We start from the raw sequence: 144,179 nt of genomic DNA on the forward strand, positions 1-144,179 counted from the left end.
AGTTAGCCCTCTCTGTGACATGCATAATGGCGTGGCATGCAATGCACCATGGTGTACATGATAGTTTTATGCAGCTGTCATATGACAGTTCATAGGGCGAACTTTTGGTGTGTTTTGTTTCCACATATGACATCCTATTGGAGTGGTTCAAGCGTTCACATGAAGCTTAGTTCATTAACTAACTATTAAGGTAGTGTTGAACACGATCTAATGGTCCGATAAAAATTTGGATACCTAGTGTAAAAAGTTACTTTTTCTAAAAATTTAATAAAAACAAGTGCTCAAATCACTTATATTATCTCTTTAGACCATTCTAGGCCTTGAACCATGTGCAAAAGGACTATATACACCTGATTGACCATAATTTATAACATACATGCACAGAGATCAAGATTTGGCCATTCAACAGCCCATTTCTACATTTCACAACATTACATCAAACATATCAGTTCGGTATCATTTAATTTACTACAATTCTCTTGTCTTCACATTCACACATATTCACCATAAGTTCATAACTAGAAACTCTAATGGCCCTCTACACCATTCGTATAACTCTTTTGCCTACTCTGAGCCATCAAACAACTTATGCCTAATCAATTCAATCTTTGGAGTCGTCTGATTTATAATATCTTGTCCCAACATACTCTTCTTACTCAATTTTGTCTAACATAAAGGCAATTTGCACTTCCTCCATACAATGCCTTATACGATGCCATTTAAATACTATAATGGTAATGTTATTATAAGCAAACTTAGCCAAAGGAAGATGGGTGTCCTAGCTATATCATTCAACTCCAATACACATGCCCTCAACTATCTTCTAGAGTCTGTATAGTCTGATCTATCTATCCATCCATATGCAAATGATAGGTTGTATTGAATCTCAATTCAGTACCGATAGCTTACTGCAAAGCTCCCCAGTACATGGATATAAACCTTAAATCTCTAACAGACACTATACTCTTTGACACTCCATGCAGCCTCACAACTTCTTGGATATAGACCTTTACTAACTTTTTTAGAGAATCACTTATCCGAATGGCTAGAAAATGAGCCGATGTTGTGAATCTATCAATAATTACTCAAATGACATAATGCCCTAATGAGTTCTCGGTAATCTAGATATGAAATCTATGGATATACTATCTTATTTCCACTTAGGGATATCCAACAATTGCAATATTCCCGTTAGTCTATATTGTTCTATCCTAACCTTCTGGTAGGTCAAGCACGAGTCACAAAGTCAGTTACCTCTCTCTTTATACCAAGCCACCACCAATATTGCCTCACATCTTGATACATCTTTGTAGCTCCCAAATGGACCATATACTTACTATAATGAGCTTCATTCAGGACAACCTTTCTCATATTGACATCGTTAGGCACACAAATCCTATCCCAATAGACTACATATCTGTCATCATGGAAACTAAAATCTTTGGCCTAATTTACCTCAATTTCTTCTCTAATCCTTATAAGACATTCATTTTCTAGTTGTGCCATTCTCAACTTCTTCCAGAAATCATTACTACCTCCATGGAATAGGCATCAACTAACGCCTTCAATGGCACATCTAACTATGATTCTATAAAAGATTCCATCAATCTATGCACTTGCATCATTAGACTTGCAACATGTAAAGTTTTCTAGCTCAATGTGTCAGCAACCATATTCGCCTTACTCGGATGATATTTCAACTCAAAATTATATCTTTAAGAAGCTCGATTCATCCCATCTGCCTCATATTCAACTCCTTCTAATCTACTAGGCATTTTAGACTTATGGTTACTGTACATACTGAATACTATACCAAATAGATAATGGAGTGAAATCTTTAGAGCAAACACCACGGCTGCAAGTTTGAAATCATGAGTAGGATAATTCTCTTTATGTGGTCTCAACTATCAAGAAGCATATGCTACCACTTGACTGTCTTGCATCAAGACACATCCTAAGCCTTTTAACAGCGCATCAGTATACATCTCGTAAGGTAACCTTATATTAGGATAATTAGTACTGGTGCTGTAGTTAACTTCTCTTTTAGCTTTTGAAATGTCACCTCACACTGGTCGTCCCAAATATAAGGCTGATCTTTTGTGTTAACTTAGTCAAAGAGGAAGCCATCCAGAAAAATCCTTAGATAAATTGTCGATAATACCCAACTAATCCTAGAAAACTGTGTATCTCCATACTAGGACGTTCCCATTTCAACACTGCATTAATCTCTTGTGCATCTACAGAAATCCCATCCGCAGACATTATGTGTCCTAAAAATCTAACTTCTCGCAACCAAAACTCACTTTCACTAAGCTTGGCATACAACTTCTTATCCTTCAAAATTTGAAGCACCATCCTCAAATACTTTTCATATTGCTCCTCATTCTGAGAATAGACCAGAATGTGTAACCTTCCTTATATATAAACTCCATATATAGGATAAGATTATAGTGCTACCACATCACACACTAATCATAAATCAAAAGACTTATTTAAAATCAAGACTAATTTCACAAAATCATCAAAATCATAACAAATCAGAGAGACACATAGCAAAAAGCAAATCAAACATTACTCTAATATGTTGTGAACACATCCTATGAGCACTCTCATCTCAATTGCATGCATTTTCATCATAAAAATCAACAGGGAATTTGGTCTGTGCATCGTGATGTGTAGTACGTGCGCTGCAGCATGTGGCACAAAGCCACATGCTCAACTTCTTATGTCATGCAATGTGGCATGTGACATTATGTGCCATGGCACACCTGTTCAAATTTCTCTGCTGTCATTTTGACAGTAAAAATGATAAACTTTTAGCGTACGCCATTTTTATATACAACATTCGATTGGAGTGATTCAAGCACCTACACGAAGCTTAGCTAGTAAGCTAACTAATGAGTCAGGTTTGGATGGATCTAACAATCCGATCAAAATTTGGACAACTAAGTGCAAAAAATACTTTTTCTAAAAAAATTACGCGCCCAAGTACTCAAATCAATCCCTTTCTTTCATTAGACCACACAAGACCTTTAATCAAGTCTAAATGGATCTAATATACTTGATTAACCACAATTTATCACAATCACACACATCTATCCTAATTTGACCCTTCTTCAGCCAGTTTTCACATTTCACAATTTTGCACAACATGCCATTTTTTGGCATAACATGGCCCAGTTGGCCTGATCTATCTCATATTTTACATGTTAAAACACTTGATTTTTGGCATCAAATTGTGCATAATAGGGTTTAATTCCCGATTTTGAGTTGTCATTTCTAGATTGACTTTATGAACCCAAGTAGTGCTATTTGATGATTGTTTTGACACTTTCATATCCTAATTTGAGATCTTGGGCATTAATTCTCTTCTCTTACTTTTATTTCTTTTTGTTAAAATTTTATTTAGTCTTGTGTTTTTATTTCAGATTTTGTGAGGGCAATTTTGGAATTAAGGATCAAAGGCTAGTCCACATGCTTGGAGAAATTCAAGAGATAGCAAATAAATAAAGATGAAGAATTTAGGGGCTGTTGGGTGCAAATTCCAGAATTATTTGAGGGATGATGTAGCACCATTATTCAGATTTAATTGAGGAGAATTAATTAAAAAAAATCAAAGGAGCATGGGAAGCATTGAGGGACACATCATCAAGTGAAGAAGAGGCATGGGAGGTGTGACATGATTAGATCTAATGGGAGGACATGTGGCAGCTGATTGAGAGCCTAAGGAGGAGTCACATTTCCCACACATGTTCACATGTCCTTGCCACATTTTCTACCTCATCATTTTTATTCCCATTTTTAGCTTATTTTCGTCCATTTTTCCAGCTTATTTCAGATCTGGACCTTCCTTGTTTTTATCACCATCCACTTTGGTTTTATCCACTCACATTTTCCACACATACATAAGCTGAATTTTCAGATGGGAGCCTCATAATTCAGATCCCACTCTCTCACTTCAGCCATATTCTCTCTCAATTTTCGTTCATATTCACACTCTAATTTTCTAGATTCAGTTCTCTCATCTTCTTGTCCAGATCACGCCATCTTCTTATCCTCTCGCTGTCCAGATCATTTCTCCTCCTTTCTCCTTCATTCAGCTTGAATTCTGCCTTCATTCTCCTCTGAATTTTCACCCATTTTCTTCTCCTCCTTCAGATTTCGTCCAGCACACATTTATCTCCAGATTTCATCTTCATCTTCATCTTCATGCATTCATGGAGGCGGTCTGATTCAAGTGAAGAGGAAGAGCATGAGAGGCTGATCGTTTAGAGCTCCAAGAAAGATGACTTGACATTATGAGATTTTTAGATTTGTAATTGTTGTTTATTTTCTTGATTTCATGTTCTTATTTTGATTTTTTGAGGATTCGATTCTGAACCTATGTTTAGTTAAGGAATTTGTGATTCTAATTCAAATTTGATGAGAATATGAATGTTGAATTTAGATTTTTATGCTTTTTTTTAGTTCTGGAGTTTATGATTTAATGTTGATGTTCTAGGGTATTTTATAAGTTCTTACTAGCTCTTGTTCAAGTTTTTGTATAGACTTGAGTTAGATGCATATTGGTTATATGAATTTGACTTAAGCTATTTTTCTTCCACTAGTTTTGGTCTGAAACTTGTGTAGAACGAGGCTGAATATAGTGTTGATTTCTAAGTTCACTTGACCTAGATTCATTAGTATCCATTGGAGTCTAATGGGTACTGTCACTTAGAGGTTTCTAAGTGTCTCATTTTAAGTTAATCAAGAAGGTTTATGATGTTATAATTCTAGAAATCAATGATTAATGTTAGGAAATCTGACTTGGGCTCACCATAATCATCATTCATTTCATTACAACTAAAAAGAATTTTACAAACATTTATTGTTGCATTATAGAGTTAGTTTGGTCACTTAAAAAATTCAGATTAATTTGTAGCATTTGAACAATGATTTGTATGCTTTGTGATAGAACACATTTGTTACCCACTTTTATTTGTCAATTAGGACCATTTTATTAATGATTTATCACCTTCAAGTGCACACATTGCATTAGATTTGGAACTTTGCCTAAGTTTCTAAGATCAGTGCACTAGGGGCATTTTGGTCCAAAAAATGAACTTTTGAGAAAATGTACAAGAAAAATTGATAAAGTGCATTTTATGTCCAGTTGATGAATGGTGAAATTATATTTTTAAAATTTATTTTAGTTTAGGAGTAATTAAATAAAAAAGTCAACACTTTCTTAAGTGTCTTAGTTTGTCCTAGTTTTTGGTTTGCCTTTGTGTGAAAATTTTTATATAATTTTGTGCAGCCTGAAACTTGATTAATTTAATAAATTCTCCCTTCTAATTATGAATTTAATTCTGGACATGAATTAGATTTTATTATATCATATGCTATTTAATTGAATTATGTGATTTATGTGACATAGGTGGCATGTGACTTGTGCATCAATTGGGCAATTGAGGTCAACACTCCTTGAGGACAATGGCTAATGGTTTGCACGTGAATTATGATTATTTTGAGGGATTAGATCAGCTAAAATGATGTGGATGACACATGGGAAATTAGGCACACATTGGAATCATCTACAAACCAATAGGAAGTTGCCACCTTGCAAGTGTGACAAGGCTCCCATTTACATTTTAATTTCTTTTTCCTTATTTTAATTAAGCTTCAGCTGATGGGAGACACCAAGGAGCACGCCATTTTAAGTCCCAAATGGGATCCAACACATATCTCATTCATCTTCCACATTCTCTCTCTCTTGTTCATAGTGTTCTTCATTTTCTCTCTTTTGTTCTTCATTTTCCAGCACCCTAACCTCCATTTTCAGCCACCAAACCTCCACAAAACTCATACCATTCTTCTCCTCTCTTCATTTTCATTCCATCCCTTCCATTTTCACAAGGATTGAAGCTCATTTCCATCATTCAAGAGCTATGGAGTTTGGCCTTCACAAGCAATCACTAGGGTTCTTGAAGATGAAGATTGGCTAAGTTTCTTTGTGGAATCCTAGAGAGATGAAGATGGAGGATGAGTCTTGAGCTTCAAATTGGCTAAGTTCTTTTGTTTTCTATCCTCTTCTCTTTTTACTAGATGGTTAGATTCCTTAATCTAGGGTCTAATCATCTTAGCTTATAAATTCTAATTTGAATTTGATGTTGATGTAAAGAGAGAGGATTGTTTCATTTAATTTCTTCCTTGGACAGCCATGACTGAATTTTGCCACTCTTTGTTTGGCACATAATCTTGTGTTTTTCAATTAGTGAATTTCTTGTGTTAATATTGCATAATCTTGTGGTGTTAATGCTTGTGTTATTGAGTAGCTTGACATAATCTTGTGGTTGCTCAATTTATGTGTTTGACCATGGCTGTTGAGAGAGGATTTTGAATGAATCACTTGGCTAATGTCTTCACCAATTGGTTAATTGAACTAGGGACTTTAATCTAAGACCTAGGGAGGTTAGCTAATTAGGTTAATTGGCTTAGGATAATTTTCTTAAGTCATGACAGCTTTAGTCAAGAGGAAAGGGAAGCTAAACTTAGCCTAATCATGAGAAGATAATGAGTCCAAAATCAACTAATCTCTAGGGTTCCATTATTGTAAAAAGGGAAGTTCATTTCACTCACTTTCACTAGCATTTTAATTACTTGCATATTAGGTAATTAGTTTAGATAATTAGCTAGATAGTTAAATTCCTACAAACTTTGGTTGATTTATTTCACTAGATAACTTTCAATTAGACTTAAAACCATTCCTTGGGAGATGACCTAGGGTTAGCCCTATATTGCATTAGGGTTAGCTTTAGTGTAATTTTGAGGATAAGCGACTAATTTCCTATCACTTTGCTCTCTAGGGAAATGACCTAGAACACTCACTTCTACATTCTAGTAAAATTTGATAGCCCAAGGCAACTAAAGGGTTCATCAATTGGCGTCGTTGTCGAGGAGCAACTAGCCATACAAATTGTGGTTTCAATTGCTATTTTAATTTGTTTTACATTTTGGCTGAATTTTGGAATTTGTGTTGTGGCGGTTGATTTGTGTTTTCTGAGCATTTGATCACTTGTTTGGTCTGTTTGCTATTGGATATAGTCACAATAGTATTGATTCTGGACGTACAAGCTAAATCTGTCAAGGTTAGCTCAAGTGCCAGCAAGCTGTGAGAATTTGCTCTACCCAGAAATTTTGCACGAAATTTGGATGGGTATAATTTTTGCTAGACATATCATTTTGACCTAGTTCTTGTTTCATTATGTTCCTGGTTATCTTAGAAACATTTGTGCTGTTGAACACAGTTGCTAATTCGGCCATTAAGTTGGTTGAATTTTTGCTTGACTGAAACAGGGTTTACTAGAATTTCCAGTGCTAAAGACCCTAATTTGAAAAAACACTGGAAAGAATTGACTATGAATTTTTTCTTGAAAATTGGATTGTATAACCTTATGCGTGTTGAAAGTTTCAGGTAAAAATTTCAGCCAAATTTGATTCAGGACTAGAGAGTTATGCACTGAACAAGCACATAAGGTCCACTATTGACTCCCAGTGACACTCTAGGTAGACAGGGCTATTTTGGATAAGCATATCTCTTTCCCTGCTTGGAAATTTTGTTTACAAAAATTTCTGAACTTAATTCAGTGTTTAAGATTTAATTTTTTAGTTTTGAGTTTTTTCTAATTTGTTTCTTTTCACTTTCAAGAAAAATTTACAAAAATACTACTTCAGTGTGTTTTATTTCTACCAATTTTTCAAAATTTTGCCTATTTTTGTATTTTTGATTTTTCTTAATTCCAGTATCATTTCTTGGGTGTTCTAAGCTATATAAGTCTTGTAGAACTTGTAAGGGTATATTCTTCTTCTTTAAAAACTTTGGTTGAAAATTCATTGATTTTTGGATAACATGGCTGGGTACTTTCATACTAATAATTATGACAGGCCTAATGCTCAACTTGAGGACATTTATGCTTGATGAACCCTTTAGTCATCTTGGGTTATCAAATTTTACTAAAATGTAGAAGTGAGTATTCTAGGTCATTTCCCTAGAGCACAGCATACTAATCATTGTTCAAATGCCACAAATTAATCTAAATTTTTAAGTGACAAAACTAACTCTATAATGCAACAATAAATGTTTGTAAAATTCTGTTTTAGTTGGAATGAAATGAATGATGATTATGGTGAGCCCAAGTCAGATTTCCTAACATTAATCATTGATTTTCATAACATCATAAACCTTCTTGATTAATCTAAAATGAGATACTTAGAAACCTTTAAGTGTGGTGCACCATTAGACTCAATGGACACGAATGAATCTAGGTCAAGTGAATTTAAAATTTAACACTATATTCTTCCTTGTTCTACACAAGTTTCAGACCAAAACTAGTGGAAGAAAAATACCTTAAGTCAAATTCATATAACTAATATGGATCTAACTCAAGTCTACATAAGAACTTGAACAAGAATCAGCAAGAACTTATGAAATAACCCTAGAATATTAAGGTAAATCATAAATTCCAGAACTGAAAATAGCATGAAAATCTAAATTCAACATTCATATTCTTATCAAATCTGAATTAGAATCACAAAGTCTTCAACCAAAACAGGTTCAAAATTCAAAATTCTCAATTAATCAAGACAAGAACATGAAATCAAGAAAATGAACAACAATTACAAATTTGGAAATCTCATAATGTCAAGTCATCTTTCTTGGAGCTCTAAATGATCAGCCTCTCTCATGCTCTTCCTATTCACTTGAATCAGACCTTGAGAAGCCTCCATGAATGTATGAAGATGAAGATGAAATCTGGAGATAAATGTGTGCTGGACGAAATCTGGAGGAGAAGAAAAAAATGGACGAAAATTTGGAGGAGAATGAAGGCAGAATTCAAGCTGAATGAAGGAGAAAGGAGAAGAAATGATCTGGACAATGAGAGGATGAGAAGATGGTGTGATCTGGACAAGAAGATGAGAGAACTGAATCTGGAAAATTGGAGAGTGAATATGAACGAAAATTGAGAGAGAATATGGCTGAAGCAAGAGAGTGGGATCTGAATTATGAGGCTCCAATCTGAAAATTCAGCTTATGTATGTGTGAATAATGTGAAGGTGATGAAACCAAAGTGAGTCGTGATAAAAACAAGGAAAATTCAGATCTGAAGTTGGTTAATTTCTAGCCGGAAAATGGAATTAATTGGCTGAAATTCAAACTGAATCTGGTGCCTCATAACTGAATGAATGAGCATGGGAAATGTGACTTGATGCATGGACAAAAACGTGATTCCCCTTAGCTTGCTTCAGTTCCACGTGAGTTTCATGCATTTCAGACTAAATCATGCCTAAATCGCTCTTTGATTACCTCATGATGATGTCAGCTATTGCTTCCCATGTGACCAGCTTGAATTCATGTCTGAATTGCTCCCATTTCTCATGATGATGTCATGCAATGAATTCTTGGATCAGGTCTACACCTCATGCACATGTGCTCATGACTTGCCCATTATTTATTTAATTTCCTCAAAGAATTTCTGAAATTAGGCTTGCCAACTCAACATTAATTAAATCTGAAAATGACACCATTCAGCCCTTCATGTCCTCTTGACCTGTCCAAAATTGTTGTTGACCAAGTCTTTGTTCCTTGATTCCAAGATTGGCCTCACACAAATCTGAAAATAAAAACACAATACTACATAAATTCTAAAAAGAAAAATTAAAAAGGAAGAAAATGAGAATTTAGGCTCAAAAATCCAATCAAGCATCTTAAAGTCTCAAACCATCCACCAAATAGCATTATTAAGGTCTATGTAGTCAATGTGTGAAACATAGCTAAAAATCGGAAAACAAACCCTAATATGCACTATTTGGTGCCAAAAACTAAGTGTATAACATGTAAAATATGAAGTAGATCAGGGGAGATATGACCTATTTCAGTAGGTTAACAAAAAGAAGAAGAAAATTTTGGAAAAAATTTTTTTGGTCTTTGATTAGGTTTTTGTTTTAGGTTTTTTCTTTGTTGTGTGTTTTTTTTTCTTTGTTGATTTTGAAAAAATTGGACCTTTTCTTGCACTTTGACATTCATTACAGATTTGAGTTTAATTCTTTCTATCATAATTTTGCATGCATTAGGGACAATGCATTGTTTTAAGTGTAGGGGAAGGGTGTTCTTGAAAAAAAAAATGTTTGTTTTGTGAGCAATCTTGAGTTTTGAAGATGAGCTTAGTTTTTACATTTGAAGTTTGAACTTTTGAGATGTTTCTTTCTTTAGCTTAAATCTGTTTTGAAGCAAAAAATCATTTGGTTGAGTGTAATTGATTAAGAGAGGCAATAATAAACCATATGGAAGGGGCCTTCAACTGTTGAGAGTTCTATGTTTTTTGATTTTGTTAATCCTCTAGAATTCATTTTCTCTCTTACTTGAGGCTACACTTGTGCATTGGTTGTAGGGAAAGTGATTATGATCATCATTAAAGTGCCCAAGACCTTTTAGCTAACCCTTAATTACTTGATTATTTCTTGCTTAGCCAAATAGAGCCTTTCTTTATTTTGTTATTTTTAAACACTTGACCTATTTTGGATAGATTGCATGTATTCTCATTTAGTATGTTTTAATGTGCATTGACTATTTTTAATTAAACTAGTATATAACATCCATTGGGATCTATTTCATTCATTCACATTGGCCACTAGGAACATTTCTTGAGTTGTACCAAATGTTAGAAGCTATGCTTTAAAAAGAACAAGAAGAAAAAAAATGAAATTAAGAAGAAACAGCAAGAGAAAAACTAAATAAAGAAAGAAGTGATAGAAAAGAAAGAAAGCAAAGACTGTAGAAAGAAGAAAAAGAAAGAAATATATTTGAGAAAAGAGATCCAAAGTGAATCAAAGAAAAGCAAAATAAAGAGTTTGAATAAGTAAGTTTCCTTAGGTTTGTTATTTGATTCACTTGTTCCTATTTGTAGATTCTCATTTCATCTCATTCTTGGCCAATGATTCATTCCATCTATGATCCCTATTATGTTATCTATTTGGTTTAATTTTGAGTAGTCATATATATTGAACATACTTACATTGTGGCCAAGACAAGTTTCTTAAGCTAATCTCTACCCTTTTCACATGCAAATCTAAGTACTATTAATTGAGCACATTATATCTCTTTAAAAGTCCATATGATTCTTGAGAACCCTTGCATCTTAGTAGTGGAGAGATAAAGGGATGACAAGCCTATGGTAGGATGACTTGCCAAGGAACTTGAGTGATATTTATATCCTTATACTCCGAGTGCTAGAGTGAAACACTAATCTCATGAGGTTTCTCTTTGAGATTACATTTTTGCAAATGGTTTACTTGTGATGTATTAAGGTTTTCTCTATAGATTGCAACATTGGTTTAGTTCTTGTGATAGTGCATTGACTTTGAAAATTGGATTTACTCTTAAGAACTTGTATCTTTGTGTTGTTTACTTGTCTAGGTCTTGAGAGAGTTTTGCCCAGAGAGCAAAATTCAAGTGTGGGTAAATTAATCTATCTCATATTTTACATGTTAAAACTCTTGATTTTTGGCATCAAAATGTGCATAATAGGGTTTAATTCCCGGTTTTGAGTTGTCATTTTTAGATTGACTTTATGAACCCTAGTAGTGCTATTTGATGATTGTTTTGACACTTTTATATCCTAATTTAAGATCTTGAGCATTAATTCTCTTCTTTTCCTTTTATTTCTTTTTGTTTAGTCTTGTGTTTTTATTTTCAAATTTTGTGAGGGTAATTTTGGAATCAAAGATCAAAGGCTCCACATGCTTGGAGAAATTCAAGAGATAGCAAATAAATAAAGATGAAGAATTTAGGGGCTGTTGGGTGCAAATTCTAGAATTATTTGAGGGATGATGTAGCACCATTATTTAGATTTAATTGGGAAAAATTAATTAAATAAAAAAAATTAAAGGAGCATGGGAAGCATTGAGGGACACATCATCAAGTGAAGAAGAGGCATGGGAGGTGTGACATGATCAGATCTAATGGAAGGACATGTGGCAGCTGATTGGGAGCCTAAGGAGGAGTCACATTTCCCACACATGTTCACATGTCCCTTGCCACATTTTCTACCTCATTTTTATTCCCATTTTAGCTTATTTTTGTCCATTTTTCAGCTCATTTCAGATCTGGACCTTCCTTGTTTTTATCACCATCCACTTTGGTTTTATCACCACTCACATTTTCCACACATACATAAGCTGAATTTTTAGATGGGAGCCTCATAATTCAGATCTTACTCTCTCACTTCAGCCATATTCTCTCTCAATTTTCGTTCATATTCACACTCCAATTTTCCAGATTCAGTTCTCTCATCTTCTTGTCCAGATCATGCCATCTTCTCATGCTCTCATTATCTAGATCATTTCTTCCCTTTTTTCCTTCATTCACGTTGAATTCTTCCTTCATTCTCCTCCAAATTTTCATCCATTTTCTTCTCCTCCAGATTTCATCCAGCACACATTTATCTCTAGATTTCATCTTCATCTTCATACATTCATGGAGGCTTCTCAAGGTCTGATTTAAGTAAAGAGGAAGAGCATGAGAGGCTGATCATTTAGAGCTCCAAGAAAGATGACTTGACATTATGAGATTTTCAGATTTGTAATTGTTGTTTATTTTCTTGATTTCATGTTCTTATTTTGATTCTTTGAGGATTCGATTCTGAACCTATGTTTAGTTAAGGAATTTGTGATTCTAATTCAGATTTGATGAGAATATGAATGTTGAATTTAGATTTTTATGCTATTTTCAGTTCTGAAATTTATGATTTAACGTTGATGTTCTAAGGTTATTTCATAAGTTCTTGCTGATTCTTATTCAAGTTCTTGTGTAGACTTGAGTTAGATGCATATTGGTTATATAAATTTGACTTAAGCTGTTTTTCTTCCACTAGTTTTAGCCTGAAACTTGTGTATAACAAGGCTGAATATAGTGTTAATTTCTAAGTTCACTTGACTTAGATTCATTAGTGTCTATTGAGTCTAATGGTACACCACACTTAGAGGTTTCTAAGTGTCTCATTTTAGGTTAATCAAGAAGGTTTATGATGTTATAATTCTGAAAATCAATGATTAATGTTAGGAAATCTGACTTGGGCTTACCATAATCATCATTCATTTCATTACAACTAAAACAAAATTTTACAAAAATTTATTGTTGCATTATAGAGTTAGTTTGGTCACTTGAAAATTCAGATTAATTTGTGGCATTTGAACAATGATTTGTATGCTTTGCTCTCTAAGGAAATGACCTAGAATACTCACTTCTACATTCTAGTAAAATTTGATAACCCAAGGCAACTAAAAGGTTCATCATGGCCATTTCTCCATACATTCATATACATAACACATTCACAATACAAACTTAGCCCCAAATTATTCATTTCATCATAATTTCTCACTTGTGCTTAAGAGTCACTAACACAAACAACCATTTCAACACAATATACTCAATCCTAGCCCCTTGAGTTATTTCATCACAAAAATATACAATTGAGCTAAGATTCTACAAAATCATCACTTAAGTTATGCATGCAACCCTATGACAACTCATTTACATGTATTTACATAAATTCTTAGTTTAGTTCATTACACAAACTCAGAGAAAACATGGCTTCCCAACTCAAGCTGGTTCAGACTCTCTTCCCTTGCCCTGCTCAATGCCTAGTCCTGAAAACATGTAACTACGGAGGTGAGATAAAAATCTCAATAACAGAATAATTCACTCCTATTGACTTTCACATGTAACAATATGAAAGTAAGGCATAGTATATCGTTTAAATCATTGAAAAAATAGTATTTATATCACATATCTCGTTTCTTACTTTTCACTACTTTCACATATCATTCCATAACATCTCAGAGCATCATATCACATGATATAGCATGATTACTGCTGGTCAAACCTCTAAATCACCTCAACATGAAACCATAGACTCACCTTAGGCTAATGTACATTCTCATTAGCCTTGAGCTCACCTGTAGTGGTAGAATCACATGGCTAAAGATGTTCCAATGCACATACGGACTATGGTTTCCCTTAGTACACACAATAGGGCATCATTGATTCCAACACCGTATCACATAAATAGTAAGGAATCTCTTATCTCTAACACCGTACCTCAATAGGCACTAAAAAGATCTTCTCCAACACTGCACCTTACCAGGCACTAAAGATAATTGTTTCCAACACCACATCCTGTCAAGTACTAAGGAAATCTTGCTGTATGGTCGTTATCATCTCCTCTACTCAAGTAAACTCTTACCCCTTTGATCATGCTTTTCAAACCATTTAAGGTTCTCATTTACTATTTTACTCATTCTTACACATAACACATACATATAATACATTCCATTTGAAATCACATTGTGATAGGCATTGTCATTTGCCTTCAAAATTAAACTAAAGCTAACTTTAATGCAATATAGGGCCAACCCTATGTCATCTCCTAAGGAATTATTTTAAGTTTAATTTAAAAGTTATCTAGTGAAATAAATCACCTAAAGTTTGAAGTCGATTAACTAATTGCTAACCTAATTATCTAGTGAATTATGCTACAAAACTAATCTTAAGTATGAATGGAATGGACTTCCCTTTTAATGTAGGAACCCTAGGGTGTTGCTAATGGAAGAATAGCCTCTAATTAATTATGGCAGCTCACTCAACCTCTCTTCCTTAGCTAAAAATCTATTTACTTAAGACAACCATCTCAAGCAATCTAGCTTCGCTAATTCAATTCCCCAAGTGTTATTACAAGCCTCTTAGGTAACCTCACTAGCTTAGCTCAAGAATTAACTAAGCATTTAGTTAAAATTCATTCCCAATTGCTACTAGCCAAAGCTGTACCTAAGCTTGAAACTATGAAAACTCACGCAACTCAACAAGTATTCACCACACAATTACATATTAGGCTAATACAATACATTCATCCAATGAAATCACATATTACAATGCAAAATAGCTAAATGGCAAAAATTTCTAGCAACACTATAAATTTCAAAGGAAGTGAAATTGAAGTCAAAAATCTTGTTTCAACACTATAAATTACAAACAACCATGAAACTAAAGTCAAATTGAACTACAATCAACTATAGTCATAGTATTTTAGTGAAATTGAAACAAGATAAAGAAATAATTGAGCTTAGCCAAATGAAGACTTTAAAACTCCTCTTCCATCAACTCATCCCTAGAATTTTATGGAGAATTTAGCTAGAAAATATCAAAACCATCTTACTCCTCCAAGAACTAGACATAGCCAAGTAGAGCTCCATGGAAATAGTGAAATCAAGCTTTAAATCTCCTTACAAGTGGGAGGGATAGGTTCATCCAAGTAAGAGGAATGGAATGGTAGTGGTTTTGTGGAGGTTAGATTGCTAAATGTGGAGTTATGGGTGCTAGAAAAATGAAGAAATTAGAGAGAAGGTGGAGAAAATAAAGAACAAGATGAATGCAGTGAGCAAAATGTCAATTTTGCTCTCCTTGATGCCACCCAACTTGATCCGACTTCCATCCTAACTCAATTTAGAGCCAAATATGACCCAAAAAACTAATTAGCAACCTAAAAATATAATTAAATAAATTAATCATGTTTTTCAACTAATTTATCCCTTAATTAATTAAATTTTTCTGATTTGAAGTTTTCAAATGTTATAGGTCTCCCCTCCTTTAAAGGAATCTGGCCTTTAAAATTCAACAACAACCACAACACATACCTAGGGAAACAAATAGGGATATTGCTGCTTCATTTTGTCCTTTATCTCTTAGGCAGCATCACTAGGAGCCATTCATTTCTACACCACCTTAACCAGTCGAATAGTCTTGTTCTGTAATCGCTTATATTTGACATCCACTATTCATTTTAGCTCTGCTCGATAAGTCATATTCTCTTGCAGCTTTACCTCTTCAGGTTCAATCACATGAGATGGATCAGGTTGATACTTCTTTAGTTGAGAAACATGAAAAACATCATGAATCCCATATAATTATAGTGTCAAGTGACATGTAATGACTTTCGACTTAAAGCATTTGCAACCACATTTGCTTTCCCCGGATGGTATTTAAATTCAAAACTATAGTACTTCAAGAACTCCATCTACCTTCTCTGCCTCATATTAAGTTCCTTCTGATCTATAAAATATTTCAGGCTCTTGTGGTCACTAAAAATAGTGAACACTACTCCATACAAATAGTGTCGCCAAATCTTTAGTGTAAACACAACTGCCTTTAAGTTATGGTTCGGGTAATTCTCTTCATGCGTCCTGAGCTGTCTAGAAGCATAAGCCACTACCCGCTCATCTTGCATCAACACACATCTTAGACCCTTCAAAGACGCATCCATATACACTTCATCTGGTAATCATGGATTGGGAATAACCAACACCAGTGCTGTAGTTAGTTTCTCCTTTAACTTTCTTTTCAGGTCAACCTAGTCAATGATGAAGCTATTTGAGATAAACCCTAGATAAATCTACGATAATATCCATCCATATACACTTCATCTGGTAATCATAGATTGGGAATAACCAACACCAGTGCTGTAGTTAGTTTCTCCTTTAACTTTCTTTTCGGGTCAACCTAGTCAATGATGAAGCTATTTGATATAAACCCTAGATAAATCTACGATAATATCCAGCCAATCCTAGAAAAGTCTGTATTTCAATCACAGAACTAAGTCTCTCTCATTTCAACACTGTATCCACTTTATGCGGATCCACCGCAATCCCTTTTGCCAACACATGTCCTAAAAATCGGACTTCTTTAACCAAAACTCACATTTGCTAAGCTTGGCATAGAGCTTGTTATTCTTCATAATTTATAGCACAATCCTCAAATGCTTCGTATGCTGCTCCTCATCTTTAGAATATATTAGAATGCCATCAATGAATACCACGACAAACTAATCTAGGTAAGGCCTAAATATACAGTTTATGTAATGGCGCATTTGTTAACCCAAATGGCATTACTCATAATGCCCATATCTAGTATGAAAAGCTGTCCTAGGCACATCCTCCAAGCGCACTCTCAATTGATGTTATCTTGACCTTAGGTCAATTTTTGAGAAAACCGAAGCTCCCACCAATTGATCTAACAAATAATCAATCCTTAGTAAAGGATATTTGTTCTTCACTGTCACCTTATTCGACTGTCTATAATCAATACAGAGCCATAAGCTGCCATTCTTTTCTTAACAAACAGTACAGGTGATCCCTAAGGTGACACGCTAGGTCTAATAAACCCCTTTTCAAGTAACTCCTCTATCTGCTTCTTCAACTCAGCTAGCTCAATTGGTGACATCCGATATGGTGCCTTTGAGATTGGTTCAGTTCCTGGCACTAGGTCTATCGTGAATTCCACTTCCCTTTCTAGAGGCAAACCGAACATATAATCTGTAAATACCTCAGGGAATTCATTCACTATCCCAATCTTATGAATACTTCCATTATAGACCCTATGTATTGAGAATAAAACCATATAAGCCATACATCCTTGTTGCATCAATTTCTCTGCTTGTACCATTAATAAAAAACTTAAACTCACTAGGAATATTAGCCAATGTAGTATGTACCAGTAACAAAACTATCTTCCTAGCACAATCCAAGGTGGCATGATTTGCCATCAACCAATCCATATTGATAATCACATCCAAACCCTATATAGGAATCCAGATCAAATTAGTAGTGGTTGAATGATTTTCAAACCTCACGTCTGCGTCCAAATAGGCTTTACTAGTCATATCAAATGACCCAGATGGTGTAGACACTTTAATCACATAAGGCAATTCATGCAAAGGAAGTCCCAACCTCTCTACACATTCATATGAAATAAATGAATGTGTAGCACCGGAATCAAACAATGCTTCAATTTTCTGCTCGCAAATAGAAATAATACTTTTATCAAATTCAATGACACTCTTACATCCTCCTGAGATAGTGTGTAAACTCCTCCTGGAATGGTAGTTCTCTACTCTGCCATCTCTACTCTTCCCTCAGGGCACTGTCTTGCCAGATGGCCGGGTTTCCCACATTTAAAACATACCCAGCACCTCCCAGGATGTGACCGCCTACACTTAGCACATGGTAGTGATTGAGTTGTACTCAAGGTCGGGGTAGGCATATTAAAAGCCTGTCAAGATAGTTATGGAACACCAAAAATCCTAAATCCACCCCTTTGAAATGTTCCTCAAGTCTGTAATCCTCTAATAAAACTCTTCTTACTTGGTGCTACAGAACTACTTGGCCCATAACCTGTCTTCTTGGAGACTCCTCCAGAAGGGCCTATGGAGGACAAGAACCTCCCATGACTATCCCATCTCCTTTCTGCTTCTACTTCCCACCCTTTCTTGCTACAATTCGGAGCCAATTAGACATGTCCGCATTTGTAGTTACTCTTAGCAGAGCAATTTGCTGTCTATATTCAGGCCTTATCTTTTTCAAAAGCCTATTGGCCTTCCACTCACTATCATTTGTCTCATTCAGATAAGTAAAAAACTTTGATAGCTGGTTAAACTTCTAAATAAATGCTTCCTCATTAAGATCTCCTTGTTGAAATGCATGGAACTCGGCCTCCTTCTTATCTCTGAATGCTAGAGGAAAATGATGATCAAAGAACATTTCCTTGAATTGTTCCCAAGTTAGCTGACGTCCATCTATTGGTCTTGTGGAATTTCACCAGCGTTTAGCATCTTCAATAAGATACACTATGGCTATAATCACCTTCTATTCCATAGAGCATAGTACCACCTTAAAGATGGTTTCAACTCTCTCTATCCATTTCTCCGCTTCTCCTTCCTTCATAGTTCCATTAAAGGTTGGAGGATTAAACTGAGAGAAAGTCCTTCATGCTCGATCAATAGCTTTCCCTAAAGCATCTCTATTAGCTTTAGTCCTAGATGATCCAGGTCTACTATCAGAACCATGAGATGGTTTCAATCTGCTCTCATAAGCTTCCTCTGGTCTCCATTGTTCCTCATCACGACCTTTATTATGAAGTAGAGTGTCATGGTGTTGAACAGTTCTTTGAATATTCATCATTATATCCCGCAATTCTTCTAGAATTGCATAATTACCATGAGGCCTTTATTGTTATTCTACTTGTACCTCCAGTACAGGCCCATTATTCTCTGGTAAATTGCCAAGTGAATTGCCAGCATTTCGGGTGTTTCTTCTAACCAATTTTCTCCCCTCTTAAGGAAGAAACCAGGTAGAGAAGGGGAATTAGTGGGAAAATAAAGGAAATAAGACAAAGAAAAAGAGTTATATACATAAAGTTGCTAACTAATGAAAATGAATGCAATAGACACATAACCACAACTAGATCTCAAAACCTAAGAAACTAATACCAAAATGTAATATCCACCTTGACATTACTAAAATTCACTACACAATCACAACAAACAATCATAATTAGGAGCAAAGATTGCTCCTAAGCTCACATTATATATATAAGGGTTAAAACTAATAATCTTTTAAAAATAATTGTGAAATATTTGAGATCCCACAAAAAAATCTTTAAATTTTTTTTGAGCTCAAACTTAATATTTTATAAAGGTATTGGAAGTATGGAAAAGTTTTGGAAAGCAAAATACTTCAAAACAAGGCCAAAAATGTCATTTTTAAGTGTTTAGGTCCATGTGCCACGACATATGGCATAGAAAGGCAAGTTTTCTCATTGCACCATGTGCCATGGCTTGCGTGAAATGCACCGCGGCGCACGTGTCCATGACAGCATTGCTGTCATGATAGCTTTTCTAAGCAAACTTCGAACGAGCGCCATTTTCACATTCGATGTTCGATTGAAGTGATTCAAGCGCCCACGTGAAGCTTATTTGATAAACTAACTAATGGTATAAGTTTTGTTATGATCCGACATCGTATGAGAATTTTAGATACTCGAATGCAAAGTTAGTTTTTAAAGCGATTTTCAACCATTAACTCATTGTAAGGCTTGGACCAAGTCCAATGAAGCAAAATATACTTTATTGAGCATTCAAATACATAAAAAACATACCAAACACAAAATTTGGCCACTCAATGGCCCTTTCACTCAATATGGCCAAAATACACAATCAACACTACATGCACTATTTGGCCTCTATTGCCACATAATACACTGCATATATATTGTCACAATATAAATAAAACATTTCTTATACTTGTATTAGTATTTTAGCCCATCACCACAAAATTTTCACATATTCACATCATATACAATATTGGGCTAAAATACAAAATAACATAGTCTGAAAAAAGTCCAACCAATCAAAATGATATGTATTCCTAGTTGACAACATATAATATCATCCATATAAGTTTATGTATATGACTCAAAATGAAATCGAGCTTTACAATGAGAATGTAGCAAGTATGCTAGCCTTTGCTTGATTCCCTCCCTAGCTCAGTCTCAGTGATAGAACCTGTAAAATGATAACCATGGGGTGTGATAAAAATCTCAGTAACTAAGATAATCTACATTATTTATTAACATGCCAAGTTAAAAATAAGCATTACAATAAGTAACATAACCACACTATACAAAATCACCACAAGTTACATGCATCATCCCTAACCATCCGATCCTCCAATACTCCTGACCGAACTGGTAGGCTATTTTACATAACCAAACCATATGTAAGGTCCCCAAGCTCACCATCCATGGTAGAACTACTCGGTTAAGGTGTCTTAAACCACTTTTGGACTATTGATTCCCCCTATTACAAGTAATGGGGTGTCATTACTCTAACACCGCATACCACAGATGCTAAGGAGAATATTCTCCAACTCCATACCCTTTTGGGTACTAAAGAAAGTAAGTCTCCAACACCGCACCCATTTTCAAGCACTAAGGAGAGTAAGTGCTGTACTAGGTGTCCCGAGATGCCAGCAGTGTCATATAGACTTAATCTTCACTAACTCTACTAGGGTGATCTCCCACCTTCCAATAGTCACATTTCACTATAGATCTCCACTTAACCATGCATAAACTACTTTCTAAACCAACATAATGAATATTACTACTTACTTCAAAAACTTGACATTTTACAAATCAATACTCCATTTATTTTCTAAAATAATTAACTTTTACAAAATTCATACATATATACATAACAAATCATGCAAGAACAACTTAAGAATAACTAATACAAGGTAATAAATAATGCAAAGTATCTAGTTACCTCAACCCTTTTATTACTAAAAGGGTTATCCGTAATACTAAATCTCTTCTTGTGTCAAGGTAAGTCTTTGCACACCACAATCTACATCAACAAATACTATATGTTAATTTTCAATTAACACAAGCACTATTAGCTACCAATAACATCCCAATTCTCCCTTCTCACTCATATATTCTCAACAAAGAGGCTTGTTCAAATTAGAATTTGTTCACACAATTACTTCAAGCCTCCCTCTAACTTTATCATAACATAAACATAATATCTTATCATACTTTAAAAGCCCATGATCAAGTTAGGGCTTGATCCAATTTTTACCAAACAGTAAAGTAGCTTCATGTTACCGCATATCCAAGACTAATAAACCTAAATCAAACCTTTAGAGTTAATAAAAACCTTCAAAACATAAACTTATGGCTTAATCAATTTAGAGCAAATTCTCTTACTTTTAAATCCCAAGGAAAATCAGATGAAAAGGTAGACGAGAAGGGTAGAAAACTTACTCAAGAGTTTGAAGGCTCGTTTTTGTCTTCAAAATCCTCCTAAAATAATGCCCTAGCAATGCCCAAAGTTGCCTCCTTCGTGTTCTAGGTTTCCTACCACAAAAACTGACTTTTTCTGATGATTTTCAAAATTTTAAATTGCCTGCTGTGGCCGTGCGCCCCAGAGCATGCCACATAAGCCGTGGCTCATGACGCATCAAGCAAAATGTCAACTTTACTCCCCCCAATACCACCTAACTTGATTCGACTTCCATCCTAACTCAATTTAGAGCCAAATATGACCTAAAAAGCCAATTAGCAACCCAAAAACATAATTAAAAATAAATCATATTTTTAACTAATTTATCCCTTAATTAGTCAATTTTTTTAGATTTGAAGTTTTTGGATGTTATAATATAGGATGACATTAATTGGTAGCACCTAAATCAACAAAGAGCATGTAAAAATCTCAAGGTACCAATCATGCAAGGAATAATAAAGGATCTGAGTTCTTTATACTTAATAGGTAATCGTGGCTTCATGATTGCACTAATAAAATGAGGTAATTGTACTCTAGCATTAGGAATGAACTTCCTCTTACTAATGCAACAATTTTTAAGGAACTTAGCATAATTAGGGAAGTTCTTTACAACATCCAACAAAGGCACATTTACTTGAATTTTAGCCAAAAAATCTATTACCTCCTTATCATGCACATTCATAGAATTTGGAGGCCAAGGCCCTTGGGCTTGAGGAAATGGAATCTTTCTCATTATCTCCTTGCTTTGTACATCCTCTTGAGACTTTTCTTCCCCTTTTTGAGCATTGGCCAAATGATTTTTTACCATGGAAAGTGGTGCTGGAATTTTTTTCCATCCTTCCATCCACTAGCTTATCTTGGCCATTTTTGGGCATTGGTTCCTCATAAACTTGTTCTACATCATTGTCACTATCTTCACAACCATCTTTACCTACACTAGAGCTAGAAGGATCATCAATTATCATACTTTTCTCATTTTTTTTAGATTTTTCAGCATCAACAACATCATTCAAAACAACATCACCACCTGATACCTACCCTTTCAACACTCCTAAGTTCAATTGCATTTAAGGGCTTTAGGATTAAGCACAATATTATTAGGGAGTGAAGGGGATTGAGCATTAGAAGAAGAAACTTGATTAGTAGAAGAACTAACATGCTTATAGTGCATCAAGCACTTCATCCAACTTATTAATCCTAATAGAGGTAGTGGTAATTAAACTCTTGTTGTTGTGCAAATTATGCATTGAAATTTTGCTTATCATTCTTCATCTCATTAATAATAATATCTAATTTAGAATTAGTAGATAATTGAGAAGAAGATGGACCATCAATTGGCACAAGTTTCCTATTTAAGTTTAGAGGATTATAAGTACTACCTTTACCTTGATAGTATGTAGAATTACTTACTACCTCAACCATAATGAGTGTTGTAGCCTTGGTTAGTGTTATATCTTTCATGATTTGTCTCTTGTAAAGCTTCATATGGATTCCCATAAGAAAGATTGGGATGAGTCCTCTAACTTGCATGCATTGTGAGTATTAACATATTGTCCTCCTTGATTGCCTTGGTTTCCCCTATAAAGAGTATTCACATCATAAGCATAATTGTTCTTGCATAGGGCAATATGCCTCTACATACATAGAAGAACTACAAAAGTTGTGAGACAAGGGTACAAGGGCATTACAATATTAGGAGGCACATTCACATTTGACACATTAGCTACATTAGCATTAACTGTAGGACCAAGCATTTTGACAACCTTATAGGCTATCCCATGAACTTGAGAAGGGCTAATAATGAGAGGGCTAGTGTTAACCAAAGCTATCCTAGACTCTCTTATCCCAAATTGGGCACCACTTGAGCCATTTTCTCTATCAAATCCCAAGCTCTATTAGGTGACAAGTCAACTAAACCACCATTTGAAGTGACATTTATTATGACTTATCTCTATCTACCAAACCATTATAGAAATATTGCACAAAATGCTCGCTAAGTACTTGGTGATGAGGACACTTTGCTAGCAATCCTAGAAATCTAGTATAGTACTCACAAAAAGACTCATATCAAAGCCTTGTGCCTTATTAATGATCTCTTTTCTCATGCAAGATAATTTAGAAGAAGGAATAAATTTCTCAAGAAATAGTGTCCTAAGTTAGTCTCATGTGTACACCTTAATATGAGGAGGATGATTCATGTACCAATCTTTAACTTTATATCCTCAGACAAAAACAAACAATCTAGCTTTGACTTCATCTACATGCACCCTTATTAGTTTCATTGTGCTACAAATAAGATATAGGGACCACAAGAATCTATAAATATCCTTACTAGGCAATCCATGATATATAGATATTGTTTGCGTTGCATAAAAGAATGCTTAATTTCAAAACCGCCATCATTGGTGGACATACATGCCATATGGATTATCATGCTAATTGGGTGCAATCAATTGCCTAATTGAGACTTCATTGAGGGGGTTATAATATCCCTCTCCTTCTCTATTAAATTGAATCCCTTGATGGCCATTCATCTCATTATTGTGGGGGCATTGCCATTTCTATTAGGAGCAAACTTAGCCTTGCCCTTGAATTATAATAGGTGCACCCCACATTCATTGTTACAATCTCAGGCATATCAAGATATTTTAAACCATTCAAATTTGGATTTTTCATATTAGAAAATAAATCAAGAAATTTCTCTTCTAATTCACCATAAAGTCCTTTCAATTTTAGGATCAAATGAAACTTTTTCCCTAGGATGCCCACGGGTCATGCACTAGAAGAGAAATGAAGAGTAAAAACCAATGACTCAAAAAAATGAAAACACAAAGGAAAAAAACAAGAAAAACTCAAAGAAAGAAAAAAAACCTAAAACTAATCTAGAACAGAATTTGCTTGGGACTCAATTAAGAAAAGAAGATTCAAAATTGAAAATGCAAAAAAGAAGTAATTTTTTTTAACTAAACATAAGAATCACAACTAAGAAAAAACACCATTAACAACTAAACAGAGTCCAGAAACAAAATTAATTAGTGTGGTTTAGAAATGCCCATAAGCTAAAGCTAATCGAGAAATGTGCCCCTATATATATCAAGTAGCTTATCTGCCCTCCCTAGAATACTCCACTTGTCCAGTCAATCTAAAGAATTAGAAGAAACTAGGGGGAGATACATAGTAAAATTTCAGAATTTTTGGCTGGACAGAAACTTCCCAGTAATTCATTGAAGTTGGGCTTCAGCACGTCGAAGAAAGAATTTCCTCCAAAATGACTCAATGAGCTTTTTCCTCCAAGTCAAAAATGTTGAAGACTCTAAAACTAAAAAAACTTAACACAAAAGTTATAGATAAGATAACAAAGAGTATAATGATCCAATTTAGACAAGTACACAAAGAGATATGCACCACGCAAATTTCTTCAGTATTCTAGATTTCTCCAAAACAAGCAGTTTTAACCTCATTGATCATACAATGGATCCAATTTAGACAAGTTCATAAAGAGATATCCACCACACAAATTTTCTCAGTACTCTAGATGTCTCCAACAGGCAGTTTAACCTTGTTGGCTTTAAAAATGTGCATAGAGCAAATTACAAGTCCAAAAATCACAAAATTGGGGGAAAATCAAACATAAGAATATTTAGACCTACCAAATTTGAGAAGTTTTTGTCCTACAAAGCAGTTTTGGATGAATTTTAAAATTCACCCAAAAAGCAAGAGAAAAGAGAAAATTGTTTTTAAGCTCTTTCGAAATCCAAGCAAAGAGAACACACAAAAATTCACAAAAACAAAAAAAAAATAAAAAAATAAAATAAAAAACTAATTAAGCCTAAATAAACCTAGCCTTGCCTCCTGGGCAACGGTGCCAAATCTTGAGAGCGTATGTTTGCTTACATTATAAAATAGGTAAGTTAACACCAATATAGTACTAGTGGCAACCTAGGTTATTCTTTACTAAGGAGGCTAACTAAGGTTATTTAAGGCTAAACTAATGAGCTAAAATACCAAGACTTGATTGATTTTAGCAAATTACGTAGCTGGGTTAACTTCTTCTCAGCAGTACAAACCACCACTTCTAAGATAGTCTCCAATCGTTCAATCCATAAATCCGCTTCACCCTCTCTAATACTTCCCGTTAAATGTCAGTAGGGTTGAATCAAATGAAGGTCTTCCAAGAATGATCATTAATGGATTAATGTGGGAATCTCTACCTATTACCTGAACCTTGAGATGGTCTAGGTTTGCTTTGTGCTTCCTCCTGCAAAAATACCTTGGCCTCAACTCCCTTCTTCTTAATATTGTGTCATGATCCTCAACCATTTGGTCTTTGTCTACCATCATATTTTTGAGCTCTTCAAGTATCTCATCTCACTTGTCGTCTAAGTTGTGGCTGAACTGGTTGACTTTGGCTCGGCTTGCTCTCATTCACCTATATAGAGTGCATTTCTAGCATGAGTACTTCTCCTCATGACGTATACTATTTCTCCCTTCCTAAGGACGAAAAGAATGAGCGTAAAGGAAAGAGTGTGAGTAATGAACAAGGATAGAAATTACCATATCTAAATGAATGCAACAAACAATCACCATAATCAGGTCTCAACTTGAAAAATTGATAACCAAATATAACCCCCTCAATATCCACTTGACATAGGAGGAGTTAACTTAACCATCATGACAACAAAAGCAGACTATATTCAAATATTTTATTTGAAAAGCTTGAGCCAAGAACTCTATTTTCAAAATCATCAAAATCCTTGACATATTAGAGGAATACATGGTGGAAATCAAATATATACATTCATTACATTCATTGCATGCCTTAAAATGGGCAAAAAGAGGTCAAGGACTGGGCCATGTGTTACGCATGCATACATGCACCACGGCATGAGGCATGGAGCCACGAGCTAGCCTTCTTTGTGACATGGACCGTAGTATAGCACATAACGTTGGCACACATGATAGTTTTTACGGCTATCATATGACAGTTGTGCAAGGCAAACTTTTGGCGTTGTCTATTTCCATATACAATGTTCGAACGAAGTGGTTCAAGCACCTACACAAATCTTATTTCGTAAGCTAACTAATAAGACAGGTTTGGACACGATCTTATGGTTTGATAAAAATTTAGACATTCAGGTGTAAAAAGTTGCTTTTTTAAAAAATTTAGCCCACCCAATTGCTCAAATCACTTACATTGTCTCAATAGACCATTCTAAGCCTTAAACCAAGTCCAAAAGGACCTTATACACTTGATTGATCACAATTTATAACATACATACACAGAGATCAAGATTTGTTTCTCTTCAATAGCCCATTTTTCACATTTCACAACATTACACCAAACACATCAGTTTGGTTATATTTCTATAATTTCATTAAAATTCTCATGTCTTCACATTCACAACATATTCACCACAAGTTCCTAACTAAATCTTAGCCTTTATTTCTTATTTCACCACATATACATACATATAGGCTAAGATTTTCCAAAATTCACAACAATTATCAACAATCACAACTTTAAATATGGATGCATATCTTGTGGCAACTTATGTACATAATATGCACCAGAGTAGTGTTCATTACACAAAATTCAGAAATTTCACAGTAATGGCACACTATATTGGTCTTGACTCTTTCCTTGGGCCTTGCTCACCACTATGACCTATAAAAATGTAACCACAGGATGAGATAAAAATCTCAATAATAGAAATATAACTCTTCACTGCTAACTATTACATACAACCATGAGCAAGTATTACATAATATACATTTAAACATAACATATAACAAAGGTTTCATCTCAAATTACTATGTTGATGTAATGTTTCACCCATAAATCACCACTTTCACAAGCTATTGCTACAACATTTCACCACTATTAACATATAGCACATAGCATGATTACTACCATTCGAACCTCCAAATCATCTCGACTTAAAACAATAGGATCGTCTTAGACCAATGCACTGTTTATTGGCCTTGACCTTACCTTCAGTGGTAGAATCACCCAGACAAAGGTGTTTTATAATACTTTCAGATAATGGTTTCCCCCATCACACACACAATGGGGTGTCATTACTCTCTAATACCACATTACATCGATGCTAAAGAATCAAAATCTCCAACTTTGCCCTCAATAGGAATTAAGGAGATAATCTCCAACACTGCACATTAATAGATACTAAGGAAATACAATTCTCCAATACTACAATTCTCCAATACTACACCCTGTCAAGTACTAAGAAGAATATGCCATATGGTCATGCGCGCTACTTCGCCCTACAAGTGAACTCAAACCCTTATGATTATATCATTCAAATTATATGGTTCCATATAAACTCATATATATTTAAATATATTCACATAATGATGCCTTTTCATAAAATTCACATCCGTAGAAATCCATTTCATGTATCAAACAATTAGTTAGCAAATATGCATATTCTGAAACATTTCATGCAATAATATTCATACTCTTAAACAATTACAAGAGGTAATTAATTAGATGAAGTTATTTAATTATCTCAATCCTTTTGTCACAAGAAAAGTTACTTGTGAATCAATAACCACTAACGGTTCACTATAAGCTTCTTATCTCACTTTACATGCAAAATAGGCTAATCTAGATAGAATTGGCACTATTAGTCAATTTATCTAATTGACAAAAAATACTTAATTGTGCTTAAAGCTATATTTAACTGTTCATTCCTTTCTACCTAGCCAATTTAGATTCATTTCCACTCAATTACCACTTATTATCATTTCTCTATTACTTCTTTCACACTTTATAGTCCTAACCTCGACTCATTTGAGTCAATTTGAGCTTACAAGTTTGAAGCTTTATGATTCAATCTTAAACTAGTCACAAATATCTAATTTAACTCCTGAGAACCCTTTTATTACTATAGGATAATAAACTAACTTCTTAAAATTTTCTCAATTCAACTTCTCTGTAACTTATACTAAGAGAAATAATAATAGAATTGGAGATAAAGTGGTACGATACTTATTAGATAAGCTATTGGTCAGATCAGGATGTTACAATTATTCTTAATCCACAACTACCTTATGAAATGTATAGTAATGCATCTTTAAAAGGCTTAGGCTGTGCTAATTCAAGATTAGCGAGTAGTGGCTTTTGCCACTCATCAGTTTGATGGTGCAGGAGTAGAATTTAATGGAATCTTGCTTGGATTCATAGTAAGATGCACTATTGAAAGCATTAGTTGGTGCCTATACTGTTATGATTAGTAGTGATTTTAGGAGCAAATTGAGGATGGCACAGCTAGAAGATAAATTTCTTCTTAGGGTTTGAGAAGAGGTTGATCGAGTTATATCAGATATTTTAGTTTTAATGATGATATATTCATTTTTTATCAGAAAATTCTGTGTGCCTAGTGATGATGATTTGAGGAAGGTGATTCTAAATGAAGCTCACTATAGTAAGTACACCATTCACCCTAGAGCTATGAAGATGAATCAAAACATGAAGTGTTATTGATAGTGGCCAGGTAAGAAAAGAAAGATGACAAAGTTTGTGTCTCTATGTTTGACGTGCAAGAAGGTCACGATTGAGCATCAAAGACCAACTGGAATGTTACAGCCTTTGGAAATCCCTAAAAGGAAATGGGATAGTATTTCATTAGATTTCATATATGGGTTACTGAAAATGTAATCAAGGCACAATTCCATTCGAGTGATTGTTAAGTGATTGACGAAGTTAACTCATGTTCTAGCTATTCAATTTCTATTAGAGAGGTTGTCAGACTACATGGTCTACCGATGGGTATTGTCTCTGATTGTGATTCAAGGTTTATATTGAAGTTTTAGGGAGCACAATAGCGAGAAATAGGTATTATATTGAGATTCAGTATGGCTTATCATCCTCCGACTGATAGTCAAGCTAAGCGAACTATAAGACTCTGAAAGACATATTGAGAGCCTGGGTATTTGAGTTGAGTGTAAAGTCCCAACTCAAACTAAAATTTGCCACACCAACTTACACATTCAATAAATCAAAATCAAAGTAATAGCCCTTTATTTGTTTTCAAATCAAGGGATCCTAACTTCTTAAAATATATATTCAAATAAGAAGGCTAGTAGAGGTGACAACACATTCAAAAGACTTAACAGAACACAACATTCTACCTTGAAAATAGGTCGTACGCCGTGGCATGTATCACATACTCTGTTCTTGTTTGTGTCATGTGTCATAGCACATGTAATAGCAATTTCTATTGTTATATGACAACTTGAAAGGAAAATTTTCACAGCGCGCTATTTCCACATCTGATATCTGATTAGAATGATTTAGTGCCCATACAAAGCTTGTAACATATACTAATTAATGGATCAAGTTTGGACTCAATGTAACGGTCCAATCTAAAATTGGACACCTAGGTGCAAAAAGCTATTTCTTCTTTCAAAACCTGCACCTTCAGTGATCAATTCTCATTTCTTATCCTATTAGACCATTTCGGGCCTTGAACCAAGTCTTAAATGATCACATATACCTAATTGACACTACTAACCATATATATCACATCATTTGCCCATTTTGGCCTCTTAATGCTACATTACATAATTGTGGACTTATATGAGGAACACACATACAACACATATTAACATATATACAACTAGACTTGTTCCACTTTCAATCCTCTGACTCTTACCTATGGGGCTCCGCCTCACCATATGGTAGGGAATAAATGTACTTGATTCTTTTAAAAAGGGCTCTGCTTTACCATTTGTGTCAAGTTCTCACATATATACACAATTCACAATCAACACATATATACACAAGTAGAACAAGTTACATATAACATATACTTGCTTGATTAGCATGTAGGCCTACCCACGTGCCTTCTCACTAGGGCACCCTCTATGAGATGCAATATCATATACATATACAAGCAAAGTTTTCACAACACAATTCATATACACATTCACTTATGCATCCTAGTTGGCAACTCAAACTTTAACAACATATTATAGATTCATTTTACTCAAAGGTAATCATACCACTACCAAGTAAGCTACTCTTTCCTCACTTCCTTTTCTGGCCTTCTTGTGCTCTTTTCACCTATGTTCAAAAGTAATGAAGTGTGACATACATCCTAGTAACTCAGAGGTAACCCTAATTATCAGTTAGTAAGCAAAATCATAAACAAACAATAATGTAGCACGTGTATCAGTAAAAGCAATATCATATGCATGTACAGGAATTCAATCTCATTATACTCATGCAATGCATTCTTGTTCCACCTAGCAAAGTAATCTCTATGCTCGGACTAGGACTTTCAGTCACAAGGAACAGGGCCCACTCATACCACTACTTAGACTAAGTAATCCTCTTCACATATAAGTGGTCTCTTAGGTCTGTCATGGTGGAATTAAACTCTATGCTTTTGATCATCAAGACTTCCTAGCCTTATACAGAGTAGGACCACAACCCCCTACTCAAGTCTAGGGTAACCTTATGGATCATTTCATATCCTAAGTCTATTATGGCGAAGTCAAGCTCTACACTCTAAATTATTAGGATTCTTCTCCTAGATCCGTCCTAGTAGAGTCAAGCTCTATGCTCTAGATTATTAGGACTTCCTAGACTTCCTCACGGTAGAGCTGCTTTCCCTTACCATAATCGAGGGTATTCTCGCAGGTGTAATACATGTCAATGCATGTGCTACCTCAAATTCATTTCAATCAATACTCACACACCCGTATACATATCTTTTTACAATTATGCTACTCTTATCCACAACACAATGCATATTATCAAATTACTTATAAACAATTTCACAAATAAAGTAAAAAGGTCACTCCAATTATCTTTAACCCTTAGTACTAAGGGTTACCAATCACACTAGGCTCTCAGGGGCACAGATTCTCATAACCGACTTCACAAATGCTCAATCTACACAACATAGTGCCCTTTAGTCAATTCTGAACACTTTTCACAAGCATTGATTCGGCTAAACTGAATCTCTAAACATACAAAATAGTCCAATTAATGGCTTTTGAATCCATTAATCTATTATCTATAGTCATTAGTTAGATAGGTTACTCAAATGACCATAATAACCTCATAACTCACTTATTCACCCAATTTCTCAATTTCAACCTAGTTTTTATGCTATTTTGAGCTCAAATCCTCAAAACTTAATTGTTTAACTCCATACTAGTCACAAAGCCTTAGTTCTGTATTTTTTATCCCATTTTAACCCTTTCTTTTATATTGCAACACCTTAGAGATTCATAATTTGATTTCTCAACTAATGAAATTCAATGAAAATGGGGTAAAAATAAAGCTTGGGGTTGCGTGATACTTACCCAACAAGTTACTAATCAAAGTAGACTCTCGAGCTTCAGATATCGCTTGCCTTAACAGAGCTGAACTTCTCTATCCCTCCAGATGAGTTTTTCATACTTCCACTTCTTATTTTATAAGCTGATCACGTTAGTTTTAAGTGATTCTTGGACAATACACATGGCACATGCAGCTTTTGCCGTGATGCATGGCATAGTAAGTCTAATCTCACTTGTGCTCACGCGTTATGCCTCTGATTTCCTTTTTACCCTTTAATCCTATCAATACAACACCCAATAAATACATGTTATTAACTCAACATTCAAACCACAATTAATCCATTAATTACTAATTCACCCTAATTAGCAACTAGTTCCTAGGATTGAAACTTAGGATGTTATAATTCTCCCCTCCTTCAAAAGAATTATGTCCCCAAAATTTAGACAACTATAAACTCACCTCTTGGAACAAACGAGGGTACTGCTTTATCATACTCTCTTTTGTCTCCTACGTTGCATCACCAGGAGCCATTCTTCACCAAAATACCATAAGCAATTGGATAGTCTTGTTGCGCAATTGTTTCTCTTTAATATCCACTATCTGTTCTAGTTCTATTCGGTATGTAAGATTCTCTTGAAGTTCTACTTCTTTTGGCTCGATCACATGTACAGATCCAATTGATATTTTTTCAACTGTGACACATGAAACACATCACGTATTTTGGATGAAGGAAGAGGTAAAGCAATCCTATATGCTATGACCTACTCTAATCAAAATTTAGTATGGTGCCATATAATGAGGTGTTAGTTTCTTGGCCCTTATAGAACTACTAATACCAATCAAAGGAGAAAGCTCAGAGAAACATATGATCTCCCACTTCAAACTCTAATATTTGATGCCGCTTATTAGGATAACTTTTTTGACGGCTCTGAGCAGGAAGAAGTTTCTGCCAAGTAACTTTAATATTCTCTGTGGTTTAATCCATAATATTAGGATCAATCACACTTCTTTCACTTAATTCAACCCAACACAGGAGTGATTTGCACTTTCTCTCATACAGTGCCTCGTATGGTGCCATCTGAATACTTGAATGAAAACTATAGTTGTAGGCAAACTTAGCAAAAGGTAAGTGGTTGTCCCAGCTACTTTTTCACTCAAGGGTACATGATCATAACATGTTCTCTAAAGTCTGTATCATACGCTTGGTCTACCTATCAGTCTGTGGATAATAAGAGGTACTATGCCTCAACTTGATACCCATTGCTCTTTGCAATGCTCCATAGAACCTTGAAGTAAATCGAGGATCTCTATCAGATATTATGTCTTTAGGTATATCATGCAGTCTTACTACCTTTCTCACATATACTTTTGCATACTTTTTCACATTGTAAGTGGTCTTAACTGGCAAGAAGTATGCTGACTTTGTTAATCAATCTACAATAACACATACAGAGTCATATCCTGCTTGAGTTCTGGATAGATTAGACACGAAGTCCATTGAAATGCTATCCCATTTTCATTAGAAAATTTCTAAAGGTTGTAGTGTCCCAACCAATCTCTGATGTTCAATCTTTATTTTTTGACATATGAGACACTAGCTCACAAACTTATTGACATCCCTCTCCGTACCTTGCCACCACCAATGCCTCTTTATGTCATGGTACATCTTAGTCACTCCAAAATGAATTGTCTATCTGCTTTGGTGAGCTTTTTTCAATAGTCTCCTTATAATCCCCTTATTTGCAAGTATACAGATTTAGTCTTTACATAGGATGAACCCATCATCATTGAACCAAAAAAAAGTAGTACGACCCTCTTTTATATCCTCTCATACACCTGACAAGAACTTGTCTCTCAGTTGAGCTTCCCATATTTCATTTCAAAACTCATTAGAAATCATAGTAGAATAAACTGCATTCAGAGTACAATCTGATGCCTTAAGATGCACTTCTAGGAAAGACAACAACAACTGTCATTCCTAAACCATCAACCTAACCACATGTAATGACTTTCAACTCAAAGCATCAGCCTTGTCATTGGCTTTCCTTGGATGGTATTTAAACTCAAAGTTATAGTCCTTCAAAAATTCCATCCATCACCTTCGCCTCATTTTAAGTTCTTTCTAATCCACAAAATATTTCAAACTCTTCTGATCATTATGCACATTAAAGTTTACACCATAGAGATAATATCACTAAATCTAAGTCATGTGTCGGATAACTCTCCTCGTTAGGTCATAACTATCTAGATGTGTAAGCTATAACTCAATCTTCTTGCATTAACACACATTCTAAACCTTTCAAAGAAGCATCTATATAAACCTTATAGGGCAACCGTAGATCAGGAATAATCAACACTAACACCGAGGTTAACTTTTCCTTAAGGTTTACAAAAGTGGCTTCACACCGATCCTCCTAAATGAAAGGCTGATCTTTCTCATCAACTAAGTTAAAGGAATAGCAATATGTAAAAATCCTGAAATGAATCTTTGATAATAGCCTGCCAAGCTTAGAAAACTCTATACCTCTATTATTGAACTTGGCTATTCCTATTGCAACACTGTGTCCACTTTTTGAAGATCTACTGAGATGCCCTCAATTGACACCATGTGTTTGTGAAATCTTACCTCTCATAACCAAATCTCACACTTGCTCAACTTGGCATATAATTGGTTATACCTCAGAATCCTTAGCACAGTCCTCAAACGCCTTGCGTGCTCTTCCTCATCCTTAGAATACATTAGTATGTCATCTAGGAACATAAAAACAAACTAATACAAGAAGGGATGGAATATATGGTTCATGTATTCCATAAAAATCACGAGTGCATTTTTCAACCCAAAGAGCATCCACTAGTATAAAAATGACTTTTTACAGCGGTTAAAAATAACTTTTTACAGCAGTTAAAGAGGTGATGTTGTTTTAGGGGGTGTAGAAAGTCCCTCTTTTTACATTAGTTATAGACCCGATATAAAAACTAATATTTTTACGTCGGTTATAAAGCCGATGTTGAAAATTATATACAAAAAAATAAAAAAAATTTACTTTAACTAAAACATTAGTTGGGTTTCCAACCGGTGTTAAAACTCCACTTTTAACACCAGTTATTACCATATCCAATGTAAAAAATATTATATTCTACAGCGGTTATGGTAATAACCAGTGTAAAAAGTATTTAATTTTTTTATACTATATTTATTTTATCAATTTTACCCATTCCTATGCATAAAAATTACTAAATCAGATAGCTCAATTCATTTATAATTGTTTATCAAGTATTTATCAATTATACAAAGCTATTTAACTATTAAAAAAACTAACAATTGTCTAAATTGTCAAAATTGCCATTCTTGTGCATAAAATTGCCAAATGAAACAGCTCAATTCATTTACAATTGTTTATCAAGTATTTATCAACTATACAAAACTATTTTACTATTAGAAAAGCTAACAATTGTCTAAATTGTGTCAACTATCAAAATTAAAACATGTCTAAAAGTAACAAAAAACCTCACAAGTTCTCCGCAAAATAGGTTGCCTAACGTATGCGGATGTCTTCAATTTTAGCTTCAGGAAATGTATCCAAATTATCAAACATCTAAAATTTGATTCATAAAATAGGCGTATTAATCAATCTCAAATAACATAATAAAATAAAACTTTTAAAAATATATTTATTTCTTTTGTAAATTCGGTCATGCCTAATGTGATAATATTGAGCATGTATCTTATGACATATAGACCGAACAAGTTCGTCCTCATTAGTTGTTTATGACTCTGTATAAGAACAAATCATAAAAAATTAGTACGAAATCTTAATAATTGAACATATTAATAAAGTATAGCATCACCTTTGGCTCAATCCATATAGGATCCTTGAGCTCATATCTATGCTTTTGTAAGACTACATTTTAATATGTTCTCATTACCCTATGATCAAGATCACCAAGTTAGTAAAACTATTCAAAAAAAATTAAATTAAATAGTTTAAGTAAAAGTATTCTTATAAGTTTATCATCTTCTTCATTTCTTTCCTAAGTTTGTAATGGAGGGAGCATAAAAATATGATAGTGTTGCTCTTTATTGAAAGAACAAATAACTGCCAATTGTCCCTGCTAAATATGATACAAGTTAAAGTAAATTCATATTAAAAAAACTATTAATTATAAATTGATCCTTATGAGTGCATATATGGAGCCATAAAAATGTCCTTTTTGACTTCACATATTCTCTGTTGGAGGTACATGGCCCTTAACTCTGGAGTGTTACCTTTCTCTGTCATGTGATGAGGGCGAAGGAATCCAAAATTATCACCTTTGTCTAATGTAATGCACAAATGATAAAGGTACCAACAACAATGCAATTCAATCAGTTTACTAAACTTGATGATTAAGTTTACTTACAACAATGCAATTATATTAAAGAAAAACATACTTACATCATAAATAGTTCAATGTGTGGTGTAGTAAGCTGATTATTCAACAAAAGTCAAACCAAATCTTCCCGTTCAATTATCACTATCATGTCTTTCTTACCCACAACCTCTGGATTCATTTCTAAACTCTTAAATTTGAATGATAAATCATATGCCATTAAGATCATTTGCTAATGTGGAGTCAACGAGGGTTGTGGAAGTTTCGGGAGATTCGATGAGGAAAGCTTTTACATAATAAAAAAGCAAGAAATCATTAATAAAATACATATATTAGGAAGTTGCTACATAATAAAAATTCATGAAATTTCTTACCACAGCTTGAACCAAATTCACAAGTCTCTTGGGCTATAGGATAAAATTGCCAACAGCTTCAACCACAGTCTTCACATCATTAGTAGGGAATGGAACCAAAACATCTGGCACTTTTTGATCTGCAACCACCACTCTTACCTGATCATCTTGAATTTACTTGTGGTGGATGGTTGACCCCAAGTTGTAGATGGTACCGAGAGCAACGAAGCGTTTATCAAGATCTTCTAGAAATATCTCACACGATTCACCAATGTTGTCACTAGAAGGACCCTCTGACACACAGTTAAGAACATTACTCCCTTTTGTACTATGAAATGCAGGAGACGTATGAACTGGTTGAGCAGTTGTCTCCTATCGTGAGCTCATCATGCTCATCATTTCCTCGTTCATTTGCTCTTTCATTTGTAGAAGTCAAGCTGCAAATAAAGCTTCAAACTCATCCTTAGTCTGTTGCCTCACAGTGGATATCAATGTATCAAGCTCTTCTTTAGTCACTACACCTCCTTAATTGGGACGTACAACTGCTCCAAAGTAGTCCTTAATGCTGACACCATATCTAACGTCCCTCACACGACTCGAATACTCTGGCTTGCCTATAGCAACTATTAAGATATCATTTTTGTCCTCTGAAATGAAGCTTCCTTGGGCTTATTGCTCTTTAAGAGCATCCTATAATATAAAAATAACAATATTAATTAATAATATATACAATTGTATAAAAATTTAAAGGGACAAGGAATAATAATTTTACTTACAATCCTCTCGGCAATCTCTCGTGTTGTCTCACTTGTATAGCTTCATTTCTTGTACTGATGTCCATATCTCCATTTCTCCTCTCGAGAGACAGGTGATGGTGGAGAAAGGAGTATGGAAGGATCAGACTTAGCTTCTTCTTCTCTCTTCTTCTGTTTCTCTGCGATCAATATATCATCAGCTCTAGCATAACCTCCAGGAGACAGGGTGTGGGGGCATTGATTCTGTCGAGCAATTTCTCGCCCTTTAACTCATTTTTCTTGTTAATAAATTGAATTTTAGATTTTATAATTGAAGTAAATATAAATGAAATTTAGATCAATTAAAAAACAACAAACAAAAGCCTTTTCAGAAGTCCAAATCCTAACAAATTCTTCTCAAGTATCTTCATCAAAGAACTGGTGTGTATCAAGAGGATTGAGACGAGCTTGACCCTCTGGCACCTCGACAAAGATATATCTTCTAGCAAGATCAGTCTTAAAATTTCTCCAACATGTTCCACAGTAAGAAATCAACTTGTGTCGACAATCTTGATTAGATGGAACATTGTATGTGAGCTACAATGAAGACATAAGAAAATAATCAGTAATTGTCCGATAATATATAACCATAAAAAATTTTAATTTTTAATTATTTACCTGAATACTTTCTCAAATTTGTTCCTTCACATGTTTTGTCACATCAGGCCAATCCTCAAATACAATAGGCGGCTTGGTACGCGATAGGAGGCTAAGAAAACTGACAAACTTGGCTTTATGTGGCCCTATCGGATTCCATCTCCGGTCAAATTGAATTGGTAACCTACGCCTAGCACTCCTACTTAAAGTTAGATCTCTTAATCGTGTGCCACATCTCCCCCTCCTCATAGACTGGCTCTGACTCGGCTCCTCACTAGGAGCAACATCACCAATTGATTGGCTTGTAGTGGGCTAGCTCTGAGTGTCATCACCTTGATTCTCCATATTCCTATAAATTCAAATACATAAAATTAATTAAAAAAATCAAAGATAAGATAATTAAGAAAAACAATCCCACAAGATAAATTTAATTGAACTAAATTAACATACTTTAATTTCAAAACTAAACTTATATAGGGATATTCTCCCATATCCCTTTATGGTGATCACTTCTTATGGCATGTTCATCATTTACTTCATCTACCACATCCAAAATTGGTAGCCCACTTAAGAAGTTGGGAGTTTCAAAAATATCAAAATTTGATTCATGATCATCATCACTATCAATCATCCTTTTTCCTTTAAGTGCTATTGACCAATTTTTATTTGCTGGATCCGTGACATAGAAAACTTGTTTAGCTTGGTCTGCCATAACAAATGACTCATCTCTAAAAGTTAGTTTTTTAAGATCAACCATTATAAATCCAAACTTATCATCACGAATACTATTGACGTCAACCCACTTGTATTTGAAAACAAAAATTCTAAATTTTGTATAATCAACCCCCCAAATCTCTTCAATAACTCCAAAGTCCTGGATGCTAGTTTAGGTTTCTTATCTTTTGAACTAAAGAAATGTATGGCTTTAGCCATTATTATAACTCCACTATTTTGCACTGTACTCTTCTCATCCAAGGGCTTTGTATAAAAGAAATACCCATTAATATCATAGGCACTCCAATATATAACATCAAAGTTAGGACCTCCAGCCAACCATTTAACTGTTTTAGAAACACCACTTTCATTCAAAATTTTCTGCTTGAACCAATCTACAAAAGTCTTATTGTGCTCTTTCAACAACTTTTGTTCTGTCATTCTCATTCAATAATGTTTTTCCTTTAGAAGTTCTTTATCAGAAGATATGTAATCTTTAACTTCATCAATATTATTCAAAATATATAAATGTACTTCTTGTAATTCATTATGATTCATGCTCTTCACTGACACTCTACGTGTGCCTTTACCATATTGCCTTTTCTCATGACGAGATTTAGGAAGTCCAATTGATTCTGTACTTTACAAGTAATCAGAACAAAACCTGCACCTTCAGTGATCAATTCTCATTTCTTATCCTATTAGACCATTTCGGGCCTTGAACCAAGTCTTAAATGATCACATATACCTAATTGACACTACTAACCATATATATTACATCATTTGCCCATTTTGGCCTCTTAATGCTACATTACATAATTGTGGACTTATATGAGGAACACACATACAACACATATTAACATATATACAACTAGACTTGTTCCACTTTCAATCCTCTGACTCTTACCTATGGGGCTCCGCCTCACCATATGGTAGGGAATAAATGTACTTGATTCTTTTAAAAAGGGCTCTGCTTTACCATTTGTGTCAAGTTCTCACATATATACACAATTCACAATCAACACATATATACACAAGTAGAACAAGTTACATATAACATATACTTGCTTGATTAGCATGTAGGCCTACCCACGTGCCTTCTCACTAGGGCACCCTCTATGAGATGCAATATCATATACATATACAAGCAAAGTTTTCACAACACAATTCATATACACATTCACTTATGCATCCTAGTTGGCAACTCAAACTTTAACAACATATTATAGATTCATTTTACTCAAAGGTAATCATACCACTACCAAGTAAGCTACTCTTTCCTCACTTCCTTTTCTGGCCTTCTTGTGCTCTTTTCACCTATGTTCAAAAGTAATGAAGTGTGACATACATCCTAGTAACTCAGAGGTAACCCTAATTATCAGTTAGTAAGCAAAATCATAAACAAACAATAATGTAGCACGTGTATCAGTAAAAGCAATATCATATGCATGTACAGGAATTCAATCTCATTATACTCATGCAATGCATTCTTGTTCCACCTAGCAAAGTAATCTCTATGCTCGGACTAGGACTTTCAGTCACAAGGAACAGGGCCCACTCATACCACTACTTAGACTAAGTAATCCTCTTCACATATAAGTGGTCTCTTAGGTCTGTCATGGTGGAATTAAACTCTATGCTTTTGATCATCAAGACTTCCTAGCCTTATACAGAGTAGGACCACAACCCCCTACTCAAGTCTAGGGTAACCTTATGGATCATTTCATATCCTAAGTCTATTATGGCGAAGTCAAGCTCTACACTCTAAATTATTAGGATTCTTCTCCTAGATCCGTCCTAGTAGAGTCAAGCTCTATGCTCTAGATTATTAGGACTTCCTAGACTTCCTCACGGTAGAGCTGCTTTCCCTTACCATAATCGAGGGTATTCTCGCAGGTGTAATACATGTCAATGCATGTGCTACCTCAAATTCATTTCAATCAATACTCACACACCCGTATACATATCTTTTTACAATTATGCTACTCTTATCCACAACACAATGCATATTATCAAATTACTTATAAACAATTTCACAAATAAAGTAAAAAGGTCACTCCAATTATCTTTAACCCTTAGTACTAAGGGTTACCAATCACACTAGGCTCTCAGGGGCACAGATTCTCATAACCGACTTCACAAATGCTCAATCTACACAACATAGTGCCCTTTAGTCAATTCTGAACACTTTTCACAAGCATTGATTCGGCTAAACTGAATCTCTAAACATACAAAATAGTCCAATTAATGGCTTTTGAATCCATTAATCTATTATCTATAGTCATTAGTTAGATAGGTTACTCAAATGACCATAATAACCTCATAACTCACTTATTCACCCAATTTCTCAATTTCAACCTAGTTTTTATGCTATTTTGAGCTCAAATCCTCAAAACTTAATTGTTTAACTCCATACTAGTCACAAAGCCTTAGTTCTGTATTTTTTATCCCATTTTAACCCTTTCTTTTATATTGCAACACCTTAGAGATTCATAATTTGATTTCTCAACTAATGAAATTCAATGAAAATGGGGTAAAAATAAAGCTTGGGGTTGCGTGATACTTACCCAACAAGTTACTAATCAAAGTAGACTCTCGAGCTTCAGATATCGCTTGCCTTAACAGAGCTGAACTTCTCTATCCCTCCAGATGAGTTTTTCATACTTCCACTTCTTATTTTATAAGCTGATCACGTTAGTTTTAAGTGATTCTTGGACAATACACATGGCACATGCAGCTTTTGCCGTGATGCATGGCATAGTAAGTCTAATCTCACTTGTGCTCACGCGTTATGCCTCTGATTTCCTTTTTACCCTTTAATCCTATCAATACAACACCCAATAAATACATGTTATTAACTCAACATTCAAACCACAATTAATCCATTAATTACTAATTCACCCTAATTAGCAACTAGTTCCTAGGATTGAAACTTAGGATGTTATAATTCTCCCCTCCTTCAAAAGAATTATGTCCCCAAAATTTAGACAACTATAAACTCACCTCTTGGAACAAACGAGGGTACTGCTTTATCATACTCTCTTTTGTCTCCTACGTTGCATCACCAGGAGCCATTCTTCACCAAAATACCATAAGCAATTGGATAGTCTTGTTGCGCAATTGTTTCTCTTTAATATCCACTATCTGTTCTAGTTCTATTCGGTATGTAAGATTCTCTTGAAGTTCTACTTCTTTTGGCTCGATCACATGTACAGATCCAATTGATATTTTTTCAACTGTGACACATGAAACACATCACGTATTTTGGATGAAGGAAGAGGTAAAGCAATCCTATATGCTATGACCTACTCTAATCAAAATTTAGTATGGTGCCATATAATGAGGTGTTAGTTTCTTGGCCCTTATAGAACTACTAATACCAATCAAAGGAGAAAGCTCAGAGAAACATATGATCTCCCACTTCAAACTCTAATATTTGATGCCGCTTATTAGGATAACTTTTTTGACGGCTCTGAGCAGGAAGAAGTTTCTGCCAAGTAACTTTAATATTCTCTGTGGTTTAATCCATAATATTAGGATCAATCACACTTCTTTCACTTAATTCAACCCAACACAGGAGTGATTTGCACTTTCTCTCATACAGTGCCTCGTATGGTGCCATCTGAATACTTGAATGAAAACTATAGTTGTAGGCAAACTTAGCAAAAGGTAAGTGGTTGTCCCAGCTACTTTTTCACTCAAGGGTACATGATCATAACATGTTCTCTAAAGTCTGTATCATACGCTTGGTCTACCTATCAGTCTGTGGATAATAAGAGGTACTATGCCTCAACTTGATACCCATTGCTCTTTGCAATGCTCCATAGAACCTTGAAGTAAATCGAGGATCTCTATCAGATATTATGTCTTTAGGTATATCATGCAGTCTTACTACCTTTCTCACATATACTTTTGCATACTTTTTCACATTGTAAGTGGTCTTAACTGGCAAGAAGTATGCTGACTTTGTTAATCAATCTACAATAACACATACAGAGTCATATCCTGCTTGAGTTCTGGATAGATTAGACACGAAGTCCATTGAAATGCTATCCCATTTTCATTAGAAAATTTCTAAAGGTTGTAGTGTCCCAACCAATCTCTGATGTTCAATCTTTATTTTTTGACATATGAGACACTAGCTCACAAACTTATTGACATCCCTCTCCGTACCTTGCCACCACCAATGCCTCTTTATGTCATGGTACATCTTAGTCACTCCAAAATGAATTGTCTATCTGCTTTGGTGAGCTTTTTTCAATAGTCTCCTTATAATCCCCTTATTTGCAAGTATACAGATTTAGTCTTTACATAGGATGAACCCATCATCATTGAACCAAAAAAAAGTAGTACGACCCTCTTTTATATCCTCTCATACACCTGACAAGAACTTGTCTCTCAGTTGAGCTTCCCATATTTCATTTCAAAACTCATTAGAAATCATAGTAGAATAAACTGCATTCAGAGTACAATCTGATGCCTTAAGATGCACTTCTAGGAAAGACAACAACAACTGTCATTCCTAAACCATCAACCTAACCACATGTAATGACTTTCAACTCAAAGCATCAGCCTTGTCATTGGCTTTCCTTGGATGGTATTTAAACTCAAAGTTATAGTCCTTCAAAAATTCCATCCATCACCTTCGCCTCATTTTAAGTTCTTTCTAATCCACAAAATATTTCAAACTCTTCTGATCATTATGCACATTAAAGTTTACACCATAGAGATAATATCACTAAATCTAAGTCATGTGTCGGATAACTCTCCTCGTTAGGTCATAACTATCTAGATGTGTAAGCTATAACTCAATCTTCTTGCATTAACACACATTCTAAACCTTTCAAAGAAGCATCTATATAAACCTTATAGGGCAACCGTAGATCAGGAATAATCAACACTAACACCGAGGTTAACTTTTCCTTAAGGTTTACAAAAGTGGCTTCACACCGATCCTCCTAAATGAAAGGCTGATCTTTCTCATCAACTAAGTTAAAGGAATAGCAATATGTAAAAATCCTGAAATGAATCTTTGATAATAGCCTGCCAAGCTTAGAAAACTCTATACCTCTATTATTGAACTTGGCTATTCCTATTGCAACACTGTGTCCACTTTTTGAAGATCTACTGAGATGCCCTCAATTGACACCATGTGTTTGTGAAATCTTACCTCTCATAACCAAATCTCACACTTGCTCAACTTGGCATATAATTGGTTATACCTCAGAATCCTTAGCACAGTCCTCAAACGCCTTGCGTGCTCTTCCTCATCCTTAGAATACATTAGTATGTCATCTAGGAACATAAAAACAAACTAATACAAGAAGGGATGGAATATATGGTTCATGTATTCCATAAAAATCACGAGTGCATTTTTCAACCCAAAGAGCATCCACTAGTATAAAAATGACTTTTTACAGCGGTTAAAAATAACTTTTTACAGCAGTTAAAGAGGTGATGTTGTTTTAGGGGGTGTAGAAAGTCCCTCTTTTTACATTAGTTATAGACCCGATATAAAAACTAATATTTTTACGTCGGTTATAAAGCCGATGTTGAAAATTATATACAAAAAAATAAAAAAAATTTACTTTAACTAAAACATTAGTTGGGTTTCCAACCGGTGTTAAAACTCCACTTTTAACACCAGTTATTACCATATCCAATGTAAAAAATATTATATTCTACAGCGGTTATGGTAATAACCAGTGTAAAAAGTATTTAATTTTTTTATACTATATTTATTTTATCAATTTTACCCATTCCTATGCATAAAAATTACTAAATCAGATAGCTCAATTCATTTATAATTGTTTATCAAGTATTTATCAATTATACAAAGCTATTTAACTATTAAAAAAACTAACAATTGTCTAAATTGTCAAAATTGCCATTCTTGTGCATAAAATTGCCAAATGAAACAGCTCAATTCATTTACAATTGTTTATCAAGTATTTATCAACTATACAAAACTATTTTACTATTAGAAAAGCTAACAATTGTCTAAATTGTGTCAACTATCAAAATTAAAACATGTCTAAAAGTAACAAAAAACCTCACAAGTTCTCCGCAAAATAGGTTGCCTAACGTATGCGGATGTCTTCAATTTTAGCTTCAGGAAATGTATCCAAATTATCAAACATCTAAAATTTGATTCATAAAATAGGCGTATTAATCAATCTCAAATAACATAATAAAATAAAACTTTTAAAAATATATTTATTTCTTTTGTAAATTCGGTCATGCCTAATGTGATAATATTGAGCATGTATCTTATGACATATAGACCGAACAAGTTCGTCCTCATTAGTTGTTTATGACTCTGTATAAGAACAAATCATAAAAAATTAGTACGAAATCTTAATAATTGAACATATTAATAAAGTATAGCATCACCTTTGGCTCAATCCATATAGGATCCTTGAGCTCATATCTATGCTTTTGTAAGACTACATTTTAATATGTTCTCATTACCCTATGATCAAGATCACCAAGTTAGTAAAACTATTCAAAAAAAATTAAATTAAATAGTTTAAGTAAAAGTATTCTTATAAGTTTATCATCTTCTTCATTTCTTTCCTAAGTTTGTAATGGAGGGAGCATAAAAATATGATAGTGTTGCTCTTTATTGAAAGAACAAATAACTGCCAATTGTCCCTGCTAAATATGATACAAGTTAAAGTAAATTCATATTAAAAAAACTATTAATTATAAATTGATCCTTATGAGTGCATATATGGAGCCATAAAAATGTCCTTTTTGACTTCACATATTCTCTGTTGGAGGTACATGGCCCTTAACTCTGGAGTGTTACCTTTCTCTGTCATGTGATGAGGGCGAAGGAATCCAAAATTATCACCTTTGTCTAATGTAATGCACAAATGATAAAGGTACCAACAACAATGCAATTCAATCAGTTTACTAAACTTGATGATTAAGTTTACTTACAACAATGCAATTATATTAAAGAAAAACATACTTACATCATAAATAGTTCAATGTGTGGTGTAGTAAGCTGATTATTCAACAAAAGTCAAACCAAATCTTCCCGTTCAATTATCACTATCATGTCTTTCTTACCCACAACCTCTGGATTCATTTCTAAACTCTTAAATTTGAATGATAAATCATATGCCATTAAGATCATTTGCTAATGTGGAGTCAACGAGGGTTGTGGAAGTTTCGGGAGATTCGATGAGGAAAGCTTTTACATAATAAAAAAGCAAGAAATCATTAATAAAATACATATATTAGGAAGTTGCTACATAATAAAAATTCATGAAATTTCTTACCACAGCTTGAACCAAATTCACAAGTCTCTTGGGCTATAGGATAAAATTGCCAACAGCTTCAACCACAGTCTTCACATCATTAGTAGGGAATGGAACCAAAACATCTGGCACTTTTTGATCTGCAACCACCACTCTTACCTGATCATCTTGAATTTACTTGTGGTGGATGGTTGACCCCAAGTTGTAGATGGTACCGAGAGCAACGAAGCGTTTATCAAGATCTTCTAGAAATATCTCACACGATTCACCAATGTTGTCACTAGAAGGACCCTCTGACACACAGTTAAGAACATTACTCCCTTTTGTACTATGAAATGCAGGAGACGTATGAACTGGTTGAGCAGTTGTCTCCTATCGTGAGCTCATCATGCTCATCATTTCCTCGTTCATTTGCTCTTTCATTTGTAGAAGTCAAGCTGCAAATAAAGCTTCAAACTCATCCTTAGTCTGTTGCCTCACAGTGGATATCAATGTATCAAGCTCTTCTTTAGTCACTACACCTCCTTAATTGGGACGTACAACTGCTCCAAAGTAGTCCTTAATGCTGACACCATATCTAACGTCCCTCACACGACTCGAATACTCTGGCTTGCCTATAGCAACTATTAAGATATCATTTTTGTCCTCTGAAATGAAGCTTCCTTGGGCTTATTGCTCTTTAAGAGCATCCTATAATATAAAAATAACAATATTAATTAATAATATATACAATTGTATAAAAATTTAAAGGGACAAGGAATAATAATTTTACTTACAATCCTCTCGGCAATCTCTCGTGTTGTCTCACTTGTATAGCTTCATTTCTTGTACTGATGTCCATATCTCCATTTCTCCTCTCGAGAGACAGGTGATGGTGGAGAAAGGAGTATGGAAGGATCAGACTTAGCTTCTTCTTCTCTCTTCTTCTGTTTCTCTGCGATCAATATATCATCAGCTCTAGCATAACCTCCAGGAGACAGGGTGTGGGGGCATTGATTCTGTCGAGCAATTTCTCGCCCTTTAACTCATTTTTCTTGTTAATAAATTGAATTTTAGATTTTATAATTGAAGTAAATATAAATGAAATTTAGATCAATTAAAAAACAACAAACAAAAGCCTTTTCAGAAGTCCAAATCCTAACAAATTCTTCTCAAGTATCTTCATCAAAGAACTGGTGTGTATCAAGAGGATTGAGACGAGCTTGACCCTCTGGCACCTCGACAAAGATATATCTTCTAGCAAGATCAGTCTTAAAATTTCTCCAACATGTTCCACAGTAAGAAATCAACTTGTGTCGACAATCTTGATTAGATGGAACATTGTATGTGAGCTACAATGAAGACATAAGAAAATAATCAGTAATTGTCCGATAATATATAACCATAAAAAAATTTTAATTTTTAATTATTTACCTGAATACTTTCTCAAATTTGTTCCTTCACATGTTTTGTCACATCAGGCCAATCCTCAAATACAATAGGCGGCTTGGTACGCGATAGGAGGCTAAGAAAACTGACAAACTTGGCTTTATGTGGCCCTATCGGATTCCATCTCCGGTCAAATTGAATTGGTAACCTACGCCTAGCACTCCTACTTAAAGTTAGATCTCTTAATCGTGTGCCACATCTCCCCCTCCTCATAGACTGGCTCTGACTCGGCTCCTCACTAGGAGCAACATCACCAATTGATTGGCTTGTAGTGGGCTAGCTCTGAGTGTCATCACCTTGATTCTCCATATTCCTATAAATTCAAATACATAAAATTAATTAAAAAAATCAAAGATAAGATAATTAAGAAAAACAATCCCACAAGATAAATTTAATTGAACTAAATTAACATACTTTAATTTCAAAACTAAACTTATATAGGGATATTCTCCCATATCCCTTTATGGTGATCACTTCTTATGGCATGTTCATCATTTACTTCATCTACCACATCCAAAATTGGTAGCCCACTTAAGAAGTTGGGAGTTTCAAAAATATCAAAATTTGATTCATGATCATCATCACTATCAATCATCCTTTTTCCTTTAAGTGCTATTGACCAATTTTTATTTGCTGGATCCGTGACATAGAAAACTTGTTTAGCTTGGTCTGCCATAACAAATGACTCATCTCTAAAAGTTAGTTTTTTAAGATCAACCATTATAAATCCAAACTTATCATCACGAATACTATTGACGTCAACCCACTTGTATTTGAAAACAAAAATTCTAAATTTTGTATAATCAACCCCCCAAATCTCTTCAATAACTCCAAAGTCCTGGATGCTAGTTTAGGTTTCTTATCTTTTGAACTAAAGAAATGTATGGCTTTAGCCATTATTATAACTCCACTATTTTGCACTGTACTCTTCTCATCCAAGGGCTTTGTATAAAAGAAATACCCATTAATATCATAGGCACTCCAATATATAACATCAAAGTTAGGACCTCCAGCCAACCATTTAACTGTTTTAGAAACACCACTTTCATTCAAAATTTTCTGCTTGAACCAATCTACAAAAGTCTTATTGTGCTCTTTCAACAACTTTTGTTCTGTCATTCTCATTCAATAATGTTTTTCCTTTAGAAGTTCTTTATCAGAAGATATGTAATCTTTAACTTCATCAATATTATTCAAAATATATAAATGTACTTCTTGTAATTCATTATGATTCATGCTCTTCACTGACACTCTACGTGTGCCTTTACCATATTGCCTTTTCTCATGACGAGATTTAGGAAGTCCAATTGATTCTGTACTTTACAAGTAATCAGAACAAAACCTGCACCTTCAGTGATCAATTCTCATTTCTTATCCTATTAGACCATTTCGGGCCTTGAACCAAGTCTTAAATGATCACATATACCTAATTGACACTACTAACCATATATATTACATCATTTGCCCATTTTGGCCTCTTAATGCTACATTACATAATTGTGGACTTATATGAGGAACACACATACAACACATATTAACATATATACAACTAGACTTGTTCCACTTTCAATCCTCTGACTCTTACCTATGGGGCTCCGCCTCACCATATGGTAGGGAATAAATGTACTTGATTCTTTTAAAAAGGGCTCTGCTTTACCATTTGTGTCAAGTTCTCACATATATACACAATTCACAATCAACACATATATACACAAGTAGAACAAGTTACATATAACATATACTTGCTTGATTAGCATGTAGGCCTACCCACGTGCCTTCTCACTAGGGCACCCTCTATGAGATGCAATATCATATACATATACAAGCAAAGTTTTCACAACACAATTCATATACACATTCACTTATGCATCCTAGTTGGCAACTCAAACTTTAACAACATATTATAGATTCATTTTACTCAAAGGTAATCATACCACTACCAAGTAAGCTACTCTTTCCTCACTTCCTTTTCTGGCCTTCTTGTGCTCTTTTCACCTATGTTCAAAAGTAATGAAGTGTGACATACATCCTAGTAACTCAGAGGTAACCCTAATTATCAGTTAGTAAGCAAAATCATAAACAAACAATAATGTAGCACGTGTATCAGTAAAAGCAATATCATATGCATGTACAGGAATTCAATCTCATTATACTCATGCAATGCATTCTTGTTCCACCTAGCAAAGTAATCTCTATGCTCGGACTAGGACTTTCAGTCACAAGGAACAGGGCCCACTCATACCACTACTTAGACTAAGTAATCCTCTTCACATATAAGTGGTCTCTTAGGTCTGTCATGGTGGAATTAAACTCTATGCTTTTGATCATCAAGACTTCCTAGCCTTATACAGAGTAGGACCACAACCCCCTACTCAAGTCTAGGGTAACCTTATGGATCATTTCATATCCTAAGTCTATTATGGCGAAGTCAAGCTCTACACTCTAAATTATTAGGATTCTTCTCCTAGATCCGTCCTAGTAGAGTCAAGCTCTATGCTCTAGATTATTAGGACTTCCTAGACTTCCTCACGGTAGAGCTGCTTTCCCTTACCATAATCGAGGGTATTCTCGCAGGTGTAATACATGTCAATGCATGTGCTACCTCAAATTCATTTCAATCAATACTCACACACCCGTATACATATCTTTTTACAATTATGCTACTCTTATCCACAACACAATGCATATTATCAAATTACTTATAAACAATTTCACAAATAAAGTAAAAAGGTCACTCCAATTATCTTTAACCCTTAGTACTAAGGGTTACCAATCACACTAGGCTCTCAGGGGCACAGATTCTCATAACCGACTTCACAAATGCTCAATCTACACAACATAGTGCCCTTTAGTCAATTCTGAACACTTTTCACAAGCATTGATTCGGCTAAACTGAATCTCTAAACATACAAAATAGTCCAATTAATGGCTTTTGAATCCATTAATCTATTATCTATAGTCATTAGTTAGATAGGTTACTCAAATGACCATAATAACCTCATAACTCACTTATTCACCCAATTTCTCAATTTCAACCTAGTTTTTATGCTATTTTGAGCTCAAATCCTCAAAACTTAATTGTTTAACTCCATACTAGTCACAAAGCCTTAGTTCTGTATTTTTTATCCCATTTTAACCCTTTCTTTTATATTGCAACACCTTAGAGATTCATAATTTGATTTCTCAACTAATGAAATTCAATGAAAATGGGGTAAAAATAAAGCTTGGGGTTGCGTGATACTTACCCAACAAGTTACTAATCAAAGTAGACTCTCGAGCTTCAGATATCGCTTGCCTTAACAGAGCTGAACTTCTCTATCCCTCCAGATGAGTTTTTCATACTTCCACTTCTTATTTTATAAGCTGATCACGTTAGTTTTAAGTGATTCTTGGACAATACACATGGCACATGCAGCTTTTGCCGTGATGCATGGCATAGTAAGTCTAATCTCACTTGTGCTCACGCGTTATGCCTCTGATTTCCTTTTTACCCTTTAATCCTATCAATACAACACCCAATAAATACATGTTATTAACTCAACATTCAAACCACAATTAATCCATTAATTACTAATTCACCCTAATTAGCAACTAGTTCCTAGGATTGAAACTTAGGATGTTATAATTCTCCCCTCCTTCAAAAGAATTATGTCCCCAAAATTTAGACAACTATAAACTCACCTCTTGGAACAAACGAGGGTACTGCTTTATCATACTCTCTTTTGTCTCCTACGTTGCATCACCAGGAGCCATTCTTCACCAAAATACCATAAGCAATTGGATAGTCTTGTTGCGCAATTGTTTCTCTTTAATATCCACTATCTGTTCTAGTTCTATTCGGTATGTAAGATTCTCTTGAAGTTCTACTTCTTTTGGCTCGATCACATGTACAGATCCAATTGATATTTTTTCAACTGTGACACATGAAACACATCACGTATTTTGGATGAAGGAAGAGGTAAAGCAATCCTATATGCTATGACCTACTCTAATCAAAATTTAGTATGGTGCCATATAATGAGGTGTTAGTTTCTTGGCCCTTATAGAACTACTAATACCAATCAAAGGAGAAAGCTCAGAGAAACATATGATCTCCCACTTCAAACTCTAATATTTGATGCCGCTTATTAGGATAACTTTTTTGACGGCTCTGAGCAGGAAGAAGTTTCTGCCAAGTAACTTTAATATTCTCTGTGGTTTAATCCATAATATTAGGATCAATCACACTTCTTTCACTTAATTCAACCCAACACAGGAGTGATTTGCACTTTCTCTCATACAGTGCCTCGTATGGTGCCATCTGAATACTTGAATGAAAACTATAGTTGTAGGCAAACTTAGCAAAAGGTAAGTGGTTGTCCCAGCTACTTTTTCACTCAAGGGTACATGATCATAACATGTTCTCTAAAGTCTGTATCATACGCTTGGTCTACCTATCAGTCTGTGGATAATAAGAGGTACTATGCCTCAACTTGATACCCATTGCTCTTTGCAATGCTCCATAGAACCTTGAAGTAAATCGAGGATCTCTATCAGATATTATGTCTTTAGGTATATCATGCAGTCTTACTACCTTTCTCACATATACTTTTGCATACTTTTTCACATTGTAAGTGGTCTTAACTGGCAAGAAGTATGCTGACTTTGTTAATCAATCTACAATAACACATACAGAGTCATATCCTGCTTGAGTTCTGGATAGATTAGACACGAAGTCCATTGAAATGCTATCCCATTTTCATTAGAAAATTTCTAAAGGTTGTAGTGTCCCAACCAATCTCTGATGTTCAATCTTTATTTTTTGACATATGAGACACTAGCTCACAAACTTATTGACATCCCTCTCCGTACCTTGCCACCACCAATGCCTCTTTATGTCATGGTACATCTTAGTCACTCCAAAATGAATTGTCTATCTGCTTTGGTGAGCTTTTTTCAATAGTCTCCTTATAATCCCCTTATTTGCAAGTATACAGATTTAGTCTTTACATAGGATGAACCCATCATCATTGAACCAAAAAAAAGTAGTACGACCCTCTTTTATATCCTCTCATACACCTGACAAGAACTTGTCTCTCAGTTGAGCTTCCCATATTTCATTTCAAAACTCATTAGAAATCATAGTAGAATAAACTGCATTCAGAGTACAATCTGATGCCTTAAGATGCACTTCTAGGAAAGACAACAACAACTGTCATTCCTAAACCATCAACCTAACCACATGTAATGACTTTCAACTCAAAGCATCAGCCTTGTCATTGGCTTTCCTTGGATGGTATTTAAACTCAAAGTTATAGTCCTTCAAAAATTCCATCCATCACCTTCGCCTCATTTTAAGTTCTTTCTAATCCACAAAATATTTCAAACTCTTCTGATCATTATGCACATTAAAGTTTACACCATAGAGATAATATCACTAAATCTAAGTCATGTGTCGGATAACTCTCCTCGTTAGGTCATAACTATCTAGATGTGTAAGCTATAACTCAATCTTCTTGCATTAACACACATTCTAAACCTTTCAAAGAAGCATCTATATAAACCTTATAGGGCAACCGTAGATCAGGAATAATCAACACTAACACCGAGGTTAACTTTTCCTTAAGGTTTACAAAAGTGGCTTCACACCGATCCTCCTAAATGAAAGGCTGATCTTTCTCATCAACTAAGTTAAAGGAATAGCAATATGTAAAAATCCTGAAATGAATCTTTGATAATAGCCTGCCAAGCTTAGAAAACTCTATACCTCTATTATTGAACTTGGCTATTCCTATTGCAACACTGTGTCCACTTTTTGAAGATCTACTGAGATGCCCTCAATTGACACCATGTGTTTGTGAAATCTTACCTCTCATAACCAAATCTCACACTTGCTCAACTTGGCATATAATTGGTTATACCTCAGAATCCTTAGCACAGTCCTCAAACGCCTTGCGTGCTCTTCCTCATCCTTAGAATACATTAGTATGTCATCTAGGAACATAAAAACAAACTAATACAAGAAGGGATGGAATATATGGTTCATGTATTCCATAAAAATCACGAGTGCATTTTTCAACCCAAAGAGCATCCACTAGTATAAAAATGACTTTTTACAGCGGTTAAAAATAACTTTTTACAGCAGTTAAAGAGGTGATGTTGTTTTAGGGGGTGTAGAAAGTCCCTCTTTTTACATTAGTTATAGACCCGATATAAAAACTAATATTTTTACGTCGGTTATAAAGCCGATGTTGAAAATTATATACAAAAAAATAAAAAAAATTTACTTTAACTAAAACATTAGTTGGGTTTCCAACCGGTGTTAAAACTCCACTTTTAACACCAGTTATTACCATATCCAATGTAAAAAATATTATATTCTACAGCGGTTATGGTAATAACCAGTGTAAAAAGTATTTAATTTTTTTATACTATATTTATTTTATCAATTTTACCCATTCCTATGCATAAAAATTACTAAATCAGATAGCTCAATTCATTTATAATTGTTTATCAAGTATTTATCAATTATACAAAGCTATTTAACTATTAAAAAAACTAACAATTGTCTAAATTGTCAAAATTGCCATTCTTGTGCATAAAATTGCCAAATGAAACAGCTCAATTCATTTACAATTGTTTATCAAGTATTTATCAACTATACAAAACTATTTTACTATTAGAAAAGCTAACAATTGTCTAAATTGTGTCAACTATCAAAATTAAAACATGTCTAAAAGTAACAAAAAACCTCACAAGTTCTCCGCAAAATAGGTTGCCTAACGTATGCGGATGTCTTCAATTTTAGCTTCAGGAAATGTATCCAAATTATCAAACATCTAAAATTTGATTCATAAAATAGGCGTATTAATCAATCTCAAATAACATAATAAAATAAAACTTTTAAAAATATATTTATTTCTTTTGTAAATTCGGTCATGCCTAATGTGATAATATTGAGCATGTATCTTATGACATATAGACCGAACAAGTTCGTCCTCATTAGTTGTTTATGACTCTGTATAAGAACAAATCATAAAAAATTAGTACGAAATCTTAATAATTGAACATATTAATAAAGTATAGCATCACCTTTGGCTCAATCCATATAGGATCCTTGAGCTCATATCTATGCTTTTGTAAGACTACATTTTAATATGTTCTCATTACCCTATGATCAAGATCACCAAGTTAGTAAAACTATTCAAAAAAAATTAAATTAAATAGTTTAAGTAAAAGTATTCTTATAAGTTTATCATCTTCTTCATTTCTTTCCTAAGTTTGTAATGGAGGGAGCATAAAAATATGATAGTGTTGCTCTTTATTGAAAGAACAAATAACTGCCAATTGTCCCTGCTAAATATGATACAAGTTAAAGTAAATTCATATTAAAAAAACTATTAATTATAAATTGATCCTTATGAGTGCATATATGGAGCCATAAAAATGTCCTTTTTGACTTCACATATTCTCTGTTGGAGGTACATGGCCCTTAACTCTGGAGTGTTACCTTTCTCTGTCATGTGATGAGGGCGAAGGAATCCAAAATTATCACCTTTGTCTAATGTAATGCACAAATGATAAAGGTACCAACAACAATGCAATTCAATCAGTTTACTAAACTTGATGATTAAGTTTACTTACAACAATGCAATTATATTAAAGAAAAACATACTTACATCATAAATAGTTCAATGTGTGGTGTAGTAAGCTGATTATTCAACAAAAGTCAAACCAAATCTTCCCGTTCAATTATCACTATCATGTCTTTCTTACCCACAACCTCTGGATTCATTTCTAAACTCTTAAATTTGAATGATAAATCATATGCCATTAAGATCATTTGCTAATGTGGAGTCAACGAGGGTTGTGGAAGTTTCGGGAGATTCGATGAGGAAAGCTTTTACATAATAAAAAAGCAAGAAATCATTAATAAAATACATATATTAGGAAGTTGCTACATAATAAAAATTCATGAAATTTCTTACCACAGCTTGAACCAAATTCACAAGTCTCTTGGGCTATAGGATAAAATTGCCAACAGCTTCAACCACAGTCTTCACATCATTAGTAGGGAATGGAACCAAAACATCTGGCACTTTTTGATCTGCAACCACCACTCTTACCTGATCATCTTGAATTTACTTGTGGTGGATGGTTGACCCCAAGTTGTAGATGGTACCGAGAGCAACGAAGCGTTTATCAAGATCTTCTAGAAATATCTCACACGATTCACCAATGTTGTCACTAGAAGGACCCTCTGACACACAGTTAAGAACATTACTCCCTTTTGTACTATGAAATGCAGGAGACGTATGAACTGGTTGAGCAGTTGTCTCCTATCGTGAGCTCATCATGCTCATCATTTCCTCGTTCATTTGCTCTTTCATTTGTAGAAGTCAAGCTGCAAATAAAGCTTCAAACTCATCCTTAGTCTGTTGCCTCACAGTGGATATCAATGTATCAAGCTCTTCTTTAGTCACTACACCTCCTTAATTGGGACGTACAACTGCTCCAAAGTAGTCCTTAATGCTGACACCATATCTAACGTCCCTCACACGACTCGAATACTCTGGCTTGCCTATAGCAACTATTAAGATATCATTTTTGTCCTCTGAAATGAAGCTTCCTTGGGCTTATTGCTCTTTAAGAGCATCCTATAATATAAAAATAACAATATTAATTAATAATATATACAATTGTATAAAAATTTAAAGGGACAAGGAATAATAATTTTACTTACAATCCTCTCGGCAATCTCTCGTGTTGTCTCACTTGTATAGCTTCATTTCTTGTACTGATGTCCATATCTCCATTTCTCCTCTCGAGAGACAGGTGATGGTGGAGAAAGGAGTATGGAAGGATCAGACTTAGCTTCTTCTTCTCTCTTCTTCTGTTTCTCTGCGATCAATATATCATCAGCTCTAGCATAACCTCCAGGAGACAGGGTGTGGGGGCATTGATTCTGTCGAGCAATTTCTCGCCCTTTAACTCATTTTTCTTGTTAATAAATTGAATTTTAGATTTTATAATTGAAGTAAATATAAATGAAATTTAGATCAATTAAAAAACAACAAACAAAAGCCTTTTCAGAAGTCCAAATCCTAACAAATTCTTCTCAAGTATCTTCATCAAAGAACTGGTGTGTATCAAGAGGATTGAGACGAGCTTGACCCTCTGGCACCTCGACAAAGATATATCTTCTAGCAAGATCAGTCTTAAAATTTCTCCAACATGTTCCACAGTAAGAAATCAACTTGTGTCGACAATCTTGATTAGATGGAACATTGTATGTGAGCTACAATGAAGACATAAGAAAATAATCAGTAATTGTCCGATAATATATAACCATAAAAAATTTTAATTTTTAATTATTTACCTGAATACTTTCTCAAATTTGTTCCTTCACATGTTTTGTCACATCAGGCCAATCCTCAAATACAATAGGCGGCTTGGTACGCGATAGGAGGCTAAGAAAACTGACAAACTTGGCTTTATGTGGCCCTATCGGATTCCATCTCCGGTCAAATTGAATTGGTAACCTACGCCTAGCACTCCTACTTAAAGTTAGATCTCTTAATCGTGTGCCACATCTCCCCCTCCTCATAGACTGGCTCTGACTCGGCTCCTCACTAGGAGCAACATCACCAATTGATTGGCTTGTAGTGGGCTAGCTCTGAGTGTCATCACCTTGATTCTCCATATTCCTATAAATTCAAATACATAAAATTAATTAAAAAAATCAAAGATAAGATAATTAAGAAAAACAATCCCACAAGATAAATTTAATTGAACTAAATTAACATACTTTAATTTCAAAACTAAACTTATATAGGGATATTCTCCCATATCCCTTTATGGTGATCACTTCTTATGGCATGTTCATCATTTACTTCATCTACCACATCCAAAATTGGTAGCCCACTTAAGAAGTTGGGAGTTTCAAAAATATCAAAATTTGATTCATGATCATCATCACTATCAATCATCCTTTTTCCTTTAAGTGCTATTGACCAATTTTTATTTGCTGGATCCGTGACATAGAAAACTTGTTTAGCTTGGTCTGCCATAACAAATGACTCATCTCTAAAAGTTAGTTTTTTAAGATCAACCATTATAAATCCAAACTTATCATCACGAATACTATTGACGTCAACCCACTTGTATTTGAAAACAAAAATTCTAAATTTTGTATAATCAACCCCCCAAATCTCTTCAATAACTCCAAAGTCCTGGATGCTAGTTTAGGTTTCTTATCTTTTGAACTAAAGAAATGTATGGCTTTAGCCATTATTATAACTCCACTATTTTGCACTGTACTCTTCTCATCCAAGGGCTTTGTATAAAAGAAATACCCATTAATATCATAGGCACTCCAATATATAACATCAAAGTTAGGACCTCCAGCCAACCATTTAACTGTTTTAGAAACACCACTTTCATTCAAAATTTTCTGCTTGAACCAATCTACAAAAGTCTTATTGTGCTCTTTCAACAACTTTTGTTCTGTCATTCTCATTCAATAATGTTTTTCCTTTAGAAGTTCTTTATGAGAAGATATGTAATCTTTAACTTCATCAATATTATTCAAAATATATAAATGTACTTCTTGTAATTCATTATGATTCATGCTCTTCACTGACACTCTACGTGTGCCTTTACCATATTGCCTTTTCTCATGACGAGATTTAGGAAGTCCAATTGATTCTGTACTTTACAAGTAATCAGAACAAAACTCCATAGCTTCTTCAGTAACATATTTCTCAACTATTATGCTTCAGGTTGATATGGTTTTCTGACATACCCTTTTAATATTTTCATATATCTCTCAACTGGGTACATTCATCGCAAATAAATAAGACCACACAATTTTACCTCCCTTATTAGATGCACTATTAAGTGAACTATAATGTCAAAAATGTAGGAAGAAAGTGCATCTCAACCTTGGCACAAGATAGTACAAGTTCCTTGTTCTAACTCTTCCAGTTTACAGGGATCAATAACTTTACTGCATATAACATTGAAAAAGAAACAAAGTCTAGTTATTGTAAGTCTTAAATCTTCTTTCAATATGCCTCGAATAGCCAAAGGTAATAGCTGTTGCATCAAGACATGGCAATTATGAGATTTTAAGCCTACCAGTTTCAACTCTTTCACAAATACATACTTCATAATATTTGAAGAATACTCGAAGGAACTTTGATTCCATGTAAACACTCATAAAAACTTGTTTTCTCAGATTTGCACAATGTATGAGAGGCTGGGGGATAATAAGTTCATTTACCTTCTGGTCTTGGGTGTAAGTCTTCCCGTATTCTCATTTCTTTCAAATCTAATCTTACATTCACACCATCCTTAGTCTTAACTAGTATGTTTAGAAGCGTTCCAATAATACTATCACACACGTTTTTCTTCATGTGCATAACATCAATACAATGCCTTCTTTTAAGATTGCGCCAATATGGGAGGTCAAAAAAGATAGACCTTTTTTTCCATATGCTTTTTACAACAGTATTCTTTTTAGTCTTACCAAGATAATATTAATTTTTCACACGTTCATATACTTGATCCCCAGTCAAAGCATCCAGAGCATCATTGTGTTCTTAGTGACCATGAAAAGCTTTCTTCAATCTACGATATGGGTGATCTCGTCTAAGAAACCTTTGATGGCCAAGGTAGACTATCTTCCTTCCATGTTGAAGTTGATGGTAGTTTGTGCTTTCTTCAAAAATTGGACAAGCTTTATCACCTTTCACGCTATAACCAGACAAATTTTCATATGCAGGAAAATCATTCATAATATAAAAGATCATAGTACGTAACTTAAAATTCTCCTTTTGATTTGCATCAAACACTTCCACACTTACCTCCCACAACACTTTTAAATCTTCAATCAGAGGTTTTAGGTAAATATCAATATCATTTCCAAGTTGTTTTGGTTTCAAAATCAACATGGATAGCATCATGTACTTCCATTTCATGCACAACCTAGGTGATAGATTGTAAATCACTAAAAGAACAGGCCATGAACTATGTATACTACTAAGACTACTATAAGGATTCATTCCATCGGTAGAAAGCCTGAGCCTCAAGTTCCTTGGCTCATTGCCAAATTCGAGAAACAATTGATCAATTTTCTTTCATTGAGGAGAATCGGTTGGATGTCAAAGTTTTCTATCAAATATTCTCTCATTTGCATGCCACATCAAGTTCTTTGCATCATTAGTATTTGCAAACAAATGCTTGAACCTTGGTATAATTGGAAGATACCATAAGACCTTTGTAGAAGCCCCCTTCTCTTTGTATCATGATGCCTCACATTTCGGACACTTCTCCTCCCCTTCAAGCTCTTTTCTATACAACACACTCATTAGGACATACATGTATTTTTTATACTTCATACCCATTGAACACAAGATCTTCTTGGCATCATAATAACAATTTGGTAGTGCATTGCCTTTCGAAAACATTATTTGAAGTAACTCTGGCAACCATGTGAAACTTTGATTACTCCACCCAGCTCTTGCCTTTAAGGTAACCAGTTTTGATACCCCAGATAACAAACTAAAATCAGTGCACCCTGGGTATAGAGGCTTCTCTGCATCAATGAACAAGTTATCATACACATGTTCTAGTTCAAAAGCCTCTTCCCCAACATCACGAATCATGTCCTCTAACCAATCTTCATTCATTTCTACTTCATCATCAAGATTATCAACTTCCACACATTGAGATGTATTACTATAATTTTTCAATTATTCACCATGCCAAATCTATATTACATAATTTTTGCAAATCCATCACAAACTAAGTGTTCTCTTATTTTGGCAACACCTAGTCTCCTTTCATTCAAACAATTAACACAAGGACAATAGAACCTTTCACTACTGTCAACAGCATTTTTCTTAGCAAATTCTAAAAATTCTTTCACCCCATTATCATACTCGTCACTCATTTGTCTAGCATTCATCCAACTACAATCCATGTGTCACCTCCTAAGGAATATAACTAATGTTATTACCTTCAAACTATTTCAAAAAACTAAATTCCTAATTAATTTAAGATTTGAAAAAAATTTAGCAGAATCTCCCCTGAAAATTGGATCTCTCAAGACTTTTTAAAAAAAAATTTACAAGAGAAAATTGATAATTTTAAACCAAATAAGATCACATGCAACAACCTGAGGCCTTATGAAGCCACTAATAGCACTCCCAATAATAATCAATATCATTAAAAACTAAATTTAAGTAATTTAGAGGAAAGAATGAATTTAAAAAAATTTCAACAGAGTTTCCCCTAAAAATTAGACTTCCCAAAAGTTTTAGAAAATTTTACATGAGAAAATTAACAATTTTAAACCATATAAATGATCACATGCAACAATTTGAGGCCTTATAAAGCCACTAACAGCACTCCCAACAACAATTAATATCATTAAAAACTAAATTAAGCATTATAAAATTTAAAAATTCATATTCAACACATACCTAGGTGGCGGCAGCTGTAGCAACAGCTCAGCACTAAGAGAGTGAGAAGGGGAGAAGGAGTGGTGGTAGGGCAGACGCACTAAGGAGGAAGGGTAGGAAGAGGGGGAGGGGGTGGGCAAGATGGAGGCAGAGGGGAAGGGGGCGGGTGAGGGAGGGGGAGATGAGGTGGAGGGGGTAGGCAAGAGGGAGGGAGAGGGGCGGGCAAGGGAGGGGACGAAGGGAGGGGGCAGCTGAGAGGAGAGGGGGAAGGGGGGTTGGCGAGGGAGGGGACGAGGGGAAAGGGGGGCAAGGAAGGGGGCGGGGGACAGGGAGCGGGAGACGAGGGGGAGGGGGCGGCGAGGGAGCGGGGGCCACAAGAAGAGGGAGGCGAGTGGGAGGGGACAGGCCAGGGAGGGGGAGATGACTGGGAAGGGCGGCGATAGGGCCGGATAGGGAGGGGTAGTGGGGCAATGATAGGGAGAGGGAGGAGGGGGAGGGCGGCGAGAGGGTGGAGAGCAAATGAATGGAGGAAGAAGACTATAAGAAGGGAGGGGAATTTAAAAATATTTTCTACATCGGGTGGCAATACACCCGGTGTAAAAACCATACTTTTTACATTGGGTGGACTCACCCAGTGTGGAAAATAAACTTTTTATAGCGGGTGAATCCACTCGATGTAAACAGTTCTTTTTACACCAGGTGGACTCACTCGGTGTAAAAAGAAGACCTTTTACACTGGGTGGCCATGCATCTGGTGTAAAAACAAGATCTTTTACACCAGGTGGACTCACCTAGTGTAAAAAGTTATCTTTTTACACTGAGTAGAACTTTTTACACTGGGTAGCCCTGCACTTGATGTAAAAAGTATGGTTTTTACACTAGGTGACCATGCACCTGGTGTAAAAACTTGGTTTTTTACACCGGGTAGAGGTCCACCCATTGTAAAAAGTGTTAAAAACTTCAACATAATTATAAAGATGCCACCGCCTATATTTTTATATCGTTTGCCTTCCAACCGATGTAAAAAGTACCTCATGAATTTCATATTTTGTACTAGTGATCATAAAAACTCAAAGTGACCATATCGAATATGAAACGCCATCTTAGGCACATCCTTCACATTAATCTTCAATTGATGATACCCATATTGCAAGTCGATCTTGAAAAGCATTGAAGCTCCCACTAATTGATCGAGCAACTCATCTAGTCTTGGGAGTGGGTACTTGTTCTTTACTGTCACCTTGTTCAGTTGCCTATATAGTCAATGTATTGTCATAGGCTACCATCTTTCTTCTTCACAAACAGGACTGTAAACCCTACAGTAACATACTAAGGCATATAAAAGTCCTTCTCTAGCAACTCTTCAAGCTATTTCTTAAGCTCTACTAATTTTAAAGAAGCCATCCTATATAGAGCTTTTAATATATATATATATATATATATAGGGTTGGTATTAGGTGCCAAATTAAGAGAGAATTCAACTTTATGTTTCGGTGGAAAGCCTGATACCTCATCCGTAAACACTTCAGGAAACTCATTTACAACTTGGATTTCATCAACACTGCCACTACCATTGCCTTCCACTACAAAAAAATTGCATAGGCCTAACAGCCTTCAAACACTAACATCTCAGCTTGCATTGCCAATAATAATCTTAGTTGATTGGCAATTGCTGTGGAAGTCACAGTTGGCATCACATGAATTGGTAGTAACACCATCTTTCTAGTGTAATCTAAGGTAGCATTATATCCTACCAACCAAAAGGGTTACACAGAAATGCGTAAATGGCCATTAGACTTTTTGGTGGGTGACCATGTGTTTTTTAGGGTTACAATAGTAACTAGAATTGGAAGGTCAATTAGAGCTAAGAAATTGACTCTTCATTGGTCCATTCAAGATTCTAGAAAGATTGGGCCGGTTGCCTATCGAATTGCATTACTACCACAATAGTTACGTATTCATGATACATACGTTCCACTTGTCATAGCTCAACAAATACCAACTAGACCCTTTACATGTAATAGAGCTGGAGGAGTTTAAGCTTCAGGAGAACTTAACATACAAGGCTGAGCTGAAGCAAATACTAGATATGGGAGATAAGTAGCTTAGGAATACGACTCTTCACTTGGTAAAAGTTTTCTGGAAGGTTATGACTCTTGGTGATGGCTACCAGGGAGACAGAGGATAAGTTAAGAGTAATATCTATATATCTTTCCTAAGGTATGTATTTATGGTTTTTGAATTTTGGGGACAAAATTTTAATTCTAAAACTAATTGGTAATTAGGGGTAAATTAGTAAATTAGTAAGTAATTAGGATTTTGGATAGTAGATTGGTGTTTTGACTTCTTGAGATGTTAAATGAATAAGATTAAGTGAAGGAAAGGTGTTGTAGAGCAAACCGTGCAAGCACCAATGAGAGTTCACTTCCTGTGCCATACCCTGCATAAAAAATTGTTTAATAGTTACATCATTAGCTCATGGCTAAAAGAAGAAAGGAAGGAAAACATGAGAGGGAGAGGAGAAGAAGGAGCACTCTACTAAGGCAACAAGTTTTAGAGGCTTTGGAGATAATTTTGACCAATTACTTGCTGGATAAGTTTCGTACTGCCCTGATCTCTTATTCTACCCTAATTTCTCTTAGTTCAAGTTATAGAGAAATTGAATTGAAAAGTTTTAAGGGGTTTATTTCTTACCCTTTGGTAATAAAAATATTCTTGGGAATTGAATTGAGGTCAAAATACTCAAAAATGACATTATTAGCCCTGTTTTCAAGTGTTTTGCTTCCCAAAACTTTTCCATGCTTCCAATACCTTTATAAATCATTAAGTTTGAGCTCATGCTACAAATTTAAAGGGTTTTAATCGAATCCCAAATATTCCATAATAATTTCTAAAAGATTATTAGTTTTAACCCTTATATAAATAATATGAGCCTAGGAGCAATTCTTGCTCCTAGTTATAATTGTTTGTTGTGATTGTGTGGTGAGTTTTGATAATGTTAAGGCAGACATTACATTTTGTAAATTGACTAATTAAGGGATAAACTAGTTAAAAAGATGATTAATTAATTTAATTATATTTATAGATTGTTAATTAGCTTTTTAGGTCATATTTGGCTCTAAATTGAGTTTGGATGGAAGTTGGATCGAATCGAGTGCATCAAGGGGAGCAAAAGTGAGTTTTAGTTGAGAAAGGTCTCATTTTTAGGACATGTTGTGTCAGCAGAAGGGATTGCTGTGGATGCGGTGTTAAAATGGGAGAGACCTAGTCCTGTGATTGAAATACAGAGTTTTCTAGGGTTGGTTGGATATTATCCCAAATTTATCTAGGGTTTCTCTCAGATAGCTTCATTATTGACTAGGTTAACTTAAAAAGATAAGCCATTCATTTGGGATGACAAGTGTGAGATTGCATTTTAGAAGCTAAAGGAGAAGTTGACTACAGTACCAATATTGATTATTCCTAATCTGAGTTTGCATATGAAGTGTATATAGATGCATCTCTAAAGGGTCTGGGATGTGTATTGATGCTAGACGAGTGAATGGTGGCTTATGCTTCTAGACAACTTAGGCTACATGAAGAGAATTACCTAACCCATGACTTAGAGCTTGCCACATTCATGTGTGCACTAAAGATTTGGTGGTACTATTTGTATATAGCAGTCTTCAATGTTTTTAACGACCATAAGAGCCTAAAATATTTAGTAGATCAGATTGAACTTAATATGAGGTGGAGAAAGTGGATGGAGTTCTTAAAGGATTATAATTTTGAGTTTAAATACCATTTGAGGAAAGAAAATGTGGTTGCAAATGCCTTAAGTCAGAAATCATTGCATGTCACTTGTCTAATGGTGCAGGAGCACAAATTGCTAGAATGTTACTTGGATATTTAGCATAATTTATTGGAATTAACTTTGTATAGTTTACATTCCATAGAGAGTGCTAATGAGTTCTGGAGAGAGTTAAGGATAGCACAGCTTGAGGATGAATATTTGTTGGGAATTCGAGAAGATATGGAGGAAAGGCGAACCACAAACTTTAGTTTCAGTGATGATGGATTTGTTGTGTATTAAGATCGGGTTTGTGTACCAGATAAGGGTGATTTGAGAAAGAAAATTCTAAATGAGGCACATAAGAGTAGATATACAGTTCACCCTAGAGCAACTAAGATGTACTAGGATATGAAGCAGTATTGGTGGTGACCTGGAATGAAAAGAGATGTGACAAATTTTGTATCTTGGTGTTTAATTTGTCAAAAGGTTAAAATCGAGCATTAGAGACTAGCAGGAACTTTACAACCACTGGAGATACTTAAGTGGAAGTGGGATGGTATATTTATGGATTTTATTTTAGGATTACCAAGAACCCAATCTAGTCATGATTCCATCTAGGTGATTGTGGATAGGTTGATAAAGTCAGCTCATTTTCTAGCAGTATGAATAAGTGATTCATTAGAGAAGTTAGAAGAGATCTACATTTAGAAAGTTATGAGATTGCATGGGGTGCCAAAGGACATTATCTCTGATCATGATCCATGGTTCACCTTGAACTTTTGGTAAGTGTTGCAGAGAGCAATGGGTACTGAATTAAGGTTTACCTCGAACTTGGATGCTTGGAAATCGCTTTAAAAATTAAATTTTGCATTTGAGTGTCTAAAATTTCCATATGGTGTCAAATCATAACAAAACTTATTCCATTAGTTAGTTTATTAAATAAGCTTTGCATGGACACTTGAATCACTCTAATCGGATATCAGATGTAAAAATGGCATGCATTCAAAGTTCATCCCAAAAAGCTATCATGACAGCACTTTTGCTATCATAACAGGGACACGTGTACTGTGATGTATTGTGCATAAGCTACATGTAAGATATAGTGGCCAAATTGGCCTCTCTGTGCTACATGCCATGGTGCATGGACCACAAGCCACGGCGCATATACTAAAATACTCAAAAATAACATTTTTGGCCCTGTTTTCAAGTGTTATACTTCCCAAAACTTTTTCGTGCTTCCAATATTTGTATAAATCATTAAGTTTAAACTCAAACTACCTATTTGAAAGGTTTTTATAGGATCCTAAATATTTCAAATTAATTCTAAGGATTGTTAGCTTTATCCCTTGTGTATTTTACTATAAACTTATGAGTAATCTATAACTTCTAATTATGATTATTTGTTTTGATTGTGTAGTGAATTTTGGTAATGTCAAGGTAGACATTACATTTGAATTTTGGTAATGTCAAGGCAGTTATTACAAGTGTGCTCTATGCTTCTTGATGAATTAAGCTTAAATCTCCTTCTAGTTGGTAGGGGTGAGGTCGACCATGGATGGAGAAGAGAATGGTAGAGGAATTGAGTAAATTTGATGGTGAAAAGAGGGAGAAATGGTGCTGGACATGATATTATGGTATGTAGAGAGAAGGATGAGAAAATGAAGAACATTATGAAATAGAGAGAGAAAATGTAAAAGATGAATGAGATAAGTGGATGATCTAATTTGAGGGGGTAAATGGCATGAATAATGTGTTTCCTCATCAGCTAATGCTCAATTAAAAAAAAGAAAGAAAATAAAAAAAAAATGAGAGCCTTGTCACACTTACAAGGTGACACCCTCCTATTAGCTTGTAGATGATTCCAATGTATATCCAATCAATCCCATGCATCATCCACATTCTAAGCTAATTTAATCCCCCTAATACAGCATAAAACATGCCCCATGCTTTAGCTTTAATCTTATGGAGTTTTCACTTAAATTGCCCAATTGATGTATGAGTCATATGCCACCTATGTCACATAAATTACATAATTTAATTAAATAATATGTGACATAATAAAATCTATTAAAATCTAGAATTAAATTCATAATTAGAAGTGAGGATTTATTAAAATAATTAAGTTTTAGGCTGCACAAAATTATATAAAAATTTTCACACAAAGGCAAACTAAAAACTAGATCAAACAAGAACACTTGAGAAAGTATTGACTTTTCATTTAATTACTCCCAAATTAAAATAAATTTAAAACATATAATTTAACCACTCATATTTTGAACATAAAATGCACATCATCATTTTTTTCCTTGTACGTTTTCTCAAAAGTTTATTTTTTAGACCAAAATACCCCTAGTGCACTAAACCTAGACACTTAGGCAAATTTTCAAATCTAATGCAATATATGTGCACTTTGGCTAATAAAATCTTAATAAATGGTCATAATTGACATAGATAAGTGTGTAACAAATGTGTTCTATTAATTTCTCTACACTTGCCTTTTGCACTTTAGGCAAAATCAAGTGAAAAAGGTCTCAAAAGAAACACTTAAACAAAGAACTAAGAGAAAAACAATGTTCAAAGTCACTAAATCACTAGCTCAGGAACTTCTACAAATTACCAATAAAAGTGGAAAAAATAATTAATAAAGAATTATGCACATCATAAACAAACTTTTACCAAGAATCAATGTCAAAGAGTAACCCTCTCTAGATTAACTGTGTGCTCTCATCACTCAAAGTGTATAAGGTACTCAATTTCGATCAAGATTCTTTAGGATAAACCCTACCATAAGTTTGTAATCATTCTACATCTCCACCATTAAATAGCACTTGCAATCAAGAATCAAGTAGACTTTATTATGTTGTAATGTGGGTTATGGAAGGATAACTAAGAAATGCATGTAAGAAAAATAGGGTTAGCATAAAAATAATGTTATGGTCAAGATATATCCCCTAATATGCAAAGCATAACCTAATTCAATTGAATGGATACCTTAACATAATGAGAATGGAGATAAATGATAAAAAATAAATAAAACAAATGGAATAGTTGAGCAAGGAAAATTTTATTCTTATTTTATTCTTTTATTTTTTACCTTCTTTTCTCTCTTGTTTATTTTTCTCTAGCAACTTCGTTGCTTTTATTTTCACTATTTTTTTTCAAATCATTCTTTGTTTTTTCTTTTTTCTTTTGGTTTCCCCTAACTCTTTGTGAAAATAATAGAAATAATGAATATAATGGTGTGACAATGGAGAATAAAAAGTAATGGATAGAAAAATGACAATAGATATCCACTCACTTGATCGAGGACATGCAATGCATTTTAAAATGATATAAAAGTGTAACATGCATCCCTTGGGAAAATAGGGTGAATATTTATTTTTGAAAGAATCAAACCAAAAGCTCAAAGTAGCTAACAAAGGATAATTAATAATAATGGGTTGGCTATTTTTTATGAATGCTATCTATTATTTTCCATCAAGCAAGTGCAAGAAATATAGCCTCAAATAAAAAGTGAAATAAATTCAAGAGGGTATCATCATCAAGAACTAATCACACATGAATGTTTAGCTTCTTCCATTAAAGGTAATGTGCCACTTTTATCTATTAATTTAGGGTAAAAAAATGTTCACTCCACACTTATTCAATCTTTAAAACAACCACATTTCAAGAATCAAAATATTCATTCAAAGAACTAAGTCATTAAGTAATCCCAAACAAAACAAAACAAAGAAAAAATATTTTTTATTTTCTCAAAATATTTTTGTCCAAAACACAAAGCAAAACAAAACAAAACATTTATTTCTCTTCCCTACACTTAAATCATGCATTGTATGTATAGACTAATGATGGGATAAGGTAAGATTAATATGGATGCATGTATAACAAAGGTGTGGTATAGAATTTTTTTAAAAAAACACACAAACAACTGAAAAGAAACAAACAAACCAAAGCAATTAAATCTACTATCCTACTAGGTTCATTTCCCCCATACTTGAATGATCTACTTCATATTTTACATGTTATACACTTGGTTTTTGGCACCAAATAGTGCATATTAGGGTTTGTTTCCCGGTTTTTAGCTATGTTTCACACATTGACTACATAGACCCTAATAATGCTATTTGGTGGATGGTTTGAGACTTTAAGATGCTTGATTGGATTTTGGGGCCTAAATTCTCATTTTCTTCCTTTTTAATTTTTCTTTTTAGAATTTATGTAGTATTGTGTTTTTATTTTCAGATTTGTTTGAGGGCAATCTTGGAATCAAGGAGACAACAATTTTGGAGGGGTTAAGAGCACATGAAGGGCTGAATGGTGTCATTTTCAGATTTAATTAATGTTGAGTTGGCAAGCCTAATTTTAGAAATTCATTGAGGAAATTAAATAAATAATGGGCAAGTCATGAGCACATGTGCATGAGGTGTAGACCTGATCCAAGAATTCATTGCATGACATCATCATGAAAAATGGGAGCAATTCAGACGTGAATTCAAGCTGGTCACATGGGAAGCAATAGTTGACATCATCATGAGGCAATCAAAGAGTGATTTAGGCATGATTTAGTCTAAAATGCATGAAACTCAAGTGGAATTGAAGCAAGCTAAGGGGAATCACGTTTTTGTCCATGCATCAAGTCATATTTCCCATGCTCATTCATTTAGTTATGAGGCACCAGATTCAGTTTGAATTTCAGCCAATTAATTCCATTTTCCGGCTGGAAATTAACCAACTTCAGATCTGAATTTTCCTTGTTTTTATCACCACTCACTTTGGTTTCATCACCTTCACATTATTCACACATACATAAGCTGAATTTTCAGATTGGAGCCTCATAATTCAGATCTCACTCTCTCACTTTAGCCATATTCTCTCTCAATTTTTGTACATATTCACTCTCCAATTTTCCAGATTCAGTTCTCCATATCACGCCATTTTCTCATCCTCTCACTGTCCAGATCATTTCTTCTCCTTTTTCCTTCATTCACATTGAATTCTGCCTTCATTCTCCTCCAAATTTTCGTCCATTTTCTTCTTCTCCTCCAGATTTCGTCCAGCACACATTTATCTCCAGATTTCATCTTCATCTTCATACATTCATGGAGGCTTCTCAAGATCTGATTTAAGTGAAGAGGAAGAGCATGAGAGGCTGATCATTTAGAGCTCCAAGAAAGATGACCTGACATTATGAGATTTTCATATTTGTAATTGTTGTGTTTATTTTCTTGATTTCATGTTCTTATTTTGATTCTTTGAGGATTCGATTCTAAACCTATGTTTAGTTAAGGAATTTGTGATTCTAATTCAGATTTGATGAGAACATGAATGTTGAATTTAGATTTTTATGCTATTTTCAATTCTGGAATTTATGATTTACCTTGATGTTCTAGGGTTATTTCATAAGTTCTTGCTGATTCTTGTTCAAGTTCTTGTGTAGACTTAAGTTAGATCCATATTGATTATATGAATTTGACTTAAGCTATTTTTCTTCCACTAGTTTTGGTCTAAAACTCTTGTAGAACAAGGTTGAATATAGTGTTAATTTTTAAGTTCACTTGACCTAGATTTATTAGTGTCCATTGAGTCTAATAGTACACCACACTTAGAGGTTTCTAAGTGTCTCATTTTAGGTTAATCAAGAAGGTTTATGATGTTGTAATTCTGGAAATCAATGATTTAATGTTAGGAAATCTGACTTGGGCTCACCACAATCATCATTCATTTCATTACAACTAAAACAAAATTTTACAAACATTTATTGTTGCATTATAGAGTTAGTTTAGTCACTTGAAAAATTCAGATTAATTTGTGGCATTTGATTAATGATTTGTATGCTTTGCTCTCTAGGAAAATGACCTAGAATACTCACTTCTATATTCTAGTAAAATTTGATAACCCAAGGTGACTAAAGGGTTCATCATTGAACTATACCCAATCATCAAATATTTCAATCAAAGCAAGGTAAAACCTCAAGGTTAGAGAGATATAACTTTATCATGGTGGCTCAAAAGTATGTTAAGAGAAGTCCTCTTCCTTTTGAAGTGATAGGCCGGCCTTTTTGTAGAGCTTAGATAAATGGCTATTAATCTCCTAACTGGACCCCATAGCTTCACCCTTGAGTTAGAGGACTCCATAAGAGAAAACATTAGTCACCACATATAGCTCACGCCATTTAGATGTGAGCTTTGAATGCTTGTGGATGTATCTTGTCTTGTAAACAAGGACAAAGTCTCCAACTTTGAAATTCTTCCTCAATATCATTTTGTCATAAAGAACTCTTGTTTTATCCTTGTAGATCCTAGATGACTCATAAGCATCTAACCTAAGCTCATCAAGTTCTTGCATTTGAAGGAATCTCTCCTTAGTTGAAAGATATAAATCCAAGTTGAGCTTCTTGATGGCCTAACAAGCCTTGTGCTCTACCTCTACAGGTAAGTGGCAATCCCTCCCATACACCAATCGAAAAGGAGACAGGCCAATGAGAGTCTTGTAACTATTTCAATAAGCCCACAAAGTGTAATGTCACTACTTTAATCCAGACTTTATCATTCCTACACATAATCATTAAACAATAATCACACAATATTAGAGTAAAAGCCCTTGATTTGTTTTCAAAAAGTAGATCCCGACTTCATGAAATATAAGCTCAAATAAGATTGCTAATATCACAGCGCATGGCATAGAGAAGAATAAAGCACGTTGCTCTATATCACATGCCGCATGCCATTTCCACATCCGACGTCCTACTAGAGTGATTAAAGCACCCACATGAAGCTTATAACATATTTTAACTAATGAGATAAGTTTAGACTCGATCCGATGGTCTAATCTAAAATTGGATACCTGAATGCAAAACTTGCACCCCTGAGTGTTTATTTCTTATTCCTTGTCTCATTAGACCATTTTGAGCTTTAAACCAAGTCTAAAAGGACTACATACTCCTAATTAACACATCCAATCATATATATCACATTAAATACTCATATTGACCTCTCAATGCCACATTAAATACTTGTGGACTTATATGAGGCATAACACATAAAAGCACATATACATATAGATATACTTGTTCCACTTTCAAACCATCCAACTCTCACATATGGGGTTTCGCCTCACTATATGATAAAGAATCACAAATATACTCAACTCTTTCAAATGGGGCTATACCACACCATTTGTGTCAAGTTCTCACACATATACATAATTTCATATAACAATTTACATATATACTAGTGGAGCAAGTTACAAAATAACATACACTTGCTTAAATAGTATCTAGGCCTACCCATATACCCACTACTATGGTACCCTCAGTGAAATGCAATATCACAAACAAGCAAGTTTTCATAACACAATTCAAATACACATTCTCATATTTATATTCACATACACTTATGCATCCTAATTGGCAACTTAAATTTCTAATTACAACTTTATATATTCATTTTACACAATTGATAGTAATACCACTACTAAGCGGGGCTACTCTTTTCTAACTTCCTTTCCCAGCCTTCTTATGCTCTCTTCACCTATGTATAAAGGTAGTAGAGTAAAACATACATCCCAGAAACTCAAATATAACTCAGATACTAGTTAGTAAGCAAAATCATAAACAAAAAGTAAAGTAACAAGTGTTTTAGTAAAAGAAATATAATATGCATATATAAGACTTCATCCATATCCATCCATCATACTCATGCTCATACATTCCCAGTTCCACATAGTAGAGAAAGCTCTACGCTTAGACCAGGACTTTTAGTCTTACACAAAACAGGGCCCACCATATCACTGTTTAGACCAGGTATCCTCTTCATATATGGGTGGTCTCCTAAGTCCTTTTCAGTAAAGTCAAGCTTCATGCTCAAGACCTGTAGGACTTCCTAGCCTTACACAGAGTAGGACCATGATGCCTTATGATGAACCTTTTAGTCACCTTGGGTTATCAAATTTTACTAGAATGTAGAAGTGAGTATTCTAGGTCATTTCCCTAGAAAGCAAAGCATACAAATCATTGTTCAAATGTCACAAATTAATCTGAATTTTCAAGTGACTAAACTAACTCTATAATGCAACAATAAATATTTGTAAAATTTTGTTTTAGTTGTAATGAAACGAATGATGATTATGGTGAGCCCAAGTCAGATTTCCTAACATTAATCATTGATTTCCAGAATTATAACATCATAAACCTTCTTGATTAATCTAAAATGAGATACTTAGAAACCTCTATGTGTGGTGCACCATTAGACTCAATGGACACTAATGAATCTAGGTCAAGTGAACTTAGAAATTAACAGTCTATTCAGCCTTGTTCTACACAAGTTTCAGACCAAAACTAGTAGAAGAAAAACAACTTAAGTCAAATTCATATAACCAATATGGATCTAACTCAAGTCTACACAAGAACTTGAACAAGAATCAACAAGAACTTATGAAATAACCCTAGAACATTAAGGCAAATCATAAATTCTAGAACTGAAAATAGCATGAAAATCTAAATTCAACATTCATGTTCTCATCAAATCTGAATTAGAATCACAAATTCCTTAACTAAACATAGGTTCAGAATCGAATCCTCAAAGAATCAAAATAAGAACATGAAATCAAGGAAATAAACACAACAATTACAAATCTTGAAATCTCATAATGTCATGTCATCTTTCTTGGAGCTCTAAATGATCATCCTATCATGCTCTTCCTCTTCACCTGAATCAGACCTTGAAAAGCCTCCATGAATGAAGATGAAGATGAAATCTAGAGATAAATGTGTGCTGGATGAAATTGGAGGAGAAGAAGAGAATGGACGAAAATTTGGAGGAGAATGAAGGCAGAATTCAACCTGAATGAAGGAAAAAGGAGAAGAAATGATCTGAACAGTGAGAGGATAAGAAGATGGCATGATCTCGACAAGAAGATGAGAGAACTAAATCTGAAAAATTGGAGAGTGAATATGAACGAAAATTGAGAGAGAATATGGCTGAAGTGAGAGAGTGAGATCTGAATTATGAGGCTCCAATCTGAAAATTCAGCTTATGTATGTGTGAATAATGTGAAGGTGATGAAACCAAAGTGAGTGGTGATAAAAACAAGGAAAAGCCAGATCTGAAGTTGGTTAATTTCTAGCCGGAAAATGGAATTAATTGGCTGAAATTCAAACTGAATCTGGCGCCTCATAACTGAATGAATGAGCATGGGAAATGTGACTTGATGCATGGACAAAAACGTGATTCCCCTTAGCTTGCTTCAGTTCCACGTGAGTTTCATGCATTTCAGACTAAATCATGCCTAAATTGCTCTTTGATTGCCTCATGATGATGTCAGCTATTGCTTCCCATGTGACAAGCTTGAATTCACATATGAATTGCACCCATTTCTCATGATGATGTCATACAATGAATTCTTAGATCAGGTCTATACCTCACGCATATGTGCTCATGACTTGCCATTATTCATTTATTTTTCTCAATGAATTTCTGAAATTAGGCTTGCCAACTCAACATTAATTAAATATGGAAATGACACTATTCAGCCCTTCATGTGCTCTTAACCCCTCCAAAATTGTCAACCAAGTCTTTGCTCCTTGATTCCAAGATTTCCCTCACAAATTTGAAAATAAAAACACAATACTACATGAATTCTAAAAAGAAAAATTAAAAAGGAAGAAAATGAGAATTTAGGCCTAAAAATCCAATCAAGCATCTAAAGTCTCAAACCATCTACCAAATAGTATTATTATGGTCTATGTAGTCAATGTGTAAAATATAGCTAAAAACCAAGAAACAAACCTTAATATGCACTATTTGGTGCCAAAAACCAAGTAAACATGTAAAATATGAAGTAGATCACCCTACCCTAGTTTAGGGTATACTCATAAATCATTATACTAGGTTCGTCATGGTAGAGTCAATCTCTACACTCAAAACCTTCAAGATCTCTTAGGTCCTTCCTGGTGGAGTCAAGCTCTACACTCAAGACTTTCAGGACTTTCTAGACTTGCACAGAGTAAGACCACAATCTCCTAACCTAGTCTAAGGTATACTCACAGATGCAGTACACATGTCTATGCATACGTCTCATCTCATACATCTTAAACATTATTCATACCCCCACAAGCATATTCTTCTACAATACTACTACCCTATCAATTCATGAAACACAATGCATATAGTTATATAACATGCTTGTAAACAATTTCACAAATGAACAAGTAAAAGAGTTACTCCAGTTACCTTTTATTGTTATTGCAAAGGTTTACCAGTCATATTGAATTCTTAAAAGTGTTGATTCCCACGAGCAACGTAACAGGTTCCACTCTACACAATGCAGTGTCCCTCAGTCAATTACTAATAATCAACATAGGCATTGATTTGGCTAAACCGAATCCCTTAACACACAAAATAGCTCAATCAACACCTTTCAAATTCGCAAGTCCACTATCGGTAGTCATTGGCCCTATAAGCCATTTAAATGACCATAATAACCTTCTAACCATCTTTAGGCTAATTGAACCTAAATTCAAATCATTTAACTCCAAACTAGTCACAAAACCCTAATTTCATATTCAAAAGCCCTCTTTAAACCTTTCTTTAGAATTTCATGATGAATCATAGATTTTATATATTTTATCCCACCTTTTCCATGCATTTTAATGATGATTTTGGGCTAATTTGATTTTTTTTATATTATTTGAATTATTAGCCAATTTTGAAGAATAATGTTTTTTTAATTAATTATAGGAATTCTAAGCTTAAATTGTGAATATTTTATTTTCCTATTTTTAACATGGGTTAATTTTGTCAATCATTATTTGAACTTAATTTGAATTATTATACATTATTTGAGTTTGTGACCATTTTGTGAGAAAATTATAATTGCTGAAAATTTAATTTGGAAATATTTTATAAGACATGGAATTTATTTTGAACATAATCTACACTAGCGGGTGCATTTGATTTTTTAGGCCATGGAGATAAAATCAATGAAGTTTAATGGTGAAGATTGAGTCTTGAAAATTGAAAGAGCATTTGGGGCTATGAAGAAACAAGACAAGGAAGGAATTATCAAGGTTTATTAAGGGCATAATGGGCATTTCTAATCAAGAAAAATTAAAAGACTTTACACTTTTCTATTTATCTTTTCTCTTATTGGCTCTTTTTGAATTTAATGGCTAGTATTTTCTTTAAACTCTCTACCCTCTCTTTTAGCTATTGGATCATTTGGCCCAAAACCCTCTCTTACTCTCACCAAGTTTACACTGTCGTTAAAATGAATGGGGAAGCTCTCTCAGAATTTCTTTTCTAGGCATCCATCATCATCTCTACAATGTCTCTTCAATGAGGATTGCATCATCCATCATCCATCATCCCGCATCATTCATTTCCCCATTTATTTTCTTTATTCCATTATTCAATCTTCTCTTTTCCACAATCACGCATAGACCATTCTCTAATTTTTCTCCATTCTATGCCACCTCATCCCTCTGATCTCTCACCCATACAAATCCAAATTTAATCATTTTCCATTCCTCTCATTCATAGCCATACCATCTCTTCTCCTCTCCTTCACAATTATTCATGATACACACTTCGCTTCACTCCCATAAATCTCATGACCATGACTTGGTAGGAGCTCAGAGGAAGAGCAAAAATCATGGGAGCTTGAGCTAATTGGGAGGGAGGAGGATTCGTCTCTAAAGAAGGGTTTGAGTACTAGATTTAATGATGTATTAGAGCCTTCAAAAGGGATTAGGTGGATTTGTCTAATCCATAATGCCTTAATTTTATTATGGATGATGTTGAGAAGGAATGGTTGCTGCTTCTATTTAGGAGGATGCTAGTGGCTAAGATGTTAGGTAGGATTGTTAAGTTTGCTTGCTTATCATGAATGTGAACAAGACATAGGCTAAAGCTAGAATGATTTTAATGTCTGATCCTATGAATGGATTCTTCTAAGTGAAATTTCAGAGTCAAGAGGACTTTGATGCTGTACTGATGGGTGGGCTGTGGATCTATCAAGATTGTTATCTCTGTGTAATGTAATGGAGATTGGATTTTGACTTAAAGATACACGTTATTGATTGGGTTGCTGCTTGGGTATGACTTCTTGATTTACTTGCTATATAATATAATAGGAAGTTTTTGTTCAATCTGGGAAATGCTATTAGGAAAGCAATCAAAGTAGATATTCCAATTGCTTAGCAAGGTAAAGGTAAGTTTGCTAGACTCTGTGATGAATTGGACTTGACTCAACCTCTAGTGCTTGAATATAGTATAGAAGGGTAGGTTAAGTCTATTAAGTATGAATGTATGTGTTTGTTGTGTCTATATTATAGGAGATATAGTCATGTTAGGGATTCTTGTGTGGATTTTTTAAAGAAGGAAAAGGAAAAAGAGGTTGTGGTTGTAATGTCCACTTTGACATTACCAAAATTCACTACACAATCACAACAAACAATCATAACTAGGAGTAAGGATTGCTCCTAAACTCACATTATACATATAAGGGTTAAAACTAATAATCTTTTAAAAATAATTGTGGAATAATTGGAATCCCATAAAGACCCTCTAAATTGATAGTTTGAACACAAACTTAATAATTTATAAAGCTATTGGAAGCATGGAAAAGTTTTAGGAAGCAAAACACTTCAAAACAGGGCCAAAAATGTCATTTTTGAGTGTTTTGGTCCATGCACTGCGGCTTGTGGTCCATTCACCACGGCATATGGCACAAAAAGCTAAGTTTTCTCACTATACCGTGAACCGCAGCTTGCGCAAAATGCACCGCAGTGTATGTGTCCATGACAGCATTGTCATGATAGCTTTTCTGAATGAATTTCGAACGTGCGCCATTCTCGCATCCAATGTCCAATTGGACTGATTCAAGTGCCCACACAAAGCTTATTCAATAAGCTAACTAATGGTATAAGTTTTGTTACAATCTGACATCATATGAGAATTTTAGATACTTGGATGCAAAAGTTAATTTTTAAGGAGATTTTCAAGCATCCAAGTACCAAAAAACTCATAACTATACCATTAACCCATTGTAAGGCTTGAACCAAGTCTAATGGATCAAAATACACTTAAGTGACCAATCAAACACACAAAAACATACCAAACACAAAATTTGGCCACTTAATGGCCATTTTGCCCAATATGGCCAAAATACACAATTAACACTACAAGCACTATTGGCCTCTATTACCACATAATACCCTACAAATACATTGTCACCACATGGATAAAATATTTCTTGTACTTGTATTAGTATTTTAGCCCATCACCATAAAAAATTCCCACATATTCACATCATATACAATATTGGGCTAAAATACAAAAAACATAGTATGAAACAAGTGCAACTAATCAAAATGATATGCATTGTTAGTTGGTAACATATAATATCATTCATATAACAAGTTTATGTAGACCACTCAAATTGAAATCGGGCTTTACAAAGAGTGTAGTAAATATGCTAGCCCTTGCCTGATTCCCTCCTCGGCTCAGTCTCTGGTAGCACCTGTAAAATGATAACCACGGGGTGAGATAAAAATCTCAGTAACTAAGATAATCTATATTATTAATTAACAAGCCAAGTTATAAACAAGCACTAAAATAAGTAACATAATCACATCATATAAGATCACCACAAATTTGCATGCATGATCCCTAACCATCTAGTCCTTTGATACTCCTGACCGAACCAATAGGCTACTTCACAGAACCAAACCACATGTATGGTTCCCAAGCTCACCATCCATAGTAGGATTACCCGATCAAGGTATCTTAAACTACTTCTGGACTTTTGATTCCCCCATTACAAGTAATTGTGGTGTCATTACTTGAACACCACATCTTACGGATGCTAAGGAGCATAGTCTCCAACTCCACACCCTTTTGTGTATTAAGGAGACTAAGTGCTGCACCTGGCGTCCCGAGGTGCCAGCAATGTCATATAGATTTAATCTTCACTATCTCCACTGGGGTGACCTCCCACCCTCTAATATGCCACATTTCACTACATATCTCCACTTGACCATGCATAAACAACTTTCCAGACAAATATAACAAAGTCTAACCATTTATTTCAAAAATATAAAATTTCACAAAGCAATACTCCACTCATTTTCTAAAATAGTTAACTTTTAAAGAATTTATACATATATACTCAACAATTTATAGAAAAGCAACTTGAGAATAACTTATACAAGGTAATGAATAATGTAAATTATCTAGTTACCTCAACCCTTTTGTTACTAAAAGGGTACTCGTGGTACTAAATTCTCTTCTTGTGTCAAGGTAAGTCTTCCCACACCACAATTTATATCAACAAGTACTATATGTTAATTTTTAATTAACACAAGCACTATTAACTACCAATAGACTCCTAATTCTCCCACTTCTCACTCAAATTCTCAACAAATAGGCTTGTCAAGATTAAAATTTGTTCACACAATCCCTTTAAGCCTTCTTCTACTCCATCACAATATAAAACTTAATATCTCAACTTATCACTCTTCAACACCTTATGATCAAGTTAGGGCTTGATCCAAAATTCACTAAACAAGAAAATAGCTTCTATTACCATATATCCAAGATTAACAAACCTAAATTAAGCCTTTAGAGTCAATAAAAATCTTCAAAACATTGACTTATGGCTTAATTCAATCAGACCAAATTCTCACTCTTCTAAATCCCATGGAAAATGAGATGAAAAGGTAGAGGAGAAGGGTAGGAAACTTACTCAAGAGTTTGAAGGCTTAATTTCTCTTTAAAATCCTCCTAAAATGATTCCCTAGCAGTGCCCAAAGTTTTCCCCTTTGTATTCTAGGTTTTCCACCTCAAAAACTGTCAATTTCTGATGATTTTTGAAATTTTAAGTTGCCTGCTATACCGTACACATGCCACACGAGAGCCGTGGCTCATGACACAGTGAGCAAAATGTTGATTTTGCTCCCCCCCAATGCCACCCGACTTGATCCGACTTTCATTTTATCTCAGTCTAAAGCCAAATATGACCTAAAAATTCAATTAGCAACCAAAAAACATAATTAAATAAATTAATCATCATTTTAACTAATTTATCCCTTAATTTAAGCAACTTTTCTAGATTTAAAGTTTTAGGATGTTATAGTAGTTATGCAAAATGTGCAGAAAGATTAGGTTAAGGTTGAGATTATTGACTAAAGGGGTGTTGTGGAGGAGAGAGTCTATGGAAAGTTGCCTAGAGACCTTAAAGATCGAGAAGGAATGGGGAGGGGAGGATTTTTGTGGAGGAAATAGGCTTGTTGTATTAAAGGAGAATTAACAGGGACGGTCAAAAAACTCTCTACTATATGATGTCACAAATGCTGGTAAGAATCCTCATGAAGAGGCTAGAGTAAGTATAATTAAAGTTTTAGAGTATGAGTAGAGAGATCTTGTACTTAGGAGATGATAGATAAGGGGGACTTTTAGTAGACATGATCACAGGAATAAATGTAATAGTGATCGAAATATTGGAGAGAAGAATCAAAAGGTATCTAATATCAAGCTTGTAGTAAATATGGTTGTTTAAAATCCTCAGACCATGATAGTGGATTTAGGGAAGGAGAAAATGTCTAGTAGTGACCAGGATTTGGCAAGGATGATTATTGAAGAAATAGGCTTTGAGAATGGATTTGATGTGGCTACTAAAAAAGATAAAGATAATATGCAGGAGTGTGAGGATGAAAAGCCTAGGAGCTATTGAGTTTTTTCTTCATCTATTTACCATGAAAGTAGTTATATGGAATCATAGAGGGGTAGCAAGTCATGGTTTTACTGCTTCATTGATAAACATTGCCAAGAAGGTTATCACTGATATTGTTATGTTGTTAGAGCCAAGAATTAGTGGTGTTGTTAAGTAGAAAGCTATCAAAAGAATAGGTTTCAGATTTTAGGATATTGTGGAGGCTTATAGCTTTACTGGTGATTATAGGTACAATGGAATCAAGATAGTTTGGAATTTAAGGTGGTGAGAAAAACATGAATAGTTTATTCATTATTGTTTTGATCAGGTTTATGAAACATATGGTATTTCATTGCAATTTATGCTAATCTGAATAAAGAAAGGAAAATAGTTTTGTGGCAAGGGTTATTGACTATTAGTACTGCCATAGATGGTGCTTGGGTCTTGGCTAGAGATTTTAACATGAATGTTGAGCCTCATGCACAAAAAGGGGTGCAGTGGTTAATAAGCACAAATGTAATGGTTTAAAAAAATAGATTAACTCATGTAGACTAATTGATCGAGAAGTGAAAAGGCCTTGCTTTACATGGAGAGGGCCTAAACGAAGGAGTTTGGATAGAGTTTTTAAAAGATTGGATAGGGTGTTGTGCAATGAACAATGGCAATGTAAATTTCCTTATGCTTTTATAAAAGTTTTGGTGAGGATTAACTCTTATCATCATCCTCTTTTCTTTATTACGGAGCTAGTGAAAATGATTTATAGAAGAAGGCCTTTTCGTTTTGTGGTAGCTTGGTTAATGCTTGCAAATTTTAAGAACCTGTTGAATAGAAGTTGGAGCAGGGAGGTAGAGACTTTGAGAGCATTAATGAGTTTTCAAAAGGATTTAAAGAAATGGAATCATGATGTTGTTAGATAGGCTGTCACCCAAAAGGAAGGGTAAATTAGGTGACACTTAATAATTTTTTAAAAACTTAAAGAGTGAAAAACTTGAGTGAGAAGGAAAGAGATGAAACATGCAATATTTATCCTAATTCAGCCCAAACTTGGCCTACGTCTAGTCCTCAAGGTCATACTTAAGATGTCCAACTAAAATTACAAGTTTCAATAGGTGCTTGCCACTATAGTACAACTCACAAGACTTAACTTGTCTTGAATCAACAACAATCCTTGTTTCAATCTAGCAAATTGTTACAAATATTTGAAAAACTCCTTTTTATGATTTTCAGAAGAGTAAGTTAAACATTCACAAAAAAACTCTTAAAGAGTAGATAGATTACAAATGAAAGTTTATAAACTTGTAAGAGCTTTTTCACAGTCCTTTTCAAGGATGATGAATGAATGCTAGATGTTTAAGCACAATTTAAAAGCTTTTTGAATGCTCAGATAAAGAAAAATTTGCTCAAGAATCAAAAGTTTTTTTCTAGATTTAAATTGCATCATATATATTGTTTTGGCAGTTGACAGTCCTTTAAAATAGTGATACTAGCTATTGGTGACATATCTTGCAAGTAACCAAACATATCACACAAGAAATAGGGCTAACAAAGTTTCAGATATGCATATGTGACAATTCAAGTGTGAGCCTCAGGATGTCTCACACGTGATTTGGAGTATATAAATATGCAACCTATTATATGTGACAAAACTTACGTGCGACACTCTTGTTCTCACACATGGTTTGGCTGGTAGAAAGCCAAAACCAGTTTTATGTGACAAAACTCACTTGTGATCTATGATTCGTTATTTTATATTGTCAAATTAAGTCTCAAGTCATTCCAAGTATTGTTTATCATTACTCACTTACGTGATCTGTGAGTCATTATTTCATATCTCTTGATCATGCAAACTTACTTGAGTGCATAATAGTTCCACACATGATATGTAATCTAGAATGGTTCAAGTTTTGTAACTTACCATTTCACACGTGAGTATTGCTATGCTCTATGTGTGATTTGTCTTCTCAAATGGTATGGGTTTGAAGTAAGCCATTCCACGCTTGATAGTCTATTGCTTCAACGTGAGTTTTGTTACAAAGAATTGGCACACTACTGAATGATTATGAAATCAAAAGAGCTTTCCAAATGATGGGAGCATTTGAGGTTCTTAGGGAAGATGGATATCCAGTACTTTTTTAGCAACAAAATTGGGATGTTGTTGGCCCTAATGTAATAAAGTATATCAAAGGTGTGTGGGAGAATCCTAAGAAGATATGGAAGATTAACAAAACACTTTTAGTCATGGTTTTCAAAGGCTGCTTATCCTAAGAAGTTAAGACAATTTAGACTAATAGCCTTATGTAATGTGTTGTATAAGGGTATTACTAAATTTTAGGTGTAGAGATTTAAAGGGGTGTTGAATAAGTTAGTTTCCCCTTTTCAAGCAAGCTTTGTTCTTGGGAAAAATATCCAAGATAGTATAATAATTGCAAAAGAGTTCGTACTTATGATGAATAGAATGGATAGTAAGAAAGCTTACATGGCTATTAAAATAGATTTAGGAAAGGCATATGATCAAACGAATTGGAATTTCATATCCAAGGTTTTGTATGAAATTTGTTTTTCAAAGCATATCATAAAGATCATTGCTCAATGTTTGAATTCTATTTAAATGGCTATTTTATAGAATGGGGAAAAGGATGGCTAGTTTAAGCCTTCTAGAGGAGTAAGGTAAGAAGATCCTTTATCTCCTTATTTATTTGTGTTAACAATGGAAAAGTTATCACACATTATCTCTGATACAGTTGATGATGGGAAATGAAAGCCAATAAGAGTGGGACAGAGGGGTACTATGACTTCTCATATAATGTTTGTTGATAATCTTCTCTCATTTTGCGAAGCAAATGTTGAGCACATTTGTAATGTAATTGATTGTTTAGATCTATTTAGAGATCTATCGAGGCAGAAAGAAAAGTTAATAAGTTGAAAACAAGTATCTATTTGTCCAAAATGTGTCAAGAGAAATAAAGAAGATGATTTGTGATGCTTGTGGATTTCAAAATAAAGAGGAGCTTGGAAGATATTTAGGGGCATATATTACACAAGAAAGACCTACAAGAAATAAGTTTCAATATTTTATAAATAAAGTCCAAAATAGGCTAAGTAGGTGAAAGAGGCAGTATTTGTCACTAGCAGGTAGGCTCTCTTTAGTTCAATCTTTGACTTCCCATATGTCTATTTTTATATATTGCATGCATAGATTCTTGTAGGTGTTTATGATGAAATTGTGAAGTTACAAAGGAATTTTATTTGGGGAGGATCGGGATGGGAAAGGGTGGTGCCTCTTATTGGGTGGAATCTCTTATGTAAGCCTAAGGATTGTGCGGTTATGGACTAAGGATATGAAGAGCATGAATGAGGTGTTGATCTGTAAGGCAAGTTGGAATATGATTATGTAGCCTAAAAATCTTTGTTACAAAGTCTTGTGGGCTATTTAAGAAGCAGATTTGTTGAAAGAATGTGTGGTCAAATCTCATAATTCTCCTTTTTGGAAATATATCTCTGGCTGTTGGTTCAAGATTGTAGATAGGATTGTATGATAGCACAGGAATGGTAAGAAGATTAGTTTTTAGAAGTATTTATGGCTGGATGATAATGTTTGTTTATTAGATGTTTGTGTTAGAAGGCTGATAGGGAGATTATTGGATTGTAAAGTAATTGATATGGTCAACAAGAATAATGAATGGGAGTATGTGTACTTGAAAGATTATTTACCTGAGAAGATTATTATGAAGCTTTGGGTAGTGTCTGTGCCTAAGTCGAGAAATAGGGAAGATTGTATTAGATGGAAGGGTTCATATAAAAGCAAATATTATGTAGCTAGTATGTATAAACATATTGTTGAATCTGATAGGGATGTGATTGATGTGGCTTGAGGGAGGATTTGGAAATGGAAGGGGCCGAAAAAGGTGCAAGTATTTCCATGGTTAGTTAGACATCAACAATTACTATCATTTATGAGGAGGGCAAGATTGGTTGTGGGTCTTCTTTTTATTGTAGATATGATAGGGAGGAAGAGAGTCTCATACATGCTCTTTGAGATTGTGGGATTATAAGGGTTATCTAGACTGATCTGGGAAGAATAGAGGTAGATGATGGTTTTTTGTACAAAATTAGGTAGACTAGGTGGATAGCAATTTAGCTAGAACTGAGGAATGGGGAATGAGAGAATCTTTGCTATAACCTATTGGTGGCAGTGGAATTGGAGAAACAAAATGCTATTTGAAGATTGATTTGTTTTCCCAAATAACTCATGTGAGATCATTAACAAGTATGTGTGGAAATGACCCATTTAAGAAGTGATAGTGTTATGTTAATAGGTAGAAGGGAGGTAGTTGATATTAGATGGGAATGCCCTGATACTGGTTGGGTTAAATTGAATTTCGATGGGGTAGCTTGAAGGGGCTTGCATATGGGTAGTTGTAAGGGCTTGTTAAGAGATGAAGGGGGAAATGGCTTGGTGGATTTTCTAAGAAGATTAGGGACTATGCGACACTTAATGCTGAATTATGGGGACTATGGTTGGGGTGAGGTTGGCAAAGGAGTTATATAGAGGATGCGAAAGCATAATCGTACTATGTTAGAGATAAAACCATGAAACACAATAAAAAGCACAAGAATAAAAAGATAGGGACAAAATTTATAACAAAAACAAATAAAAAATAAAATAAACAATGAGATAATGATCAAGGAGAAGACCTTATAGAGCATCTACCTTTAAGAATATCAACCTTTGAAGACACCACAAGAGTTGATCATGCTCTTGATCACGTCTGTTTCTCACACGGGATGCCAGCACAAAGTACTAAGGCTCATAAAAGTTATAAACTTTAATATGACTAATTTCATTCAACTTCTCTTTTGTTTACAAGAGGGAGCACGCCTAATATATATAGGCTTATAAAGAAGGCTATTTCCTAAAATTCAACCCCAAATTTCCTAATACTAAAAAGAGAATGAAAATAATATAAAATAAAGGAGAAAACTTTTAATCACATAATTTAGGATACGTGATCCAAAAATTATGGGATTACAGAACTTATAAAAATAATATAATTAGTCCTAATCTTTAACTAGACTTAAAATAGAAAACTATGACTATTCTTGCTCCTTAAGAAAGGGAGTCAAGTCAAAGGACCATTAAGTTAGGAAACAATTAAGGAGACAGTCAAGGTATCATAAGGGACTCAAAATCATACGACCCTTAACCTCTTTACTAGGGTTTGATGCTTCCTTCCTTCACTTATAGTCTTCCTTATATTGGGCTAGGATTTACACCTCTTGGGCTTGATTCTTCATGGATTTGGGCTTTTTAATACACCTTCATGGAATGACCTTCTAAATGGATGTTTATATCTGTATTCACGTCCATACCCATGCATGGGCTATTGAGCAACCATTGGGCTTGAATAATGTTCATTCACATTCTAAAACTCCCGTAGTCTATTAGGTAATGAATTTAGCCCCTGATGTAACATATTAAAGCTCAATTGGACTCCTTACCTTTAACAAGTTGTAAAGGATGCTTACACATGTTAGATCAAAAGTGTTAGGCTCCTGCTCCTTGCCTTAGGCTCCTTTTATGCCACCATGCTCATACTTGCCATCCTCAAACTCTCCAAGCTTGCTTGCCATGTCATTAGTGCCATAGGGTCTATCATTCCCTCTCACTAGTAAAGGATTCATCCTTGAATCTTTATTAGCTTGGTTGGTATATTCCTCATTCTTTCGTTCCATGTTTGTTCTAACCTTAATATGTAGGTCCTGTATAAACTTATCTTTTCTCTTGTCATCAATGTTAGCACTCTCAAAAAAAGGCAAAGGTAAAATATCAATAAGAGACAATGGATTTAAGCCATAAATAATTTCAAATGGAGAATAAAGAAGAATGAACAACCTTGTTGTAAGAAAAATTCAATATGAGGTAAATAATTCACCCAATTCTTTAAATTCTTCTAAATTATTACTCTCAATAGTATAATCATAGTTCTGTTGACTATCTCAGTTTGATCATCAATTTGTAGATAGATAATAGTGAAAAAAAAGTAATTTAGTCCCCAATTTATGCCATAGGGCATACCAAAAATGACTAAGAAACTTTACATCCTTGTCACTCTCAATGGTCTTAAGTAAAATGTAATGCCCTCATTGACATTACCATATGATCCACCACTTAACCTACTAATCAATTCAAAGTCTTTTATATTGAAAACTTTGGGATCCCATATAAAACATTTTCAAAATCATTTCATAATTTACTCTAACTATAAAACCCTACACAAGCAAAGCAATATGAAAAAATACATCAAAGACTAAGAAACATGTGCATTTTAATCAAATTAAGTCAACATAGGGGCCATGTACCACGGCTCATGCTATATGCACTATGGCATGTGGCACAAAGACCACAACTACCTACTCTATGCCATGTGCCACAACGGAGGATACATGTGCCACAACACACATACCTGATTCTGCTTTCACTTATAGATTCTGGTGTGAACTTTGGATATGTGCCATTTCCACGTCCAATGTTCGATTGGGGTGATTCAAGTGCCCACACAAAGCTTATTTTATAATCTAACTAATGATACTAGTTTTGTTTCATTCTGATATCTCATTCATAAATTTAACACCTAAGTGTATTTTGACCGTTTTATATTAAAATTTCCACTTGAGCATCACTAATTGAAATCATAAGTCATTAGCCACTTGTTGGGCCTTCACTACATTCAAATAGACAATATACATCTGATTAACTAATCACATAGATAATATAATACACATACACAAAATTAGCCTATAAACTGCCCATATCACACATTTGGTGTCACACCCCAAAATCTAATGTAATGATCTAAAAAAAAATTTAAATTTTAAAATATACAATAAATATTTAATTGATCAAGTAATTCAATACTTGTGATGAAAGAGTGGCAAAAAAAAAGAGAAAATAAAAACAAAAATAATGTAATTTAATAACTTAAATTTTAAGAAAATATTTATTGTAAAGTATTTTAAATATATTTTTATAAATTGAGATTGACCTGTAAAGATGTATTAGTGGCTCAGTGAAAACTCTTCTCAACGTTTACCATCGGAATGTATTTTGAATCCTTGTAATGTTATAGGAGAGATTTTTTTTTTATTTTTATTATAATTATTTTTGCATCAGTTTTTGGGTAATTATTAAACCTTCTTTGGAAAAAAACATAAAATCGTATTCTTTTATATTTTTCCCATTCATTCCCTTTACCGACATCTATCATATGAGAGAGAGAGAGGAGTGAACTTAAAAAGCTCTCCACCATTCATTTTCTTCTCTATTGTTGGTGAAATTGAAAGTCTCTCCACCATTCGTTCCCTTCTCCACTGTTCTCCATTGTCGGTGTGAGTAGTGAGTGGGAAGTTGTTTTGGATGCTCTCAGAAATGTGGAATCATTTTTTTAAATTTGGCCGCCCTCAATGCTTTGAATATATTTTTTTCTACCCTGTTTTGAGTTGAGTCCTTCTTCTCCTTCTTGACTTTTATCAATCTTTTCATGTTGGTGTTTGAGCATGCGCACAAAGCTTCTATTCTTTATGCGTCACGTCGCAGTTTGTCCACTACTATCAGTTGCTGTTCAGTTCGCAAGTTCTTCTCCCCTATTTCAAGGCTGTTCTAGTGATGGGGGCTTTGACTCCTCCTGATCGTTTCTCTTTGCTTCATTAGTGAGCCAAGTTCTATCCTTTCTCCCCCTATCATTAAATCTATGTGTGTATTGTGAGTAGGTAGGAAGTTTGGTCTTTGATTAAATCTTTTCTGCCTTCTACGTGTTTGTATGCAATGAACTGGAATTGCTTCGCTTTAATTGCTATTGGACGTTGAATAAAAGGGAAATTTAGAGTTTCCTTTTTGTTAGTTTTGATGAATACATAAGAAGTTTGATGATATGGTTTGAATGTTATGCTATTAAGGTGTTCATGAAAATGTGTAGAAGGGTTGAAATGGAGTAATTAAGTATGTTCAAGGTTTAAAAGCTAATACTATGGATTTAGGTTCTGTGTTCTTAATTTTAATTTATTCTTGATAAAGAAACGTGTTTACGAAGCATAGTGAATTTGTTTGTATGTTTGGATTTTTGGTTAAGAGATTTAAAAAGTACATGGCTAATACTTCAAAGATCAAGTTTGTTTGTTCTTATGGTAACTTTTGTATACTTGTGAAATGTCCGATGGAATGTTTGATGAGGGAAGTTTATGAAAATTGGACATACATGAGTGATAGGTGATACAGAAGTGGTTTATTTCCTATATGAAGACTTGGAAATTTTAAATACTCTGTGTGTGTGTGTGTGTGTGTGTGTGTGTGTGTGTGTCTATTGAAGATTTATTAATTAAACTTATTATGGGTTCTTATTTGTGAAATGTCGATGTTATCTTTTCCTATTCTTTAAATTTGTTTAGATTGAAGATTTTGAATTTATGAAGTGAATAAAGGAGATAACAAAAATGATCGTTTGGGCGCTAGGGAAATAAGGTGCAGACCATATCACAAAAGGGGTTAATTAGGAGCAAGTTATATGTTTGAAAATGTCTCAAGTGAGTGGATAGCATCCCAACTGATTTTTTTTTTCAATAAAAATTTCCTTTACTAAAATAGTACTTTTTTTATGCAAATTGTTTTAATAACAATGATGTGTTTATTGAATAGTTTGTTTGCCAACTTTCTTATTTTGTGAAACTACCTTTATTAGTTTTGAAAATTTAATTGATTAATAACTATAAGTTTGAATTTTGATTATGAGATTTCATTCTATTGAATATTGGATTAATATAAAGAATGATTCATGCGAGTTTGACTCTGAAAAATAAAAACTTTATTTATTATTGATGGTTTTCTTATATGTTTGAAATTGAATTTAAAAGGAACTTATTACAAAGCACTAGTTGTTAATGACAGTTTTGTTAGCCCTTAGCATGCTATGGTACACTTAGCTAGCAAGGTGTAAATGAGAGGTGCTAGTCCCGTGTGATGGCCAATGCATGTGGAATGAAGGGATGGTTATTCGTGAGCATCGTAGCTTAAGGTGCATTTGATTACATACCCTCGTGGACTGTGTATCCACATTTGTTTCGTGGCTTCGACTGTGTTTGGTTACTTATACTCGTAGACTATGTGTTCATATTTGTCTTCATGGTGAGAGCTGCGTTTGGTTATTTGCCCTTGATCTATCTCATATTTTACATGTTAAAACACTTGGTTTTTGGCATCAAATTGTGCATAATAGGGTTTAATTTCCGATTTTGAGTTGTCATTTCTAGATTGACTTTATGAACCCTAGTAGTGCTATTTGATGATTGTTTTGACACTTTCATATTCTAAATTGAGATCTTGGGCATTAATTCTCTTCTTTTCCTTTTTATTTCTTTTTGTTTAGAATTTATTTAGTCTTGTGTTTTTATTTTCAGATTTTGTGAGGGCAATTTTGGAATCAAGGATCAAAGGCTAGTCCACATGCTTAGAGAAATTCAAGAGATAGCAAATAAATAAAGATGAAGAATTTAGGGGCTGTTGGGCGCAAATTCCAGAATTATTTGAGGGATGATGTAGCACCATTATTCAGATTTAATTGGGGAGAATTAATTAAATAAAAATCAAAGGAGCATGGAAAGCATTGAGGGACACATCATCAAGTGAAAAAGGGGCATGGGAGGTGTGACATGATCAGATCTAATGGGATGACATGTGGCAGCTGATTGGGAGCCTAAGGAGGAGTCACATTTCCCACACATGTTCACATGTCCCTTGCCACATTTTCCACCTCATTTTTATTCCCATTTTAGCTTATTTTCGTCCATTTTTCCAGCTCATTTCAGATCTGGACCTTCCTTGTTTTTATCACCATCCACTTTGGTTTTATCACCACTCACATTTTCCACACATACATAAGCTGAATTTTCAGATGAGAGCCTTATAATTCAGATCCCACTCTCTTACTTCAGCCATATTTCTCTCTCTTCTTCTTCATTCATTTTCGTCCAGCACTGTTCATCCGTTTTCAGATTTCATTTCTTCATCTTCCATCATCAACACTTGGTCCAGATCATCATTCCTTCTCTATTCAAATTTTTGTCCACTTTCTTCTCCATTCCAGCTTGCATTTTCGTCCATCTCTTGTCCAGATTTCCAGATTGCAACTTCTTCATCTTCATTCATCCATGGAAGCTTCTCAAGCTCAAGGTCTGATTCAAGCAAAGAGGAAGAGCATGAGAGGCTGATCATTTAGAGCTCCAAGAAAGATGACTTGACATTATGAGATTTCCAGATTTGTAATTGTTGTTCATTTTCTTGATTTCATATTCTTGTCTTGATTCTTTGAGGATTTCGAATTTTGAACCTGTTTTGGTTGAAGACTTTGTGATTCTAATTCAGATTTGATGAGAATATGAATGTTGAATTTAGATTTTCGTGCTATTTTTAGTTCTGGAATTTATGATTTACCTTGATGTTCTAGGGTTATTTCATAAGTTCTTGCTGATTCTTGTTCAAGTTCTTGTATAGACTTAGATCCATATTGGTTATATGAATTTGACTTAAGCTGTTTTTCTTCTACTAGTTTTGGTCTGAAACTTGTGTAGAACAAGGCTGAATATAATGTTAATTTCTAAGTTCACTTGACCTAGATTCATTAGTGTCCATTGAGTCTAATGGTGCACCACACTTAGAGGTTTCTAAGTGTCTCATTTTAGGTTAATCAAGAAGGTTTATGATGTTATAATTCTGGAAATCAATGATTAATGTTAGGAAATCTGACTTGGGCTCACCATAATCATCATTCATTTCATTCCAACTAAAACAGAATTTTACAAACATTTATTGTTGCATTATAGAGTTAGTTTAGTCACTTGAAAATTCAGATTAATTTGTAAGCATTTGAACAATGATTTGTATGCTTTGCTCTCTAGGGAAATGACCTAAAATACTCACTTCTACATTCTAGTAAAATTTGATAACCCAAGGCGACTAAAGGGTTCATCAGCCCTGTGGACTATATGTCCATATTTGTTACTTGTTTTGATAAGTCTCTATAATTATTAATTTTTAATTATTTGATGGATCTATTTTTATTGGTTTTGATTAATGACATATTCTATAATTAGTTTATGCAATTATTTACTTTATTGAAATTACATGATAATGACGTTTGATATGAGACTTTAATAAATCAAGAATTTATTTAAAGTTACATCAAGTCCTTTTATGGCAAAATTTATTAAATATTTGTTTGTGAAAATTGATATTACTGATTATTTATTACTGATGGTTTTCTTGCATGTTTGAAATTGAATTTAAAAGGAACTTATTACAGAACACTAGTCGTTAATGACAGTTTTGTTAGCCCTTAGCGTGCCGTGATACACTTAGCTAGTAAGGTGTAAATGAGAGGTGCTAGCCCCGTGTGATGGCCAATGCATGTGTAACGAAGGGATGGTTATTCATGAGTATCGTACTCACATTTGTTTTGTAGCTTCAGGTGCATTTGATTACATACCCTCGTGGACTGTGTATCCACATTTGTTTCGTGGCTTTGACTGCGTTTGGTTATTTACACTCGTAGACTGTGTGTTCATATTTGTCTTTGTGGCGAGAGCTGCATTTGATTATTTGCCCTCGTAGACTGTATGTCCACATTTATTACTTGTTTTTTTAAGTCTCTATAATTATGATTTTTTAATTATTTGATGGATCTATTTTTCATTGGTTTTGATTAATGACATATTCTATAATTAGTTTATGCAATTATTTACTTTATTGAAATTACATGATAATAACGTTTGATATGAGACTTTAATGAATCAAGAATTTATTTAAAGTTACATCAAGTCCTTTTGTGGCAAAATTTATCAAATATTTGTTTGTGAAAATTGATATTTCTAGCACACATAATTATGTTAAACTTTCTTTTATATGCATTTAATTATTTATTATTGGGATGCTATTCACCAAAAATTTATTTTTGATCTCAGATGGTATTACTAAACTTGTATCTCAAGGTTTTCATTGAAGAGTTTTATTGCTGAACTAGAGTGGAAGAATCATTTTAGATAAATTCTAATTTGATAAAAATTTGAACTTTGTACTTATGTTAGAGTCTGGCCTTAAGTGCTCTATATAGACCATAGGTAGGACCTTATATTTTTTTAAAATTGAATATCTGATTTAATATTTTTTTAAAAAAAAATCATCCTATTAATGTGTTCAAAGTATTAGCTTTGTAGTTTGTCAGATCAAGGCTTAAGGGATGTGAGTTTTATACCTATATCCTGTGCTAGTCACACCTAATTTTGGGGTGTCACATTTGGGCATAATCATAATACACTTTATACATTTGTCATATCCACACGCAACACCATCCATTCACTAGCCCACACTATCATTTCATCACATACACCAAAACTAAAGCAACAAAACACCATAATATAATGCACATGGTTTCGAAGGCAACTTATATACACATTCACCACTACTTATATACAAATTTATTACACCGACTTTACAAGGCTAATTTGAGAAATCTCTATTCTCAGCCCAGTTCCTTCCCTTTCGCACCACTACTACCAAAACCTGAAAAATATAAATAATCATGGGTAAGATAAAAATCTCAATAACTTATATGGTTCATTTAATGTCTATTACTACATATAACCATGCTAAAGTAAAAAAACTAGAGTAATGGCAAATATATATCAAAATATGTAGGAATTTTTCTTTTCAATGCATTTCCACATAAATACAACACTAGCATGATCATCTAGCCACCAAACCTCTAATGCTCGCCGACACAAAACCATAGGCTCTACTGGATCAATAACTCATTAACTCAAGCACACTTTCAATGGTAGAAACACCCGGCTAAAGGTAATCTATCCCACCTATAGATTATAGTTTCCCTTACCATACACTTGTGATAGAGGCGTCATTGACTCATAACCGCACCTTAATAAGCACTAGGGAGTTATCAAACTGTTTGAATGTCCATGGTAATAGTCCCAATATATGCTATACCAGATTTCCTATGGTACTAGCTTGTATAATGTTACGCCGGATGTCCCATAGTGCTAGCCTGACTATATGAATTTTTCACTCAAATCTCCACACACACACATCCTCACATATTCTGGCTGAACTCCTGCCCCCTATGATCATGATTTTCCACATAAATTTCACCGCTCATTCACATTTCCACATCATACTTTCACACACACACACACACACACATACCAATCAAAACCAACAACCTTTCAAACTTTATTTCACAAATTGATTTTTATGCTAAAATCATTTACAATATCAAATCATGCATAAAACTCATAAAACAACAAATTCACCATTTCATATTTACTTTTACACAGTTATAATAGTTAATATACATAATAAACTATATGGTTACCTCAACTTTTCTATTCAATAGACAAGGTTACCCGTGTTTCACAAGTCTATTCAAGTTTCTTTTCACTATTCAAGTCATAGCACACAAGAATCTACACAATTTAGGCACCCAGAGTCAATTACTCTATTGACAAAAAGTGCCAACTATAATAATCTTACACCTAATTCACTACTAGTTCCCTTATTATGCCATATCCACACTTTACTCCATATGACCATTCAATTTAGGCAGTACACACCGATTATCAAATTCTTCCCATTACTCTCTCTCTAATTTAGGTCAAATTGTGTCTATAGCTTTAAAGCTTTATCATTTCAACTCAAACCAGTTATAAAATACTAGTTTAGTTTCAGAAAACCTTTTTATTACTATAGGGTAAGAAATTATCTCTTTAAAACTCCTGAATTCATAGTGAAAGCTAAGAGAAAATAGGGTAGAATCAGAGGTTAAAGCAGTACGAGACTTATCCAATAAGTAACATGTCAAAAATGACGTCCTTGCTTCCAAAATCACTTCCCCTAGCAAAGGTCCCTTCTCTTCTCCATGCCAAACTTCCCTTTTCTCCTTTTCTCTTTTGTTTTCCATGAGTTGGTACACAAACTTATTAGCTAGAATTTTTTCACTATGTGCCGCGATATACCCATCCTCTGCCATGGCGTATGGCACAGTAAGGAAAGTCTTCACTCTGCTCACACACTCTATACCAAAGCCACATTCTTCCACTCATATCTGTTCATATAACATCTAAAGGAGTCAATATAACACTCCACTATCCAAAGTACTAATCTTCTATTAAATCACTAATTCATTCCATAACCAGTAATTAATACAGGATTAGAAATTTGGGATGTTACATAAACCATCAAAATGATCAATCTTCTTAAAGAATAAGTCGGCCATATTAACAGCATCATTAGTCTTAACATAATCAATGAAATGTGCCATCTTAGAGAATTTTTCAAAAACAATAAATCCTAAATAGATAACAAAATCCATACAAAAGAAATAATTTTGAAAATTAGCATATAGTTTATATTCCCTCAAGGTATCAAACATAGTTTTAAGATGATTCATATGATTAGTTAACAATTTACTGTAAATTAAAATGTCATCAAAGTAAACCATAATAAACTTGCCTATAAACATTCTAAAAACATGATTCATTAATGCCATAAAAGTACTGGGAGCGTTTGTCAAATTAAAAGGCATAACCAACCACTCATATAATCCAAACTTAGTTTTAAAGGCAGTTTTCCATTCATCAATCTCTTTCATATGAATTTGATGATATCCACTTCTAAGATCAATTTAGAAAAGATAAAAGCAGCATATAACTCATCAAGCATATCATCTAGTCTGGGGATACAGTAACAATATTTTATAGTGGTTTTGTTGATTTCTCTACAATCAACACACATCCTCTAAAATCCATCTTTTTTAGGCACTAAGATAATTGAGATAGCATAAGGGCCAAGGCTCTCATGTACAAAGCCTTTCATCATCAATTCCTTTACTTAGCGCTAGATCTCCTTAGTCTCTTCAGAGTTAGCCCTATAAGTAGGCTTGTTTGGAATAGCAACTATAGGCAAGAAATTTATCCTATGCTCAATTTCTTTTAAGGGAGCAAGTCCATTAGGAACCTCATCAGGGAATAGATCTCCATAATCTTGCAACAAAGAGACAACACTAGAAGGCAACGTAGGGTCAAGTATTAGTAGAAAAATAAATTTTTTTAGGAATTACAATAAGAGCTTACTCATTCATCAAAGCCTCTTGAATCTCACTTTTCTCACACAATAATATTTTCTTTTCACTATTTTCTTTCACTCCGACCATTCTATTTTTCTCTTTTCTCACCTTTTCACTACTCTTTTTTCTCTCTTTTGATTCTCTCTTAAGTAAAGTAATACTCTTTCTTTTCTCTTTTACTCATGCCACAATCAAGGAGATCTCTCCTTTGCTTGTAATCTTGAGCAATTTTCAGTTGATCTTCATAGGCTTGGATAGGCCTAAGAGGATTTAATACAACAATATTGCCTTTAAAAGGCATCTTGTAACAATTTATGAAACCATCATGGGTCTAATTAATAACATGTGTCTAGCGAGCATAAGGGCTACATCACAAGCATAAACCCCAATAAAGAAAGTAATCAATACTTGCTTAGAAACCCTAATTTCAATACAATCATTCAATCAATGCCGTTTGTAAGGCTTAATGTAACACTTGCCCCGAGTGTTATCCAAAAATCACATAATTCAAATAAACTAAGTGTGGTTAAGTAGTTGATCCTCTAACCTACTTGAGAAATAAATTATTTAAAACCTTAAAAAAAATTATAAGTTCTACCTATAGCACGGAAGCAAGCTAGACAAAAGTGGAATAAAAAGATGCTGTCATGACAGCATTAAATTGCTGTCATGACAGCCCTCTCGGGCCAACTTCCAGGAGGCACTGTTCCGCTATCCAACCTCTGATCGAAGTGATTTTAAAGCTCACACATCACATTCAAAGCGTACTATAAATGTACCAAATTTTAAAAACATCCAACGGTCGAATTAAAAATTAGACATGTTAAAAGATTGGTCATTTTTGCTATCGGACAGCACCTCCGGACTAACTTTTGGGGTGCACCATTTCATCATCTGACCTCTGATTGGAGTGATTCCAAACAACATTATCAATTATTGCTGTCATGACAGCACTTTTGCTGTCATGACAGCTCCTCCGGACCAAATTCTGAAGTGCACTGTTTCTCCGTCTGATATCCAATCAACATGATTTCAAAGCCCACATGAAGCTTATAAAAGGTTTCACTTGTGACCCAAATATTAGATAAATCTAACAGTCGGATTAAGATTTGGACACTCGGATGTAAAAGTGCAGTTTTTTGGTAAAAATTATTTTCAAAATTGTCCAAATCTCATCCTAATGATTACAAACTTGTGAGAACACTTTGGACACGTCAAAAAGGACTAAAAACACCTGATAGAACATTTAAATGATAGAAAAACCATTTATACCAAAATTTGACCACTCGAGTGCCATTTTCCAAAATGGACCCTAAACCGCCAAAATGCACAAATCACACAAGAGTAGCCAAAAATTATTCCAAATATCATATATACATATGAATACACATATTAAACATTTTTACTTAGCTCAGAGATCTCTGTGGGGCCGACGCACCCACTCTCTCTATCCAAAGTATATGTTTGTCCATAGCACACCATTTGCAATGCAACCACTTTACATTTGCTTGTGGAATCACATATATATCAAAATAAATATTTTTTTTGTAGTGAAAACTTGGTCTACTAAATAAATCCATCAAAACCACACACCATAGCCAAGTTTTCTAGCCACAAGTCTACAAGCAAATAAAAATTCATACACAAGTCATACAATCCACACATACTCACGCACATATACATAATCGTATCCTACTGGCACCCTAATCCTAAATACATTACAATAGATTTGCTCAAAAGAAAGGGGTTGCAGTTCTTTACAATTCACAAACAACCCCTAGCTCTGCTCCTTTTCCCGTCCTCCACTGGTTCCTTTGCCTGGACCTAGAATATTGAAAAGAAAGGGGTGAGACAACCACAGTCTCAGTAACAGAGAAATCTACATTGATTATTACAAAGTAAGTCATAATCGAATAAAAAAATAATAAATTCAACATAGTATATAATTTAGCCATTTAAAATGCATAAATACATGATGTAGGCTGGTATGGCCTGTCATAACCAACAGAATGCCCCTTGGCACTCTTTAACTCGTAGGTAAACCTTATACCTACTTGTACCTCCACAGGCACAAAATATAATCTAAGGCATGATCTAATCCACCGAATCGACTATGCTCCTTCAACGTGAATCCTAAGCAGTCAAAGCTAACTCCCTCCCAGAGCTAGCCTGACTTACTCTCCATGTGACGGCTACCTTGGCCTAGGCACTCAACCTCACACTTTATATGTCAGATTCCCTCTCCCACTGAGAGGTGTCAAACACTCAATACACTAACCACTTTAGTGCACTAAGCCCACAATACATAAAGCAACATTGAGTACTGGCAGTGTGCCACAGAATATCAAAGTCCACACCTTCTCATTGGTGAACTCCCATCGAGATCATGCCTTTTATTCGTGTCTACCTTTCCCGAGTATTGACCACTTCAACATTCTAAGGTAGTATAACATTTATAAATCTCCCTTAAATGGTTCATTAGCCTATCTAAGGTACCTTACTTAGTTACACTTCCATAAGTGCCACTTCTATTCCTTATGATTACAATACATGTAAACAAATTTTGTTTCCATAAAAACATTGTTGTTAAACAATTAGAAAACATATTTACACTATAATCAAAGTAGTACTCCATAAAATCTTATAAAGCACATTTAATCTTTTAAAACATGTAATGCATGATAGTTAGTAATATTTATTCAAAAATAGCTAAAACAAAGTAATAAGAAATATAAATTTCCCTATTACCTCAACCTTTTGGTACCAATAAGGCTCGGCTTGTTCCTTAACTTTTGAACAAATTCTACCAACAATTCCTACAACATATAAGTGATCCACATCACTTATCATGTCAAATAACATTAATGAAGACTATAACTCATACCATACAACTTAGGTCAATGAGTCATAATCCATTCTAATGGTCTATATATTAAACCAACCATTCACATAGTATGACTTAACCACCAAAACCATTTATTAGCCATCACTGGGCTAATTTCCAATTTATATAATTTTTAATCAATTAAAAACCTTCATTTAGTGTCACCAGCTTTCACCATTAGCCCTTATAATGAAAACCAAACCTTAATTTAAATCTTATTGGGCTCAAATAGAAAAATTATAACTAAATTAATAGGCTTAAACCATTGAGGAGACCCAATCTCTCAGGGTTTACTTTATGCCAAAAACACCTCTTTTCATCCAATTATCCACTCAAAATATTAGATCACTATATAGAAACTCAAAATATCCTCTCTAGGATCCAAAGAAACAAAAGCTTATAAGAATAAAGCCTTTGGGATCAAAATCCAGAAATTTCCTCTTCTAAAAATTGAAGAAAACAAAGAGGGAGGGAAGAGGATTAAAGTAGGGAGTTTACCTATCGCGTAGCCGAGCTCGCAACGGCCACAAAGCCTCATAGATTCGAGCCTAACCCCCTCTCTTTCTCCTCTCTTCTTCCTCTCTCTCTCTCTCTCTCGTGCGTTCATTTTCTTTCTTTGTTCAATTTCATTTCTGCGTTCATTTGGCTCTTTAAATTGCTGATATTAGACTTTGGAAAAAATTATAATAAAGGGCCCAACATTTTTTATTATAATACAAAAGCCCGGGTCAATTTTGGTAATTTTTCTCATAGTTAAAAATCAAATAAAACCAAATTTTTGCTGAAAAAAATTCAAACTCTAGACCTCTATCAAATTATTTTAAATTTTAATTTAATTTTAGATATTAATTTTATTTTTTTAAAATAAATTCGAGTCTTAAAATTTTTGGGATGTTTCACTTAGGGTGCAAAATTGAAGGTAGAGATAATTTATGTACTTTAATACATTTGTGAATTTATGCAGCATATGAATATTAGAGCTAGCTAGGACAAGATTGATTTATCTCCTTAAAATGATGCCACACATATGGACAATCTATCTGCATATTGGAATAAAACTCCAATCCATGTGTTGTATCAAATTTATGTACAAATTCCAGGTTTTATTTATTTTAATCTAAAATATATCTCACTTCAATATAATGTTGAAAACTTTAAAAACAATATCAATAACAAAAAAATAAAATACCAACACATTAGTAAATGGAGCGCTTAATTACGTACCTGTAGTTTTTTAAAAGGTTTGTGTTTCCAAACAACAATATTATCAAGGAGATCAGATGTTCAAAAAAAGTTTATGTCAAACTGATTTTGAATTTTAGGCCTACTCAATGCTCACAAGTCCAGCATCATCGTCTTTATATATATATATATACATACATACATATATATATATATATATATGTATGTATATTTTAAAAAACAAAAAGCCTCTCACGAGTTCTTTTTTTCTTTTCTTGTTTTTTTTAAGTACAAGGTATTATAGCTGTTAGCTGTGATGCACGTAGACTTTACACCATTGAAACAGTTTCAAAATCATGGTGCAATTTGGATCCAAACAAAGAGTAAGCTATTGAATGTCCAAAAACTGACAAAACAATCAACCCAACGATATATAATAACTCTTTCATGATAATTTTCCAATCCTCAAACGATGGAAGACGAACTGTGATTCTGTTCAAGATCGATGAACACAAATAAAAAATATAAAATTAATCGGAAACAAATGATGAAGCCAACCATAAAAGATGTACGTATCGTCTTTTGATTGTTTCATCAACGTCAAATGGCCTATTGGTTGTAGCATGAACTGGAATTGTCTCAACTTGTTTTGTCAATGGACGATTCCAGATCATGAGTTCATTGTTAATCCTCCTCCTAGCCTCCTTATCTCCATATCTTCCCCGTAGCCCAAGCAATTAAGCTATCAACTTCACCAATAAAAACAACAGTTGGAGAAACCTTTCGCAGTCAGTGTAGATAGGGCTCGTTAATATTCTTGCCACTTTGTTAACGTCATAGCTAATAACCTTTCAAGTTATTATGTTATTTTGGAATTTATTTATATTATGACCCACCCCCAAAGTACCTTGACATGAATCTTTCATCAATTCATTGTGCTGATCATGGATTAAGATTTATGTGTAAATAGTATTTTATCCTATATATACCATTTTTATGAGCTTCCACCGTAAGATTTTTCCACCATGATGTTAAAATATGCTCAGTTTGTTCTACTTTTTGGAATGGAAAACAAAGCTAAACCAAGCCATTTTGTAGGATCATGTGTTTTATTTATTAACAATTAAATAGTAATGGTTGTGTGGAACTTTCTTAATTTTATTTATAGGTTATGTGCAAATAGGTTAAACTTTTAATTTTTAAACAACGCTCAAACGCCAATCGTATCGATGATGTGGAATGAAATATTTGGAATGGTATTGCTTGCATGTGCTTATATATGTGTATATATACATACATACATACATATATATATATATATATATTCACAAGCCACATTTTCATATTTCAATTGTTGCAATAACATAATATAATATAAAAGAAAAAATCTGGGAGGCAAACAAGACATGGGTTCCTCCACAAACAAGGTTTTCTGTGGAATGAGGCTCACCCAACGTTAGGAGCACAAAGAATGAATTAATCATACATACGAAGAGTTGGTTACAACAAACTGCCACGTCATAGATTCTACACAATTCCACAAAGAATAATCAGATGAATACAAGTCTAGACTAAAAAAATATGGCAAATGGATTCAAACTAAGGACTCCTTTAAATAGTTTAGTAAGTGCACAGGAACTTATTCCGAAATTCAATGAAACTATAGGGATAAAAGTTTATTTTCTCCTATTATATTTTTAAAAAATCGGTATTTATTTGAACTGAGAACATGTTGGTAGAAATAACATTCGAGTAATTTTCATAAAGCACAGAAGTGTCATTTTGAGCTTGTGCTTGGCTGTTTCCAAATCTCTGCTCAAGACTAAGAAATGAGTTGTAAGTTGGAGTTATATTTGTGTGGGCCTGAGTTTTTATAAATTTATTAGCTTCGTCTTATCGGGGTTCGGAATCGAAAGCATAGTAGGACATAAAATCCTGTTCTTAACCCCAAATCCTTCTCGGAAAGTTCTATATTAGTTAAAGGAATATATTTTTGTATATTTTCAATATTTTTTAAATATATACTTCTTATTTTAACAATTAAATATTTCTTCCTTTTATTTTAATAAAAATTATTTATTAAATTTTTATTTATTTATTAGTAATGAAATGTAATCATAATTTTTTTTTCCTTAAGAGAGGAAATCAAGTAGAGAACTATATGTGGCATTAAAAAGTAGAGAACAATTATTATCCAATTTTAATATATTCAAGATATTATATGAATAAAAGGTTTATAAAAATTTTAGCGTAGCTTAATAAAATAAAAAGATTTTATACACCCATGCATTAGTAACTCTTAGTTATAATTTAAGAAAATATGGAGGAGAAAAGATTTAAGGAGTTCAATTTCTACCAAAAAAATAAAAGCTTAAAACTTTTAATATAATTAAAATGCAAAAGAGAGAAGTGAGTCATGAACATCATATGCTTGCATTTTCGAGAACGGATGATGAGTCCTTTTTTATTAAAAGGGGAAAAAAAGAATTTCATAATTAAAACTAGTCATATGGACTTATTATTATTCACAATTTTAATATATTTTTAAAACTAGTATAAACAGCTTTTAAAAATATATTTTTATCACCAATCTGCAGTAAAAAGTATTTTGCATATAATACATTGACGATTGTGTTGTGGATGTTGAAACTTTGAAATCATCAGCATAAGAAAAATAACCATATCAAACTTGTTAACCAAAAAGAAGAAATAGCATTCTAGGATTAACTTCTCACATGGAAGATGCAAAGTAAGAGTAATAAAAGATGTGTTGAAAAAAGAAAAAGGCATTTTTTTCCCTTCAATTATTCACTCAAAAGCATTGGGTATTCTAAACTTTCATTAGGTATAATTTTCCCCTTCAACATCTGAAATAAGGGCATTAAGCACCTTACCATTAAAAAAGTTAACTTTAACTATTAATTGACTTTAAAATTACATAGAATGACCTCAAAAGAACAATGTAAGAGCACACCTGCAATGATTTTCACAAAAATCAAGAAATCTTTTTTTATTGAGCCCTCCAATTTCCCATCAATGAAAAGGTCTTAATATTATGGGGTTGTGGATCAATTTTTTTAATAGAAAAACATGGTTGTTGGATGTAATTTTCCTGCAAATTACTATATAATTATATGTGTAAGTAGATTGTTAAAGGTAGACATGACAACACCAAGTCAATAGCGGGGAAGACGTAAAAAGGTTGGATTACGGTTATCAAAAGATTTGATTACATGTTAGTGGTAATGGAAGAATTCAAAAATCTGGATTGTGTCCAATAAAAAATTAACAGTGCTTGTTTATGATTAGACACATTATTTGCATATTTTATCTATACATTTAGAATCTATTTTGTATGATATATTCTCTAACTATGCACCCTTGGTGTTAAAAGTGATAGAGTACCTAAGGGGTTTTTTTCTGTGCACTAGAGATATTTTGGTCCAAATTTGCACTTTTTATGAAAAATTGAGTTTTTGTTAGACTAAATGTCATTTTTTCCTAGATTCATAATGGTCCAATTGATTTTTAAAAATTCATTTTGGTTCGAGAAATATTGCATAAAAATCACACTTTAGGGTTGTTGACTTGGTTGATCTAGTTTGGGCTTTGCATACATGTGTTTACATTGTGCTTCTCACATGACATTGCTCTCGAATTTATTTATAAATGTTTTCCCATTTAAATAATTAATTCCTAGTACAAAAATAAAATTTATTTTGTCACATATATATTATTGGATTAAATCAAATGCTATTTTGTGACTTAAATGAACAAGTGCACTTGAACTTGTGTCAATTGGGCTAAAGGCAAGCAAGGAAGGCTTTTGGGCTTTAGTTAGGCTTGTAAGGACTTGCAAGAATAGGAGAGAGAGCTGAAAAATTCAAATTCAAATTCAAAATGATAACCATGTGGTGCCACGTCACTTAAATCTCCAAATTAGGAAAATCATATTCTCTCCTTAATCCTTGTCTTGACTTTTTTATGATTTGAAAATCAGATTTGTAGTCAAAAAAATCACCTTGAAATCAGCTCATATTCCTCCCTTCTAATCTAAACCTAACCCTCTTTGTGTTCAAGTTCATTCTAAGCTTGATTCACACACTTAATTTTGGCCAACTCACACACACATCACTCATCACTCACACAATCATCTATACTAATTCAAGAAAGGTGCAATTTTGGTTAGGCTATCATCCCATTCACTCACCCACTCATTTTCTCTCATTCTCTCATCTCTTCTCTTCCATCTCTCTTCATAAATTTCATCCATCACCTACATTACACTAAAAAAATACACACACACACACAACCCTATTCTCCATCCATTCATCCATCCAAGGTCTTCATCTCCAATGGTAGGTGAGTTTCATTTTGGCCAAGGCATGAAAAAGAGGTCTTCCATGGAGTTTGAAGGCTAAGGAGCTTGTGGATCTTAGAGGAGAAGGAAGAGGATGAGGTCGAACACTCAACACCTCTTCAGTTTTTTATTACTCTACCTTAGTTTTTATCAATGTCTTGATGTTGTAAGGCCATAATTTTGGATTATTTCATCATGTATTTGAGCCATAATCTTGGTTCATTTGTGTTTATTATAGAGAACTTGGTGATTTGATTATGTTTTTGTATTTGGTATTTCTTTACATTAGTGGATGTTATCATAATAATGTTGAGATTTCCATTAGTGTCTTATCTTGTATTTTCTACATCATAATCTTGAGTGGCTGATACTTGATTTCTTTTTTCTCATCATAATCTTAGGAGTTTAAATGTGTTTTGGGAAGGGCCGAATCACTTATGTAGAATTCACATCACACTTGTCAATGCTTAAAACTAATCTAATGAATTGAATTAAGGACCTTAATATGGGATATAGAGAGGTTGTTGGAAAGGTTAAGAGGCTAGAGATAATTTTTTCTAGTTTTCTTCATTTTAAGCCAAGAGGGTAAAGTAATCTAAAGCTAACTTAATTAATTTTTAAGCCAATGACTCACTCACTACTCTAACTCTAAGATCATACTATTCCATAAGAAATCGCCAAAAATACTTGGATTTAGTTTTAAAGCTTTCTTTTTAATTTTCAAAAAAAATCAAATCAAAATCAATCAATGCTTTGAGTAGTTTAATTAACATTAATTAGCTCTAATTAATCATAGTAAGCCTCCTCAAGAGAATTGACTTAAGTTGACCATTATTTATATAGTATAAAATTTAGTACTATTTTAGGAGTTAACGACAAACTCTTCCCAGTTTACATTTTTTTCTCAGACATGAATCATAAGTCCATATTGGTAGACTTGAAAAAGTGACCGGAATTATGACCTAGAAAAGAATTTTGATTATATGTAATTATAATTTAATATCTACACCATTTTTGTCACTAGCAAATATATTTTTGATGACCAATTATTTTAATTGTCTCTAACAAAAAATCTTTATTGTAATCTTCCCCTTTTTAACACGTACAAGTCAAGCAAGTCAATTACGAAAGACTTTATAAAGCTGGATATGATGACCCCATGAAAGAAATTAATTTTGGCAGCACTTACTTTAAATAATGATATTGAAACAAATGAAATATTTTATAGTCAATCGATTGTATTAGATGTATATACATCAACCTTTATTTAAAAGTATATGGCATACTTGACTTGTGATAAAAACACAATTTTCATGTTTATTGATGACCACAAATGAAAATAATGCAATGATAATCAAATTGTGATCACTCATCTTGTGATAACATAAGAAAATATACAACACAATTTTCTTTCTTGTTCTTTGTATCAACTTTTGAGGGGACAACATTCAATGTTTCTTATTGATTTGTGTCCTTGATAAAAAGTTTTTCTTATGAGTCAGGCCATATTTACATCATAACTTAAGTCTACCTAAACCCAATGATACAATTTTCAAAATTAAATCTGATAATTAGGACTCCATATGTCACACCCCTATACTACAAGTGTGACCAGCATGAAATTTGAGATAAACTTACATTCCATAAGCCTTAATTAGCTACTTACATTCCATAAGCCTTAATTAGCTAAAGATTAAGCTAATATATCTATAAATTATTTAATAAGTTTGTGAAGTGTTAAATATTTTGAAGGAATTTTGACATAGTCTCTCTTATAATTTGAACATCCCAAATTTTTTACAATAGCAAACCTGTCAACCACCCCAACAAAAGAGACTAACTCTACTCCAACAAATTACATATCAGCAAAATAAAACTAAGATATAACTATGATATATGTGGAGCACTAAGATAACATTTCATAATATAAAATACATTTACATCAAAAGTAACTAACTCATGCTTCCATAATTCCAAAAACAATTGTCTTCCTTAACGATCAGCAAGAGATGCAAGGTCAATTTCAATATCTGAGACTAAAGAAAATTTATCTGGTGAGTAGCACCCCAATTTATAGTTGAAGCAACAATAGATTGCAAATTAATGAGTCAATTATAAATTTACTAAAATAATCATTTGAAAATAATATAAACCATGAATACATAAATGCAAATAAAAATTATTAAAAATTTTAAATTTCCTTTTCTTCTTCATATTCTCTCTCTCTCTCTAAACATGCTTAAACATCATGGGATATAGTAAAAATAGTAGTTTGCTTTCTAAGATCAAATTTAAAGAAAACAGTTTTAAAATTTCTTTTTTAGGGGGACTTAATCAAAATAATTAGCAAGTATGGACATATAGTTTATGAGGCTAAATAACCAACAAGCGTGGGCACACAGTCTACAAGGATAAATAACTAACAAGTGTGGACACATAGTTCACAAGAGTAAGTCACCAATAAGCGCGGCTAGAAGCCACAATATAATCAAGTGTGGCTAGAAGTGACAAAAACAAACACAGGCACAAAGTCCTAAAAACAAGCGTGAGTATGATGCTCACTAGTATCCATCCCTCCTTTTCACATGCATTGGCCTGTGTATGGGACTAGCACATCTTGTCAACATTCTGCTAGCTAGATATACCATCAAGCATTAAGGGTTAACCGAACTGCCATTAGCATCCAGTGTTTTGAACTCAATTCCCCTAATTAAATCAAAGTGTATGGAGTTGAAACATTCATTGAAAGCCAATCTTTTCAAGATATAATATTTAACTATCAAATTTTCTTTTCAATTTTCTCCATGCATAAATCACCGTATTGATAATTGTAATATAAATCATAAAATTTAAAAAAATAGTAATGTTTAGAATGAATATTCAGTTAATAATGTGCTAAATCTAAATATTTCTTAACAATAGCATAATTCTTAATGAATATAAAACAGATTCCATAAAAAAAACCAATTAATATAAAAGTGAGGTAAGTAAAAGAATTGTATGAATCATAAAATTAAAATTGACAAGAATATTTATACAAATTATAAATGGAATAATGTAAAAATTAAATAACAAAATTTTATAAAACACTTTGCAAGAAATTATTTGGAACACTACTTACTCACCTCAGAAATTCTCCAAGAATGCTAAAGCTTACTCCTCTTCATCTTCTCACTTATATCTCAAATAATTCCATAAATTTCTTAATAAATAAAAGATGACTCTAAAATCACGTATCAAGGAATTTCTAAGCATTTTATTGGACATTTAAATTCAATCCAAAATAACATCACAACCTAAAATATACAATCAATAAATTCATTATCAATTTAGTAATTTATTAACAATCTAACAACAAAAAAAAAAAGAGAAGATGACATTTCCATTTTTGTACTTTTTGTACCTTCTTAAAGCTTAATAAAATGCCACAACTATCATTTAACATAATCTACCTTAGGTACTTTAAGATTCCAATTTAATAACTCAAATCACTATTTAAACATGTTCCTTCAAAACTACTAATACGCAAATTAAAACAACTTGCATTCCGGTAAATTCCTCTCTTAAATACCTCAAGCTTGGCACCACATTGCCTATAAATTCAAATAATCATACACATACATCATTAAGCTTTAACTTTGAAATTGACAGCTTTAATCCAACCTAAAATACTATTTTAGACATTATAACAAACACTTTGTAGGCGCCCAATTTGAATCACAAATAAAATACTCCTTAACCCAAACTTGGCCAACAACACTAATCATCACAATACAACTTTCAAATCAAATTATATTTAAATGGCATGTTCCATAAATAATCTCAACTCGAACATTTAAAATCAATAGACCTACTTAACCAACAACAACCTAAGATGGAAAAGAAGAGACATAGGCTTATTGTAGGATAAATAAACAAGAAAACACTTTGAATCCAACCTAAAATACTCTTTTAGACATTATAACCAACACTTTATAGGCACCCAATTTGAACCACAAATAAAATACTCCTTAACCCAAACTTGGCCAACAACATTGTTGGGTTATCCACTCTTGGTAGATCAGGCCTATATAGAAGCCCAAATTGAGGAATGAGGTTCTTGTCACAATTATGAGAAATTTTGGGTTTAATGTATAATTTACTCAGGGCCTCAAATGTAATTTTCTCCAACCTTTGAATTTAGGTCAGGAATGATTAAGAAACTAAATCTGTTGCATGTTCCCATAAGTGACCAGTTATAGGCATAGTTCTCGCCAGTTTTTCTTGAGTGAAAAGAACAAAATGTGTTTGTTTTTTTCTTGGTTTCTCACTCTCTCTGTGTGTGCATTTGCTGTGTGTATCCAAACAAAATTTGACCAGTGTAGCTTTATTCTCATGTGCGTCCATACAAATCAATGACTTAAGGTATGCTTTCCTCCTCAAATTCTTACATTGGTATCAAAGCTTTTGTTTTTCTTAGGCTGTGTTTCCTATGTCTAAAGAACCAATAATGATTTGCTTAACCATATACATGTAAATCTATAAGTTCAGTTTTTGTTTTCTTACTGTGTTTTCGCATGAATCTACTTTTATCTACCTTTATTATTATTATTGCCAAAATGAACATGTTTATATGCTTCTTGGTTGATATGATAGTTCCATATAAGGCTATACACGTTCTGCATGTAATCAATGGTGATGAACATAACAACTGAAAACAAACCAAATAATGGGTGTTTGAAAAATGAGTTCTTTGAACAAAAGGATTGAATAAAAGTGTAGAGCTCAAAAAAACAAAGAAAACAACACTAAGAACACTTAAAATGGAGATCAACAAAGGAGATATGGCCTCCAAAAGTTTTAAGTCTGACAAACTTGACCTGCTGGAGGAACCGAGTCAAGTTGACCTGGTTGGAGGTAGATGATGATAGAAATGACGCATTATTTTTGTCCTCATCAAAACAACACGTTATTTTCACGTGTCGTTCTAAAAAAAACTAAAAAGGTGGCTTTTAGGCTATGAGCCTAGAAGCCCTAAAAAAACAATCTTGGGCTTCCAAGCCCAACCCAAAAAAGAAAAAATTTGTTTCAAATTATGGGTCCACGGGTTAGGTACATAAACCCAACCCATATTCAAAAAATAAATAAATAAAAATATATATATTAATTTGAATTTTTAAAATAAAATATAAAAAATATATTTAGACATGTGGCATGTGAGACCCATCGAGAGACTCCATCGGCGCATGGTTGACCCTACCCTAAAGCTGTCGGTGCATGGAGAATAATAGTTCGATGCGTGTCATCATTGAAGCATGATAAGGCAGCGCGTGTACAATACGTGCCTTCCGGAGAGTGGAATTTTTTTATTTTTCAAAATTTCTTAATCTAGAATCATTCTTGGGGTGCGTGTCGGCATGTGTGGGACTAGATTGGGACACAGTTTGTCTTAAAAAATTCCTAAATTTGAGATCTTCATTTTGATATATAATTTGTATATTTTTAAGACAAAACAAGAATATATTTTTTGAGTTACTTAGTGTTTTTTATGAGTTAAAAAATATTCTAAATTTTTTATTTTTTATTTTTTAGGAAAATATGAATCAAGAGTCTTCTAGAAGCACTAATAACTAAAAATTTATTCTGTTAGCATTGAGTATCTGGATATATGAACCAGATTATGAGCCTCTTAGTAAGGATTCCGACCCGAAACCCTTCGAAGAGGAGAAGGAGGAATATAAACCTCAAAGTAAGGATTTTGATTCTGATCTTGAAGAAGATCCCAATGTTGATATTGAAAATGTGCCAGAATAACCTAAAGAGGTACGCATATTATTGGGACCAAAATATGAATTAGAGGGTGATGAGAATGTTCAAAATGAAAATGAAGATGTGGAACAACCTTTCACAGTCTCAGTGATCATAAAAATATTCAAAAGAGAAGCTAAAAGAATAAAAAGCCAGATCAAATTTCTCTGATAGTGAGAGCATATTCAAGCTTCATAACAAAAGAAAAAAAAGCCATTGTTGTCAGAGAAAATTTTCAAACAACTTAAGAAAGAGCTTGTGCAACATAAGAAGTGAAATAAGTCAAACTCAAAAAATCCTCAATGGAATAGAGCCATCAAGGGTATGAAAGTATAAGAAAAATATAAAGACATAATTAAGAGTTATCTTTTTAGGTCTGTATCTTAAGCATTGTTCTATTTTTCAATAATTTGTTTTTAGGTAAGTTATATTGTATTAAGACCTTGATTATTTGTGAAATATATGAAGCATGTTCTTTATGTTTAATTGCTTTATATATACTTTATTTGAGTGGGAGCTCTAAAGTGATAAATCATTTAAGAGCCATATATAACGATTATAAAAATATTTGTAAAATTCTTTATAGATGATAGTGATTTTGTTAGAATCAAGTGATGGGAGATATAAACTTAGCCTTCTGATCGTTGACCTAATAGAGTTGTTATCACTCTAATAAAGAATAATACAATATAAGACATTGTATGCTTCTCATAAGTATTTTATTCTTAGTTTAATATAGAAAAACTATTAATATGGATAGTTTCATCTTAGAACTAAGAATGGCAACAAAAAGCATTATCATTGAATTGAATAAAGGCGACAAATTAAACGGGGATAACTAGGATATCTGGCACCACAAGTCATATATTTTAGAAGAATAAGATACTATTGAACCACTATTGTGGTCATGGTCGAGCCTGAGGTAGAAAACTCAACTCAGCATAGGAGAGACCAAAAGGCATTTGTGGCATGGAAATGAAAAAATATCATCGCACGAATAACACTTATAAGTGCTACGGTTGATGATCTGATGTGTGAATTTGAGAAGCATTCTACTGCCTAAGCCATATGGGTTTCCTTAAAAGAAAAGTTTAGTGGTACCTTAACCACCAAACTAAGAAGGCTTACAATTAAATTTGAAACTTATAAACTAAAGCTGAATACTCCTATAAGGTAGCACCTTAGAGAGACGACCAACATGATCCGTGAACTTGAAGAAGCTAGGCACATTTTTCTAATGAATAGTAATTACAAGCTGTAATTAGATCGCTCCCAACCAACTGGGAGCATATGAAAGTTAACCTAACCCACAATGAAAACATCGTTAACTTTAATGATGTGGCTAAGCAGCTGGAGCTAGAGCTGAACGTCTGGAGGCTTACAAGTCATCTGGATAGGCTACCTTGTCGAGAAAGGTGGTCCTTCAAATTCTAAACCCAAGAGGGGCAAGAAGCAATAAAGGAAGGGTAACAAGAGTGGCCCTAAAGTAAAAAGGACAAACAAATAACCTTTCAAGAAGAAGGGCAAGAAGAGTGGCAAAAAGAGAATTAACCTTAAAAAGGTCAAATGTTTTGCCTATTAAAAGATGGGCCATTTTGCAAAGGATTGTCTTGAGCAAAGTGGATGTGATCAGGTAAATTCACATTTTTCTTATATTTCCAATAACGAAAACTGTTTCCTCTTCTTAGATTGTAGAATTAGGTTCCACAGACCATGTAAGCAAGGATCATAGATTCTTCATAGAGTACCATTGATTGCTGAATCAAAGCAAGTGGCTTTACATTGGCAACAACATGATGATCAAGGTAAAAGGCATAGGAACTTGCAAGTTGATCTTGCGAGGTGGAAAAATCTTAATTCTTCATGATGTTTTACATACACCAGATGTCCAACGGAACTTAATTTCAATTGCTTGCCTTTTAGAATTTCAGTTTGTAATTAATTTTCATGACAAGATTGTTGACATTATGTACAATTCAACTTTTTATGGTTGTGCTTTTCTTTTAAAAAGGTTCTTTATTATGGATATTGTTGACAAATTTTATTTTCATGATTGCTTTACTACCTCTTCCAATAATGTAGATATGAATATCTGGCATACTAGACTAGGGCATATTAATCAAAATAGAATGATTAAGCTAGCTAAAAAGAAATGCTAAGTCCAATTACAAACATGGAAATGTCCTTATATGAAAATTGTCTTGCTGGTAAAGCAATAAGAAAACCTTTTGGTAAAGGTGTTAGGGCTGAAAATTTGCAATTAATCCATTTTGATATATGTGGTCCTATGAGTATGAGGGCAAAACACAGAGCTTGGTATTTTATTACCTTTATTGATGATTTTTCACGTTTTGGTCATGTCTATTTGATATCACAAAAGTCTGAAGCTCTTGAATGCTTTAGGATACATAATGAGGTTGAAATCAAATGGGTAATAAAATTAAAGCATTACAAACTGGTCGAGGATGTGAATACTTCTTTAATTAATTTAAAGAACTCTATGAAGAAAAATGAATAATTCAACAATTAACTATTCTTGACACTCCATAACAGAATGGAGTTGTTAAAAGAAGAAATAGGACTCTTCTAGACATGGTTAGGTTAATGATGGCATAAGAAAATCTTTCAATCTCGTATTGGGGGGACACTTTACTGATTGCAGCCTTTATACTTAATCATGTGCCCTCAAAACTAGTTACTTCCACACCCTATGAGTTATGGACAAAATGTAAAAGGATTTAAATATCCTAAGACCATGGTGGTCAGCTGCATATGTCCATAATGATTACCATAAATATGAAAAATTAGGTCCAAAAGGGAAGAAATGTATCTTTATAAGATAGTCTGAGCAATCAAAGGGTTATGTTTTCATTAGTGAAAATGATGATGGAACTTAACTGAATTTGAATCCAGAATATCACATTTTAGAAAATGAGTTTCCTAGCAAGGGAGAAATTGATCGAACTGTATCTCTTTACGAGACACGGGAGTAGCATAATATAGAACACATAGATAGGCCTGAATCATCACAAAATGCTAATATAAGTAGGAGCTCTAAAAGGTCTGCCAGAAGACCTGAAAAGAATTAAAATCCACAAGTGACCCTACTTTAAAAAAGTAATAGAGAAAGTATGCCGAAAAGATGCTTCCAAATTGAGGGTGAAGCATTGATGGTAACTCCTCTAGGATGATGAGCCACATTCTGTAAATGAAGCTTTATCAAGACCTGCTAAGGATAAGCGGAAGAAAGCAATGGATGAAGAAATGGATTCCATGAGGACCACCAAGTATTGAAATTAGTTGATTTATCAAGTGGCCAAAAGACTATTGGGAACAAGTGGGTTCTCAAAATCAAAAGAAAAATGGATGGATCAATTGATAAATACAAGGCTTGCTTAGTAGTAAAAGGGTATACACAATAAGAGGGAATAGATTATGATGATACACTTTCTCCTGTTGTACGCTTCAATTCTATCAAATTGATTCTGGCAACAGTAAATAGTCTGGACTTAAAGTTGCACCAGATGGATGTAAAATCACTTTTCTAAATGGTGATCTGGATGAAGAAATTTATATGCAACATCCATTAGGTTTATTGAAAAAGCAAAAGAAGATAAAGTATGTAAATTAAATAGATCAATTTATGGACTAAAGCAATCATCTAGACAGTGGTATTTGAGGTTTCACAGAGTAATAACCTCATATGACTTCTAAATGATTGAGGAAGACCACTGTGTTTATCTCAAGAGGTTCAACGGGAACTTTGTAATATTATTTTTTTGTGTAGATGATATTTTACTAGTCAGAAATAGTCTAGATTCAATAATCGCTATTAAAGAATGGCTTTTATTAAATTTTAAAATGAAAGACATTGGTGAAGCAGAATACATTCTTGGAGTTAAAATCCAAACAAATCACTTTAAGAAGCTTTTTCTCTATCACAAGAGAATTATATAAGAAATTCTTAAGCGTTTTAATATGAAAGACTGTAAACCTATAGATAGCTTCAGGTATGAAGCTTAGTCTGATATAGGTCCTTAGTCTGATATAGGTCCTAAAATTAAGATAGCCAAAAGGAAAATGGAAAGAGTTCTATATGCCAGTGCAGTCGAAAGTTTGATGTACGCAATGACGTGTACAAGACCAGATATTTGTTACGCCGTAGGACTTATGAGTCGCTACCAATCCAACCCTAGAGAAGGATATTGGAAGGCTATAAAGAGGATCTTAAGATACTTAAAAGGTACTGTTGACTATGCAGTGTGTTATCTAGGGAGTAATTATACTTGACAGGATACTCCACGCGGATTTAGGCGGAGATGAAGATGAATGAAGATCAACTTCAGGCTACATTGTCTTACTAAACAATGGAGCCATTTGTTGGAGTAATAAGAAGCAGATATACATTGCCCTACACTCTATGAAAGCTAAGTTTGTAGCATGTACTGCAACAGTGCAAGAGGCTATATGGCTTAAGATATTTTTAGAACATGTTGGTTTAGAAATGAAAGTATAAATCCAGTGTTAATTTATTATGACAACACTACAGCCATAGCCTATGCCAAAGATCCTAAATATCACAATTAAGGAGATAGACATTAAGTACAATTTTGTAAGGGATTATATAGCGTAAAAGGCTATCGCTATTTAATACATTTCCACAAAATGTATGATAGCAGATCCCCTAACAAAACCTATAGCTAAGGAGATATTTGAGAAACATATAAGGGCTCTGGGTATAGCTAGATTGACTTAATATAATATATTGGTTATATTAATGAGAATCTTCATTACTTCCATATGTGTATAATTGAGAATATACAATGTCTAATATGTCATACAGGTTGATAAGGTTGACTCTCTCACACGAACAACTGCCTTTGACATTCAAATCAAAGATAAGACATTTGTGTTACCAATAAGGCAACAAAAATGTTAATATAGTAGAGAAGAAATACAAATTATATGTCACCTCGATCAAAGGGCAAGTCAAGATGAGGTCCGTAAGCATACTTGGATTGAGTAATGGATCCCCATATCTATGATACCTGTTGCCAAATAACAAATTTTTCTAAATTGACGTCATGTGAGATCAATAGAAAAGAAGAATTAAGGTTTAGGTATAGTAAATATCTGAAGTTAGTTTGTATGGTATTAATAATAAATGAAACGATGTACACTCTTACAAGCAAGAGTAACAACATAACATGTGTTTCATACTACATGTGCTTAAGAATTGCAATGGAAAGCAAGTGAATAAATCCCTACTTTATTACTGTGTGAGTCCCAGAAAGGAAAAATCCTTTCAATGATGTCCTTTGACTTTGAAATTATCATAGAAATATGTTACAGTGTTTGCTACTTTAACATACACCCTATGGTCATGATGATGTGACCTAAAGCTTTATTTAGGACAGCGATTGTTTCCTATTAAAGTAGTACATGGGTGAAAGGAAGATAATATTAAATATACACATCTATGCTCATACTCAAAACATGTCCCTTATGAAATAATTTGTGAATTCATACGTGTGGATACTATGCATATAAGAGAGACTAAGTCTTAGACTAACTTAAGAGGGATCAAATTAGTCATAATGAGAAAAGGTGTACATTGGTAAATCTAGGACATTAAGGCACGAATTCCATTAAGAATAAATTCAACTTTAAGGTTATTTGTGTTGGTCTTTAATAGGATTTCCTAGTATGAACAATGTCTTATGCGGTCATGGCAAAGCACCTTGTATGAAGAGAGGAAAGAGAAAAGATAGGACTGACATTATCTTCTCCACCAAGTATGAGTGGGAGATGTTGGGTTATCCACCCTTGGTGGATCAGGCCTATATAAAAGCCTAAATTGAGAAATGGGATTCTTATCATAATTATGAGAAATATTTGGGTTCAATGTGCAATTTACTCAGGGCCTCAAATGTAATTTTCTCTAACCTTTGAATTTGGGTCAGGAACGGTTAAGAAACTAAATCACTGTATGTTCCCATAAGTGATCGATTATGGGTGCAGTTCTCGCCATTTTTCTTGAGTGAAAAGAACAGAACGCGTTCGTTTTTTTCTTAGCTTCTCATTCTCTATGTGTGCATTTACTATGTGTATCTAAATAAAGTTCAACCCGTATAGCTTTGTTTCCGCATAGGTTCGTGTAAATCAATGACTCAAGGTATGCTTCCTCCTCATATTCTTACAAACACTAATAATCACAATACAACTTCCAAATCAAATTATATTTAATGGCATGTTCCAATAAATAACCTTAACTTAAACATTTAAAATCAATATGCCCACTTAACCAACAACAACCTAAGATGGAAAAGAAGAGACATAGGCTTATTGTAGGATAAATAAACAAGAAAACAAGTGGTTGAATCCAAGGAGTTCTTCACAGCAACCACACTCACAAGGAAGCCAGAACCGATTTCAACAATAATCATAGGGAGGAGATAGCTGATCAAAAATTGAGGAAGTTAAGGATTTGAACTTACACAGCCAATAACAATAAAACAAGAAGCAAAGATGAGCTTACCAAACACTTGTATGTGACACCCAATAGCTAAAAAGAAGGAACATAAAGATCAAACACACGAACACACAAGCATTGACACAAGGTAGAGAATGACAATAGGGGATTTACTTTAACACACACATAAAAAGCCAAGAAGGAGAAGAAAGATCAAACACTCACCTTCCTAGACATGTTGATAGCCAGAGGAAAATGGAAGAGCAACATTCAAGATACACTGCCATGCACTCCACATTAATGGAAATTACAAAGTAAGAAAAGGAGATTGAACCAGTAAGGAAAAATGCAAGGAGAACGTTGATAAAAGGAGGAAGAGAAGAAGGGGAAGACTTGACTTGAGGCAAAATAGTGAAAACCCAACAAAAAGATCAAAAAGGAAAAGGGTAGCAACAGCAAAGCAAATTGAGTCGAAGGATCTAGAATTTTTTCTTTTGGTGCGTGCTTCTGACTGAGGGAGAGGAATACGAAAATCCAAACATTAGAAAATTGCAAACATTACAAGAGAGGGCACGTATTTTCCTCTAATAACATAAAAGACATAGGTACTTTGGCAATTTTTTTTCATAATTTTAAACTAAATAAAATTAACTCACTGCTCAAAAGAATTCAAACTCTGGAGCTTTAGATAGGCTATTAGCATTAGTGAAACTAAGTCACCCCTCTCCATTCACCATAAAACTAATTTACATAAGATATAAATTGGGGGAATTTTTGTAATTTATAATTTAGGATTATTACACCATAACATGGTTCACTAATTTTTATATTTAGGAAAAAAGTAGATAATTTCTAAATTCTCATTTAAGTTTGCTCGCATAATTTTAAGGGCTTCAAAATGTCATAAATTATCACCAATATAAAATTTTAACACATAAGCAAATGAAGTTACTAATTCTCATTCATAAGATGTTTCTTATCAAATGAATTGTGAATACAAAGGGCTGATACATAAATTACAAATTTAACTACCATCAAGCACGCCAATATGTTTCCAAATATATTTATGAAGACTTTAGTTTTAATATATTAATTATTGGTGACTTTGTGGTCTTCTCACTACTGTTCTTTTTGGGATACTCCCCATAGCCTGCTAGACTTGACCACAAATGAAATAGCAAAGTGAATTGATAATTGATCACTTTGGCAAGTGCACAAGATCAATGAAATAAAAATTTCAGAGTATTTTAGGAGTTGAACTTAAAGGAAAATAGTAATTTTTATTATTTAAGAAAATGAATAATAGTTTTGAAAAGAATTTAATAATTAATCATGCAAATAAATAAGAAAAATTGATGAAAATGTTGAATCAACCATCAAAATAATGATAGGGATCAGGATTCACCTATCAAGATGGATTACCTTAATTTAGTTAATTATCTTCCCTTATTTATAATGACAATCATTCTAAGGTGTTTCAATTGTCTTCCCGTATAGGGACGGACCTACGTACACCTTAAAGGGGGCCATGGCCCCCTAACCCCATGGCCATTTCATGTACTTGTAGGGTGATGGGGTTATATATGAAGTTCAGTGGCCCAGCCCTTTTCTTGTCACAAATGCATTCGTGCATAAAGTTGAAAATCGACCCTCTCATTTCCTTATTTGTATAATTCTAATTTCTTTTTGTTTATCAAATAAATAGACATAAAATGCATACTATATTTTTATTATTGATATATGATGAATATTATTTTTTATTAATTAAAGAGTGAAATTTAAAATTCATAAGGAATATGTTAGTTTTTTACTAGATTGTTAAAAAAAATTCTTGAATAAATTATTATTATTATTAAAAATTGAGTAATTACTTTAATAAGTTCATTTTTATTATTTAATTGCATATATTATTGATTAATATTGTTTTAGTACATAAGCATATCTTTTTTTTTTTGTTTCTATCATATAAATGAATTAAATATATGACCTAATTTTAATTTTTTTAAAAAATATGATATAATTTTAAATGATTCTTCTCTTATGAGTTTTCAAATTGTAAAAAGAATTAATTAAATTTTCATTTTAAACATTAAAAAATTAAAGAATAAATCATCAATATATAAATAAATTTTATTTGAGCTTGTCCCCCTACCCTGCTCATCCTAGTTTCGCCCCTATTCCAGTATATTAGAATATATTTAATTAGAGTTAAATTTAACTCCCACTAAACTATACTCTCTAATCAAATTGTGAAGTTATGATCTAAGCCACCATAAACTCCTGATGTCAAGCCCCAAAAATAGAGGGTGACCAGCACAAGTGCGAACTACTCACACATCCCATAAGCCTCAAAATGAAAATTTATTCCATGTTATAAAAGAAAAAAAAATTAATCAAATTACATGAAAGTTAAAAGAATTTTTCATGCTAATTGTTATAAGAAAGTTTTAATGTTTTTGTAAAAATTTTGGCAGAACCTCCCCTATAACCAAGATCTCCCGAAAATTCTACAACAAATTTTTTTACAGATAATAGTATAAATCAGGAGCATAGCTCCTTCCAGCCAGCAACCAATACACAAACCAAAATAAAGTCTATCAACAATCTATGTGGAGCATCTAATCTTTCTTTTAAATTAAAAAAACATGAATTATACATTAAAAGTAACAGTACCAATCAAAAATTTCTACCCATTGTAGCTATTTTGCCCTTTAGAGGTCAATGGTAGGACTAGCGTCTGCTAACAAATCTAAAGCCAAAATAAGTCTTCCAATGAATAGCATTCCCAAAGTAAAATTTTTAAAATTTAAATCAACAAACTCTAATAATGGTGTAAACTAATTAAAAATAATTCAAGAAAACAAATTTATAAATCTGTAAGTCATAACCATAATTGTAAAATGAGAGTAAATTGAAAGAATTTATGTTATCATACTTAAAGAAAATAATCTACTCACATATAAATAAGTTTGGTATAATTACTAGCCAAAATCATGTAAATTTCAAAAGCACATATTAGTCAACATTTAAACTTTTGAGAACTAATAAAATAGGTAACAAACGTGGACACACAGTCCATAAAGGTAAATAACCAAACGTGGTTTATGTCACAAAAACAAACATGAACCCACAGTCCATAAGGGTAAGTAACCAGACACAGCCGAAGCTATGAAAAACAAATGGGACACACAGTCCACGACGATAAATAACCAAACATGGCTCAAGCCATGAAATCAAATGCGGGTACAAAGCCCACGAATACCAAATGTTAGGACCAAAGCTCATGAGACAAACTAGCTAGTGTTTAACCACAACGTTACGGATAACGAAAACTGCCATAGTAGTGTTCTGTTTAGAATCCTCTTAAAAATCACGTTTCAAACATGCGAGAAGGATAATTACTAATGTAATAAAATTACCATTCTCAATGCCAAACTCGCATGAATTGTTTTAATTCTCAAAATTTGTGAAAACCATACTTTATAGCTAATATACCAAACTTGCAGTAATTGAATAGCCAATACATTTCAAAGCTTAACAACCATATAAAAAATGCTTTCATCAATCTTGAAATACACTTTTGAAAATAAATAAATGCACATATCATAACTCATTTGTCCTTCATTGATATTTCATAATTTTCAAAATTAATGTAATTCATAAGAATAAAATATTTCAGTAAAAGATTATTAAAAATAAATTAAATGGAATGCTATTATTTAATTGTTAGAGCTTCAAATTCTCAAAGATATCCTTTCCTTTAATTCTGGTCAGGGTCTCATTCTTCCTCGCGCCTTATTAGAATACAAATAAATGAAATTTTTAACATAATTCCAAATCAACCATCATCATCTAAAATTTCAAAACCACCATTATATTTAAGTTGATCCAAGTGTTATCATTAATATCACTAATCCCCACCAATTTGTTTTAGTCGAAACCATCCATTCATAATTCCATAGCTTCCATACTAACATACTTATCTGCTAAACATTATCCTTTATACTTACAACCTTCCCCATTGTTGAGGTAAAAAAATTTTTCATGGTTTTGCACCAATTACTTTAGGTACATAAATTCTAATTATTTAAGTTATATATCCAAACTACTCTCTTCCCATCTTTCCTTAATAGTTTCTTTAACCATATTCAATCACAATTAGATTTATTTAGCTCTAAAGATTATGACCTCACACACACACACACACACACACAAACACGATATATATATATATATATATCAAATTTTAGAATGAACTTCTAACTTAAATTTGAATCTTCTCCCTCTTATAACAGCACTACACAACAGCAATAGAAGGCATGCATAATAATTTTTTTTGAATCGCCTATGTACAGTCACAGATAGCCATAGGGGAGCCAAGTTTTACCACTTTAATCACCAGTTCACATGTACATAGAGCGAGAGAAGCCTAAACATGAAGCTTTCTCACCTTAACTCACACGACAGAAAACAGGATGAAAAAGTTGAAACAAATGGCTGAACAAGGGAGATATAAGCTAAATGCTATCACTATGCACAACAATAGAAGAAGCCTAACTCCAAAGTATCGATACATGCTTATAGCAACAGGTCCACCCTAGTTTTGATGCTTTGTGATTTCTTAGCCCAGAACAGCAAGCAGAGAAGATGCAGAAATAGGGAGCAACAAAAAGAAGGGCACGAAGCAATGAAGAAGGTGACGAGGCTCATGAATGAACTAGGAAGGGAAGAACTTGCGAGCTGGATCTTCCTTCTCCAATGATTCAACTCCTCATATACCAATGATGTAAGGTGCTAAAGAAGACAACGGTAGAAGGCTCAAGTGAATCCACACCAAGAAACGAAGGAAAAGGAACAATAGTAAAGTTGTCATAGCTTGAGACCTATACTAGTGATGATGCCACGATGGAGAACAGTGGCGAACGACAGCATAGACAGAAGAGATTGGAGATTAAAACACACACTCTCTCTCTAATGTTTCTAGAGAAATCGATGCTAGAGTAGAATATTGAGCCATGCATATTTTTATTTCTCTCTCTCTCTTCTTTATAAACTGACTCAGTTTGTTGAAGAATATACGTGCTTCTATCTCAAGCATTTTTTTATTTTTGTTAAAAGGGCAAAATGGTAATTACATATAGGTAAAAGAAATAAAAACTTCTCCTTTATGCTCCAAAATTAGTTCAAACTTGGGACTTGATAGCTACAGGACAGATATTAACTCCACTAAACCAACACTTCTCCTTGCTAAACATGTTTCCAAAATTAATATAACTACTAGTAAACACCAACTTATAAATATATAATAATAATAATAATTAATTATTATTATTTTATGGGCTATTACATTCTCCCCCCTTAGGAAATTTGATCTTCTGAATTTAAATTCGTGCTTACCTTAATCCTCAAATAGATATGGATACTTGGTACGCATATCAGTTTTGATTTCCCACATAGCTTCTTCTTGAGAATGGTTACACCATAGCACTTTCACCGAAGCAATTTCTTTTGACCACAACTTCTTAACTTGTCGATCCAAAATAGCCACAGGAACTTCTTTATAAGATAATTATGGGGCTATTTGAATCCTTTGAGTTTCTGTTACATGAGAAGAATCATATCAGTATTTCTGTAGCATTGATACATGAAACACTAGATGAATACCCGACAATTCAGGTGGTAATGCCAAATGATAAGCAACTATACCAATTTTATCTAAGATCTTAAATGGACCCACATACCTTGGGCTCAGTTTACCTTTCTTCCCAAATCTCATTGCTCCTTTTCATAGGAGACACTTTAAGAGATACTTTGTCCCTGACTATAAATTCTAACTCTTAATATCAGTTATCCATATAAGACTTCTGTCGACTTTGAGCTATCCTTAATCTTTCTTTAATTGTTTTCACTTTCTCAATGGCATCTTGCACCAAAACCGATCCTAAAAGCTTATCATCACCAACGTCAAACCATCCAATAGGAGATCTACATTGTCTACCATAAAGTGCCTCATATGGAGCCATTTGTATACTAGCTTGATAACTATTATTATAAGCAAACTCTACTAAGGCCAAGTAATGATCCTAACTACCACCAACATCCAAATGCAAGACCTTAACATATCTTCAAGTATCTGAATGGTTCTCTCAGACTGGCTATTGGTTTACGGGTGAAAAGCAATACTGAGATCCAATCGAATGCCTAAAGCTTCTTGGAAAGATCTCTAAAATTGTAAAGTTAATTAAGGGCTTCTATTAGAAATGATAGATACTAGGACTCCGTGCAGCCATACAATCTCATTAGTATATAATTGAGCATATTTATCAACATTATAAGTTATCTTTACTGGAATGAAATGAGCTAATTTAGTCAATCTATTAATGATAACCCAAATAGAGTCATGTCCTTTCACTGTACGAGGTAACCCAGTAACAAAGTCCATTGTGATATTTTCCTATTTTCACTTTGGTATCTCTAATTGTTGATGTAATCCAGTTGGGTTTTGATGTTCTGCCTTAACTTGCTGGCATGTCAAACAGTGTGAAACAAAGTCTACCACATCCTTTTTCATGCCATCCCACTAATACAATTGTTTCAAATCTTAATACATTTTAGTTGCTCCTGGATGCATAGTATATGTAGAATAATGAGCCTTTTCCATGATAAATCGCTTCATATTTTCCTCTTATAGCACGTAAATTCTACCATTGCACTTTAGTATTCCTTCCTGGTCAATTTCAAACTCAATGTTACTTCCTGAGATGATTGCTTCCTTTAACTTGCATAACTTTGGATCTGAAAATTGAACACTTTTAATCTGATCCATTGAAGAAGAATGAGCTCGTACGTGAGCCAAAAATGCTCCTTTGTTAATAATCTCAAACTTTACTCCACTCTGCTCAAGTGTATGAATTTCTTACACCAAAGGCCTCCTTGTCAAAGTCATATGCGCTAAGCTACCTATCAACTTTTTACTTAAAGCATCAGTAACAACATTTGCCTTGCCAAGATGATAAAGAATTGTACAATCATAATCCTTAAGTAACTCCATCCATCTCTTTTGTCTAAGATTAAGATCCTATTATTCAAAAATGTACTTAAAACTCTTATGATCAGTGTAAATCTCACAGGTCTCACCATAAAGATAGTGGCACCAATATCTTCAATAAAAAAACAACCGCTGCCATCTCTAAGTCATGAGTTGGATAGTTCTGCTTATGCTTCTTAAGTTTCCTCGAGGCGTAAGCAATAACTCGCCCATATTGCTTTAAAACACATCCTAGATCCACATGAGAAGTATCACAACAAACTACCCCTCTGATTCATGATATGTAAGAGGAGAATCCTGTAGTTAAGCTATCAAAATTTATGAAATTAAATCCACCATCTTTTTCAAGAACTAATACATAGGAGGACCCAGTTGAATTCCTTGAAGGAATTGAGAAGAGATGTAGGGCCTTAAGATGCCCTGATGTTCAGTATGACAAATTTACAGTGTTCCAACTTCAAGGAGTAACAAGTACTTGGGCAAAAATGGTCCCAGGTTTGCATGCAACTAGAGTACCTTCTTTGACTTAGGAAGAATTCGAGACTACATTCCTGAATTGATATTTGCCTCAAAGTACCAGAGATGTGAAAGTTGAAGAGTTTTTGGCTTTAAAGTGCAGTAAAGGAATGTCAATAACAGAATATGATCAGAAGTTTGCTGAATTATCTTCTTTTGCCTCTCATATCATACCAACAAAAAGGGAAAAATGGTAATTTCATACAGGATAAAGAAATAAAAATTCTCCTTTATGCCCCAAAATTGGTTCGAACTTAGGACTTGATAGCTAGAGGACAGATATTAACTCTACTAAACTAACACTTCTCCTTGCTAAACATGTTAGTGGAGTTAATATCTGTCCTGTAGCTATCAAGTCCTAAGTTTGAACCAATTCTAGAGCATAAAGGAGAAGTTTTGTTTCTTTTGCCTGTATGAAATTACCATTCTCAATGCCAAACTCGCATGAATTGTTTCAATTCTCAAAATTTACGAAAATCATACTTTATAGCTAATATACCAAACTTGCAGTAATTGAATAGCTAGTACATTTCAAAGCTTAACAACCATACAAAAATGCTTTCATCAATCTTGGAAATACACTTTTGAAAGTAAATAAATGCATGTACCATAACTCATTTGTCCTTCATTGATATTTCATAATTTTCAAAATTAATGTAATTCATAAAAATAAAATATTTTAGTAAAAGATTATTAAAAATAAATTACACGGAATTCTATTCACTTACTCGTTAGAATTTTAAATTCTCAAAGATATCATTTCCTTTAATTCTAGTCAAGGTCCCGTTCTTCCTTGCACCCTATCAGGATATAAATAAATGAAATTTTTAACATAATTTTAAATCAACCACCATCATCTAAAATTCCAAAACCACCATCATATTTAGAGTTGATCCAAGTATTATCATTAATATCACTAATCCTCACAAATTTATTTTAGTCAAAACCATCCATTCATAATTCCATAGCTTCCATACTGACATACTTCTCCTACCAAACATTATCCTTCATACTTACAACCTTCGCCATTCTTAAGGTAAAAATTTTTTTCATAGGTTTTGCACCAATTACTTTAGGTGCATAAATTCTAATTATTTAAGTTATATATCTAAACTACTCTTTTCCTATCTTTCCTTAATAGTTTCTTTAACCATATTCAATCCAAATTAGATTTATTTAGCTCCAAAGATTATGACCTACACACACACACACATTTATCAAATTTTAGAATGAACTTCCAACTTAAATTTGAATCTTCTCCCTCCTATAACAGCACGACACAACAGCAACAGAAGGCATGCATAATAATTTTTTTTTCAATCACTCATGTACAATCACAGACAGCCACAAGGGAGCCAAGTTTTGCCACTTTAATCACCAGTTCACATGTACATAGAGCAAGAGAAGCCTAAACGTGAAGCCTTCTTACCTTAACATACCACGACAGAAAACAAGGATGAAGAAGTTAAAACAAATGGCTGAACAGGGGAGATAAAAGCTAAATGCTGTCACCATACATAATAATGGAAGAAGCTTGACTCCACAGCACTGATACAAGCTTATAGCAATAGCTCCACCCTAGTTTTGATGCTTTATGATTTCTTAGTCCAAAATAACATGAACAGAACAAAATGGAGAGAAGACGTAAAAACAGGGAGCAAAGTTCTGATCCATATACTATATATAGATAGGGACATTCTTTATGAAGGAAGAAAGAGTTAGAAAAGTTCTGACAGCAAAAACACTTTGAGAGCCACGAACACCCTATAGAAAAAAAATAACATTCAAAGAAGAATGAACACTGGGAGTGTTAGCACGCTATTTGAGTTTGAGAGCTGTTCATGTAGATACCGATAGAGGGAGCATATCTATGTTGTCAATTCTTGAGATTCAAAGTTTTGAAGAGAACATGTGCCAAGTTTGAAGAATTAAAAGGTAACTCTTCTATTAATCTTGAATTAAATGAGTTCGTTCAGTCTATATCAAGATAGGGACTTTAAAATTTTAATCTTCTGCTGCGCCTCCCTATCCAACGGTGGTACCAGAGCCAAGTCAAATTTTCATTTAAGTTGGATTTTGGTTGATTATGTTCTTAAATCTTTATGTGATGAACTTCTTTAGATGAATGTTGCTTTAAGATTTTTAAAATTCATATGTGATATTTTTGAAATCTATATATGTTTTTCATGTAATGTTTTCAAAACATATATATACACATATAAACTTGTTTGATATATATTTGAATTTATATTAATTTAAATAAATTAATATGTTTAATATTTAGCTATGTGATGTGTGTTCTCAATATGACTAATGTTCGTTCATATGATGTGTGTTCTTAATGTCATTATTGTTCGTTTGCATCTCATATGGTTTAGGCTGGATTATTAATATGATTGATGAATTTAAAGGGTCTGAGGTGGCAAGTCATTCAAAGAGAATAAGCTTTTTGAAAGCTTCGGGAGGCGCTGCCCCCTACACCCCCCAAAGGGGTGCTACCCCCTGACCCCTCCTGCTAATTGAGTAGCGAGACCTCCATGGCTAACTCTGCATAGCACAACCTAATTCACAATTTATAGCCTTTCATTATATATGAATTATTTATTTTTTATGTTTTCTTTGCCTTGAAATTATTTAGGTATGGTGAGACATATGGCTCTAGTTTTACAAGAGTTGTAAATCTTAAATACAACTTGCATGTCATGCCTCTCTCTATAATCTTTGAATGTACATTCTCTTCTCATCTCAATCCCCTCACATGTATAAATGAGGTTTCTTGATGTAATTTATCTTCTTAGAGAGGTCCTCTCATTGGCTTGGGAAGGACATAGGTTAGGTAAGCCATATTATGTCATGTTTAATTATGTTTTTGATTAGATTATAATATACATGATTTTGTATGAGATACAACTGCTTTCACTTTACACGATTATTAAATTAATAAATCAAACTCTCTAATTAAAATCTTAAGTTATAATGCCATCAACTAATGAAAACTTGTCAAAATCTAGATCACTCAAATGTATGATCCACCAAAGTGGATACATTTAGGTTATCTTAGTGATACAAGCATGAGTAATGGTGCTACTTATAAAGATTCATTATTGTCTGACTCAATTAAGATTATCAAAATAGTTTTGAATCTCTAGGCATTAGATGGGATTAAACATGTCGGATCATATGATGATTGAATCCCATAAAAATCTAAGAGTTACATGTGATGTAATTGGTAAATAAGTTGCCTACCTAAATAACTTAATTTTAAGCATCTTGCCAAAGCGGATTTAAGTTTAAGTGAAATATGGGTCTTAGCCCACTAATCAAATTTGGGGGTTGTTAGTTTTAGTGAGAGATATAAAATTAACTTTGTATATTTTATTGTAGAATCATATTGACTGGTAACGCTACTATACTATCATTGCGATCAGTCCTTAAGAGGGACAAACTCAATAGGACAAACTTTCTTGACTGGTTCAGGAACTTGAGAATTGTTTTTAATCAGGAAAGAAAGGCTTATGTCCTGGATGAACCCATTCTTGAGAAGCCTACGGCCAATGCTCCAAAAGTTCAAAGGGATGCTTACACAAAGCACACCAATGACTCAGTAGATGTAGGATGCTTAATGCTAGCTACCATAGTTCTAAGACTTCAAAGAGATTTGGAATACATGGAGGCTTATGAGATAATTGTACATCTTAAGAATATGTCTAGATTCAATGAATGTAATATTGGGTGAATGAATTATATATATATATATATATATTTGAGTATTTATTTGATAAAATATATATATATATAAAATAAAAAATATAATTATATATATATTTGAAATATATATATTCATATGTGTATATATAAGATATATATATATATATGACATATGTATATGATATATAAAATTAAATATATATAATATAATATATATATATATATATATTCATATATATGTATATGATATAATATGTATCACATATATGATATATATTATATTATTTATATTAGTTTTAAATTTAATTTTATATGATAGATTAAATTTAATAACTAACATAATATAAGAGAATATTGTGTCAGTTTTATAATTTAAATTTATAAGATAAATTTGAATTAGATATGATATCATGGATTAAATTTATGAAATAAATTTAATTAAATTTTTGTGAGCTTTTAAGTGGAAGACGAAAACCCTTATCTATATACTATATATAGATAGAGATGTCCTTTATGAAGGAAGAGAGAGTTAGAAAAGTTCTGATAGCAAAAACACTTTGAGAGCCACAAAATACCCTATAGAAAAGAAAAAAATAACATTCAAAGAAGAATGAACGCTAGGAGCGCTAGCACGCTGTTCGAGTTAGGGAGCTATTCGTGTGGATACCAGTAAAGGGAGCAGATTTATATTGTCAGCTCCTGAGATCCAAAATCTTGAAAAGAACGTGCACCACATTTGAAGAATTAAAAGGTAACTTTTCTATCTATCTTGATTTAAATGAGTTCGTTCGGTTCATATCAGGATAGGAACTTTAAAATTTTAATCTTCCACTGCACCTCCCTATGCAACATGAACTAAGTCTTGACTGGTTCAATTCCCGTTATAGTTTTTAGAACATTGATTGTGACTCCAAAGGTCTCATTCATTTGTGGATTTTTGGCCTTCTCGCTAACATTCTTTTGGGAATCTCTGTAGGGTACCAAATTTGACTGTAAATGAAATGATACAGTGAAGTGACAATGAAAATTTGGTCATATTTTGTATTCTTATTAAATGTTTTCCTTATGGGCCAGACCATTTTTTCCCATAATGAGTTAAATCGAAGAAAATATATACAATTTTTATGTTGGTTGAAATATTTTTCTGAGTAATCAATGATCTAATTATCTCTTAATTTTAATAATAATTTTTCATTTAAAGTAAAAATTATCTATCTTATCATTTTTATTATTTTATGCTTGATTTTTTTAACACAATAATGATGATACACCCACACTCACTATTCGATTATGAAATATCGATATGATCACTTTGATGATTTGTTTGTCAGACAACACAAGTGAATGGATTGAATTTGTTAGGGGTTAATTAAAATAAATAGAAGTTCTTTTGAGCTAGTATTCATAAATTTATTCCGTCGATTTTGTCTTTCTGTTTCTTACTTGTCTTCGATTTTATATTTATGTTATCACATAGATGAGTGATCACATTTTGATATCAATGCATCATTTTGATTTGTGGTTAGTAAAAATGAAAATTGCGTTTTTATCTTAATTGAACGAGTTTGAGATAATTATAAACTGTTTCATGTAAAATGAAGTGAGAAGACAATGAGGCCTGCTTGCAAGTCAAGTACATCATATACTTATAAATAAAAGGTCGATGCATATAATACATCTAATACAATCGATTACCTATAAAATATTTCGTTTGTGTCAATATTATTATTTAAAGTATGTGCTGCAAAAAATTAATTCTTCTTGGATTAAAAGGCAAAAATGTTCTGAAGGTTTTTTGAAAGAGGCACTAGATATTCGTTCCTTTTTGAATGAACAATGTTGTCCCATAAATATAAAGAATAGAGCAATGTCTCCTTTTTCGAATATCTTTATTAAATATTGGGAAGATTTTTAAATGTTAGAGTGTTTTATTGTTAAAGTATATAAATTTAATATGAGTAAAGTTAAAAACTTATTAAATTTTTAAATAAAATTAATGAGGTTTAAATTTTTTTTTTGTTCTAGTAAAAATTTTGGAAGAGACTTACAAACCGGAGCAGTGTTTCGTAGACAAGGGGATGCACAGTAAAATTAGGAGTGTCACTTCTTTTCCATCTGTCCAGGGATCCATATAGAAGTTCTTTTGAAAATGATGCAGCTTTTTGTTTCTTGCTCGTGCGTCTTCAATGTCATCAATAAATGCCGCAAAAGAACAGTGCAAGAGCACATCTGATAGGATTCCTACAATAATCAAGAAAGCCTTTTTTACTGAACCCTCCAACTTCGAATCCATGAAAGGCCGTGTTTGTGGATCGATTTTTTTTTAAAGAAAAATATGGTTGTTGGATGTAATTTTCCTGCAAATTACTATATAATTTAATGTGTGTGTAGGTTGTTAAAGATAGACATGACAACACCAAGTCAATACTGTGGAAGACTTAAAAAGGTTGGGATTATGATTATAAAATATTTGATTTTACGTTAGTGATGATGGAAGACTTCAACAGGCTGGATTGTGTCTAATAAAAAATTAATGGTGTTTCTTTACAATTTTTTTTTTCTTAGACGTGAATCATAAGTCCATATTGGAAGACTTGAAAAAGTGACCGGAATTATGACCTAGAAAAGAATTTTGATTGCATGTAATTATAATTTAATATCTACACCATTTTTGGTCACTAGCAAATATAAGATGTTGCTCCGTTACCAATATAAAATTTTAACACCTAAGTAAACGAAGTTGCCCTGTTTCTTGCATCATTCATAAGTTGTTTCTTATCAAATGGATTGTGACTACAAAGGGCTGATATATAAAATACAAATTTAACTACCATCAAGCTTGCCAATATGTTTCCAATTAGATTTCTGAAGACTTAAGTTTTGGTATATTAATTATTTGGAACTTTGTGGTCTTCTCAATAACTTTCTTTTTGGGATACTCTCTATAGCCTATCAGACTTGACTACAAATGAAATAGCAAAGCTAAGTGATAGTGAAAATGTGGTTTTCTTTGCACAACTTCTTTTACGGGACAATTTTTTTTTAATAGTTATGTGTGTTCTTATTAAATATTTTCTGGACCAGACCATGTTCCATTGAGTTAAATCAAGGAAAATATATGCAGTTTTTACGTTGATTGAGATGTATACGTAATATCATGTTAATTAAACAATGTGTGTGTATTAGGAAAAATGATGTGTTGCCCAAGAGATCATACTTTATCATTTCAATAGTTCATATTTATTAGGAAAAATGATATTTAAATTTTCTTTAATAATATTAATTATAGTTAATAACCCTAAAAAAGAAATTTTAAAAAATCATGGTTGTTAATTGAGATTAAAATTTTATTGATTGGATTTTTCAGTACTCATTTTCTACATTTTCAATAGTATTTTTAGTACTCATTTTTTATTTTTTATTTTTCAATAGTTAACTTGGATGCTTTCAATACCCATCTTCACAATTTTAATATTAAAAAGAATTAAAAGTAAGTATTTTTTTAGTACCGAAAACATGGAAGATGAGAATTGAAAACATCTAAAATTACTACTAATAAATGAAAAGAATTATCAAGCATTAGGAATGCTAAAGATGAGCACTGAAAATGTAGATGAGTATTGCAAAAATGAATTCAGAAAAAATGTAATTCCAATTATTAATTAATCAGAGTGGTCCTTTTTTAAAATTTTATTATCCTTAACTGTAAATAGTATTCTTAGAGGGTCCTTTAATGTTATTCTTGCAGTTTATTATTACCCTCTCTATTTTTATTAAATAAATTTACTACTCAGCGCAATAACAAAATTAATTGCTAAATTTAAAATTACGTCAATTTTTTATTAGTATTTTTCATTGAATACTATTATCTTTTTCATTCTCTTTTAAATTTTTCATTAATTAGAATCATCTTTTTAAGAGTATATTTGAGATAAAACATATTAAATACTATAGATGTGTGTGTGTGTATAATGTAACAAGTATTTTAGATGTGTATATAATATCATGTTAATTAAACTCTTGGTTATAAACATCGGATTAGTTTTTACTTTTTACTTTATCTTTTACATTGTTATTGTAAGCAATATTCAGCTTTGAACTAAATCAGATTATTCGCATTGTGAACACGTTTTCTTTAATTATTATTATTAATTAAAATTTATAAACCAATTTTAGAAATTGAGTTTTAATTTTTTATGATCCTTCAATATAATTTTTGTGTGGAAGGGAGCGTGACTTTTTGAGTCAAACACTTCATGACAAATGGGCTGTTGATATGACTTTCATGGGAAACGCTTATAAACACAAATTCTTTTTGACTGACTGCAATTAAAATATTGAAATGATAATGAAGAGACGGTCCCTCGTTCACTGACCACTTAATTTTCAAAGTGAAACACTTGAAACTGGATTTTGGGTTCCGTTGGTAGAGACAACACATTTATGTTAAGATTAATAAGGTTATTATTATATGACCTATTAGAAATTTCTAAATTTTATTAATAGATTTAGAAGTTCAATAAATTCTTTTAAATTCTTTGCAGAAGATATTCTTGAAATTCTTGGACATGTTAATGGTGGAATTTTCTATATATTGTCTTCTTTCTTTCCATTTTTTCTACACCACATTTTTATACCATCAAATCAAATAATGTAGTGCGGAATTTATGGTAACCTAATGAATTTATCTTTTGTAGAGACATTGAGTGTTACATTAAATTTAAAATTAATATTTTCATGCGTTATTTGCAAATAACCTTTCTATAAAATTTATGTATTTTATTGTATATTCATTAAAATATATAACCTATATATAAATAATAGAAAAGTAGAGAATTAAAATTAATTTGAAACAAACAAAAGTAAAAAAAAAAAATTCTACATACTATGAGATTTCCATAGGAAACCATATTCAGGTTTCTATTGGGCTTAAATAAAATGTCAGAACTGAGAAGGTTAAAATACTCAATGCTTGAAACACAAGGTATTCAAGATAGCTTTGATATCCATGTGGTAAAATCAAACGTGAGAAGTTTAAAATAATATCTTTAAATATAAAAAACATGTATAATTTTCCAAACATATTAATAATTAATATGTTAATTGAATTTCTTAATCTTATCGATCATGAAAGAGGCGTCCTTTTGATTTTCTGTTTGCCATTGTGCTTGCACGCCTTGACTTGATTTGGAATTGGTGAAGTATAAAATGATATGCGTGTGATTTCCTAGACACACAACTTTGCAATTTTGACAAGTCTCATATCCTAAACATGGGAAAATCTCCTTCCTTGGTTTTCTTGATCTTCTCACTCCATTGCTTCATATCCTCCTTAGCTTGGATTGATATAAACATTACTACTGATAAATCTGCACTTCTTCATCTTAAATCTTTTATCACTTCAGATCCATATGATTCCTTATCTACTTGGTCTCTCTTTTTCTCCATGCGATTGGGTTGGTGTCACCTGCTATACTCGCCATGGAAGGGTCCATTCCTTGAATCTTGGTGGCATGGATCTTATAGACACCATATCACCACAACTGGGAAGTCTCTCATTTCTTGATGAACTTGATCTTAGTAGCAACAATTTTTACGGTCAAATACCAATAGAGTTAGTTCGATTGCGTAGATTGAAACTATTGAACTTAAGCTACAATGGCTTTCATGGACAAGTTCTAGCATGAATAGGAGATTTATCTACACTTGAGCACTTAAATCTTCAAAATAACATCTTTGATGGATTTATTCCACTATCTTTATTCAATCTTTCAAGGTTAGAGATATCAGATTGGAATTCTAATTTAATTGAAGGAAGCATTCTTATTAAGGTAGGAGGACTTAAGCGCTTGAAAATTTTACGACTTTTAAGAAACAAACTTTCAGGAATCATTCCCTGAACAATTTCTAGCTTATCTTCACTTGAGATATTACATTTGTCTTATAACACTTTGTCAAGTATGTTTTAGATTATTTTTTATACCTATATTTGTTTTTGCTCTAAATTGAGCCACTGCAAAAAAAAAAATTGACTTTCAATCGCCACCGCTGAAAGTTTTCAGTAATAATAAAAAGTCATCGTGAGAGTTCTTGTCACTGATTCTATCTATAGCGACAATAGAAGTCATCATTAAAAGTTGAGAATCAACGGCGACAAATGTTGCCGTAAAAAAAAAATTTATCACCTTAGAAAGATAATCACTGCTGAAAGTTGAGAATCAGTGGCAACAAAAGTTGCCAAAGAAGCCACACATTAACGGCGACAATTTGGTCACCGCTGAATGTTAAGTCTGCAGAAACTATCAATTAGTAATGAGTTTTTTGTTGCCGTTAAAAAGTAATATTGGTTTTACCCACCATGTGTCACCACCTCACCCCTCCACATGTCGCCACATCACTCCTCTATGTGCACCACAACAAAACAACATTTTTCTTGTGGGAATAAATCTATGAGAAATCACTTAAATTTCTGTGAGAAATAGTTTTCTCACAGCATTTCTCATTCCAAAAGGGTCGTCACTAAATCTATCGAAAGAAAAAACATTTCACACGGATGGAACCGTGAGAACCATTTCTCACGCCCTTAGCCGTAACAAGTTCTTACTAACAATAAATTTGTGAGAAGTTCTTGCAAAAACTTTGTGAGAGTATTTCCTTTAATATAAATTTGTGACAACTTCTCATATATTATTGGCATGAGGAATTCTCTCATGTAAGGATGTTGTGAGAATTTCCTATGATAATATCTATGAGAAATTCTCATGCATAACAAAGCTGAGAGAATTTCTTTTAAAATAATGCTGAGAGAAATGTAAGACAAATTCTTAGATACAACATCCATGAGAACTTCTCTCATAATAGCACATCATGAGAAATGCTAATAATTTGTTTAATTGCTTTTCTCACTAATTTGATGAATTAATTTTTGTGAGGAAATTATTCTCACAAAGTTTTATTACAAGAAATTTTGTGAGAACTCTATATTATTATCATTATGTATTTGATGATTTAAAAATTCTATTATAAAATTGTTAAAATATTTTTCAAATAACAGACAACAATTAGAAAAGGTTGACATATAAGCACATATGTCACAATTAAACCATCAGAAAATTACATTATATCATAATGTTTTATAACAAAGTTCATAATACTATGCAATAAAAGTCATAATACTATGCAACAAAAGTCATTTTAAAAGTCATAACACATAAAACATGAAATCACAAAAATTCATTCTCACTGAACTCATCATCCTCTTCATAATCAGAACCATATTCTTGTGAGTCATTCTCCAAATCACCACAACCCTTCTCATCAATGGTTTTGGAAGGACCACCTTTTTTAAATTTACTTATCCGTGCCATAATCATTGCCCATTTTCAATCCATTCTTCTTCCTTAGCGTGAAATTCTTCCTCCCTTCTTCTTCCCTAGCTCAAAATTCTTCCTCCCTTACTTATAATGATTCAACAGCCTTTTCAAATCTATCATCATAAAATTTTTTCTATTCTTCTAGTTGTTTCTTTAAGAGTGCAATGTCACTAGATGTATTGGCACATTGAGTTCCATTAGAATTAAGAAGCCCTGCCTATGATCCAAGCCCATAAACTCGACCCCTCTTATTTTTCCCCCCAACCATCTAAAGACATAAAATAGAATCAAAAATACTAGCATCGGATTCTTGACATTCTTTTAATCGCTCAAAGTCATTCTGCATTAAAACAAAATAATGTTAAAATGTATGCCTAAAAAAAAAAGAAAAAGAAGAAAGACTTAAATAACTTATATAAGTGCTAGTAGCTCTCTTTCCCAACCTAACCTTTTCCTCATCATGTTGAATTTTCTTGAAAACCTCACATATTCATCAAGGCATTCGAATCCAACTTCTTACATGATTTATAAAAAATGGTAAGATTAATTCAATGATTAAAGAATGAAAAAATACATACATATTTAAATAATTCTTACCATTCTTCTTCTATGCTCTACAAATGTTATTCGTCCACCGCTATTTGGCAACATTATTTCCACAAACATATTGAGTACATCCAAATTTAACTCAAAATAATCACCAAACCATTTAATCAACTTTCAACATTAATATATAAAATTAACATTTAGCTTATCACCACTAAAATCATGCACAGCCTCAACCAAAATTACAACTCAAATTCAAAAAATATCATGACAGCACTAAGAGGAGCAGAGACGCGTCTGCGGTGAGGGACGAAGAGAGACGAAGAGAGTAATTCATGTTGCTATGACTAGCAACTTACCTCAACTAAATTTATCGTAACTTCAGCCACACTTCAATTCATGGATACCGCCGAAGAAGAGGAGAATAACTTTGATTTTGTTACTTGAATGAGCAGAAAATAAACAAAAATCTCAGACTCATAACAAGAAAGGACTGAACTTACACCAAACACATTAAACTGTCAGCTGAGAAGAGAGAGACAATTAAAGCTTACTCATACATACAGGCCCTACACACCGTGGATGAAACTGAAAAAGATCAGAAACGAAACAGGGGTGGCAGATAAGGAAGGAATCCGGCAATGACAGCACCCCCTAACGACAGAAAGTGATAAGGAGAAAAGACACAGCCGACGGCGAGGAAGAATTCGACGGTGAAGCAATGAAATGATGAGAAGAGCTGGAGAAGTGGACCAACGATGAAGAGCCAGAGGAGTACTATGGCGGCGGTGAAGAGAAGAAGAAAGAAAGAAGAGGCTGTGTTTCAGCCACTGATATTCGAATAAAAGGACCAAATTTCTGAATAAAAAACTCATTTGAGAAAATGAAAATTATCATATTCATATATCTTCAATTACCCAAAAGACTTGGGTACTTTGAAAACTATTCCATAATTAAAACAAAATAAAACCAACTTTTTTCAGTAAGATTCAAACTTTGAAATTCAAGTAAGCTATTAATATAAAATTCCACCAGGCCACTACTTCTCATTTGTCAATAATTAAAATAAATAAATTAAATATTAATTGGAGGAAAAATTTTATTTCTTTTAAAATTTTAGATCATTACATCAATCCTCTCTTACTATCCACTGTTACAAATTTTTATGATCTCATCATCAACTTCATTCCTTCCAATATCTTAAATCTAAAGTCTTAGATCCAATTAACTTCATATCATCTCTTACAAATTTTTGCACCACAATCTCTCACCGGCCAGGTGATTGTCATATTTCTTTCCCTCTTTCTTCCTCGTCCTCTTCCCTTGATTCTTTTTATATTAGTGGTTCAAAATTACATATCAACAAGGACAAATTTAAATCCAATTCATATTCATATCGTATCACAAAATTGTCCACCTTCAAGTATATGAAGGGAGACATTATTGAGTAAATGAGACAAAAAAAGAAGAGGAAATTTAGGAAGCTTCGAGAGATGTCCCTTTTTCCTCCCTTATCCTCTCAGGTCCGTCTAGCTTGATGGGGAAGCAGAGTTTGTGTGTGAAAACTGGAAAGACAAAAGGGCTCATATTAAACAAAATGAATTAAGAAGAGGGGTATATATTTTAGTAATTAGAGAAGTATTAAAGAGGGAAAATTCATTTGTAGTGCCATATTGAAGCTCAAACTTTAGACTTGATGGAAGACAAAATATAATTAAGATACACAAACGATTAATAAGACAATGCTTTTATATATAAGTGACAAGGTTTCAGTCATCAAAGCAGAAATGGATTTGATTTTACCCCGAAAGCCCATAATTGACAACACCTGTCCCTTAGTGATCCCTACAAATAATTACACAATTGCTACCCTCACAATTTATTTTGTGTAATCTACCAATGGGAGGTGCATACATGCCACTTGTGAATATGATACATCTTCTACCTGCACATTAGCCTCCCAGAGTTCAATCACAGAGCATCTAGCTTTCATATAAGCTACAATAGTATCCACCAAATATGTGGAATGTCAAAATCATTTTGGAAACTTATGTGTGGGCACAAGTTAATTTTTTTTATTGGTTTCATTAAACCAGGTTAACAGGTAGTTCTTAAAACATTGAAGTCCAATTATGTTATGTGATCATATAGTTGATGGGCTAGACATGAGATCTATCGAGTCTGATTAGTGACTAAAGTGTGGGCCATTAAGCTTATTAAAATCTATAGGGGCTGGGTCCAATAAGAATTATTAAATAGGCTAACTTATTTTATGATCACATAACATTGCTCATTTTCATTGTGTGCTGCAAAAATTGCAAAACCCTTGCCTTTTAGAAGTTTTGATCTGCATGCTACCGAGTTATATGACTCAATTGATTATAGGGTTTGCTCTCTTGAACATTATGTACATGTGTGTAATGTTTAATTGTTTTTCTTTAGTCACCCAATCGTCCATATCCGTGGAACACGTGTAGGATATAATTTTAATTTCTTGATTTGCTCATCTGTGAATTTCAATCTAATTTAATGCACAATGCTTTGCTTCCACGTGCATATATGAACATATTTATTGTGTCTGATTGTGCGTATATAAATTTTCAATCTAACTGTATTGGCCGAAATCCCGAATGAGAGGAGGGAAGGTGAATTTTGGTTTTTTGATAATAAACTTTCTGCTCATTTCTTTTTTAAATAAATGCCATGAACATGATGGAAATTCCCTCTTGATGATAAATATGCATTTGACAAACATGGTTATTGACATTAGAAAAAAAAAAAAAAAAAAAAAGGTTTGATGCGAGTAATTTTATGAATGAAAAATTTGTATCAAGTTATACTCTCCATAAAACTATGTGATCACAAAGTTGAGGGGTTACTTACTAAAGTACTATAAGTATTTGCATAAGTTTGAAGTTGAAATGAACTTTATTACGTGTTTTAGCATGAAATTTTGAAACATATTATGTACCTAATATATTTTTATAAAGTTGTATTATTGGTGTCTCTACAATGGAATGACATATCTATGTGAGTTTCTTGCAATTGGATATAAGACACTTTATCAAATGAGGCAAATTGCAAATATTTTCCTTTAAACGCCAAGTGTATGTATGTGTTTATATATATAAGCATAAAGTTTATCATGTAAGCCTCACATTTGAAAGTGTATTGTGATGAAACTTAATTTGTATATTTCATCTATCACAACTTTGTAGATAAGTATTTTAAAAAATGTTATCAACTTATTATTTAGAGAGTAATTAGTATAGATAAGTTTTTTTACTAATTACTTACAAAATAACAAATGACATTAGATTTGGTTGTTGAATATTAATTTTAAAGTACCCATGTGATTAATTTAATATAATTGCTTTTACTTTTGCATGCTCAATCTTCATATATTCCATCAGTTCTCCCTTTCTTTTATTATTGAATTTGAGACTTGTTGACTGATTCCATTATCCTTTGCAAAGAATTTATGCCTTTTAAGTATTGCTATATCTCCTCAAATTAGTTTAGGCATATGAATCTTTTCCGCCCCCCACCCCCAATTGCTGTCTGTTGTTCTCCTCCTTGTTACTAACCTCACCGTCATCTGAGTTCGCAGGAAACAAGTTCTGAATGGTCACCGTGAGTTATTGCCGCTGCAAAATCCTCGCTCACCATGATTCAGGCTGTGATCTTTGTTGTCACCGGTGCTGGCTGAGTCGCCGTTGTCAGTTACGTCGGAAGGGATCGCTGCTAGTGCATCATTGGGAACTGGCATCGTTAGATCACCGGAAGTCTCTGCTGGAGGTTCTGATTCATAGTGTCTATCACTCAGTAGCATAGCATCATGTCCCCTGTTTCTTGTTGCCGTGTTTGGTTGTTCAGTCACCTGAAAAATGATGCTGTGTTTCGCATAAAAAATGCTCCTCCAAAGCTGATGCAGAGACGCGTCATCCAAATGAAGGCCGTTTACTCCATGTCGCCAGCGTCTCTCCCCCTGTTTCAGGTTCGTGGCGCATCATAGTGACGTTCCTCCCAAGGCCTCTGTGTTTGCAAAAAGCAAAACAGTATAAACAATTTCTGTTATTATCACACTTTTGCCAACTGATGCAGACGCGTCATCAAATGAAGGCCGTTACGCCATGGTCGCCAGCGTCATCTCCCCTGTTTCAGGTTCGTGGCGCATCATAGTGACGTCCTCCAAGGCCTCTGTTGTTTGCAAAAAGCAAACCAGTATAAACAATTTCTGTTATTATCACACTTTTGCCAAAGGATATTTACCTTGCTTATTGCCCATTAGACATGGAAGTAATTAACTTGTGTATAAGTTATACTAGTTATAAGACCTTGACATATTGAGAAGGTGAAAGTGTATGAAATCATTATTTAATTCATGATTGTATATTGTTCACAATTTGATTGCAACCAAGATTCATGATTGATCCTTTTGGGGTAGATTTGATGTATTGATCCTTTTGGGGTAGATTTGATGTAATATATTATTCACCAATTAAATTTAATTTAATTTCCTGGTTAATGTTGTTCATTTATCAAAGCATTGTAAACTGTCCAATTCTCCTATTGTTAGGAAATATATATTTAATGGATTAAATTTAATTTTCTAGTCTAAGAATTTTTTTGGTACACTGTTGAGAATGTTTATTACTATAGTGGTGCATTCATCAAAATCTACTAAAACCGATTAGTTCCCTTGTTAATAGGAAATAAGGAAATTTCACCCTGCTAATTCAAGTCTGGGAATATTATTCTATGAAACTGTTCCACAAAAAAATTATGCGAGTGTGTTTGAGAAAGTCAGGTGCTAAACTGTTTTTAGCAAGAATGCTTGAGTTAAATCAAGTTTGAGTATTTAGAAGTTTAGAATAAGAGCTTTTCTTGATACTTCAAGCTTTAACACAAAAATCAAAGCATAAGCAGAGTTGTTGGAGATGGAAAGAGTTAAAGGATAGAGAAGGTGCAAATTAAGAATTTATCTTAGTCAGCTCCAATTCTGTGCCTATGTTAAGTCTCCAAGTGGACTACTTGATATTTCTTCACTATAATCCATAAGTTTGAGCTGAGTGCTTATAAGCCACTACAATTTCTCTTTAAGAAAATTTCTTATCTCAATAGATACCTCACTTTTGAATGACTCTCCAAGAGATACCTCACCCTTATTTTTATAGTGTGTTTTTTATAGTGTGTGTATGAAGAAGAATTCACTTAATAGAACTCTCTTTAAGAGTAAGATGAGGACAACAATGTTCTATCATTGAAATATGTATGATACATAGATTTTGGCTCAAAAATAATGATTTTCATTCCTAAAGAGTAGAGAGATGTTTTAAGCTCATACAATTCATCTTTTTCAAACCATTCAAACTTATTAAATGAGTTTGAAGCGTTATATTTATAACATATTGAGTAATATAGCTATTAGAGACAAAATATAGCGATTAGAGCAAAAACTAGTTGTTCATGACTAGCAGGGACATTTTTAACTCATTAAGTTGGCTAATGTGTTAAGTAGAGTGACAGCCAAAAAATATGAAACTTTTCTTCCAAAATGCTAAGTTAATGTGTTAATTATGATGGCCAACACTTTATACATAACAGAGGCAAAAACATAGTGATTATTGCATTATGAATAAATTGTTTAGTGTGTTGTTGATATAAGTTTCAGTAGAGAACTTCTGCTGACTATAACTCAATTTATTTTTCCTTAAGGTATTTTCATCTTTTATACCTCCTTTAGGGCTCAAACTTACTTCTCCTCTTAGGTCTGTCAAGTCTGAATGAGAACGGAGGAAGAGTTTGTGTGTGGAAAGGCAAAAACGTCCAGATTGAAGAAATAAAGGGGTTGAAATAAAGGGGTTATATATTTTAGTAATTGGAGAAATATAAAGAGGGAAAATTCATTTGTAGTGACTTGTTGAAGCTCAAATTTTAATCTTGGTGGAAGACATAATGAAGATACAAAAATGATGAATAACGATTTGTTTATAAATAAATTTCATTGCAGATCATAACTTAGAAAGATGAACTACTTTTAAGAGTTGAAAAGGTTAAAAGGGAATTAATTAATGCAGTTACCAATTGGGACTACTTGAAAAAGGAAGTTGATTATATATAGTCTTCACACTGAAGAAGACTTCTAACCTTAAGATTACATGGAATATGTATTGTGGTAAGTGGTTAGTGAGAGCATTTATGCAAGTTAAGAAATGAACAGAAGAGGACGATATTGGGTAATGGTGCACTAGCCTAGAGCATATTCATTCCTTATAAAGGTAGGGCATGTAACCCTAGAATGAGCAGTGAGTTGCCATCTATACAAAAAATAAAGAATACTTGAAATATGTAAAAAACATATTCCTTTGGTCCTATTTATAAGTCACTTTCAACATGTTTTACCAGTACCAAGAAAAATCTAAAACTCATTAATTTTGTCTAAAATTAATAAGTTCTCAACTTTGCCCCTATGAAATATACATACTTCAATAATATATTCTCTCTCTCTCCCCCCGATATTCAATGAAGGGTAAAAGAGAAATTTGTGATGAAAATTTAATGACGTGACTTATAAATGAACCAAAAAATTCTTCTCTCTCGCCCCCCATAAAAGGACTAAAGGGAGTATGAGACTAGGTTTAATAGTTTGGACTCCTTTAAGCAATTAGGCTACTTGTTGCTCAGTCTTATTGCTGGGCTTATGACTGTTGTTGGCCCAAGCCTTGTCTTTACATTTCCCCTTAAAGTAGGATTAGGCTTCTTGATCAATTTGGGTTTGTCTTTGGAGGCCCAAAACTTAGAATGACTTAGTGCTTTAGTGAATAAATTGGCAATCTAATCTAAAAGAGGGAACATATCAAGCAGATAGTTGGCGGGAAAGGACTCGATCTCTCAAATAGTAAACATCAAGTTCTATGCACTTTGACCAAGCATAAAACATAGGATTAAAGGCAAGAGCTACTAAACTGAGATTGTCACACCATGTAATGGAGGTTCTTTCATATGAAGACCAATTTCATTGATAAAAGACTGAATCTAAGCATGTTCAGCATTAAATTAGCCAAGGCATGATATTTAGACTCGGCACTTGATGAGTGACCACATTCTACTACTTAACTGACTATGAAACAAGATTGTCACCAAAATACACATCTATTAGGTACAGTAAGTGGAAGAGTTGATGATATCTCAGAGACACCAGCTAGAGGCATATCTTTATTAGGACACTTTTGGGGCAAAGAATTATGAGCAGGCATGAAGAAAATTTTGGAATGAATTTCTTCAACAAGAATACTCTTCTTGTTTATAAATCCTAACACAAAAGGAAAATCAAACTCATTAAATTCCTTATGCCTTGACATATAGATTTTATGAGTAGGACTCAAGCACTTGCATCCCTTATAAGAATTGTCATAACCTAGAAAAATGGTAGTCCAAAATTGAATCTTATGTTGATTATATGGTCTCAACAAAGATAGCAAGCACATCATCCATTACAGATTTGTACCTAAAAGAAGCATATTTATTGCCATTTGCCAGTGGTGCCATCGGCTCTTTTAATGCTTAAAATTAGATATTAGAAAATAGTATAGAAATAACCTTATAAATCAGAAAGCGAGGCTCATATTTATAACATTGGACACTGCACGCTTAAGAATGGCATAAAACAATTGCTTTGATTATTCTTGTAATAACCCAAGAATTTTAAGTCAAATTAAATATATAAGTTTGTGTTTTAATAGTACTTATATTAGTTATTAGAATTATTATGACAAGAAGGAAAGTTGTTGTAGTGGCAAGTGAGCAAAAATTCTCCCAATAGGTCTAAGGTTTTAATTTGGCTAAGACAAAAAGGGGATTTTATTTTGTTTTCTTGGTTTCAAAAATTACTAAACTATGTTATCCCCATCAGATTTTTTAAACTCTTCCTTTCTTTAATTTTTCTGGATCAACAGAGAGAAGAGGAGTTTTGATTCTACCATTCTTCCAATCTTTTGCTGTATCTTCACCTTTGTCTTTTTTGCCTATGACTATCGCCGATGTGTTTGCTGTAGCTCTATCTGCCGTTGGTCCGTTAGACTCATGGCTTCTATTTCTTCTATTCCAGATTGATGAGGCTACACTTCTTTGTTGCTGGCATGATTATATGCGTGAATTAGATGGCTTGTTTCCTTTACTTCCTTTATCAGTCTTCAATTTGCTCACCTTCTTCTTGTGCTTCAATAGTGTAACATCCCGAAAATTTTAAGACCTGAATTTAATTTAAAATAAAAATATCTATAATTAAGTTAAAATTAAGAATAATTTGATAGAGGTACAAAGTCTGAATTTTTACTAAGCAAAAGTTTAGTTTTATTTTATTTTTAATTATGAAAAAAATTACCAAAGTTCCTGGGGCTTTGTGTTACAATAAGAAATGTTGGGGCCTTCTTTGTAATTTTTTTCAATGTGTTTAAATCAATTTTTGAAGAGGAAAAGAACAGATAAACAAAGAAGAAAGAAATGAAATGTAAGAACAAGAAAGAAAGAGAGCACGACAGACCAAGAGAGAGGAGGAGGAGAAGAGAGAAGGAAGAGAGGGGATTTGGGAGGCTTTAGGGCTATTGTGAGCTCGACTACATGATAAATAAACTCCCTACCTCAATCCTCTTTCTT

Source organism: Prosopis cineraria, unplaced genomic scaffold, assembly GCF_029017545.1.
Source record: "Prosopis cineraria cultivar Desert tree isolate PC_DT_omini unplaced genomic scaffold, ASM2901754v1 PC13, whole genome shotgun sequence".
Lineage (NCBI taxonomy): Eukaryota > Viridiplantae > Streptophyta > Magnoliopsida > Fabales > Fabaceae > Prosopis > Prosopis cineraria.